Source organism: Panthera leo, chromosome D2, assembly GCF_018350215.1.
Source record: "Panthera leo isolate Ple1 chromosome D2, P.leo_Ple1_pat1.1, whole genome shotgun sequence".
Taxonomy (NCBI): Eukaryota; Metazoa; Chordata; class Mammalia; order Carnivora; family Felidae; genus Panthera; species Panthera leo.
Genome location: NC_056689.1, coordinates 73,280,995 through 73,425,173, shown reverse-complemented (window position 1 = coordinate 73,425,173; position 144,179 = coordinate 73,280,995). Strand labels below are relative to the sequence as shown.

The 144,179-nt window shown below is 44.3% G+C and overlaps 2 protein-coding genes across 3 annotated transcripts; one reads left to right on the top strand and one right to left on the bottom strand.

The window, feature by feature from the left end:
* The first annotated feature begins 25,873 nt into the window (after nt 1-25,873).
* On the top strand, nt 25,874-97,884 carry PDZD8 (PDZ domain containing 8). The gene is made up of 5 exons (XM_042909318.1): nt 25,874-26,912; nt 50,694-50,819; nt 65,310-65,412; nt 89,959-90,121; nt 93,992-97,884. Exons 1-5 carry the CDS (start codon nt 26,044-26,046, stop codon nt 96,193-96,195), a joined length of 3,465 nt encoding a protein of 1,154 aa, XP_042765252.1. The 5' UTR covers nt 25,874-26,043; the 3' UTR covers nt 96,196-97,884.
* Nucleotides 97,885-98,336: 452 nt separating this feature from the next.
* Nucleotides 98,337-138,276, bottom strand: SLC18A2 (solute carrier family 18 member A2). Of its 2 annotated transcripts, XM_042909319.1 has the most exons (16): nt 138,205-138,276; nt 137,638-137,773; nt 135,645-135,996; nt 126,540-126,598; nt 126,170-126,253; nt 125,747-125,839; nt 124,851-124,940; nt 124,690-124,733; nt 124,557-124,617; nt 121,871-121,966; nt 111,204-111,282; nt 110,921-110,972; nt 109,968-110,031; nt 107,898-108,017; nt 107,622-107,755; nt 98,337-101,460 (listed from the first exon to the last, which is right to left on the bottom strand). In XM_042909319.1, exons 2-16 carry the CDS (start codon nt 137,756-137,758, stop codon nt 101,356-101,358), a joined length of 1,554 nt encoding a protein of 517 aa, XP_042765253.1. In that variant the 5' UTR covers nt 137,759-137,773; nt 138,205-138,276; the 3' UTR covers nt 98,337-101,355. The 2 variants fall into 2 exon arrangements, with proteins under 2 accessions (XP_042765253.1, XP_042765254.1); XM_042909320.1 differs by lacking the exon at nt 121,871-121,966.
* Between the last annotated feature and the right edge of the window lie 5,903 nt (nt 138,277-144,179).

Here is a 144,179-nt window from a genome sequence, read left to right as displayed (position 1 = left end):
CTTTTCTCCTGCTGTTCCCCTCTCGGTAAAATGATGCCGTTAGGCCAGAGAGAGGGGTTGGAGGAGAGAGAAGGTTAGAAGGCTAAGAACATTGTCTACTGCAGGAACAAAGATCTGGAAATAAGGTCAGATTCGCCCTGACTTATCAAGTTGGTGGATAGATGGAGGTTGTCTGCCCTTCAAACTATCTTTGGCATTCAAATAAAAACCTTCAAAGATATCTGCCAGCAGCCCCCTTACCCTCAGACGAAGGCCCCCAGACATAGGATCTCACCCCTGGACAAGAGTTGATTGGAACCAGGCTGAGAGATTCTGTCCCCTGGAATTTAGTTAGGATCAAGCCACCTGTTGGTCTGTTAGGCACTTCGAACATGATGTGAAGGCAGGTTGGGTTAACGGTGCCTGTTTTGGCCACAGGCACAAAGAACCAGAGAGAGCCAGCCTTCAGGCAGAGAAAAGAAGAATGACAGGAGAGGAGAGGCCAAGTATCACAAACAAAAGAACCACCTTACTCCCAACTTTCTAGGTTCTGGTCCTTGTTCTTTATGAAGCCAGCCCGAACTTCCTGTCCTTGGAACCCACGATAGCCCCGGTGTAGTCCTGGAAAATGCCCTCTCTCCACGTTTCCTGTTGCCAAAGTTAGTCCGAATGCATTTCTGCATTTCTGCATTTCTGTTCCCTGTGCGTTAGTTTTCTGTGGCTGCTGCAACAAATTACCACAAAGTGGGTGGCTTAGCACAACAGAAATCTATTCTCACGGGCCTGGGAGCCGCCAGAAGGCCGAAATCAAGGTATCAGCAGGGCCGCGTTCTCACCAAGCGTCTAGAGAGGAATCTTTGCTTCTCCCAGCTTCCGGTGCCTCCTCGGCTTGTGGCTGCAGGCCTCCAACCTCTTCCTGCACCTTCCCATGGCCTTCTCCCCTTCTCCCTGTGTCTTCTCCTCTTCTGTTTCTCTTAAGGACAGTTGTCATTGGATTTAGGGCACACCTGTTTATTCCAGGATGAACTCATCCCAAGATCCTTAATTATATCTGCAAAGACCCTTTTTCCCAAATGTGGCCATATTTGTAGGCCCCTGGGGTTAGGGCTTGGACCTATTTTTCAGGAGGGCCACCATTCACCTCACTATACCTTGTAGCCCCCTGAGCCCTAAGGTGAGTTTACCAGACATTCCTGATGAGACTTGCAGAGTGTGAGTGACCAGCTGACACGTGGCCCACAACACAAACTATTTGTAGGGGGTTATCGAGTGTTTATTAACTATTACAGAGGACAGATGCATGAAGGAAAAGCCATTTACTTTTTGCATGTGTAAAAAGTGTTTCATGGCATTTTGGTTTCTAATATTCTGGGATGGAGTTAAGCCTTCGTCCGTCACATCTGAAGTCACTGTCTTCTCTAGCCTCTTTTGGACTTTTCTCAACGATGATAGAATTAAATGGTTACTATAATGTATTGAGCACTCGTTAGGCACCAGGCCCGGTCCTTGGCTCTTTATGGGGGAATCACATTGAATCTTAACAACAGTGTTCTGAGGGTAGAATTATTATCCCCAGGACTCATACCCAAGTTGGTCTGGCCCCGGGTCGATGTCTTTTCACCATTAGGATGACATTTTTGATGATCTGGCACATTGGAGGGCTGCAGACACCAGAAAGAGAGGATGAGCATCTACTCTGTGCCAAGCAGCATGTCTGGTGCTTCGCATTTGTTATCTTATTCGATCTTTCTAGCTCCTCTGTGAGAGACGTGGTGCAGAAATTAGCAGAAGGTCGCTCGCACTGGCCAGGGTTTCCCATGGACGTAACCTGCCGAGTCAGTGGGACAAGATGTTCCCTGATGTTCCTACTTGTCGGGGCCAAGGGGGATCAGGCCCACTCATAATAACTTCAGGACATATGACACAGGTAGACACCAGGAGGGCAGGTGTAAACATAAGGTCAAAAAGTACCTCCTGAATTAGAATCTCTTCTTGCTCGCAAAGCAGCTTAACATCACTTCCCAGGCCCTGGGCCTGGATGGGAACTTGCCCTCCAAGGGCAAGACCCAAAGACGAGGCTTCTCTTGGCCCACGTTTTGTCTTTGTAATTTCCCACCCCAACCCCAGGAAAGGATTTCCCTTCCAAAGCCTCACCCTAGTCTCCTAATTTCCCTCTTCCTCCTTACTGTCCATGGCTTCTTTCCTTTCTCTACCCCTCAGAGTTGAGGACACGCAGCTCAGATAAAGATCACAACCAACCTTCCCCCAATTACTACTCTTCAATCCGTTCCACCCACATAGTCACCCAAGGCGGCCACCATGATGTCATCTGCAGCTACTTGAAGAGAGCCACCAGAGCCACCAGCCACTGAGTCCTGTCTGCCTTTCTACACCCTCCATGACTTCCTGTCTCCCCTAACCATCACTGCCCTGGATCAGGTCCCCAGCATCTCGTTCCTGGGCTCAGGCAGGTCCCCCTGCCTCCCATCAGCTCTTGATTTGATCTTGCCACTCTTTTGCTTCCGACTCTGCGACAGTCCCCCATTAACACACAGTAATGGTTTTCCAAATGTGTCTGGAGGAACCCCAGGTTGACGGGTCTTGGTGGAGTTTTAGTGAGCCCGGTAAATGAAATTCTGCCAGGGTTTTGAACAGATTTACAGGTACAGGATTCCAACAGATGGAAATGAAACGATCACCTTTATTACCAGTAAAGCTACGTTGAAGGATATGGCTTAGCTCTGGGCCAAATAGCATGGCAACACTTCCCTGAATTAAACCACAGATGCCCTGAGCAGCACAAACATCTCTCCTTCTTGAGAAGTGATTTTTCTTTGAGAAGAGCGTTCTCTCGCACAGGGACAAAGGAGTATGAATTAATGTGCCGACCCCGAATTACACTCTTGTAAAAATTGTCAGGGAGCATTTCCCTAAGTGTGCCCGTGGGACACTAATCTTGAAAAGAGATGATCTGGAAAGAAAGCATTCCATGGTCAAATGCCTTTAGAGAAATCTTCTTGTTCTCCATTGAGAATCAAGTCCACATGAGCATATTAGAGGTTTCCAGATCTGCAGTGAGGAAATCAGACTGATTTGGCTCATCAGAGGTTAGCCTACTGTTCCCGAAATTATCTGATGAAAAACCCCTTTAAGAGTGGTGACTCTTTTTATATTTCCATGTGAAAGAAACTCCAACAGAGTAAGACTGCTGGCCTTTCCCCCTTGGGAGGAGAAAGAGGTGACTTTCTGATTAAAGAATGGAGGGGGAGGGAGTGTAACTCAGGCCTTTCTCCCCTCTCTCCAAGTAGGGTTTTCCTAAGTGAACCTTTTTGTTCATTTTTGTGGCTTCTATCAGATTGTGGCTCTAAAGTCTCTTCTGAAACTTTGTGGTTTTGATAGTAGAATGAGCAGGTAGGAATGTTTCATTAAAAAGTTTATGGCAGAAGTAGAGGGCATGAGAATTCTCAACTTCACAAACTGAGTGCAGTTTGTTCAAACTTTATGTATGACCTCCGAACTTGGAAACAAAGAGGGCAATGTAAGGCCATTTGGAGTGGCTTTGCGGCTAAAAGAAATATGAAATCCTTGGAAGGGTCCTTTGCAAAGTAGAGATGTGTGGCACAGTTTCAAAGTAGAAGATTCCTAACCTCCATGTTACTTTGGAAATAAGTGCTGGTTTTGTTCATTAGAATACATGAATGGAGAATGAAATGTTGTGGCAGGAAACTGTTCTTGGTCAAAGACAAATTGGCTTCTCTTCTTTAAGAAGGGGATCTACCCTGGGCCCCCACCCCCATAAACCTTTGAGATAACCAAAGAACATGGGAGAAGAAAGATCTGCCTAGCTAAGCGATTTTGTGGGAAGAGCCAGACACTCATCAGTCTAGAGTCTTAATTACTCTCACTCTGATGGGAATAACTATAAAAAAAGCACGTGATCTATACTGGGCAGGATTGATGTTCTCAGCCAGCTCATGAATTGTCTTCAGTCCAAAGATATTTTGGTCTGAGACAGGAAATGAGACAGTAAGGGTAAAAACATCTGAAACACATGAAGATCTTCAACCTATTGATCCGAAGGTATTAGAGGATGTAATGAACCCAAGTGTGGTTTGAAGAAAGTAGCTTTAGCACAAATAAGAACAGAATTTCCTGGGGTTTGAATGAGCGTCTAGATCAATTCCTACAGAGTTCCAGGAAAAGAGGAGTTTTGACAACCATTGGTTTATTTGATCAATACATTCAGGCTCTCAAATGGATTTCTTTTAAATTTGCGTGTATAAACTTGACAAGGCTGTTAATAAACCAATACTTGTCAATGAAACCAATAATTGTCAAAGCTCCTCTTTAGTTTGTATAAGAAAAACATGCCCACATATGTACCTTTCAGGATTAATGGTTGTAAAATTGGAGGCCACCCTTTTACCCATAAGAGTTCACATATGCTAAATGTATGCAAATCATTCATTCAACACACTTTGAATTCCTGTGTCTGGAGTCATAAAGACAGATAAGATAGAGTCCCTGCCCTCAAGAAGTACAGACTAGTTGGAATGACCAGTGTATCAGCAAGTTAAAGGACTCTGTGGAATGACAGAGCCAAGAACAGAAGTATGTACTAAAAACAGTGAGGCCCAAAGGAAGGGGTGTCAGAATGCCTGGGGAGGAGATAGAGAGTCTTTAAGAATAAGGGGGGAGTCTGGCAGGAAGGCAAGGGCATTCCATTATGAGAGAATGGCTTATGCAAAGGCCCTGAGGTATAAAGTCTTAGTATTCAGGGAACTGCCTGCCAATGGTTAGACATGATGAGTATAGGAACAGACAGGGAAGATAAAGAACATGAAGGTGAAGAAATACAGGGAGTGCTCAGATCATTCACTCATTGATTCAGATAATATTACTGAGTACCTATTATTTATCTGGTAGATGCTGTTTGTTACAACAATGAACGAGACAGAGATAGTTCTTGCATTCTAGTGGAAAACACAGAGAATAGATAAGTTAATAAACCACCTCAGAAAGTGATGAGTGTTTATGAAGGAAACAATAAGGGAGATTAGACAGAGTGATGGGGTCAGGGTCTTTGCAGCTTGGAAAGCATGGTCTTTCTTGGAAGACCATTTAGAGACAATGGCTTTTAAAGATTTAAAGGATGTAAAGTACTCACAGAGGTGAGTACTGAGGACCAAATCTGGAGGTCCCTATAATTTAGAGGACAGAGAGAGGAAGAGGGGGCTGCAAAGAAAACCAAGAATAAAGATTTAAGACATAAGTTGGGAGGCAAGTGAAATGAAATCCAAGGAGAAAAAGGAGTATTAAGAGACGATAATGTCCCACTACATTTATTCACTTTTCACTTGGTATTTTTAAAGCTTATTTATTTATTTTGAAAGAGAGGGAGATAGGGAGGGGGAGGAGAGAGAGAGAGAGAGGGAGGAAGAGAGAGAGAGAGAGAGAGAGAGAGAGAGAGAGAGAGAGACTGGAGGTATCGTCCTTGGAAAGAGTGGAAAACAACAGAGGGTAGGAGTGCTGGAGTAAAAACATGAAACATCAACAAATGTATACAAACCGGTTTATGAGATTCCTCCTGATTTCTACCCTCATTCAGCTCCCAGAACCCTGACATTCTGGTCTTACCTTCAAGGCAAGAGAATCAAAGGGCATTCTCTGAGGAATTTGACGTGTCCAAGAGGAAATGTCTAAAGAAACAACATAAGCAATTGCCCTAAGAATGGTTGACTCAGATCACCCTACAGCAAAGTTCAAATTCTAGGAGCCCACCAACATACTCAAAGGTCCCATCAGCTTTTTTGCCCGCTTCTCTTAAACATGTGCAGACAACCAAGGATTACCTGACTGCTGAGAAAAAGCTTCAACATAAAGCTAGAGCCTAAAACCAACTGTAAAAACACAACCTAGAGGAAACTATGAAGACAGAAGACAACTTCAAAAATGACCCTAACTCAGAGAGTGAGAAGATATTGCATCCGTGATACAAAAGCTGGATTCTGTTAAAATGGAGGAGGGGAAGCATTCAGAGGACACTGGAAAAAAATCTCTGAGAAATTAAAAGCATCGAGTCAGAAATTTAAAACTCAGCAAAAGGATGGAAGATAAAGTTGAGAGACATTCCTAGGGAGAAGAAGTGAAAAGAATTGAAAAGTTACAGAGAAAGGGGGAGAAAATTAGTCGACCAAACAAGGAGCTCCCATCTCTGAATAACTCGGGTTCCAGGAAGAGACAACCAAGAAACTTAAAGGAAGGAAGCCATCATCTGAAGGATATGCTTTTGGTTGAAAGCCTATGAGTACTGAGCACAAAGGTGAAATACACTCTTACTGAGACACATCAGTGTAACATTTGAGAACTCCAGGAACAAAGAGAAGATCCTATGGGCTCTCAGGGGGCAAAAACAGGTCCCATGCAAAGAAACAGAATAAAGATAGCCTCAGACTTCACAACACCATAAGGCAGGGGAACAGTCTTCCAAATTCTGAAGAAAAAAATTATTTATCTACCCAGTCAAAATAGTAATCAAGTATAAGGACAAAATAGAGACATTTTCATATGTGGAAGTTCTCAAAATTTTATCTCCCACACAGTTACCATGGAAGGGCCTAGAGAATGCATTTCATCAAAATGAGGGAGGAAAGAGAAAGACATGAAAGATGAGAAAAAGAAGATCCAAAGTAGGAGAGAGGTGGAGGGAGTCCAAGAAGGGGATCAAGGGAAGATCCTGGGTGACATGACTGCATGTAGAGGATGCGTTCAGATCAGAGCCCATCAGAAGGCTCTGGGGGGGATACTTTCAAGATGATGTGAATGAAAGTACTGAGAGGCAGTGGAGAGAACTGGCAGAGAGATAACGGTTGAATTAGTATCACACTTAGAAGACTAAGGATATGGTAAAAACAGTTGCCTCCAATGCATATAAAAAGTTACACAAGGGGTGCCTGGGTGGCACAGTCGGTTGAGCGTCCGACTTCAGCTCAGGTCACGATCTCGCAGTTGACGAGTTCGAGCCCCGCGTCGGGCTTTGTGCTGACAGCTCAGAATGTGGAGCCTGCTTCTGATTCCGTGTCTCCCTCTCTCTCTCTGCCCCTCCCCCACTCATGCTCTGTCTTTCTCTGTCTCAAAAATAAAGATAAACATTAAAAAAAATTTTTTTAAGTTACACGAAAAAAGGAAAAATACTTATATTACTACATGAGTCAACTACAAACAATTGTAGATGATCATAATAATATTAAAGCTGACTATTGACCTAACCAAAGTGGACTATAATTTTAATGTGTGAATAGGACTGTGGGAGAAAAGAAGAGTGAAATCTTCTTCTTCTACATGAAGACCCTAACAGATAGTGCCTAAAACTGAAAAAAAAAAAAAAAAAAAAAAAAAAAAAAAAAAACACATAAACTAGCAGTGCAACCACATTCTTAGAGAGATGGGAGTAAATATTAAAAGTATCAACACGCTAAGAATAGAAAAGAACTTCATTAGTCTGATAAAGGATGTCTACCAAAGACCCACAACTAATATCATACTTAATGAGGAAAGACTAAATGCTTTCCCCCTACAGTCAGGAAGAAGAAAAAGGTGTCTGCTCTTGCCAGGCCTATTCAACACTGTCCTAGATATTTCAGCCTAGCCAATTAGGTAACAAAAAGAAATAAAAGAAATTGAGATTAGAAAGTAAAAAGTAAAACTGTGTCTACAGATGACATGATTGTGTACATAGAAAATAAGGAATCCACTAAAAAAAAAAACATTTGAATAAATGAACAAGTTCAGCAACTTGGATATAAGATCAATATACAGAACTTAGTTGTATCTCTATACGCTAGCAATGAATGACTTAAAAACGAGGTAGAGAAAACAATCTCGTTTATAACAACACCAAAAGAATAAGATACTTAGGGATAAACTGAACAAAAAAGTACAAGACAGCAACACTGAAAAGTACAAAGCTTTATTGAAAGAAATCAAAGAAAATCTAAATAAATGGGAAGACAAGCCATAAGAGACTCTTAAAAACAGACTAAACTGAGGGTTGATGGGGGATGGGAGGGAGGGGAGGGTGGATGATGGGCACTGAGGAGGGCACCTGTTGGGATGAGCACTGGGTGTTGTATGGAAACCAATCTGACAATAATTTCATATTAAAAATAAATAAATAAATAAATAAATGGGAAGACAGCCCATCTCCATGGAACAATAGTTTTAACATTTTTAAGGTGGCAATTCTCCCAAAATTGATCTACAAACTCAATGCAATCCCTACCAAAATCCCAGTTGCTTTTGGGCAGAAAATTGACAAGTTGATCCTAGCATTCATATGAAAATGCAAGGGACGTGGAATGGCCAAAATGATCTTGAAAGAGATCAGTTGGAGAACTCGTATCTTCTGATTTCAAAATCAGGAAAACTACAATCAAGACAGTGTGGTACTTGCATAAGGATAGACATATAGATCAATGGAATAGAACTGAGTGTCCAGAAATAAACTCCCACATTTATGGTCAACTGACTTTTTTAAAAAGAATATGAGACAATTCAGTGGGCAAAGAACAGTCTTTTCAAAAAATAGTCTGGGACAACTGGATATCTGCATGCAAAAGAATGAAGTTGCACCTTATGCAACTCACACCTTATGCAAAAATCAATTCAAGATGGATTATAGACCTAAATATAAGAGCTAAAACTATAAAATTCCTAGAAGAAAACATAGAAGTAAATCTTCATAACCGTGGGTGAGGCAGTGATTTTTTCGATATGACACCAAAAGCACAAGCAGCAAAGAAAACATGGATAAATACGACTTCATCAGAATTTAAAACTTCCGTGCTTCAAAGGACACCATCAAGAAAGTAAAAAGACGGGTGCCTAGGTGGCTCAGTCGGTTGAGTGTCTAACTTCGACTCAGGTCATGATCTCACAGTTCGTGAGTTCAAGCCCTGTGTTGGGCTCTGTGGTGACAGCTCAGAGCCTGGAACCTGCTTCAGATTCAGAGTTTCCCTCTCTCTCTCTGCCCCTCTCCCGCCTGTGCTCCCTCTCAAAAGTAAATAAACATTAAAGAAAAAAAATTTTAAGTGAAAAGAATACTCATGGAATGAGAGAAAATATTTGCAAATTTCCCAGATATATGTATCTGGGAAAAGACTGGTATCCAGAATATATATATATATATATATATATATATATATATAGAACTCCTATAACTTAATAAAAAAAAAGACAAGTAGCCCAATTTAAAAATAGGCAAAAAAAATTGTATTGACATTTCTCCAAAGAAGATCATCATTATACATTAAGGAAATGCACATAAAAACCATAATGAGATACTACGTTACACCCATTAAAAGGGCTGAAATCAAGACGAGTAATAGTGAACAGGTAGAGAAATTGGAACCCTCATACACTGCTGTTGGGAACGTACAAATGGAACAACTTCCTTCAAAGAGTCTAGCACTTCCTCAAAAGGTTAAACATAGAGCTACTATATGACCCAGCTATTGGACTCATAGGCATGTATCTAAGAGAAATGAAAACATATGTTCACACAAATGTTCGTAGCAGCATTATTCATCATACCCAAAAGTGGAAATGATCTAAATGTCTAACAGCTGAACAATGCATTAAACAGACTGTATATCCATACAATGGAATGTTATTTGGCCATAAAAAAGAATGAAATACTGATACATGCTATAACTTACATGAACCTTGAAGACATTATGCCAAATGCAGGAAGCCAGTAACAAAAAAAAAAAAAAAAAAAAAAAAAACCAACACACACACATTTTACATGAAATGCTCAGATTAAGCAAACAGAGACAGAAAGGGCTGAGTGGTTGCCTGGGGCAAAGGTGGGAGGAAATTGAGAGTGATTGCTAGTGGGTATGGGGTTTCTTTTCAGGATATTGAAATGTCCCAAAATTATATTATTGCTATGGTAACACAACTCTGAATACATTAAAAACTCATCAGCCGTACACTTTCAACAGGTGAATCTTAGAGTATGTGAAAAACATCGCAATAAAGCCATTAAAAACCCATTAAAGATATTGACAAAACATAAACATACTGTAAATATCTTCACAGCACTACAACATGTTTCCCCATCTCACTACTCAAGGCTCTGTTAGTACATTTTCAACTTGCAGTGACCTTGTACATTTCACTGGTCTTCAACAGTGAGATAAAATAAGTCAACATTCTGTAATCTGAGGGAAGACGTACTCCAGAGTTCAGTGGTCAGGTTTTACCTAATAGGAGAGGGTAGGTCAGCAAGGTTCACATCTTAACAACCTAACACTTTAACATGTGCTTAACTGCATCGTCATAACAAGACTTGTCTTTGTGGGGAAACTGAAGAGTAAGCAAATGTTTAGCCAGGGGTCCTACTGAAGTTTCTTCTGCTAAGGTTGATTATTTGATTCTTCTGGATGTGAGGTGAAAGGGAGCAGAGAGCCAATATGCCATGGTGGTCACCAGATCAGAATCTGGACATAGATGAACCTGGCTTGGAATACCGTCCCTGCCACTTAGTAGCTGTGCGACCTTATGCAAGACGCTTAGCCTCTCTGTGCCTCCGTTTCCTCCCTTATAAAATGGGAGTTCTGTATTTACCTCTGTTTTTATTTGAAGGCTTATCCTATTGTAAGGTACCCAGTAACAGTACCATTATTTTATTGTATTGTATTCATTTTATTTATTTATTTTTAAGTTTATTTTCTTAATGTTTATTTATTTTCAAGAGACAGAGTATGAGTGGGGCAGGGGCAGAGAGTGAGAGAGATAGAGACAGACAGAATCGGAAGCAGGCTCCAGGCTCTGAGCTGTCAGCACAGAGCCCAACGCAGGGTTCAAACTCACAAGCTGTGAGATCATGACCTAAGCCACAGTCAGACACTCAACCGTCAGAGGCATCCAGGCACCCCTTTAAGTTTAATTTCTGAGTGAGAGAAAGAGAGAGAGAGAGAGAGAGAGAGAGAGAGAGAGAGAGAGGACGTGTGCAAGCATAGAATGCGCAGACAGGGGGAGAGAGAGAATGTCAACCAGGTTCTACGCTATCAGCACAGAGCCTGATGTGGGGTTTGATCCCCCGGAACCATGAGATCATGACCTGAGCTGAAACCAAGAGTTGAATGCTTAACAAACTGAGCCACCCAGGCATCCCTTAGTACCTTTATTTTAAAAAGCTCTTAGGAGGCACTTATGAGCAATACTTCTTGGCAATTTTTTCCTGAATAATAAAAAAAAAAAGTGTCACTTTTTTTGTAGATCAGCATCTTATCCATTCATTAGTTCTGTTTTATTCTGATGTGTTTATTATTATTTAGGCAAGAAAAAATTCTTCCTCTACCCTTCAAGGTCTTCTTGCTGAACTGAGAATTAAATTTACATGAAACATTAACAGGAGAAAAAAAAACAGTTTTATTACAAGGGCACAGAAGTCCAATAATGAAATTGAAACATAAAGAAATGACTAAGACAGGCAGTTTTTCTGTTTTTTAGACAAAGAGACAATATATCTGTGAGAAATTGACAGGGCAAAAAAAAAAAACACAACTTTGGGAGCTTCAGTTAGTAAGGAACTTTAAGCAGAATTTGGGCTGAGGTAGTAAATTAGTAAAAAGTAACAAGGTTTGTTTCTACACCCTTCTCAGCTATTCCCTATCACTATTCCCTATTCCCTATCCCTGTTCCCTAGTCCCTATTCCCTATTCCCTATCCCTGTTCCCTAGTCCCTATTCCCTATTCCCTATCCCGTATCACCTTGTATGGGGAGGGTAACTTTCACATGAGAGATTTATTTCCCACTTTCAGAGGGACAGATGTGGGTCCGAGAGTCTTTCTTGCACAGACTGCCTCTTAATTTTTATTTAAAACAGTCAGCATGCCAAAGTGGCACATTTTGCGTCAGTCTGCCCTTGACTCCTCTAGTTACTTGTAAAAGCATTTGCCTGAAACTCAACTATCAATCAGGAAATAAAGAACTAAACCATTTGATTTCTAAGTATTTTGTTACTCAACTGTTAAGGCTGCACTACTACTTAGCAAGAGCATATAGAGTGCAGAGTCAGACTCATGCCTGACTAAGAACCCCATTCTTCTCACGTGTGGCAGGTAGTAAAGGGTCAGTGTAGGCAAGAGGTACTATACCTGTCCTTGGCTCAAAATTGCCTTCTAAGTCACCATTCATCCCAGGGATTCTTTGGTGGTTAAGCAAAGTCTTTGTTACAATGCAAATACCCCCCAAATGACCTATCAGTCAACCATCCAGGGAATTCCTTTCCATACTGCTCTTAGATCTGGACAGGAGAAGAAAGGTCCCCGACCTAGAAGACCCCACATTATCACACACACACACACACACACACACACACACACACACACACTTAAAGAGCATACTTGTGCCTCTATCACTTGGAATCTGGTGCTCAACACAAGCCTATCACTACCTCTAATTCTAAATATCTACTCTTGGGACAAACACTGCTCAGGTCCCAGGGAAAAATTTTTTTACATTTTTTGCCTTTGTCCTCAAAACAAAAGCTACTGGGTCTGAATGCCACAAAGGTCTGTAAGTGGCTGCTGCCGGCTTTAGAAATGGACACCGCTTCAGCATGTGGACAGGATTAAAATGGTATGAGCCTTCAGTAATAGAAAAGGCAAATTAATGAATTTGTCAATTTCTTCCTCTCAGCATGAATTAAGTAGATTTTTATATAGCACAGTGTCATTCCTCTTGATGGTGGGCATCTCTTTTTCTTTTGTTTGTGTCTTGTTTGCTGTCCCTAAACTACTCATGAATTAGCATAATCACAACAAAAGCACACATGGGCAGCTGAGAAACATACTATAATATTAATTTATATGACTCCTAATTTTTTTTTAATGTTTATTTTTGAGAGAGACCGAGAGACAGAGCACGACCAGGGAAGAGGCAAGAGAGGGAGACACAGAATCCAAAGCAGGCTCCAGGCTCTGAGCTGTCAGCACAGAAGCTGATGCAGGGCCTGAACCCACAAACCGTGAGATCATGACCTGAGCCAAAATCGGACGCTTAACTGACTGAGCCACCCAGGCGCCCCTAATTTATATTAGTCTTAAATATATTTCTAAGTCTAGGCATAACATGAAAGAAGTGTGATAATGATTACTTACATCAGCAACTAAATTAGGAGAATAAATATTAGAATTGTGAATAGTTTTATTTTTGTAAAAATATTTATTAAGATTTTATTCCATTTTTGAAATTTCAAATAAAAACTGCAACTTTATTTAAACAATTTTATTTATAATTCTTTGTTATTATAATTTCTACTTTGCCTTTTAATGTTATTATTTTTGTGTTTTAAGAAATAAATTTTCTTGGGGCACCTGGGTGGCTCAGTCAGTGAAGTGTCCAACTCTCGGTTTCAGCACAGGTCATGATCTCACGGTTGGTGAGTTTGAGCCCCACGTCAAGCTCTCAGCTGACAGCGTGGAGTCTGCTTGGGATTCTCTCTCGCCCTCTCTCTCTCTGCCCCTCCCTCACGTACTCTGTCTCCCTCTCAAAATAAATAAACAAACAAACTTCAAAAAAAAAAAAAAAAAAGAAAGAAATTTTCTTTTACAATATGCAATTCTGGGGTGCCTGGGAGGCTCGGTCAGTTAAGCGTCTGACTTTGGCCCGGGTCATGATCACGTGCAGTTTGTGAGTTTGAGCCCCACGTCGTGCTCTGTACTGACGACTCCGTGTGGAGCCTGCTTTTGATTCTGTGTCTCCCTCTCTCTCTGCCCCTCCCCCACTTGTGCTGTGCGTTTCTCTCTCTCTCTCTCTCAAAAATAAATAAACGGTAAAAAATTTTTTAAATAAAAAATTATTCAATTCTTATTTTTACACTTATTTTCATTTACATTTTTAATAGAAATATATTCAAGTTTGATACTCTTGGAAAATAATGACATGTTCTTTTTAATCCTTTAGATTATTATTGTCAATGGCATATGAATTATGTGTATATTTTGATACAATTATTTATGTAACTAGTGATTTCTTTCTGTCATGAAAACACAAAAATAGGTTTTACGGAATATACGATAATCCATAAAATAGGGCTTTATTTTATCACACATCCAGATGTTTCTGGGCCTTCAAATAGCACCTGAACAATATAATAAAATTCAGTTATCTTGATATTTTGCCAACTTTTAGTCATACAAAAGTTTTCCATTTTTTCCTATAGTTTTCCAATTTAAAAACAAATTGCCATTATGAGGCTCTATTTCTCCAGCAAGAGAAAGAAGAGAAATTCTATTTGACAGCACGATTTATAATCTTTAAACATGTAGACCATTTGTACTCTAGCCCCAACCCCCAATATTTTAAGCTTCGGCAGCACTCGAATTCAGGACTCATCATCCCAAGCACCACCTCTCTGTTTCCTTCTCACCTGTGCTCGGTTATACGAACAACTCTTCTCTACCGGCCAACCCCACATTCACCTTCCTCCAAGGTTAGCCACCCCAACAGGAAAAAAGAATCTACTTTCTACAGTCTGTATATTCTTTGGAATTGGGCTCTATGGGCCCTGCTTAAATTCATGTCCACCCTTTCTAGAACAATCACTGTTGTCAAAGGGATTGGATGCTACTAATTGGCCAGGCGTGGGTCATGGGCCTGTTCTTGAGGCCAGAGGTTAGGAAGTGAGAACTCCAGGAAAAGAAACTAAAAGTGGGAGTTCCCCAAAGACAGGAGTGCTGGGCAGACAAAAACAAAACCCAAACAACATAATTGGCCTGTTATATCTGCCTGGGTGGTGCCCACAAGCTTTGTAGGGGAAGCTGCATCGCTCTCGCAGTCAGAGCTGCCTAGACCAGACATCAGTCCCACAGCAGCCTGCACACAGGGAGCCTTATCAGCTCTGAGGTGACTCAGCACAGCTGGCCAGCGGGGGCCCTTCACTCGGTGGCTGCAACGCGAAACAGTCAAACTTTCTCGCTTAGAAATACACATGCAAAAAAAGAAGGCCGTTTTGCACTCAGACTGAGATTGCCAATAACACTTAACAATTCGTCCAGGTTTCCATCTAGCTCATCCTACATCCCTGGGTATAAACAGGACTCCACACAGTGAACCGAGTTGGCTGAAGGAAAGCCAGGCCTGTCTTTCTGTCCTAAGAAATTTGCCCTCATTGATCAGTACGATCTGATGGCCCGGACCTTTCTTCCTCCGCCTTTTAAAGGGAAATTTTTCTGTCACTGAATTTCACACAGCGAAAAATGAGCCACTCTTCTGGCAAGGAACAATATGGCCAACATAAAGCTTCCCTCGTTGGAAGGGAATTTTAAACACTTTGGTAGGTGGCCAGGGGAGATTTAACCACAAGACTTTCTTGGGGGGAGAGGAAGCCAAAGTGAAAGCTCACACGCCTGCTGGTAGTCGGGCAGGCGTCTGGGTTCAAGTCCCTGCTGGGGTGCCGTGGCCAAGCTCCTCTCCACTTCCTTCTGGAAAGTGAAAATTTTCAAAATCATTCATTCATTCTACAAAGCTGTGTGACTGGAGCCAGAGGGAAGTGTGGCTGAAGAGTGAGTCAGGTAGAAAGTAGAAGATGAGGGCTGGCAGGTAACAGGTCATTTGGAACCTTGGACTTTGGCTTTTACCTCGCACAAGGGAGGGAACTGTATTAGTTTCTTATGGCTGCTATAACAAATTTCCATGGATTTATGTATCAAAACAGCACACATTTCTGAGTTCTGGAGGTCAAAACCTGACTTCCAGATGATCTCATTGGCCTGAAATTAAGCTGTTGGCAGGGCTGTGCTTCTTTCTGGAAACTCTAGGGGAGAACCTTTTTTTTTTTTTTTTTTTGGCTTTTCCAGCTTCTAGAGGCTGTCCACATTCCTTGCTCCTATTCCCCCTCCGCCTTCCAAGCCAGTAATGGTGGTGGGGTCTTTCTCATATCACATGCCTTCAATTTCCCTTCTGCTTCCCTCTTCCCCTTTGAAAAACTCTCGCGATTACGCTGGGCACAACTGGATAATCCAGAATAATCTCCCTATTTGAAGGTCAGCTGCTCAGTGATCTTAATTTCAGCTGCAACATGACTGCCTCTTTGCTACGTAACGCAACATACTCACAGGTTCTGGGGATTAGGACATGGACGTCTCGGGCGGGGGGCGTTATTCTGCCACCCCTGGAACCACCCGTGGTTTTGAGCAGATGAGTTGCATGATCAGGCTTGGGCTTTACCACAGTCACTTTGGCGTCGTTGTTTGCAGAGACAGTGGGTTGGCAAGGGCAGAAGCAGACAGGCCAGTTAAGAGATCACTCCAGGGGCACCTGGGTGGCTCCGTCGGTTAAGCGTCCGACTTCGGCTCAGGTCCTGATCTCACAGTTCGTGGGTTCGAGCCTCGCGTTGGACTCTGTGCTGACAGCTCAGAGCCTGGAGCCTGTTTCAGATTCTGTGTCTCCCTCTCTCTCTCTCTCTCTACCCCTCCCCTATTCATGCTCTGTCTCTGTCTCAAAAATAAAAAATGAACAGTAAAATAAATAAATAAATAAATAAATAAATAAAACAGAGATCACTCCAATAATCCAGGCCCCAGATGGTGCTTGAACCAGGATGGCAAATGTGGTAAGAAGTGGCTAAATTCCAGGTATATTTTGAAAGCAGAACGAACGGATTTTGTTAACAGAGCACATGTATATGCAAGAGAAGGAAAGGTGTTGAGGATGACATAGGGCTTTTGGCCTGACCCACTGTAGGAACGGAGGTGCCATCAGGGAAGACGGGGAGGACCGTCCAAGGAACCAGTGTGGAGTGGACATCGGCTCAGTTTTATAGACAGTGAGTCATGCCACACCCGAGTGGAGATCTCTGCTAAGCTGTCGGATATGTGGGTTTCCTAAAGGAGTCTGATGAGGAGGTCCGGATTGAATCAATACATCTGGAGGCATGACCATATGGATAATATTTAAAGCTGTGGGGCTCGTGAAATCACCTAAGGGATGAATGTAAACAGAAGGGAAGAGGGGAGGGTGCCCTGGGGCCCCAGCAGTCACAATGGTCTCCAAACACTGAATCTGGATCTACTGGCAGATCTCAAGGTCTTACCATCTTTGAACCTCTTGCGGCTGCAACCTGTGTATTTTCTCCCATGGTTACCTTTTCCTGTTTTGGCAGAGAAGCAAGGCCAGCAGCTCTCATTTGCAAGGCTGGTTGGGAAATGTCATGTTTTTAAGCTGAACAACTTGCTGCTCTCAGACTCTTCATTTTGCTTCTTGGTATTTATTTAAGTAATCTCTACACCCAGCATGGGGTTCAAACTCATGACCCTGAGATCAAGAGTTGCATGCTTGGGGTGCATGGGCGGCCCAGTCGGTTGAGCATCCAACTCTTGATTTCGGCTCAGGTCATGATCTCAGGATTGTGAGATCAAGCCCCATGCCAGGCTGTATGCTGGGTGTGGAGCCTGCTTGAGATTCCCTCTCTTGTTCTCCCTCAGCCCCTCTCTCTCTCTCTCTCTCTAAAAAAAAAAGAAGAAGAAGAAATGCTCTGACTTAGCCAGCCAGGTGCCCCTCAAATTCTTCTTTGAAATGAAAGGAGGAATGAATGGATATTAGAGGGGCAGCTAGCAGTGTCTGTTCCAAGGATCAGCATAAGGCAAGAACGGGGTGTTGTGTGAGCAGACAGCAGGGGGCCAAATCTAGGCTAGAAAGAGGCAGAGAAACTCTCCTCGGAGGCATGTTTAAGTCTAGACTTGAGAGGCAGTGGTGGTCTGCAAAGAGAAGAGGGAGAGAGCTTCAGGTGGAAGAAATGGCATGTGCAAAGGCCAGGAGACAAGAGTCGTAGTAAGGCTCAAGGAGGAATGACAAGAAGTGCAGAAAGCCTGGCACACAGCCATGAGCAGGGAGACTGTTAGGGATGGAGTGGAATCTCAAAGCAAGGACTAAATCGAGACAGTCTTGAGGGACTGCACTCGGGAATTTAGCACTTTATCCAGAAGCCTATGGAGAGCTGTTGGAAAAATTTTAAGCAGGGAGGAGCTTAACTTGGCTTGGCTGCAGAGGGGTGAATGAAATGAGAGGAAAGTTGAAGGTGGGTAGACCAATTAGGAGGCAGTGGCAGGAATTTAGGTGAGAGATGACAGGGGTCCAGAGTGGAGAAGCATCAGGTGATAGAGAGAAGTGGAATGGCTTAGAGAACAATTCATGGGGGATATAAATGCTGATTAAGGCCTCATTTATCTCATAAGAATCTGATTATAAGTGATCTCTCCATTCTCTGGGTCAATGAGCTTGAGTAGCCTATAGTTTGCTCCTCCTGTATTTCCTGTCTATTCATGGAACCCCCCCATATTCCACTCACTCAACTGTATAACCTCAGTTGTTTTCGAGTACTTCCCCATTTACATAATTTCCAACCAAATTCCATTTACTCTTCCTCTAAAATGTCTCTTAAAACCAACCTACTATGATTGCCTTAGTCTAGTCCCTGATCAACTCTTGCTTGGATTCAGACCAAAGGTCCTCATAAGTCTTGCTCTCCTTCAATACAAACCCTCTTGCAGTCTCTTAGCAGTTATGTCTTAAAAAGGACCATATTCACTCATCCATTATTCTATCCCTCCATCCCTCCATCCATCCCTCCATCCACCCCTCCCTCCCTCCATCCATCCATCCTATGAACATACTCCCTCATAGGTGCTTTGGGGGCCGCGGATACAGAAGCAAAAAAGCTATGGTCTTTGCCCTTGAGAAGCTCACAAGTCGACTTCAATTCGGAGCAAATAACAGGGAATCTCAGAACATGGTGAGAAATGCTGTTTCCATGGTGACCTCCAAGTGCACTGAGGGCAATGGAGGAGCTCCTAACCAGATTTAGACAAGGTCAGGAGGGAAGGGGTATGAACAGCCAGGGAAAGGTTCCTGGTAGAGGTGACACTCCAGTCTAAAAACAGTCCACGTAAGAGTTATTCAGGCAATGGGCAGGTGGACCAAAGGGTGTCAAGGTCAGAAGGAAAAGCACTCACTTACATATCCACAAATATTTACTGAGTAACTACTATGTGCGAGGCAAGAATGACAAAAATAAAGGAGCCCACAAATGGGATTTCATGTGGTTAATGAGCAGGGCCACAATTAGGGTGAGATGAGCAAGGCACTCCCCTGGGGCACAAAATATAAGGAGGTGCCAAAAAACCCAATCATGGAGATAAATAACATTTAATACAACATCTAAAAGGTAAAAATTAACACAAAATCTACAATAAGCAAAATATCAAGATTTTAAATAAAGACAGGTTCTGACCGCGCCACCCCAAGAAATATTGGAGCCTAAGACAAAAGGAAAAATGTGAATCCCTATATGTACATCTGTATGTATGTCGAATGGCTAATTTATCCTAGAACACTTAGTAGTTGAAGATAGGTTGAAAGTTTGGAAAGTAGGTACGTTAAAGTTCACATGACGTCCAAATATTTCGTACCCCAAACAGAGTTTATCAAAATGTTACTTCCTGGGATTTAATGGCACCAAATTTATCAATAATATCTTTGAAATCTACTTCTGGAGTAGTGAGGAAAAAGCTGAAGTGTAAGCAAAGGCCAGATCACAACGACCGTGGTTTGCCTTCGTAACGAGTTTGGAGGGTCTCCTAAAGGAACGCGGCCCTAAAACGCAAGGTGGTGGGTTAGACAGCTTGTCCAAATCTCTGCTCCTCCACTTACGAAGTTAGCGACCTTTGGCACGTTGTTTATCTGCAATTCAGTGTCTGTTTTCTCACCCTTAAACTGGAGATGCCAGTACCTACCCCAAAGGACAATTGAGAGAATGTAAATGCTTCTAAAGTGTTTAGCACAAGGCTTCCCATTTACAATGCTCTTGATGTATGAGAGACATTAGTATAAATATGGCTGTGGGGAGCCATTGAAGAAATTTTAGCAATGAAGTGACAGGATCAGATGTGCACTGGAAAAGATCACGCTAGCAACAGCGTGAAGAATGGATATAGGAGGCAAGACAGGCAAAGTGACTAGGGAGGAGGTAACTGAAGAAGTCAAGTCATTGCAAGTGGAAGAGGGTCTGAAATAGACTCTGGTGATAGGGAGAGAGAAGTGGGGACACATTCGAGATACAGTAAGGAGTACAAAGAATGTGGGGGAGTGAGGGGGGCGAGCAAAGTTTGGATAGGTGGGTGGGGAACACAAAGGAAGAGCTGGCTTGAGAAGACTGGTTGTAAGGTGAAACAATTAGGATCAGACTCAACTAAATACAACGGAAAATCCAGGCTGCTATGGTAGCTCCAAGAAGCCATCAAGGATCCAGGCATCAAGCTGCTTGTCATCTTTAGCATATGGCTTCCATCATCAAGGTTACCTCAAGGTCCAAAATAACTGCTGGAGCTCCAAAAAATCTTGACAGCTGGAAGAAGGAACAAGAGGGGAGAGCAAAATGGTGTAGCTTACAGCTGAATCAATTCCCTTTGAGAGACTTTGGGAAGGTCCTACACAATCGTTCATACAGATCAGAAACCAGTCATGTGGACGCACTAATTCAAGGGAGATAAGAGTCTTTTATAGGTGTATTGCCATTTGTGATAAAATGGGAGTTCTTTTGTTGAGGAAGAAGGGGAGAATGGACAGCGGGCAGGCCACCAGCAGTGTCTACCAGAAGGGGGACGTTCAGTTTGGGTCAAGTTTAGTTGAAGATGTCTTGAGAATAGGCAGGAGAGAAGTGTAGCTAGAGAGGTGTGGGTTGAAGGCTTTGGATCCAGGTCATCATCCAAGTAAAGGATGTGGAATAAAAAAAGAAGAGGGCCAACTAGAGAATTGTGGAATCACTCAGAATTGCATGGGCGAGAGGAGGAGCCATAAAAACCAAAGCCGAACAAACAGAAACAGAGAAAGGGACGCACAAGAAGTCATTTTAGTACTGTTGAGTTACTTGGGGTCCAACATGATGTAGCGATTTTTAGAGGTCAACCAGTAACACCCCTCTTCCCTACCTGAGTTCTGAATCGACTAAGAATGAGCATTGGTAACAAGTAGATACCCGCGAGGGTGATGGAGAAAAATGCCCAGTTGCTTTGAGGGCCCAAACGAGAACAAAGACCATGAATTTACAGACGCGGAGGGGAGGAAGTAGATGGCTGAACTGGCTTGGGTTTTGCAGGTAGAGATAATGGAAGGAAAGGGGAAGTGGTCTTGGCTTAAAAACCTTTGGAGACTTTACACACTGCAAAACAGAATCTAAACTTGCCTTGACATTCAAACCCTCCCTAATTCAGCTCAAGCCCACTTTACCACCTTATCTCCATTTCTCCTCCGGCCTCCTCGAGCCGAAGCTATTTATATCACCCTCCAGCCATCCTGGTCTCGACTTCCCTAAATGGTTGGATTTCCGACTTCTGAGCTTTGGCCTCCTTCTAATTGAATGCCCTTCTAATCATTAAAATCCAACAAAAATTCCATTTTCCCCAAGAAGTCCCTCACCTTCCTCAGCCAACATTAAGTTTTCGTCCCCTATTGGATTAGAATCATCCATCTATGCTCATTCTCAACCCTTTCCCCCATCCTTGGCCAAGTTGCTCCATACATCAGCAACCAGAAGAAGCAAGCTCCTTGGGCATAAATGATTAGGTTAGTCGAGCCCATCCTGGGTTTCTCTCCCGGCAATTGAAATTGAAACCGTGGGTCACATTAGGCATCAGGAACATAGGACCCTCTGGACTTGTGTGCAGAGTTGGTGCCTTCCAAAGCTGCCCATGGCCTCAGCTGAACGTCTTGCAGCTGAGTCCCTGGAGATGACCCAGTATCTTTAACATGAATCTAATTTCGGTTCAGTTAGCTTGAAGCAGTTTCTGTTCCTTGCGATCTACTGTCCCTATCCCTGAACCAGTAAAGCTCTCTTCCCATAGTACGTCGGGTACTATCTCGTAACATCAGTTATGTAGGTGTGTGTCTGCCTCGCCCGGGCCTGGCAGCCCTGAGGGCAGGAACTCTGTCCTATTCCTGCCTGCAACGCACTGGATGCTGAACAAGTCATTGAACTTGAATTCTGACAGTTCACAAAATCCTGTGATGTATTATCTGCTGGACGATCATTCTAAATTCCTTCATGCTTTCCCCCCTTTTGTGATCCTTGTGTTATTTTAGACCATTTTTATCAAACTGGTTTTCATGCCACTCACAACTCTCCATATTCGCATGCTTTGCTTTTCTCATCCTATTTAGTGGTCAGCAGAAAGGATTCAGACTTTAACAGCAAAAGTGGCTATGCCTCTCTCTAGTTGGGGAGAACGCTGGTCTTATCAGCACCCCACCTTGCCGCAATCCACTGCCTTTACCCATGAAATGGATACTTCCCTTAAAGGCTGTTGGGGTAGTTTAATTTCAATGATGTCATTTGAAACTCATTAAAAGGTCAGCAGGCAGGCTAAATGCAACTTCTTCCTTTGCAAATCATAGGTTTTCAGAGCTGGGGCCAAAGGTTCTTAGACTTTTTGAGTTTCTATGAACTAGGATTGATTTTTTTTTTTTTTAAGGTTGCTGCATTTACATTCTTCTAAGGAAGGCCATTACAAATAATAAGCTTCTATTAACACAACATCACCTCCTGCAAAGCAGGTACCTTAACAAAGAACCTTCTAGCTTCAAATGGCAATAGTGCAGAGGTTAAGAAACCTTGTGTTGGCTGAATGACTTAGTGAAAGGCAAAAGAAACAAAGGTCCCAAGTTGGTGAACATTTGCAGGTTGCAACATGGAGTGGGGTGGCCAGGTGGGATGTAATGGGGTCCGCCAGTCAGGGGTTGGACACATTACCCCACAGGCCTGGATGGGATGGAGGGACAGAGCCTACACTTACAGACAGTTTGATTTTTTTTAATTAACACACTGTTTTAGAGAGAAAGAGAGTGCGGGTGTGGGAGAGGGGCAAAGGGAGGGAGAGAGAATCTCAAGCAGGTTCCATGCTCAGTGTGGAGCTCTACCCGGGGCTTGATCCCACCACCCTGGGATCATGACCTGAATCAAAATCAAAAGTCAGATGCTCAACCGACTGAGTCACCCAGGTGCCCCGGACATTTTTATTATTTTTTTATATTAAATATAATTTATTGTCAAATTGGTTTCCATATAACACCCAGTGCTCATCCCAACAGGTGTCCTCCTCAATGCCCAGACATTTTGATTTTTAAATGGAATAAGGCACATAAGATGTTTAACACTGTGCCTGGCACAGTCAGTTGTCTAAAAATATTATTATTTATGATAATATAATGATGAAAAATTATTATAAGTGTTCAATAAATGTTAGCCATATTTATTTGTTTATTTTTGAGAGAGAGAGAGAACACAAGGGCCAGAGAAAGGGAGAGAGAGAAAATCCCACAGGAGGCAGGGAGAGTGTGGAGCCTGAAGCGGTTCAAGCTCACCCTACGTGGGGCTCCAACTCATAAACCATGAGATCATGACCTGAGCCGAAGTCAGATGCTTCACCCACCGAGCCACCCAGGTGCCCCAAATGTTAGCCATTTTTATTATTTTTTTTTTCAACGTTTATTTATTTTTGGGACAGAGAGAGACAGAGCATGAACGGGGGAGGGGCAGAGAGAGAGGGAGACACAGAATCGGAAACAGGCTCCAGGCTCCAGGCTCCGAGCCATCAGCCCAGAGCCTGACTCGGGGTTCGAACTCACGGACCGCGAGATCGTGACCTGGCTGAAGTCGGACGCCCAACCGACTGTGCCACCCAGGCGCCCCAGCCATTTTTAAAGGGGAGAAGCTTATCTCCCCAAAAGGTGTGCTGAGCTCACTCCTTTGTGGGTTTGGAGCGTACGCCTCAGGGGACAAGTTTTGCTGGGGAACCCAGTGACTCTGTGATGGTTTGAGAAGGTTCAGGATTCCCAGAGGTAATCTAAGGAGCGAGGAGGAGGTAGGAGGAGGGGAGAAGAGGGAGGAGCCGGTGCGATGGAGTGCGACACTGTAGACTCACTCACTCCTAGAAGGATCACCGACTCCTCTTGGTGGAGGCGGCCAAGGAATACTTTAAGAGGCAGAATGGGTCACGACACAGTTGGAGAATTCTGGATCTCAGTTAACGTATATGAGCTACTCCTTTGCTCCAACCCCACCGCCAGCTTCTGTGACGTTCTTACAACAGGGCGTGGGTTCTGAATAGGGTTTTTAGTTGAAACTGAGGAAGGGCCCACACTTGCCATTTGAGTTGAAACCATGCAGAACTGAGACGGCAGTGCAGAAGCAGAGGCCAGGAGTCAAAGGTGACCACGAGAAAAAAAGTCGCCCGAGTTCCCAGAAATCCTGGCAGGGCTTCGGACTTCCATAGGATGTGGAATATGGGGTTTAAGCCTGGCTTCAACCAGCAGCACCTGTCTTCCATTCTCCCAGTAAAAGAGCCCTGCTGGTCTCACACCTGGGCATGACTAAGTAAGCTAGGCCTGGAGTTCGGTAGCTGCTCTGGCTGGGTCAAGATGGGGTGCAACTCTGGTTTTGTTCTAGAATCACCCAGATCCAAGACAGTCACTAGGCTGGAGATCTTCCAGGGCTAGAGAGAGGCTGTGCCCTGGCCCTTAGGGCCACCCAGAGTCTTCCTGACTTTCAGGTATGGCATATCTGACCCCTGTAGGACTAGGGGGTAGAACTGTTGTGGTATCCACGTGGCTGGAGCCACAGAAGCATTTACGATGTAAGGACCAAGCAGCCAGAGGACATAGGGAGTGATACTGTTCCGGGTCACCTGGCTTCATTAACTCTATGGCTTTGGTCAAGGTGCTACCTTGTGCAAAATTCCAAGTCTTTCCTGCCCCTCCTCCCCACCTCCCCCTTTCTGTGCACCAGGGAACCAGCAAACCCCCTTACAACTCTAGTAGCAATTTGGTGGTCACGGTGACCCGGGGGGTTAGGAATTAATTTTAGGCAAACAGCCTCTACTGCGTGACCCTAAGCAACTTTCTTTGCCTCTCTGTGCCAGTGTTTGCGTCTGTAAAATGGATGGGGGCTAACAATAACTTCCTCTTGGAAGGGCTAAATGCGGTAAAACGCACTAGGGCTTAACACACTGCAAGAGTTTGACAGTGAGCCACTATTCGTCTTCCGATCATCCGGCAAACTCCTCTCATTCATCATCCCTGCTCGTCCCGGCTCTTTTACTTCGTTCTCATTTGAATCTCGAACATCCACCTTGCCGGCAAAGTTAGTTTGCATCTTACGCCGTTTTTTCTCCTTCCCTCCTTCCCAGGCCCACCCTTCGCAGACGCAGAGCGTCCGCTGGTCGCATTGACGGTCAGCGACGGCGGGCTCTGAAGCAGTTCAGTCTTCTTCTGCTCGGCTCGGGAGGTCTCCGAACGGCCAGCTCAGATCCTCTGCGGCGCTGCCCTGCAGGGAAAGCCGCCGCCAGCCCATCTCTCAGGGGCGCGAGTGGAAGAACCACACTGCAGCAGAGGTAACAGGCAGGGACCGCGGCCAAAGAGCGGGGGAGGGGCTCATCGGGAGGACGGAGATCAAGAACACGCCACGCCACCTACGCCCGGCCTCCTCATCCTTCAACGGGTGGCCCCAGGCATCCCCCCCGGATCCCGTCCGCGGCTCCAGAAGTGACAGCCACGTGGCTCGAGGAGGAATGGAATGTTGGCGTGGGGGGCGGGGCTGGAAGGGCGCCCGGGAGGTGAAGAGGGACCCGAGCACGCGCGCCCGGGCGCCGGCTGCCGGGCGACACCGCCGGGAGCGAGCACGCTCCTGACGACACGCGCCGTTCGGCCAATGAGCGCGGGCCGGAGGGAGTGCCGCGCCGCCCCCTCCGTCCCGCCGCCGCCGCGGCCGCCGCCGCCGCCACAGCAGCCGCCTCCGGGAGCGTTTGAGGAGTCGCGGGCCGCCACAGGCTCGGGCGCCGCACCGCGCCGACCGGAGCCGCCGGACGAGGCCCGGGGAGCCGCTCGCGCCGACCCCGCCGCCCGATGTCCTCAAGATGGAGGCAGCGGGGGCGGCGACGTGAAGAGAGCGGCGCTGTGGGCGCGGGAGCGGGGGCCCGGGCGGCCCGGGCGGAGGCGGTGCCGGGATGGGGCTGCTGCTCATGATTCTGGCGTCGGCCGTGCTGGGCTCCTTCCTCACGCTCCTCACCCAGTTCTTGCTGCTGTACCGCAAGCAGCCCGAGCCGCCGCCGGACGAGGCGGCCCGCGCGGGCGACGGCTTCCGCTACATCAAGCCGGTGCCGGGCCTGTCCCTGAGGGAGTACCTTTATGGCGGCGGCGGCGGGGCCGAGGAGCCCTCCGGCGGGCCCCCCGAGGGCGGCGCGACCCCGGCCCCCGAGACCCCCGCCCCGCCGACGCGGGAGACCTGCTACTTCCTCAACGCCACCATCCTGTTCCTGTTCCGGGAGCTGCGGGACACCGCGCTGGCCCGCCGCTGGGTCACCAAGAAGATCAAGGTGGAGTTCGAGGAGCTGCTGCAGACCAAGACGGCCGGGCGCCTGCTGGAGGGGCTGAGCCTGCGGGACGTGTTCCTGGGCGAGACCGTGCCCTTCATCAAGACCATCCGGCTCCTCCGGCCGGTGGTGCCCTCGGCCGGCGGAGAGCCGGACGGCCCCGAGGGGGAGGCGCTGCCCGCCACCTCCCCGGAGGAGCTGGCCTTCGAGGCGGAGGTGGAGTACAACGGCGGCTTCCACCTGGCCATCGACGTGGACTTGGTCTTCGGCAAGTCGGCCTACCTGTTCGTCAAGCTGTCCCGAGTGGTGGGGAGGCTGCGCTTCGTCTTCACTCGCGTGCCCTTCACCCACTGGTTCTTCTCCTTCGTGGAGGACCCGCTGATCGACTTCGAGGTGCGCTCCCAGTTTGAAGGGCGGCCCATGCCCCAGCTCACCTCCATCATCGTCAACCAGCTCAAGAAGATCATCAAGCGCAAGCACACTCTGCCGAGTTACAAGATCAGGTGGGAGGGAGGGGGTGGGGGAAGGACGCCCCGCAGGCACGTGGGGGGGGGGGGGTAGGGGGGGATGCCTGGCTGCCGGGAATCCGGGCCTGGGCGGGAGGCTGCCGCCTGCGTGGGAAGGGCAAGGGCAAGGGCTCATCCCCAGCTCCTGCTTTTCCGGGGAGCTCCCCGAGCCTGGCAGGACGGGACCCTAGAGGAAGGCGAGTAGGGTGCGCCTCGCTTGCTCCCAGAGTGCAGGAATGTGAGCCAGAACCCTTTCCGCGTGTCCGTGGGCGCTCGGGGTGCTGACGGCGTGGGCAGAAGCAGCGTATTGAAAGTGGAAGGGCAGCCCCCCTGATCCCCAGGAGGCGGCTTTGGGACTGTGGAGAAGCTGTTCCTTTTGTGGCTGCTGCATGGCTGCTGCATCGAGGCAGTTTTGCAGCATCACCTTGGCCACGTTGAGAAACTGTTCCTGGACACAAAGTACAGGCAAGAGAAGCGTGCCGATAGCCGGAGGCTGTCACATTTGGCAACTGCAGGCCACTTTTGCAATGGCGCTTTGGCAACTTTCAGGGCAGAGGTGTGGTATCTGCTGTAAAGGATTACTTTTCCCGCAGCGACTCGAAAGCCAGTTGGGACCCAGTACGTAGCGTGATTCGCCGCAGATGTGGTGTTAATGCCTTCTGCCCCTTTGCGGTGGGTTCCCTAACGCAGACCTAGACCCTGCGCCTCTTACGGCAATTCCGGGTGCAAGTTTCTCAAACAGTACCCAGATCACCCTGCAAAAGGAATTTTAGTGATAGTGATTTTAACTTTTTGAAACTCTCCTGCATCTGGTGGCTTAATTGTACGTAGTATCCTGTTCTGATTAAATGGGCAAGGCGTTTTGTAGGGACAGGGGATTCATCTACTTGGGTCTAGTTTGTTGGAGCGGAAAGGGTCATACATGGCAATTCTGAATCAGCTGAATTTTTTTTATCTCACTTTCTGTCCTCTGCTTTTCTGTTCATTAAAATGTTTGACTCTTGGATTTTGTCCTTTCTTATAAAACTATGTCCATCTGGTACTTGCCTTACCTAGGGCCTTTTAGTGGAAGTTGCATATTTCTGGTTCACTGATTTTCTTCCAAGATGTCAAGTAACAGCGACCCAGGGAATCCAGAGATACTTTATGTTTCAGTTTGATACGGATTATTGACTTGTGTATGTGGCAGATACACCTCACTAATTATGTTTTGTTTAGGCTTGTGGCACAGAGTGACAGCTTAAAACTGTTGACTGGCAGGAGAAATTTACTTTGTAATGGAAGTATTTCCATAGATTTGCAGAGGGTGGCGAACTGGATGTTCACTGTGTTTGATTTCCTATTCTGTGAAGTAGAACATACTTTATGAAACCGACTCTTTAACTCTGGAATGTAAGTGACTAAATTATAAATGAGTTCTAGTGTTTAGCCAGTGAGATGTTTATTTATAGCAGTGTGTTGCTAAGAAAGTCTTAAGAAAAAGTCACAGATTTTGGTATTCTGTCTCAACTTCAACTCTGATGGTTTTGGGGTAACTTTCCGATAATAAAATTTGGCTCAGTTATGATTTGGGGTTGTGTGCAGATTAGCCAGTGGCAGTAAGGTTGGATATCATTTTGAGGTTTTGATTTTTGTTTTTTTTTTAATGTAGACTTGCAATGCAGTTAAATCTCAGGGAAATTATGAATAGCATTATGGAGACATTAGTAGGGTTATTGCTTTAGAAGACACTTTATCATCTGTATCATTGAATAGAATCACCATCTAAGGTACAGCAAAATTGCTTTCATTTACTGTATCTTACGGGATTTTTTAAAAACATAGCATGTGTTTGGTTATATATGACAGTTCCAGTTTTAAACCTTACACATTAAATGATCACCTCTAGAAATGTACACGTTTGTGCTCTTTATATCAGAAGGCATTTCAGTGGTCAGTCAGTAACTACTGCACAGAACAAATCTCGCACTGCAAATATTCGTCGTACACCTACTATGTGCTTATTATTGTTTAGTGTCAGGGCTTCAATACTGAGCAGCCTCAACCCTGGTGGAGCTTAAAGTTTAATGAGAACTGAATTAGCCGTACGTACTATGACTTAACTAGAATGTGATCGGTGGGGGCTGGGGTTTGAAGTAACAAGGCAGCTGATTTTAGTTTAGTAAAAGAAAATAATAGAAGTGTGAGGATGAAAAGGGCTGCTTCAGAAAGTGTTAAGTTCTCTTGTCTGTGTAGCTCTTCTGCCAGAAGTATTTTAAACTACTGAGGTTGTGGAACGGATTCAAATTTCAGTTAAGAGAATGAATTAAAACACATTTAAGATGTATCACAATTCTCATAACGAGAATTAAAGTAGCTAGTGTTTACCCTTTTATATGGATGAGGGAGTGGTGCTCAAAGTAGTTAAACTTGCTTAAGGTCACACCGCTGTCCTGTAGGGAAATCCAGCCCTGATAAAGCCAGAGCTGCCTTTTTTCCTTCAACTCTGTCATCTTGTTCTCAAGGTTTTGTGTTTTGTGTTTTTTTAAGTGTGCTATCAATATGACATGTGGAAGTACATTTACAAATTAACTGAGAACTCTGAGAAGAGTGTAACTACAGAGTTTTTTTCTTAAATTGGAATTTTTTTTGTAAGTTTACTTTTGAGAGAGAGAGAGAGAGAGAGAGAGACAATGCGTGCACATGCTGGTGGGGCAAACAAAGAGGGACAGTGAGAATCCCAAGCAGGCTCCTGGTGATCATGACCTGGGCCGAAATCAAGAGTCAGACACTGACTGAGCCACCCAGGCACCCCTCTTAAATTGGACATTTGAGAGCAGATCCTTGAAAGTTTAAATCTTTGGGTGCTACCATACATAGTATTTCTATTTTAATCCATTTAAATGTTTAATCTGTTTTGTTTCCAAATAGAAGGTCTATTTTATCCTTTAGAGCCGTCTAATCTACTTAGAGCTAAAGCGGTAAAGAAAATTGTATGGGTCTTAGGATCCTTTGGCAGTTATATGATATTCATCCTTGACGATTAACATTATAGTCACTTCTCCCCTCCTTTATTTGTTTTTCCATTTCATGTTGCTGAAGTGAAGGTGGCCCATCAGGGATGCCAGTTCCTGACGTCTCAATCTAGAGATTCAAAGTTCAAATGGTTGCTTTCTAAGGATTGCTATGATTAACACTTCATTTTACCCAACTAACACAGTTTGTTAAACATTATAACACTTTTTAAGAAATGAGTTGTAACATGTATACAGTTTCTACATATTATAATTCTAGTTTTACTGATACAATTCTAAATTCATTTCCCTCAAATGTTCATTTTTTCCTAAAATGTACACTTTAAAATAGTAAATTAAAGTAGTACTTTTTAAAAAATTAGTCCAAAAATTAGTCTTCAGGAGAGAAAGATTACCACTAATATTTTTGACTACATGGAGAATCCACCTTCAGTGTGCAATCTGAGTAATAGTCTGGGGGAGTTTAGAATTTGGGAGTCACATGCTTGAGATTCTTCACGATGTTTTTGTTCCTAGACTGTTATTGCTGTGTCTTAGCACTGGTTGCATGCAGAAAGGCCAGATTCAGGTTGCAGGTACTTTTTATTCGACCTCACTGTATTTTTTTGTTTCTTAATTGCCAGTATCTAAAAACGGGAGATCTTGGGGGCACCTGGGTGGCTCCGTTGGTTAAGCTTCCAACTTTGGCCCAAGTCATGAGTTCGAGCCCCATGTTGGGCTCTCTGCTGCCAGCACAGCCAGCTTCGGATCCTCTGACTCCCTCTCTCTCCCTCTCTCTGTCCCTCCCCGCTCTCAAAAATAAATAAACATTGAATCAAAATCAAAATAAAAATGGAATTCTGGCTTCTCTTAGGAAACGTTGGAAGGAATGGCCTGCATTCCTTCTAGCAATAACAGGATGGAGAGGGAGGTCTAGTAGCAGCTGCAGGAAGTTCTTAGGCTTAGGTTTTAGTCCCCGCCTACTTGCTAATGGTACTTGTCTGGCCCGGCATTGTATGCATTTGAGACCGTCCCTAAAGGGAGCAGTGCTGTTCATAATCAGTGAAAATGGGCAGAGTTAATAGCTCGATAGTAAAAGGTGATGATTTTTACCCTTCTTTAAGCATTATTATCTTTCAAAGGCCTTGCATTAAGCAATTTTATTTTACAAAAAGTATTGATATGTTGAATTAAAAAAATCATTCTACCAGAAATTTTTTAAAAATTTCATGAAACATTTTCCGTTTCTGCAGTACAGTGATAGTAAGTACATAGTGGCTGCTTTTCACTGAAGTTTGGTGGCTTTTTGCTTTAGTGTGAAATAAGTCGTTAACTATGTCAGCATATACTTCTCTGATTGACAAATAAGGGGATATCTACTTAATGAGATTTGAATTCAACGAATGCATATGGAACAGTTATTTGGGAGAAAACTTCACTCTTCAAGTTCATAGAATGTCTTCTGAACCTGACTGTTTTTGTCCTAACTGTTCTGTTCTTTTACTCCTGAAAAGCATTCTGCTCTGTATTTGTGGAAATTTTTCAAATATTCCTATAGACTAGAGACCAAAAGACCGGGTGTGTTTAGTTAGGTAGAGCTTTTTAGCATGTTGATATTTACCTATATCTTCTCTAAATATACCATTAATTTCAGAGGACTAAATTAGGCTTGGTCTGAAAAGCCTCATACTCTGTAATGTGGTTTGTAATTGAATTCCTTTCTCTTTTGTCTTCTGAGATGATGAAGAAAAACATTTACTCTGATTGTTAATTATAGCATTTTCATTTTACTGATTATTTGGAGTAAACATGGCTTTCAGTTATGTCTTAAAATTTTTCAAAGTAAATTCACTGAAAGCTGTCAAAATCATTTGTAAGGTGTAATGTCCTATATTTATTCGCTTTCTCTTTCATACTCTTTCTCTATATGGACAACTTTTAAAAGGTGTCTTAGGCTAGAAAATACTTGAAAATAGCCTCTAAAATCCTTAGTGATTATAGGAATCATAGTTTTACTTAATAACAATTAGCAGGAATACAGCCTTTGATTCTTGGGGAAAGTACAGACAAGGACATTATTGTATCACTCTAGCTGTTCTGGAATAATGATGTAGTAGCTAATTTTTTAATTGTTGTGCTTTTTCTTTTATTGCTGTTCAGATGAATATTTTTATATAAATAGAATTGAAGGACTATTGTCTTAGATAAATAAAATCATTTCTAAAATACTTATTTTCAGGGATGCCTGCTCAGTAGGTTGCTCAGTAGGTTAAGTGTGTGACTTCAGCTCAGGTCATGATCTCGTGGTCCATGAGTTCGAGCCCTGCGTGGTGCTCTGTGCTGACAGCTCAGAACCTGGAGTCAGCTTTGGATTCTGTGTCTCCCTCCCTCTATGCCCCTCCCTCCCTCCCCCCCCACAAAAAATAAATAAACACTGGGGCGCCCGGGTGGCTCAGTTGGTTAAGCATCCGACTTTGGCTCAGGTCATGATCTCATGGTTCGTGGGTTCAAGCCCCGCGTCAGGCTCTGTGCTGACAGCTTGGAGCCTGCTCTGGATTCTGTCTCCCTCTCTCTCTGCCCCACCCCCACTTGTGCTCTCTCAAAAATGAATAAACATTAAAAAACTTTTTTTTAACTATATAAACATTAAAAAAATTAAAATACTTATTTTCAATAACTGTTTCCTGAAGACTGTCATACCTAGCTAGTGTTGTGATAGGTATGGTGAAGGATAAAAATGGTTATAACATAGTTAGCTGGTTAGTCTTTCTGGAGAAAACAAAGAGCAATGGAAGCTCAACATAATGGCATTTTGGATGTATTTGAAACCTTCAGTTTTGTGACGAATAGGAAGAGGAGATCAGTATCTCTGCTGATGACTTGGGGCTGTGCAGTATTTTGTAACCTTAGGGTCCCTGGTACACCTAAGTACACTTCAGCTAATGCTGGTTTTACTTCTTGCAAGTTGGGTTTTCTTAAGCTTCTTTGAATTATTATGATCTGGGCATTTATAGCTATTTAGATGGAAAATAATGTATTGATAAATCTTTGCTCTAGAAATTTGATTCACACATTGAAGGGAGAAGAGTAATGACAAGGAGACTGTTAGATTCTCATCAGTAACGTGCAGGTTTGCTGGTTGTCCAGGAAAACTCCAGTTTGTTCCTGGAAATAGCCAAAACAGATCATTATAAAGTAGATTGTATGGGAGGAGCATGCCTGCTGATCAGCACTTCATATTGACTTACAAGTACTACTAATGATTGTCATATGAGGCAGGGGCAAGAATCATAAAATCAGTTTCCTAAACTATACGCCAGGCATTGTGTGGGCGGTTCAACATACTTGCTGCCTCACTTAATATTTAAAACTACTTTACGGGAGAGTTGAGTGTCTCATTTTTAACGATGTGGAAACTTGAGAGTTAAGAGGGGTTAGTGACTTTCTTGAAATCCTCAGGAAAGAGAAGAAAAAAGAAAAAAAAGTCTGGACTCCCAAAGCCCGTGCTGTGTTGTTTCGGCAGAGATCTCTAAAACAAGCTGGTATTAGGCCCATGAGTTAAGAATGGTTTTTACATTCTAAACTTTACATTTAAAGTTGTTCAGAGAACAACGTGAAACAGACCATATGCACCCACAGATTCTAGAATATAAACTATCTGGCTCTTTATAAAAAAAAGTTTGCTCTAAACTCTTAAAAAAAAAAGAAACTAAAAAACAGGACAAAAGCTATGCTTTAAATGTCTACAGAAAAGGAGCAGATGTACATATATGTTGAAAAGTACTTTTAAGCCTTTTTTTGAGGGTTTTATCTTTTTGGAAAGCTAATAAGAACTGTGGGTCTCTGCAGAAAAATGTATACACAGATTTTTGTTTAATTTCATGAAATTTATAGTCCCCTCCAAACCTGCCTGGAGGCCTTAGACTCCAGGTTGAGTAGTAAGTACAGACGGACGGGTACAACTTTGTTGCTGTAAGTATAACTAAAACTAATGTGCTTAAATATTAAGCACTTTAATAATTTTGTTGGCCTTCTTAGAAGGTATACAGGATTCATATGGCTCAGACATTCCTAAAAAACCTCTATTCAAGAAAGTGTAACCAGTCTCTTTTTTTTTTTCTCCTCTTAGTAAAATTCCATACAGCAGGCTGAGCCTTTTTGAATCAGTTGTTCAGTAAGAATATCTGACATTTCAAGTTAGAGTTTCTACCACTCAATACCATGTTTAGAAGTTAAATATTGCCCTTACATTTCTTCCTGTCGTATTCTCCATTTTCTCAGAACAATGTCACCAGGAAACAAGTGCAGTTAAATCCCTTTGTTCTGTTTCTGGAGTCCTAGGACCTACGAGCACTTTTGGCATGGCATCAGAGCACATCATACTTCACTGGAGAGTCATAAAGCAACTACCTAGTTATTAGTAGAAGTTTTACAGAAGTTTAGTTTGAAAATGTTTTCTTGCCAAACTGCTAAGACTCGGATAAAACCACATACTTATTGTAGTTGTAGTAGGGAAGAAGGAGGTATAGGTGTTAATTACTTACCTTCAGATGAGTAGAAATGCAGGTGCTAAGTAGAGACTGCCACTACTATGGAATTATTTTATTCTTTTGGGCTGAGGCCATAGAGAAGTACTTAGTTGTCTGTTTCAGTCCATAGAGCTTTGGGGATAATATGTACCTGACTTCACTCTCCCAAACAAGAACCCTTGAACAAAGGGCTTTCTCTTCCCTGGTTTCAGTTTTCATATCTGTAAAATGGAAACAAATAGTATCTATCTAATTGGAGATACTAAATGTCACATATAGGACACCTACTGAATAAACTTCCGTATCTTTGGTTTAGTAACTAAGTGAATACACGTTTATTGATTATCCTATATCTGTCAGACATTTTACTAGAGATATGTCAGATATTTGCTAGGTGACACATTAAACAAGTTTCCCCTTTCAAAGGTATGTGTGGGTCTAACTCATTCACCGCTTTACTTCACTCCTGGCCATGTCTCCAGCTCTGACCTTATCTTCTATAACTCTTCTTTCCCTTAGTCTGTTCTGGCCTCCTGTCTGTCCTCACACTCCAAGCATGCGCCCATCACAAGGGCCTTCCTGGTTTTTCTTCAGGAATGTTTTTCCCACAGACAGCCGAAGAGCTCGCAACATCATGTTTCTTGTCCCTGCCTAAATATCGTCTTTTCACCATCCTATAGAAAAAAGCACGTTAGCCCTTTAAATGCAGAACTTTTTTGTGTGTGTACGAACTTACTGACGTGTGTGTGTGTGTGTGTGTGTGTAGATAGAAATTGCCCAGATCCTGAGAGTATGCTTGATAGATTTTCACAAAGTGACCTCAGCTATGTAACTGAAGTGCTGGAGTTTTGAGTTCAGTCTAAAGAATTCTGTATCCTTTGAATTTCATAAACAGATGTACAAAACATTTTAACCTTTTTTTAAAAAATGGTGTAAGGTTGTCATTATAAACACAGTTAGACTGCTAGTTTGTAACCTAAATTCTGATTGTAAACTCAGTATCGAAGAGGAGCACCTCCTCCCTTTGCGCGCGCGCGCACACACACACACACACACACACACACACACCCCCACACCATACTACATCACACAACACATACACACAAATAATGCTGATGAAAATCTCCAGCGGTTCACAGTTCTGAGTTAAGGTCTGTTGGGCACCTTATGGGCATCAGCTCTATTTCCACACGCAAACAAAAACAAAACCTGCATGTGTTTGCAACCTTCTCTGACCCTCCAGAAGCTGTGGCTTTCAATTTCGTATTCTTAGGAAAGGTCAGTATAGATAAACTGTAGATGATCCTTTCCTTGGACTGATAAAGAAAAACAACTGATTTTCGCTGGTCTGGTGCATAATTTTTTCATGAAACCAGCAGACTGCTTTAGAACATGTATTTCTTTCTTCTTTAATCAGTACATTGGGTATTTATGCCCATGAATTCTTCGTGTATTGTCTGGAGAATGGAGGTGATGATATGGTGAGTAGAGTATTGAGATGTCTGTGCTTTGGTTTGCATATCTTTGAGAAAAGGGCTAGAAAATGGCCCACTGCCCAGCATAATTAGTTCTTGTTGGCATGCACTTAAAAACAAGAATACTATGATTGGCACAATAAAAATGTTTTGATTGGGTATTTTCCTTTGTATTAAGTACCTATATGCGTACTTGGTTCACTGGCAAGGTACATGCCAGTGAAACGGGTATTTGTGACCTCAGATGTTTAGAAGCCATTTCTCATAGGATCAGCTCCCACATCCTTCCTGTATAATCTGCAATTGTAAGCGATTTTTGCTGTAAAATCTTAAATAGTGATAATGACATACTTTTATTTAGTAGCTGGCTATAAGAATCTATATTTGAAAAACAACTGTGTTCTGTTCTTAGATACGGCTATTTCATTTAGGCATCAATATCTACTAAATAGTGCCTCTGGTGTTTGTGTTATGTGCTTACTCTCCTTTTCACGCAATAGTCTTTCATGAGTACTGGATTATGCTCATACTCATCACTAAGGATGATTGTGGTTGCTGACTACACAGTCTCTGCTACCTTAGTTATTTGGTCAAGCAAGTAAATAATTCAGAGCTTTTAGTTCTGTGAAACTTGCTGTGGCTGAAGTAAGAGCCATTCTATTATAGCCAATTTCACTGTATGATAATCATTTTTATAATGCACTAAAAGCCTTATTTTGTTCTTACCATTAAGTATAATCTGTAAGATTTAGGACAGGTGATGTTTGGTCTATTCTAATATTTGGAAAGGTTATTAGTTCTCAGTATTTAACTTTGGGTTTTAGTCAGGACTCAATTGCAAACTGTTGACATAGGAAGAATTGAAATGTTTGTAGCAAACTATGTGTCCTGCATTTACTAATACTGGAGTGGCAGATAGTACAGATTGAATTTAGTTCCGGTATTTTGAAATTAGTGAGGTATAAGGAGAAAATTCCTGACAGTGTTAGTCTGTAATAAAGCCCATGAATACAATTTATCTAAACTTTAAGCCATTTTTTAGTAAACTATTTATTTAAAATATTTGAGTAAGTTATTCAAAATGTTTGGAATTCTTGATGCTATCAATTTAGGATTTGGACTCCATTATTCTGAGAATCATGCTAGTCAACAGCATTTATTAGACCAGAGTCTGTGCTGTTAACGGTTGAAGTGTCTTGGGGATACTCTGTGCTCTTACGGTTTCTCCGGAAAGTAGCTTAGCCTCTTTGCCCTGAAACAGTAGGATTAGATGACTGGGAATTACTTTTGTATTTCTGAAATTACTGTTGATTTGTTGATTTAGTGTATCCTTGGGTAAGTCTTGCAACTTGTTATTTTTAAGACTGAATGAAAATTAAAGTTTTTAAAATTTTTAGAAAAAATTATGTAATTATGAGGTGGCGTTATTATTCACTTATCTGTTATTTCTGCAGAGTCCTCATGTTTGGATTTCTCTCAAATATACAGGTACAAATCTTCTTAAAAATATTTACTAAGTTAAAGAAATATTTAATAAGTTCCAACCTCAGGTAAGAGAAGCAGAGATACAGATAATATTAAAACCATTTATACTTCAGAATATGCTTTGCTACTTTTATTTGGATAGAGAAAACTTAGGAGAAAGGTGGACAGTTATAACCTTAAAGCATTAACTTTCTCCTCGTTTCTCGTTTAGATCTTTTCCTCCATGTCTTGAATGGAGTTTTTGTCTGTTTGATGCATCTAACTGGCTTAAGAAGATCTGACCTCTGTATTATATACTTCATTTTTCATGTCTTTATCATAGTAGGGAGGTGATAATTTTGCTTTAAGATGTTTTCTCTTCCTCTATCCACTGGAGTTTAGAAGAGATTCAATTTACCCCATAAATGTTTGGTGCCATCTCTGTCCAGGGCACTATACATTGCAAAGAGAATTAGTGGTAGGAGGGAATAAATAAAACACTCCATCCTTAAATTTTTTTTTAATCCAGTAGTGAGAAACAGTGTACTTAAAGTAAGATAACAGGTTAGAACTTAGAATTGAAGAAGAATTGCCATGATAGCTGTTAACTTTTTCTGTTAACTTTTTAACTCTGTAGTTTTCTTTTTTCTTTTCTTAAGTGCATTTCTTTATTTGAGAGAGAGATGAGAGTGTGAGCTGGTGAGGGGCAGAAAGAAAGGGAGAGAGAGTGAATCCCAAGCAAGCTCTGAGCTGACAGTGAAGGAGCCCAACATGGGTTTGAGCTCACGAACCGTGAGATCATGAGCTGAGCTGAAACCAAGAGTTGGACTCATAACTGACTGAGCCACCCAGGCGCCCCACTCAGTGAGTGGTTTTCAAAGTGTGGTTTGAGGACCGCTTTGGATCTCCACGACCCTCACAGAAGGAGTCTACCATGTCAAAACGATTCTCATGGTAATACAGAAATGCTGTTTGCCTTTTTCAGTGCCATTCTCTTACAAGGTACAGTGGTGTTTTCCAAGAGTCATATGATGTGTGAGGACATCATCAGCCAGACAGTTGATGGAATGTGAGCTTGTGTATTCTTATGTTTAAAAGTGTTATTTTTAATTTCTAACGTGGTAGATGTCTATATAACCCACATAAACAATGGGTCTTTGGAGTCCTTAATAATTTTTAAAATGTGTAGGGGTCCTGTGAACCAGGTATTTGAGAACTGCTGATATAATCTCAAATGTGTTTATTTTTACCGTTTATAAAGGAGGAACCTCTGTTGCCTCGCTTCCTGAGTCAGCTTTAATGAACATTTCAAACATACATTTTCATTTGATCTATAGTATTTACATCTTGGTGTCGTAAGGAGCACAGATTTGAGTGGATCTGTTGCAGTTATGATTGTACCATTGTGATCACCGACCGATCACAGAAAGCCACTTGAACTTCCTCATCCTTAATTTCTTCATCTATAAACTAAGACTTACAGTGCCGTATGTTGTTATGAATCATGAGAATCACAGATGTATGTGAAGGCATTATATAATTTATAGGCATGCTAGAAACCAACAAAATAGTAATTTTTATATTTTCTTACTCTAAAGTGTGTGTTGGGGCAGCTGGCAGAGAGGAGTGGGGATTTGAATTTGAGGACAGTTCTTCTCATGGTTCTGCCTTTTTTTTTTCCCCCCCAGCTTTGTGAGAGCTGAGGATTTCAATTTTATTCATCACAGGCTGTGGTAAGGGACCCTCACTTTGTGAGTTGTGATGAACACAAAAACATACGAGATTTATCAAGACGTGGTCAAGAGGATTACTTTGGTTCGCTGAGCGACTCCTCTCATTTGATACTTTGTCTCTCTGGTGCATAGGATATCGGTTAACACTGACTCACCTTTGAGTCACCACCTATTGAGTTCTCTTGTGAGGGACCTGTGGCCTCTGTTACCACGCTCTTTGTTCGGTGTATATGTAAAACTACATCAGAGAGTTGTGAAGCATTTTAGATCTTGATTCTTCTATGCAGAATTAGGAGTTTGTATGAAGTTGAGGGTATATAGATCGTCGGGGGGAAGTTTTGATAACTGGGTTTGTTGTCCTTGTTACTTTCATAACTGTTCACCACTACTTTTTTCTCCTTGGGAGTACAGGAATTGAAATCCTTTTCCAAAGTGTAGATTTGTCAGCGTGGTGCCCATGCAGGAATTCCATAAATGGAACAGTTCTCCATAGGTTTCCTTAAGTCGGTGTCTGACTATATTCAGTTTTCATATATGCTTTAGTTATTTAAGTTATGAAGCTTAATGATGCAGAGGTAGAAAGGGAACACCTAGGGTAGGGAGGCCCTACTGGCTATTGTTAATTTGTTTCCCTGCACTTGCAAGTTGACATCCTCTCAAAGAGCACAATTTTTAAAAAACCAACTGGTATCACGACTGAAGTCATGGCCATGTGGAATCTAGAATCCAAGGAAGACAAACAGCTGTGACTTTGAACATCCGACTTGGTGAATGCAGACTCCCGAAATGGTTCTTTGTGGAAGGGAAGGAGTTGGCCCTGTGTTAAGTCTCTAGGAGATCAGCCTTAAAATAGATAAATAGAAAACTTGATAGGAAGTATTTCTAGAGCCCCTCACTGTGCCTACTGCTTTATGTGAACTTTCTCATCTCCTCCTTAAAATAACCTTATTAAGATAGGTAATAATTATTATCTTACTTTTACAGATGAAGAAACTGAGGCTTTGAGAGTTGAAGTAGCTTGTCCAAGGTCTTAAAGCTAGTAAATGTAAGAACCAAAATTCAAAACCAAGCACCGGCTCTAAAACCTGTGTGCCTAACACTGCTTTAAACTGCCTCGTCAAAAAGAAGCTGAGGAGTGAGGGACGAACAATGCTTTTTATTATTTCACGTAGTCCTTGTAACAGCTCTGAGGTAGGTATAATTATTATCCTTTTTCATATGAGGAAACTGAGGCTTAAAGTCACACTGTGCTCAAGGTTATATTACTGGGAAGTGGCAGAACAGAATCCCAAGCCAAGCTGTTCAAGCTCCAGAGTCTGCTCCTGACCCTGTTCTCCAATAGCTGTCGCGTCTGTTTCTTTCCTTCAGGCAGCTGGCGATTTAGTTGGGAGGAGGGGGTGGTGTGAGGGAGAACCAGAGAGAAACAGACATGTAAACAGGGTGATTAGGGGCATAATAGAAGCCTGTAGAAAGTGCTTTTGGAACACAGGCGAGGAAGCAACAGCAGGTGGAGCCTGCCCTTTACAGAGAGGAGGTGAGTGGTGGAAAGGGGCTCACCACGCAGGACTACCTCGGGAATCACAGCGCTTAGCAGGCAGTCTCTCGGGAGAAATGATGTGGCAATCCTGACCTCGGTAAGCTTGGGAGAGCTCGGTGTGCGAATGGCCTGTGATGTAGTATCGATTGAATTGTCCAAGTAAAATTGGAACTTTGAAATGTAGGTATAGAAAAGTAAGAGTATTTTGAGCCACACGTGCTTTGTTTTCCCTCTAGCTTACATGGAGTTTTGTGTTAGTGTGCCATAGTTTGCACAATAATGCGCACCAGGGAAGTTACGGGCAGCTGAGGTTTTGTGATACTTAAATAGTCATTTTTTAAAGGAATGCTGTGCTACCTCTGAAGAAGGGTAAGTTTTGAAGATGATCACCCCTGCTTTATCTAGTTTATATATTTGGTTTAGGAGAATTTAAAGCACACTTAGGTTTTCTAGTTCCTAATGCGAGAGAGCCAAGACTGTCAGACTGAAAGGCAAAAATCACACAATTCCCAGTTGCCTCTTGAGAACTGCTCGTTCTACTCTCTTCCTTAGGCAGGATGTAGTGTTGTTTATATTCCCAAGCCTGAAACAAGACTGTGGTCTTTTGAGTCTGTAAGCACATTGGTGGAAAGGGATGAGATGACGTTTGGGCTGACCAGTAAAGGATAGTTTATCTTTAGACACGGGGTGATGGGATGGAGGCATGGTTTGGTGGAAGAAATAGCAGAAGGAACTGAATCAGGACATTGGATGGTATCTTTAAGGATTCCCTGAGGAAGCCAGTTTGATGAGACTTGAGCATGGAGAAGGAAGAAAACCAGGCTTTGTGTGCCTATTTCATGTTGGGAGCCCCACTATTTCACGTGTGAACTCTCTAAGTCTTTGTAATTGTCCTATGAAGTAGCTTTTTACTTAAAGAAGCAGAAGGCTTTTGTTTTGGATTTAAAAATACTTTTTTTAACGAAGAGGAAACCTGACTTCAGAAATCCTAGCCTGGTAAGTCACTAGTGAAAACCCGAACCAGGCCAATGGGGAACACCGAACAAGAGTGGAAGAGACATCTCACCAGTACGTAGAAGGGAATGGAGGTGGAACGGATGGGTTGCGAGAAGGGAAAGAGTAAAAGGTAACTTCAGGTTTCCAAGTGTCTATGAAGTCGGTGGTGCCAGTAAGAGAAAACAGGAGAGAAGGAGCCAGTTTCAAGAAAAGGTGTCTAATTTACTTTTAGGCATCAATATATAGAACTTGTAGAAGCAGTGAGAACAAATGATGTTGCTAAAGAAAGTATAGAAGAGAAAGGAGAAAGAAGAGAGAACTGAAAATGTTTTAGTATACTGAACAGACCTCTTCTAATTCTTCATTAGGGAGGATTTAAAACTTATTCAGAAGTTAAAAGAGTAGTTCCGTAAACCCCCATAGTTTGTAGCAGACAGTCATTAACTTATGGCCACTTTGGGGCATCACTGCTCTCCCCTGATTATTTTGAAAAAAATCTCTTGGAGTTGGCCTTGCATGATTCTTATTTTTGTGTTTCTTTTCATGACACCTTCCCTCCTTGACAAAGCCTCGTCCAACCTCTACCTGAGTATTTCTAGAGATAGAAGGTATGCAGTGCCTTGAGATAGCTGTGCCTTTTTTTTTTTTTTTTTTTTTTTTTTTTTTTTTTTTTACTAGCTCTAATTGTTAGGAAGTTTTCCCTTTTATTGAGTTGAAGACTTGAGCAGATTTATTACTTTGGCAAAGACACAGAGCCCATGCTGAAGTCAAGAGTAGATTTAGACCTCAGACTATTTTTATATTGGGTTTGTAGTAAACCCTTTTTCTCTAAAGATCACAGTGTTTGCAAACAGTTTTATTGCTGCCATGTGACAGAGATGTCACCAGCTGGCATTCAGGGTGCTTATAGAGCATTCTTGAAGAAACATCTTAGAGAAAAAACATATTTTAGACATTAAAAAAGATTCGGATCCACATATGAGAAGAAGGCTTGGCTTCTCTTGTAGGTGTAAAATTTAAATACTGTATATTTTTAAAATGTTACCAAAGTAATGTACATTTTTAAATTAAACATGTTTTTTTTTAACTTTTACTAAAATACAACTCACCACTTAAAATGTGCACTATTATAAAATTCATTTCAATGCATTTTTACAAAGGGAACAGAACAGCATTCAGAACAAGCGATAGAATATTACCAGCAACCAGGAAGTCCCTTGACTGCCACCCAGTCACTACCCTCCCCTCTCTCAGCGTAGCTCTCTTGACTTCTGTCACCGTTGCTTTTGGGTTGGTTTTCTTTCTTTTTTTTTTTTTTAAATCTGTTTTTGAACTTTATATAAATTGAGCCATGTTGGGTGCACTCATCGTTTTTCTAGCTTCTTTATTTAGCTCAACAGTATGTTTGTGAAATTAATCCATGTTACCGTGCACGGATGTAGTTTGTTCATTATATTTGCTGTGGAGTATTCCACTGTGTGATTGTACTCAGTTTATCCCTTCTACTCGTGATGGACCGTTGGGTAGCCCTGTTATGAATATTCTTATACATGTCTTGTGGTGACCGTTTGTGCACATTTCTATTGGATGTATCTCAGAGTAGGTTTGCCGGGCCGTGGGTTATGCATCTGTTCGGGTTTAGTAAATATTGCCACAGAGTTTTCAAAGTAGTTACGATAGTCTACACTAGCAGTTTCACATCTTCAACATTTGGTATTGTCTTTTCATTTTAGTTAAAGTACATAATTTATTAAAACAGTTTTTTTTAATTTTTTATTTATTTTTGAGACAGAGAGAGACAGAACATAAGCAGGGGAGAGGCAGAGAGAGAGGGAGACACAGAATCCGAAGCAGGCTCCAGGCTCCGAGCTGTCAGCATAGAGCCCGACGCAGGGCTCGAGCCCACAAACCAGGAGATCATGACCTGAGCCGAAGTCGGACGCTTAACCGACAGAGCCACCCAGGCGCCCCAAGTTTATGTACATAATTTAAAAATCAAATTAAAAAATCACATATGACAGGACTTAGTATGAAAGTCAGCAGTCACTTCCCTAAATCCTCTACTTTCCTAACAGAAGTCATACTCTTCAGAATCAACCATTTGTAACTGTTTCTTTAGCAGCTTTTAAGAGGTGCTGATTAATAACACAGATTTGGGAGCCTGACTGCTTTGATTCTTATCTTGATTCTTCCTGCTTATTAGCTGTATAACTTCTGTGTCTCCGTTTCCTCATCTACAAAATGAGAATTCATTACATCTCATAGAATTATTAAGAATTAATCATTGTAATGCTTGTTATACAGTAAGTACTTGGTAATGTTAGCTATGCTAATTAATCATGGTGTTACCTCTTTATTGCTCAGCAATGTCCCGTTGCTGTTCTTGATTTAACAACGTCAGACACTGTCTGTTGATTGACGTCCTTCTGAGGTAGGTGAGGATTTAGCTAGGTGACGGCCTCTTGCATCTTCCCTCCTGCCTTTTCCTGATCTAGCTCTATCACTGTTTGCAGTTCATGCATTGAACTGCATCCTTCTTTGTACATAATCAATAACATTTATGTTTTGTTCAGAGTTCCCTTCCTTGACCGGTCTATGTATTTACGTTGTTACTACGTCTGCATAATTTTCCTTTATTGTACAGCTACCTAATATGCAGCTTTATGTTTCCTTCTCTGTGTTCCAATTTCAAACTCTTGGTGCCACATTCAAAACAATGTCCCCACAGTCAAGTGTGAATTTTTTTAACTGAAAAATTAACCTCTCCCTTCTCGTTCCTTCTGCCTATCTTATTCATTCCCCTCATTTCCTAGAGATCTCCTCGGAGCCTTCATCACCCATTTCAAACCAGGCTTGTCTCTTGGCTTGCCACACACCTGTCATCTGGGTTTAGGAGATCATTGCTTTCTGGACTTGGATCGACTCTTTCCCGGATCGCTTCTTTCTTGGTTTATGCCCTCATTTTGCTGGCATTTATTTTCATGTAACTTTTTAATAAAGGATGCAGTCTCCAGCAGTCTCTTTGTTTTCTTCTGTACCTGTTTCCTTATCTGTGTGAAATGCAGAAGTGATTTGCAGACTGTGCTTCCCCGTGTTACTTTGGGATCAAGCACAGTAATATACGTGAAACCGTGAGCGTCCTTGCCGGGTACCTTCAGGCCAGGTTTAGTGTGTTATTCCAGCAGAAAACTGGGTGGAATCAGATCAACCTCAGGGACCACAGACCAGGCTCTGGAGTTAACATTTGCATTCTGTTGTGGACTGAATTGTTTCCCCCAGAATTGGTATGTGGAAGCCCTAACCTACTCAGCGCAACGGTATTTGAGGTGGGGCCCTTAAGGAGGTAATTAAGGTCCTTAAGTGAGGTCATAAGGATGGAACTCTAATCCAGTAGGACCAGTGTCTTTATAAGAAAAGGAATGAACATCAGGAGTGGGTGTGCAGACAGAAAAGCCATGAGAGATTACAGCAAGAAGGTGCCTGTCTGCAAGCCAAGGAGAGAGGCTCACTAGAAACCAAACCTCCTGTCGCCTTAGTGGTGGACTTCAGCCTCCAGAACTAGGAGAAAATACATTTCTGTTTTTAAGCCACCCAGTGTGTGGTATTCTGTTTTGGCAGCCCTAGCAGGCTAATGCCGGTTTTGCCTTCAGTGTGTAGGATTTATGAGGCCTCTACGACTGTTGCTTTATGTACAGTGTGCTAATGCCTTGTTTGGGGGCTGTCGTAAGTATTAGGTGAGCCAATAAATGCTTTGAGTCAGTACCTGATATAGTAACTATTTAATAAATCTTTGTTTTTCGTAAGCCTTAAAAGTGGCTGTAAGGTTTTTTAACAGAGGTGTGTCGTTTATGGTTTTATTTCTTATTTAAACACCAAACATTTACATATCAAAGCAATGACAAAAGAAATTATTTCTGGGTAAACTGGGTTGGGACTTTTCTTTTTTCTTTTTTTAATTTTTTGTTTTATGTTTGTTCAGTTTTGAAAGACAGAGACAGAGCACAAGCAGGGGTGGGGCAGAGAGAGAGGGGGACACAGAATCTGAAGCAGGCTCCAGGCTCCGAGCTGTCAGCACAGAGCCCGACACGGGGCTCGAACTCACAAACCACGAGATCATGACCTGAGCTGAAGTCGGACATTCGACCGACTGAGCCACCCAGGCGCCTCCTGGGTTGGGATTTTTCTTAACAGCTTTATTCAGATATAATTCGTATTCCATAAACTTACGTTTTTAAAGCTTACATTCCAGTGACTTTTAGTATATTCACAGATATGTACGACCATCACCACAGTCCATTTTAGAAGTTTTATCACCACAAAAAAGAAAACCCCGTACCCTTCAGCTATCCTTCTCCTAACCCCCCTGCCACCCCAACCCTAAATATGAATGTACTTTCTGCCTCTATAGATTTCCCTATTTTGGATTTTTATATGAATGGAATCATATAATTTGTGGCTTTGGGGCTTACTGGCTGCCTCTGTTCTTTCTTTGGTTTTTCCATTCCCCTCTTTCTTTCCTCCTCTCTTCTCTCTCTCCCTTCCTTTGGCACTCCCATTATGTGTGTTGGTGTGCTTAATGGTCTCCTAGATTTCTCTAAGACTCAGTTCATTGTTTGTTGTTATTTTTCCTGGCTGTTCTTTGGCTTGTGTAACTTCTGTTGCTCTATCTTCAAATTCATTAAGTCTTTTCTTCTGTCGGTTCATATTTATGGTTGAGAACCCTTTTGGTGGTGAAATCTTTTTCTTTTTCTTTCTTTTTTTTCTTTTCCTTTTTTTTTCCTTTTTTTTCTTTTAGTGAGAGAGCACGAATCTCAAGCAGGCTCCATGCTGTAGGGTTCCATCCCACAGCCCTTGGTTGGGATCATGACCAGAGCCAAAATCAAGAGTCAGATGCTCGACCCACTAGGCCACCCGGGTTTAGTGCGTTATTCCCGCAGAAGACTGGGTGGTAATCAAATCAACCTCAGGGACTACAGACCAGGCTCTGCAGTTACATTTCAGGTGCCCTGAAATTTTTTATTTCCATTTTTAGTTTTCAACCCCAGAATTCCCACTTGGTTCTTTTTTTAATGTAACTCCTGTATTTTTTATTGATAGTCTCTATTTGATGTGACATTGTCATAATACCTCCCTTTACTGCTTTAATCATGCTGTTAAAAATGTTTTGTGAACATATTTCTCATGGCTCTTTTGAAGTCTTTCTCTGTTCAGTCCAGCACCTGGTCATTCTTCCTGGCGGTTTGTGTTGCCTGTTCTGCTTCAGGGGTCATGCTTTCTCGATTCTTTGCAAGCTTCACAATTTTGGTTGGAAATCAGATATTTAGATAATCTATTGTAGCAGCTTTGAGCACCGGTCCCCCTCTCCCAGGGCTTATTATTTATCTGTTTTTTAGTGATTGCCTGGGTTCTTTTAGTGCCATCTACCCCTCACCCTATCGTTTTCAACAGTGCCCTGGGGGCGTATATTGTTCCACCAACGAATCCAGTCAAATTGTGGCTTCTTTCAAGGAATAATTTTTGAGGTCAGCGTTTGGTACTTGTTGTGACCTCAGGAGAGATCCTCCCCCCGTCTTATTTCCTGTGACCAGGGCAGCCTTTATTTAGGCTGCATCTTCGTTAAATCCATGAATCTCCCGGCTGCCTTTCGTCACCACCTCCCTCGTTCTTGAGAGCGCACGTAGGGTTTGGGCTTCTCCATATTCTTTGGTGTATGAAGTTAGCGCCTCGGGAAGAGGTTAGGAGCTTTTTTAAAGCCCGCCTTTCCCTTTCCTACCCCTTAGCAAAATCTTTTGAGCCAGGGCTCTGGAGCTGGGGACAACGGCCGGCTTCTCCGTGAGTGAGTGCCACTCCCACTCCAGAAGCTGGGTGCGAGGGGGCTCAGGGGTGGCAGCAGCCTGGCCCCTCTGGGCACAGAACCGTTGGGTCCTGGGGCAGAGCGAGGACGATGAGGGCTCCGGTGCGCTCCGTGCCCAGGGTGAAGTCTCCGGCCCACAGATCGGGGCCTTTCAAGGAAGGGAGCTCCCATCTCTCCACTGGCCTGGCGCTTAGCCTCAGTGCTGGGCAGCGGGGGGCTGGATGAGAAACACTGCCGCCCTCCTCTGTCTCTGTCTCTGTCTCTCTCTCTCTTTCTCTCTCTCTCCACCCCCCCCCCCCCCCCCCCCCCCGGGAGAAAGGCCTCGGGAGTGGAGGTGAGACCGCCATGTGCCCGGCTGCAAGCGGTCTGGAGGTCTGGAGACGAATCTCTTCCTTGCTCAGCCTGCTGGGGTGGGGGTGGGGGGCCCGTCTTGGTTTAGACACCACACACTCTCACTTTTCTTAACCAAATTTTCTAGTCAAGAAAATTGATGAATAGAAGTTCTTCCCTTTGCTGTTTACCATTAGGGCCATTTCCGAGGCTTGAAGTGTTTTGTTTCTGTGTCTATGTTAATGACTTGCATCAGTTTTATTGCAGAGTGGGTCAGTGGATCTCTTTTGCTATCATTTTATTTTTTAAATTTAATTAATTTAATGTAATGTTTGAGAGAGAGCGTGTGTGTGCACACAAGCAGGGAAGGGGCAGAAGGAGAGGGAGGGAGAATCTTAAGCAGGCTCTGGGGGGGGGTGGGGTGGGGGGTGGGCTTGATCTCATGACTGACGCTGAGTGAGATCACCACCTGACCGGAAATCAAGAGGCCAGTGCTTCACCGACTGAGCCACCCAGGCACCACCCCCCCCCCCCCCCCCCCCCCCCCCCCCCCCCCCCCGTGCTGTCATTTTAGAAGTTGATCTTTCTGGGTTGGTTTTTTAAGGCTTCTACAGGAGGAAGTACAGGTAGCTTGTTCAGGGAACTTGAGTGAGAAAACAGTGACATGTTTGATGGGCTAACACAAGAAAGGCTAATGAATCCTGAGGAAGGATAGTGCGGTCGGATGGGAAGATAAAACTAAGGGGTAGAAGTAGCCTGCTTTGCTGTTTGGATTTCTTTATTGGTTTGAGATACTTAAAGGCTTAGACTTCAAATTTTTGAAAACAGTGTCCTTAGAGAATGCAAATGTGTGGATTCTGTTTATTAGCTTGGTGAACAAATAGCTTTATCCCAGTGTTTAGTGTATTATTTTTAAATGGAATACATTTTTTCTGATTTTAATGTCCTTTTGTGCATAAACACTTTTAGCAAATGCTGCTAGAAGCATTAATAAACCAAATTAGATTTTATTCCATAGAACATTGAAGTCACACACCTGTGGGAAAATATTCTTGATGAATTGTAAGTTTATACATGACAAGAAAAGTTGATTCATAGAGCAGCTTTGATTTAGCTGCGTTATTATATTCAAAGTTGGTTGTGTATATAGCATAGTGATCTTTGTAATGTTTCACAGAGTGACAGTCACATGTTCTACAGGAGCCATGAGGCTTGTATGTTAAAAGCACTCCGCTACAACATTGCATTAGCATGATGAATTTAGTTCCTAATTTTTTTTTCCTATCAAAAATTTGGTGCGAGTTTGAACCAAATGACTTCAAATGCAAATTGAGGAGCTGAAGAGGACTTTCTGTTTCCCATCTAGTTCAGAAGCAGGAGAAAAGCTCAGGACATTGTTTGTGTATCTATCTGTCCCTAAAAAGATTTTCCTTTAATCCTGTTCACGGGGAAGCCATAAAACAGTGTTTCTCCCCCTATGTCAATATCTTCCCGTATGAACTATAGTAGGCTATTATTTTCTAAATGTTTATTTCATTTTTAGCATTGGATTTTTATAAATAAGCTCAACACATATTTGAGTCTTGATGGTGTGCATGAAGGGTACAAACAGTCGTGAGCGTGTCACATTTGAGATTTCAAAGCATAAATGCACAGCAATTTAAGTGACTGCAAAATAAAGAGTGAAAGCAGTGTGTGTGCTCTGCTGTGATCTAGGACCTAAAGCCGATTATGGAAAGTGTTTAGGATTTGTCTAGGCTTGCAGAAGTAGGGAAAACATCCAGTTGGTTCGAAAGACCTGAGAGCTGGAATATGCATGGTATCTTCTGGGTACTTGAGGTGACTACACTTCCTAGAAAAGAAGGTTTCTAATAGCGAAAAATGCCACTGGGAAAATAAATTGTGGTGGACCCTGCATGTGAGAAACCAAGGACTTTTGACTGTCTTTTTTGTGTGGGGTTAGTGAGAAGCACTGAAGTTTGAAGCAGACAAATGCTGGGTCCAGTAACAGTATATAAGGGGAATTGAAAACTATACGCTCCCGAGCCCAATTTTCTCTCATTTTCTTTGTCCTTTGCTTTAATGGAGGAGTATGAATTGTGTTTCAAATTAAAGATTTTAAAGGCTACAGTTCATAACTCAGCACAAGCTTCTCCGTGAAAACCAAAGTGTTAAACAATAAGCACACAGGACTGAATTATTCATAGGTAACCGAAGTGTTATGTAATTTGGGCTTTGATGGACTCATACTAGCTTGAATCCTGGTACTGCCACCCACCGTGTGACATTGAACAAATCCTTTAACCTGTGAGGCTCGCTGTTCTCATCTGGGGAGGGAAGCGAGTCTATCAGCCCTCTCAGTATTGTGAGCTTGGAAAGCTTTAGCACACTGCCTGGCAAATAGTAAACGATTCTGATGCTATCCTTGCCGTCACTGATTGTTGTTGATGTCGTTGCGATGAGTGATCGTTATCATGTGCTAATTACTATCAATTGTATTCTTTCCATGAAAAATGCATTCTGAATTTTGATCTTGTACTGTAGGGACACTTCCATCTAGTCCAGAAAGAATCGCTCTCCTGCCCCACCCAAGTTTCAGGGCCTAATGGGGATCTTCAGATTTTCTTGTTCTTTTTTCTAAGTGTCCTGCCTTGTCACCGAGAGCATGCCAAAAACCCAGGGGGGTCTGGGTGCCACAGAGAAGGTATCGTCTGCTGCCAGTTGAGTGTGATAAGCTTTGGATTTATGGGGCACGTGCAGTTTAGGTTTTTGTTTTGTGTTGTTTTCCTACAGATAGGTTTTGTTATTATGTGTTAAGCTGTGGTGTTTCTTGTTCAAAAATTTAGACTTATCTTTACTTTTCTCAGGTTTAAGCCGTTTTTTCCATTCCAAACCTTGCAAGGATTTGAAGAAGATGAAGAAGAACATATCCATATACAACAGTGGGCACTTACCGAAGGCCGTCTCAAAGTTACATTGTTAGAATGTAGCAGGTATGTTCTTTGTTCCGTCATTGCTACATTATGGGAAAGTGTGGTGAAAATTTATGCAAGCACATTTGTGTTTGTTCCCCCATTGTGTTCATTTATGTATGAACTGTAATTCTTTGACCATGAATTTCATAAAACTAGTGCTTTCCGGCTTGCAAAAAATTTAAACCATATTTTAGAAAGTATTCTAATGGAGAGGATCATTTATTCTTCAGTAAACTTTAGATGCTTGATGCTCTGTTGGCATATTTCTAACTTCCTATTGGAGAGTTGTTATATGTATCACATATATAGTAAATGTTACATAGTATAACATTTCTGAGATTTGTTTGTGATCATTGGAAATACCCTGAAAAGTTGCAAAACCAGACTTAGAAACCCCTGTGATTCTTAAAATTTTAGAGCTGAAAGGCATCTCAGAAATAATCTTGTCCAGCTTCCTTTTTTTACTTTCCCAGCCCCATAACTCTTAGCTATGTTCATATCCTGCTTAAACTACTTACTACGCTAACATCCTTACTTTTTTCCTCATGCCGGTTACCTGTGTCACCACCAGAATGAGCTTTTTTTTTTTTTTTTAATTTTTTTTTTTTTAACGTTTATTTATTTTTGAGACAGAGAGAGACGGAGCATGAACAGGGGAGGGGCAGAGAGAGAGAGAGACACAGAATCTGAAACGGGCTCCAGGCTCTGAGCTGTCAGCACAGAGCCTGATGCAGGGCTCGAACTCACAGACCGCGAGATCATGACCTGAGCCAAAGTCGGACGCTTAACCCACTGAGCCACCCAGGCGCCCCTAGAATGAGCTTTTTAAAATGCAAATCTTCCTGTCACTTTTCTACTTAAAATTCTTTAAGGGCTTCCCTGTTACTCTTAGAATATAGACGCATATCCTCGCTATGGCCCACGTGCCCCTCTTGCCTCTCTAGCTTCTTTTTCCTCCCAGCCCCTCACTCCTAGTGCCTCAGCCACACAGGCCTTTCTCAGGAAAGAGTTTGGCAAACGTTTTCTCTCAAGGGCCACATAGTAAATAGTTTAGGCTTTATGATTCACATGGTCTGTGTGGCATCTACTCAGCTCGGCCTTGTAATATGAAAGCAATCATAGATAACAGGTAAACGGATGGACGTGGTATGGCTGTGTCTCCATAAAGGTCTACAGAGGAATTTCATAATTTTCATGTATCATGACCTACTCCTCTTTTGATTTTTTTTTTTTTTCCAATCATTTAAAAATGTAAAAACCGTTGGTAGTTTATAGGCAACACGAAAACAGGCAGGGGGCTGGATTTGGCCCATGGATCATAGTTCACTATTCCCTGCCATAGATATTTTAAAGAACCAAGCTTCTTGTGTTCACAGCCCACTCTATTCCAGGCCGATGGCCTTACCCCATGTTCTGCTCCCGGAAACCAGTCTTCCTTGCTGCATTTCTGTGACACTTGTTTGTACCACTTATTGGGTACTTATCACTTCTATTTTTATTCCCAGCCCATAATAAAAACAAGTGCCTGAGTACACAGTTCTGTTTTGTACCCAGTGTATTTGTGTCCTTGCTGATAGGTTAATTTTTAATATACTGGTAATATGCTAAACTTTGTTTTGTTTTACCTTGGAGTGATTCAGTATTGTACGTCATTATGTCAGAAAGTCTGGTTGCAGAGGATTTTTTTTAATCATAGAAGGACTAAATATGCTGTAGATTTTATAAAAGGGACTGCATCGTGTGGTAAAATGACACGTACATAAAAACACAGCTCTGCACAAGTCTGAGTTTTAAGTGGCTAAACTAATATGGTATAGTAAGCGTGAATATTAAATACCTAATTAAGATTTGGGCTTCTTCTACTAACGTCTGGAAGGACATTTTTCTTTTTTTTTTTTTTTTTTTTTTTTTTTTATTTTTCTTTTTTTTTTTTTTTTTATTTTTTAATATATGAAATTTACTGTCAAATTGGTTTCCATACAACACCCAGTGCTCATCCCAAAAGGTGCCCTCCTCAATACCCATCACCCACCCTGCCCTCCCTCCCACCCCCCATCAACCCTCAGTTTGTTCTCAGTTTTTAACAGTCTCTAATGCTTTGGCTCTGGAAGGACATTTTTCAAGTGGTCTGTGTCTAAGGAAGTTTTGGCCTGATGTTCCTTGTTTTCTTTCAGTGAATTTTCTTGTACATTTACATTTCTTATAGATTCAGAATCATAACATTGGATTAGTTTTTCCAAAATAATCATAGCAACTTTCAAACATTTGAAGAGCAGTTTTGGACAAAATTTCGTGCTTCTCCTGTATCTACCTACTCATCTACCCATCCCCAGACCTGCAAAGATAGCCTTGAAGAAGATTTATTATTCATTTATTCAACATACATTTGTTTAATATGATGTAGAGGAGGTGTAATAAAGAGATACTGTGCTAGGAATTTTTACGTATATATTTATTTTTAAAGTTTATTTGTTTTGAGAGAGACAGTGCAAGCCAAGGAGGGGCAGACAGAGTCCTGTAAATTCTCTTTTTTAATGTTTTTATTGTTGAGAGAGAGAGAGGGCACGTGCCTGCGTGCGGGGGGCGGGCAGAAAGAAACGGAGAGAGAGAATCCCTGACACGGGATTCGAACTCACAAACCAGGAGATTAAGACCTGAGCTGAAATCAGGAGCCTGATACTTAACTGACTGAGCCACCCCGGCACCCCTGAATTTTATTACTTTAAAAGTTTTAGGTCTCACACTGTAAAGGGAAGTTCTTTTCAGATTATCTGAAATATAGTTTTGAATTTCCCAGGTAAAACGTTGGGGGCAGAAACACAACTTTGTAAAAATTGGTTCTAACACTTTTTGTCAGAGTTTAAAAAAAAACAGTCATTCTGAATTTTTTTTGCACTAACGCTGACTTTCAAACCACAGATGAACTAAATTGCTGTATTCGTGGCACTATTAGAAGACTAAATTATTTCCACTTAGTGTTGCAGTCATATTACGATTTTTTTAGGTTTGTAATTTATTTTATAAATTCCATCTTAAAGGATTTGAGATACTTTGCAAACAAAATATAGGCCCATGTGCATTTAAATAGAAGATAAATTATATCTAAAACAACCGTATAGAGAAGAAAAGCTCAGGTTTCCGGCAGCAAAGGAAACTTGATGGACTACTTAGCTCTTATTTCGTGGTATACTGTGCGTGCTTTTCGGGGGAAGAGAAATTCTGGCACTCAAGTCTAGAGGGATTTGTCATATACATCTTTGTGTTAAGACAATGATGTAATGGATACATTTTCTTTTCTTTGGCTGGTTTTATCAACCAGTTAGTCACATTTTAAACAAACTAAGATTATAGTTGGTGAAGGCAAAACTAGGAAGTTTTGTTGTGTGAGAGCTCTGTACTCCAAAGTAGTATATTTAGGATAACCTGTCCCTAATTATAGATCGAAGGAGATTCTAATTAAGGTCAGTTCTTCCCTGAGTCACACTGTTCTAAAGTCTGTGTTTTGTCAGCAGCTTCTAAAGTGTTGTTTTGGTTTACTGGCTTCCAAAAATACATCATTTAACATTTTTTCAAGTGTTAACACAAAGACAGAAAACCACAGCAGTTGACATTCTGCTCTATACCAAGAGTCTTCCCTTATTTCCCAATTAACTATTACCAGCATGGATTCATGGATTCCTATTTCTTTCTTTACTGTCCTTCATTATTTTGGTGCTTAAATTGTCCTCTGTGGCCTCTAGGAGCCCCTCAGACTGACTGCTGTATGCTGCCTATGACATAATCCTGTCTTTTTTCTTCTTCCTCTTCTTTTTTTTTAAGGCCTTTATCACTTTGTGGTATAACAGCTCTTCTAGGTTCATTTTCTTTCTTCTCTGTCACAGTCCTGGAATCAGCTGTTTTTCCAAAGAGCCCTAGTTTCTTTTAGTAGAAAATGATAACGAAAAAATCAAGATCTGGGTGTTGGATGTATTCATTGCTACTCATATATAACCAGAAGCCCGTTTAGCAGACAGTTAGGAAATACATATGTGTGCAGACACTTACACGTATATAATACATACAACACATACATAATTTAGAAATCATGAATTCACCCAATTCTGGTACTTCCAATTCCGGTTCATTCTCACAGGGCTTTCCTTGTATTAGTTCTTACCCCTTTCGTATTTTTGTCCCTTGAGCCCTGGCTCCCAATAACATCAACAATTTACTCATTTGCTTAATTCTTTAATACATCTCAGATAGTTTCAGAATTGCTTTGTCCATACAAATAGAGAAAACATACTTACGAAAAAGAATTCAGCATTTATTTGCAGTTCTCCCCTACTTTACCCAAGATTAAGGGCATCTGGTCGAGTACTGTATTCATAAATTAGGTTAGTTTTCCCCCTTCAATGTGTTATGTTATTCATTTGAAATATGGTTGGGCTTATTTTGTTGTTATTGTTTGCTTTCGGTTTCAGTCTCCCTCCCTCACACCGCTGCCTTTCCATCCTTATTGATTCTTATTTTAATATGTATAGCATTCACATGCTTCCAAAATTCAAAACTATACAAAAACATATACAGATAGTCCTTACTCAGCATGGAACTGTGTTAACCAAAACCTTGCATATCAGAACAGTGGAAAGTGGGGACACTGTTCTCACATGCAGTAACTCAAAGTAAGGACTGCCTGTATGTATAGTCATTCAGATCTTCTGTATCTTTCCTGATTTTTTTGGTCTAGTTCTATCAATTACTGAGTGAAAAGTGTATTTAAATTTTCAACCATGACTATGAATTTCTCTCTTTTTTGTAGTTTCATTATTACATGCATATGTCTTCTTGATATATGGACCCTTTTACCATTGTGAAGGGCCCCTTTTTGTCTCACAGTATTTCTTGTCTTGATACTTACTTTGTTTAGTATTGATAAAGCTGCTACAGTTTTCTTATGTTTATTGTTTGCATGGTTTCTATGTTTTTTTCAATAACCTTTTACTTTAAGTCTTTCTGTGTCTTTATATTTAAATATATATTACAAACGGTTCTTTTATGTGTAGTCTGACCATCTCTGCCTTTTCTTTGGAGTATTTAGTTCATTTATGCTTAGTGTAATTATTAAGTTGTATTTCGGTCTGTCATTTTGTCCTTTAGTTTTTCTCTCATCTGTTGGTTTGGTTTGTTTCTTTTGGCTTTTTGTTTTTTGGCTTTTTTTGCTCCTCTGCCCCTTCTTTCTATTTTTCCTGTTTTATGAATCACATATTTTTAGAATTTAGACTTGACGCAGACCTTCAATTGTCAAAAAACACAGTATCTATAGAAAGCACAATAAAGTGAAGCATTATTATGAAAGGAGATATGCTTGTATTAGGGGAGGCAGCTTCAAGGTGACATTTTGATGTCCATGTTGTATAGTAAAATGTTTAGTTCTTCTGTAGAGAAGGCTGTTAACATTATGGAATTTGAAATTCAGTCTGTTTGAGAAGTTACAACCACAAAGTATTTCTAGCTTGCATTGATTGTCAACCTTTTCATTTAGGTTAGTATTGTTTGATTCTGTTCACTTGGTTATTTTTCACTCTAGTGTTAACTGGTTTTTGTTTGTTTTAATTTTTTAATATTTATTTATATTTGAGAGAGAAAGAGCATGTGAGTGGGGAAGGGGCAGAGAGACAGAGACAAAATCTGAAGTAGGCTCCAGGGTCTGAACTGCCAGCTGTCAGCACAGAGCCTGATGTGAGGCTCGAACTCATGAGCAGTGAGATCATGACCTGAGCCACCCAGGTATGCCAAGTGTTAAAACTGTTTTTTGGTTTTTTAAAATCTTTCTAGGGCAGCTGGGTGGCTTAGTCAGTTAAGCTTCCGACCTTGGCTCAGGTCATGATCTCATGATTTGTGGATTCGAGCCTCGTGTCAGGCTCTGTGCTGACAGCTCAGAGTCTGGAGCCTGCTTTGGATTCTGTCTGTCTGTCTGTCTGTCTCTCTCTCTCTCTTTCTCTCTCTCAAAATAAAGATTGTCTCTTAAAAAATCTTTCTGAAACAAATAAGGCTAAGTATTAACTTTTTATTTCCTGAGTAGTTGATAAATGGGTGTTGTTATATTATCTGCATTTACTTGTTTGACATTTTATCTCTTTTAAAAAGGGAAAATGTGGGGCGCCTGGGTGGCGCAGTCGGTTAAGCGTCCGACTTCAGCCAGGTCACGATCTCGCGGTCCGTGAGTTCGAGCCCCGCGTCAGGCTCTGGGCTGATGGCTCGGAGCCTGGAGCCTGTTTCCGATTCTGTGTCTCCCTCTCTCTCTGCCCCTCCCCCGTTCATGCTCTGTCTCTCTCTGTCCCAAAAATAAATAAAAAACGTTGAAAAAAAAAAAAAAATAAAAAAAAAAATAAAAAGGGAAAATGTAAGGGGCGCCTGGGTGGCGCAGTCGGTTAAGCGTCCGACTTCAGCCAGGTCACGATCTCGCGGTCCGTGAGTTCGAGCCCCGCGTCAGGCTCTGGGCTGATGGCTCGGAGCCTGGAGCCTGTTTCCGATTCTGTGTCTCCCTCTCTCTCTCTGCCCCTCCCTCGTTCATGCTCTGTCTCTCTCTGTCCCAAAAATAAATAAAAAAATGTTGGAAAAAAAAAAAAAAATTTAAAAAGGGAAAATGTGTAGCTAAATTTGAAGATACTTTTTGGAACATGACTCTGCAAATACTTATATTATTAATAGTATTTATTATGTGTAATATATAATATATAGTAGGCACTTTGCATTCATTATTTCCAACCCTCGGATATCTTTACAGGATTACTATTATTCTATCTACTTTCTAGATGATTAAGATCCATAGGTTACTTGCCCATCACATCCTGGCTAGAATTGGAATCTAAGTTTGTCTGACTCCAAAATCCCTCATTCTTTCTATTTTCTTTGTAACTTAAAAAAAAAAAAAAATCTTACCAAGGAAAACTGGTTCTGAAATTCTTCATGTTATGTTAGAAGTATACAAAGTTTGGATTTGAGGGCAAGTCATTTTTTTTATGACTTGTTTTTTAAATGTTACCTTTTCAAGAAGATGTTGGGACAGAATTGTGTACTAATAATGAAGTATCATTTAGATGAAGGCTGAAATCTTTTCCTTCATGGGAGGAGAGATCAGAAGAAATTAGCTCAAATATGAGAACTTAAATTTGTGTAAGTGGCTGTTGAAAAATGGAAAGAATTTCTTGGAACTGTCGCTGAATATGATTCCTAGAGGTCTTTAAAGCTGTATATGTCTATAACTATAAAGGTCTGTGAATTTGACATAACCCCACCAAATGAATCTGATTCCTACAGAGATCTTGAGACTATCCCTGTATTTATTAGCCGCTAAAGTTCCTCTAGGGGGAAAAGAAAAAAAATCTTTTCTTAGTTTCTGTACATTTCTCTAGGGTAGAGTTAAATAATCCTCCCTATAATTAGGTTGCTTTTAACTAGAAGCAGACTTTCCAGAAGATTCCAGATTTGGAATTTATCTTTGAGATAAATTCCTGTGTTTCTTTTCTTCCCCCACCTCCTCTTCCCTAAGGTTATTGTGTCAGAAAATAGTACCGTTTCTTTTGTAACTGTATATATTTGCTGCTGTTTCATACAGCAAACATAGCTATTTTATTTCCTCTGATGTCTGAATTATAAAGGAATTTAAGAAAATTAAATAGGAACTAGCTGACCTAAAACCAAAACTCTGGTTTAAAAGGCCAAACTCCAGAATGTTTTAAATGTGATGCTGGGTATGCTCTTTACTTATATATGATACCATCAACAAAACTGAAGTGAACTGTAAAATGAACTGTGGTCAGAAAATAGAATTCAAAAGAAGATCATGAATTTGATTGAATTTTCCCTCTCTTTGTACCATTATGCCATAACTGTCAATCACTGCTTCTAGTGTTTTTTTATTTATAGAAAAATATTTTCCCCCTTTTTTCTGTCAAAATTTCTTGAATTCATTAATCTCACATTTATGTGGCCCAGACTTTCATTCACTCGCTGTGTGATCTCGGGTAAATTACCCAACTTCTCTGTGCCTCAGTTTTTTAATCTGTAAATTAGGGTAATAATAGTGCCTGTTTCATAGAGTAATTGTGAAAACTGAGTGAAATAATAAACGTAGAGGCTTTTAGCCCTGCCCTACGGTAATCGTAGCTGCCACCACCGCTCCCAGTCCTTCTGTCGCTGCTGCCTTCACTTTGTGTCCACACTGCGGTGAATACAGAAAAGTGGCAAGTCCAGTGCCCGAACTCTTGAAACTTGAAATGCAGGTGGGGCTAACAGACAAATACATAAACAAGCCAACTGCACAAGGCTGTCTTACTTGAAAGGAGGCTTAGCGAATACGTACTATAGAGATTTAGTGCAAGGAGAAAGTATTTTGGAGCTGAAAGTGCTATGGAAAACGTCATGGATAAGAGGTGTGTCTTCCAAGATGGGCAGACAGACCGGTGGTAGATTTGAGTAACAGCCAATATGATAATGTAGGCAGTTAGAAAAAGAGCCAATAAGACAAAAGTGAGAATTTGTAAAGTATTTTCAGGACCTGTCTGGGTGAAATACAGATGTTTACGTGAAAAATCAGAGCCAGGTTCGCTAGCAAAGTAAGTCCAAGGTAGTTATCCTTTAATCAGAGGGCAGTTACGGAAGGTGTCTGAAAGTGACATTAAGAAGTGCTGTGTTAAGAAGATTGCTGTTTATGAGGCAGATTGCAGAGAGAAAGAGGGAGGTTGAAGCCCCAGAGGCTACGTAGTGTTCTAGGTCAAAGGTGATGAGGTACACACTTGAAAGGTCTGTATCTGTAGGGACAGAAAGAAAAGCACGAATAGAATAACTGGGACAGGGTTTCTTGAGTGGCCGAATATGTGGATTCGGGCGGGGGAGGCAAAGGACTGTTAGGATTATGGTATCATTGACTTTGATTTGGTCATCAAGTATTGATTATTTTTTGGACATCGGAGGTTATGAACAACAAGACATAGCTTCTGCCTTTCAGGACAAGTGGGAGTAATCGATGTGTTTGTTTCAGAGGGTAATGAATGCGACTTTATAGACCTTTAGCAGTAGGGCATGGTTAGATTTCCCTGTAGAAAAGTGTCCTGTAAACTTGGGGTTGTAGAAGCAAAACGGGAGAAGAACAAGGACTAGACATTAGATTTGGAAGTCTTTGTCACAGACAGGAGAGTTGAGTTCTAAGTAGGATGGTTTTGTGGGGAAGTGAGGAGGTAGTAAAGGCAGGTAAGCACATATAGGAGGAGGTCAGCCAAGTTTGATTCTTTTCGCAACCTGTGAGTTGATATTTGACTCCCTATCAGTGCAAGACTCTTTTCAAATTAAGCTTAATCATTTAAAAAAAAAATTGGGGGGGGGGGTGCCTGGGTGGCTCAGTCAGTTAAGCGTCTGACTTCAGCTCAGGTCATGATCTCATGGTTTATGAGTTCGAGCCCCACATCAGGCTCTGTGCTGACAGCTCAGAGCCTGGAGCCTGCTGCAGATCCTGTGTCTCCCTCGCTGTCTGCCCCTACCCCGCTCACGCTCTCTCTCTCTCTCTCTCTCTCTCAAAACTGAATAAACGGTAAAAAAAAAAAAAAAAAAATTAAAAAAAAATTTTTGTTTTTCACTTTTGCTGTAAAAATGAGGTTCTTATAGAAGGGCACATTAGGAATTACTTTTCTTTTGGTCTTGAGTGCTGTAAATTCTCTTTTTTGATAGGTGGTGTTTGTGTTTATATTTAAAAATTTTTTTTTAACGTTTATTTATTTTTGAGACAGAGAGGGACAGAGCAAGAATGGGGGAGGGTCAGAGAGAGGGAGACACAGAATCTGAAACAGGCTCCAGGTTCTGAGCCATCAGCCCAGAGCCCGACGCGGGGCTCGAACTCACAGACCGCGAGATCGTGACCTGAGGTGAAGTCGGACGCTTAACCGACTGAGCCACCCAGGCGCCCCATGTGTTTATATTTAACATGAGGTTGCAGTATACCTTTGCCTTTAAAAAAAAATAAACATTTTGAACTTGGAAAGAGCTTTCATAGAGCTAATAATAGTTCTTTCAGGGGACAGAGGGGTCTAAAGGCAGTTTCCTTTGCCATTTTGTTCAGCAATATGGACTCTTCCTTCCCCCTTTCCAAGTAGTATAGTAAAAAGTTTTTGTACCGTTTATTCCTTATTCAGCATCTATTGAGTGTTCATTTGACTCAAAATATGTATTAGCCAGTGATTGTTACTACTTGTCTCTGGTGATTATATAATTTGAATGGAAAGCCTTTGTTTAACTCAAGATTGAATTGTGTATGCATAGGCATGTAGAATGAAAATTGTTTTAGTGTTTTTTAAATGTTCTGCTTAAACGAAAGCGAATGCTTTCTGCGTTCACCTAACTTGGCTGGTACTTGTGTTTCCAGTAATTTCCAGGAAAATTTCCAGGATTTCTAGGAAATCCTTCCTGGCATTGCTCCAGAAATTTACAAGTTTTTCCAAATCTCAAGAGATACCAGTCAAGAAGTCAGGAAAATGGGGGAAAACGTTAAGCTTAACATTCAACATAGAGTCATTACAGACTGAAGGAATCCAGATTACACATCACAAGCAGGCACAGGCAACACTGACGTAGGAACTGTGTCCTGGGGACCAGATGCGGAGCTTTAGGGAGGAAACATCATGGTCTAAGCAGGCGGTCTTGGGTGTGGCTTTTGCCTTGTCTTGTAACTGGGAGTGTTCTTGCAAACAAATATTAATAAATTTGTGTACATACTATACTTTATACAAACTAAGAAATAATATCTTTTTTGGTTCAAGAAATAACAAGTTTTCCAAACAAAATAAATCCTTAAATTGACAGTATGACGTGTGTTCTGTTAACTTTTCTGGGAGAAACTAAAGTTACTTTGTTAGAGTACTTATGTTTGCTGGCTTTTTCCAATATTTGAATATTGACCATAGGCTACAGTTCTTTGTAAAGTGCTTTGATGGAATAAGACGTGAATGTAGGATGTTCTGACACAGAATCAGAAATTGATCTAAAATCAGGATTAATAAAAGCCGTATCCATTTCAATGGCAAAACCAGATTCTGGGCAATCAAAATATTTCCATTATTAAAAAGAGAAAGTTATCTGAAGCAAAATGTACCCTAACATCCAACCTGCAAGTGTTTTTGGAAGTACTTTTAACAGTTGGACCAGTTGACAGCAATGCAAAATGAAAGTTTTCTGTGCCTGGAATATTTGTCACAAAACAAAGATCAAGGTCATCAGGGCGATTTGGGTGCCTGAGTGGCTCAGTCAGCTAAGCATCCAGTTCTTGATCTCAGCTCAGGGTGTGATCTGGCAGTTTGTGAGTTCGAGCCTCACAGCAGGCTCTGCACTGACAGCATGGCTGGAGCCTGCCTCCTGCTTTCTCTTTCCTTCTCTCTCCCTCAAAATAAGTGAATGAATGAATGAATGAATACCTTTAAAAAAAAACATTGTCAGGGCAGTTAATGCTTTGTGTACCTTCAAATGTCATTGTTAAGAAAAACTATTAAATGTTAAATATTTGTGGTACCTCAGTATTTGGAACGATTTTCATGTGGAATATATTTTGTTTCAAGGTACCCTTTTAATATTTTCTGTTCTTGAATATCAGGTAAAAATCATGCTTACATTTTATTGAAATACGTAATCTTGTCACAACATATTGACGCATAGTAATGATAAACCAAGTATTTATTACATCTTTTTGAAACAAATGTGTAAAACTTTTAGTGTAACCCTACCGATTTGCTATCGTTATGATCACACGTTATTCTTTTTTTCTTTAATCAGTTTTATTAAGACATAATTCACATACCATACGATCCATCCGTGCAGGGTGTACGATTTGTTGTGTTCTAGTACATTCACAGGGTTGTGCAACCGTCGTCATGATCCATGATCCGATTTTAGAATATTTTTGTCCCTCCTACAGAAACCCCATACACAGTAGGAGCCAGTCCCCGTTCCCCACTAGTCCTCCTCCCCCAGCCCCAAGTAACCACTAATTTACTTTGTCTCTTCATTTGCCTACTCCAAACATTCCATATAAATGTGGAATCATACAGTATATGGTCTTTTGTGACTGGCTTCGTTCACGTAGCATCTTTTCAAGGTTCATGCGAATCGGAGCATGTATCATTACTTAATTTCCTCTTATTGCCAAATAATATTTCATTGTGTGTATATGCCACGTTTTATTTACCTCTCCTTAGTTGATGGGCCTGAAGGGTTGTTTTCATGGTTTGATTATTATGAATGATGCTGCTGTGAACATACATGTTAAGTTTTTGTGTGAATGTCTGATTTCATTTCCCAGGAGTGGAATTATTGGGTCATATGTTAACTTTTTAAGGAGCTGACGAACTGTTTTTCAAAGTGGCTGCACCATTTTGCATTCCCTCCAGCAAAGTATAAAGATTCATTTCTCTACATCCTCACCAGTACTCGTTGTCTCCTTTTTTTACTAGCCATCTAGTGAGTGCGAAGTGGCATTTCTCCGTGGCTGTGATTCGCATTTCCCTGGTGGCTAATGCTGTCGAGCCTATTTTCATGTGCTTATTGGCTCTTTGCATATCTTGTTTGGAGAAATGTCAATTTTAAATTGGGTTATACTAGACCCATATGAGACACACAGTTTGCAGATATTTTCTCCCATTCTGTGAACTGTCTTCTCACTTACTTGGTCATGTCCTTTGAAGTACAAAAATTTTAATTTCATTGAAGTCCGATTTATCTTATTTTTTTTTTTTTTTTCGGTACTTGTGCTTTTGCTGTCCCATCTTAAGAAACCGTTGTCCAAATCAAGGTCACAAAGATTTGTTTTTATGTTTTCTTCTCTTACATTTAAGTCTGTAACTCATTTTGAATTAATACGTTTTGTGTTATTTTTTTTTAATGTTAAAAAGGTGTTATGAAAAATACAAAAATAGGAAAAAAGTTCCGTGCTTTCAGGGATGGATTCTGAGAATTGCTTTATCGTTCCCGAATCCTGAAGACTAGTATCTTTTGGGAATTTGGGAGCATTGGCTGGTGCATAAGCCTTCTTGCGTGACCAGAAAGGCCCGTAGGTAGTTTGCTCTTTTGAACAGATGGTGGCAGCAGAGCTGCTTTTTGTAAACTCCGTGTTTTATAATTATGAATCTTCGTGATGTTTTTGGCAGTAGGTTGTCAAGCACCATTAAATATCCATTTAAGGTTAAAAACTATTCAAGTGTAGAGATTTCTTTTCCCACGAGTGTATTCGGACTTTTTAGTTTATGAAGCCGGTTTGTGAGGTATGGACATGATTTGCTCAAAGTCTCCAGCCTTAGGACACAATCTTCTCCTATTACTCTAATGTGAGTTTTTTGTAAGTTAATTGAAAAAAAATTTTTTAATCTTATTTTTGACACACACACACACACACACACACACACACACACAGAATCCGAATCAGGCTCTAGGCTCTGAGTTGTCAGCACAGAGCCCAACACGGGGCTCGAACTCACAAGCTGTGAGATCATGACCTGAGCCGAAATCAAGAGTCAGACACTCAACCAACCGAGTGCCCATCTAATGTGTTTTATCTACTTTTAAAAATGATTATCTCATTTCTACCCCCATGATCTTTGTGTAGACATAAAGTAACAGAGTAGCAGTCAAATGTTGATTAATTCTAAAGCTGTTCTGAAGCTTACTCCTGAAACACATTGGCAGACTTATGTTCTGCCTTAGAAGATAGGTAATATGGAAGCTAGACATCTGGGTAATATTTTTTTCCTTTAGTGGTAAAACTGCTTTATGTCATCTCAAGATTGGACCTGAGATTTCCTTTTTAGATCTGAATATTAAACAGTAAAATTAGGCGATTCACTTATTCCTTGACAATTATTTTCAAGTTAATAGAAATAGCAAACACTTCATCGAACACTTACTGTTTGCTAGGTGCTGTACTGAATGCTTTGGCACGCGTTGTCTTCTTCTGTTCTCACGACAGCTCTAAGTGGTATTATTTTTGCCCTGAATTTTTCAGAGAAAGAGACGGGTTTTGAGAAGGTGAATAATTTGCCTAAAGTCATGTTAGTAGACAGAGAAGTGTGTGGGTATGTTCATAAGCAACTATGTTGTACTATTTTATGTGTGTGTAATTTTTACAGAGGTGGTATCGTACTATATGAGTCACTCCCTAACTTGTTTTTTAAATTCAACAGTCAGATTTGAAGGTCTGTAGCTTCTGCTACTATGTATAGATGTCTGGTCAGTTTGTTCACCTCGTGAATATCTGCGATTTTTCTGTCTGATCTAGCTGCTGAGAAAAGCTTGTCCTGAATTTCACCTAGTTTTAGCTTTACTTCCCTTTTCCACTAGAGGGTGTGCTAAGTGTTTGACTTAATTTTTTTTTCTGTTACCAAAATTATAAGTAGTAATGGAGTAACTTGCTACTTCTTGGTATAATCAGAAAGAAACTTTTATCTCATAGAACTGGTGTAATAGTCTCCTTGTTTTATTTTTATCCTGCAGGTTACTCATTTTTGGATCCTATGACAGAGAGGCAAATATTCACTGTACGCTTGAGTTGAGCAGTGGTGTCTGGGAAGAAAAACAGAGGAGTTCTATTAAGACGGTAAAGTGGATTTGCATAGTTTTACATCTTCATAAAGTTTGTGTTTTCTAAGTATGCTTTTAATAATGTTTCTCTGTCCCTAGACTTATTTTTGGTTATGTGCAAATAAGTATGAACAGCTCATATTTGTCTTGTTGCAGTACACATCGGTGATAAAATGAATCACATAAAACTGTAGTACTCAGATCACTTGCTCGCATAAGAAACCTAGGCTCATTTTACTTCTAGAACTTTCAAACTGTTTCACAGGGGTGGAATTAGAATCATTCTAAGCCTCTTAGCAGTAAATTTAGAGCATTCTTTCATTCAATAGATGCTCTATGAATGCTTACTTTCTACTAGGCACTGTGTGCTGAGGAAACAGTTCAAATTAAGAAAAGACCCTGTTTTGTGGTGCTAATATGGGGTAGAGGTTTGGCAGGATGGTTAGAAGAGGGGAGAGGTGAACTACGTGTTTAGGATGGAGGTAGAAATGACAATAAATGGGTAGGCCAAAGACATGAACAAGGTAATTTCCAGAGATGGACAGATACTATGAAGAAAATGGGGTTGTGACAAAGGAGATTCTTTAGGGAAAACCTCTAAAAAGATGACACTGACACAGGATGTTCATTCAGACAGAATTTCAGATAAGCAGTGAATAATTTTTTGTTGTTGTTAAAAGTATTCCCCCGGTTTTTATATGCTAAATCTGACAACCCGACACTGGAGATGGGGCCCGAATCATGAAGAGGAGCAAGCCACGTGGAGTTTGGGGGTTGAGGGAGTGGAAGGCATTTCCAGCAAAGGGAACAGCCAGCGTGTGAAGGCAGGTGGCATACGCTTGGTGTGTGTGAGGACAGAAGCCAGTGTCTCTGGAGCGTGGTACATGAGGTAGAGTCATGCGTCATCTTGTAAGGAGTTTGAATTTCATTATTTGTGGTGGGAGAGTTTTCAGAGGACAAGTGATGTGATCTTGTGTACATTTTGTACAAAATGTTCCGCTTGTGTAGACCAAGGATTGGAGGAGGATAAGAGTGCACCTAAAGAGAGATCCGTTAGGAGGTGTTTAGGGAAGTGATGTTTACTTTAACCAGGTGGTAGCTGAGGAGATAGAAAAGAATGGATTTGATAGACTTTTGGTGTATGAAGGACTTAGAGTTCTGGTCTCTTTTTTTATTTAAAAAAAAAGTTACCTAAATTGCAAGACTGAAAAGGCTTTTAAAATATTTTAAATGTTAGAATTAAAGATAAACAAAAATAGTGCTTTACTCTCAACATGTTTTAATTGGACGTGTTAGATTCTTTGGGTTCTTAAATGAATAAAAATTGTCACTAGTTATTGGTTAATTTGTTTCTAAAATGAGTTGGTATTTTCTGATATTCTGAATAGCAGTTTTAATAGCAATTATTATGTGCTGCTTGCAATTTGCATAAATCTAGTCTATTAAAGATTTAGAGCATTTATCAAAATGTTGTCTACAGAATTTCTTTATTAAGCCCCTGAAGTTACACAATGGAAACAGAATTCCAGAATGTTATGGCTATAATCGGGGCAGGGTTGTTGGGGTGGGCGAGTCTCTTCCCTAAGGGAACCACAGCCTTTATTTATTTATTTTTTTTAAGCAGTTTATTTAATTTACTAAGCATATATTGAAATATTATGGGCTTGGTAATAATAAAATTCCAAGAGTGCTGCTTGAAACCCCAAACCTCTCTGGAATTACTTTTAGTGTTTTGAAAGCCAAGATCCATTTAGCACATCAATAGTTTTTTGCAGGAATAAATTATAGTTCTGTTCTTTAAAGGTGTGCTTATATATTTAGTTGTTTCTATTAAATTTAACTCTTGGTGGCAATATAGACAATCCTGTGATTATTTTTTGTAGCCAGTATTTGGGAAAACTATTTCTCTACTACGTCTTCACGTACTACGTCTTATGGTGAAGAAATACTTTTGAACTATGCTACCTAACTTTTATAATAGTAGTAATGGGTTTTGGTTTTCCTAGAATAATGTTATTCTTTGTAGCATTTTAAAAAATAGTCACAGTTCTCAATTTTTTAAATAGATCTATAAGCATATTTTCATGCTCTTGAAGAATGTGACTTTTAGTGGTAATGTGATATTCTTTGGACGTTCTTTTGACCTTAAATTGTTTCTCATTTCTTTCTGTAATAACTGTCGTGAATGTCCTTACATAAAAATTGAGTAGTATGAAATCCTTTTGGAATAACTAGAGTGATTTTGGTCAGGGTGGGAAAATAGGGAGGAGTAAATCGGGAAGAGGAGGATGGGCCACAGAGTGTGAATTTATGAAAGTGGTAGGGAGCTATTGAAGATTCTGAGCCTGGGAATTACATGGTCAAAATAGTGGTTTTGAAGAAAGTCTCCCATTTCTTTGATGGTTGTTCATACCCTAGCTTTTCTTCTAAGTTACTTCTCAAACAATGTGAAGCAACTCCTCAGGAATAAAATAACCAGTTCTGAATTACATGAATACATGGAAAAGCATTATTGTTTTATACAGGTATGAAATGGTCATAATTTGCCATTGCTGTTGGCATTTTCAGTTTCCTTTATTATATTTGCAAAGATATGAGATTAGACATCTTTAATATTTTACAGCAAAGGTTAGTGAGACTTTAATCTTGAGTTATAATTTTAGGGCTTTATATATGTCATAGGTAGTTTTGGAGAAAGAATTCCAGGTTCTAATTACATCTGGTGTTGAAAGTGTCAGCAGCAGTTAAGTGTCTCCAGGCATTAAATTACATATGTCTGAATTTAATAACTCTGGGGAGGAGAATTTATTGTGTTCTTCATAAAACATTGCAGAATAGGATTAGATAATTGGCAATATATTGCAAATTGGGATAGAAAAAAGAATATCAGTAAAAAATAAGTATGTGAAAGTATTTGATGAGTTTGGAAGCTATTTTTGTATAAATACAGTTTTCAGGTTTAAATTCGTTAAAAAACATTTTTTTTTAACATTTATTCATTATTTTTGAGAGACAGAGACAACGAGAGCAAGGGAAGGACGGAGAGAGAGGGAGACACAAAATCCCAAGCAGGCTCCAGGCTCCGAGCCGTCAGCACAGAGCCTGACGCAGAGCTTGAACTCAACGAACCGTGAGGTCATGACCTGAGCCGAAGTCAGACGCTTAACCAGCTGAGCCACCCACGTACCTCTAAATTCGTTTTTTAAATGTTGAAATGGGTTCAGTGAAGTGATCCACTAGTTTGAGTGAAAATGTAGAAAGAAAGAAAAACTAATTCTTTCCATATTTTAAACGTGTCTGTGAGTCTTTAAAGCATTATATGTACCTTATCATGTTGCTGATAGTGGCAGATCATTAATAATAATGCTACACGAATTCTTTAGATTTGTAGGGTTTGCACAAGTGTTGGGAGGTACAGATGAACAGTTTTAATGTATTAGCTGCAAGTATTCGCGAAAGCAAACGAATAGTGGCTTAAGCAAGAACAAGACTTGCCTCGTGTGCCAGGCTGTAAGAACAGAGCCCAGCTCTTAGCTGGCTTCCTCCCCCATCAGGCTTAGCGTGGGATTTTTGTCCTCATGGCTGTAAGATGTCTAGTGCACCCTAGGGATCCACCCTTCAAGGAAAAGGGTGAGGCCTGAAGCCTGCGGAAGGTACATATCAGCCACGTTTTGTCCTTTTTAAATGCTTTCCTGGAAGCTCCTCCCAAGGACTTCCACTTAAATCTCATTGCTAGAACTGAGTCACGTGTTGTCCCCAGCAGCAGGGAAGTATGGCCAATCATTGTTTTTTAGCCTTTTAGAAGTAGAAGTCCAGGGTAAAGGGTTATGAATGTATTTTATGTGCCCAGTCCATAGTCTGACCATAAAAAAATGTTCACATCTGTCTGAGGACTTTTTTTTTAAGGGACTTTTTCTTATATTGGGATAGAAGTGCATAATTAAAAAGAATATGGGTTTCTTCCTGTTTTGATGGGGCAGGGAATTAGAAAAGAATCTTCTGGGTCCCTGAAGGTTCAATAGGATGGACAGAAGAGAGATATTGGAATGGTCACGTGTTCAGCATAAATAGAAGCACTTCATGCCTTACATGGCGCAATATGCAGGTAACAGGGAACTGTGGTTGAAGGCATTAGGAGATGTCATGCTATTTTAGATCTGCCTGAAAAATAAGAAGTAATAAGTCCCTAAAGAGCTTTCAGCTAACAGTTGGAGAGAATCCGTAAATGATCATTTGGAACTCTTAATCGCAATGAGTATGTTCCCTTCGGAGCAACGTGGTGTCAACGGGCAGCTTGTATTCGGTGGCTGCTGTGAGGAAGACCTTAGATCGGGTCAGCCACACCCCAGGTTATGAAAGAGGATTTCGCCTCCTAGACTCTAGGCTTTATCTCTCCGTTTGACTTGGGTGATACCTTTCCTCCTCTCCACTGCTACTTCCCAATCAAAACCTCATTTTTTTAAAGGATCTGATTTTGAAAGATCGGTTATATCAGGTCCCCTCAATTTTCTTTTTAAACACACCCTTATAATTAAAGAGACATTTGAGGAAATGATTCCTACTTTCAAAAAACTGTCAGTGTAAGAAAGGAGGCATAGGAACCAAATATGTAACATGAGTCTATGAAATACTTTTCTCATACACAAAGAGCCAAAGCGTTTTGCCTGTAGGATCTATACTTGTTGCGTTAAATCCCACTGCCCCTAACAAGAACTGAAGCGAGTGGTAGTCTAATAACTAGAAGACAGTTTGGGAGTGGCGGTAGTGGAATCAGTTTAGAACAGAGAAGGAGAGCTCTGAAACTGTAGGGAGATGGGATTTGAATGAAAGGACTTTCCTAATAAGATCAGCCATGCTTAGTTGCTGCCTAAGAACTGAACCTGACTCAGAGGCAATCTCTTTTAGAGCCCAGTGAGTCTCCTTATACTTCCAGAGTAAAGGTTAGGGCAACTGAATACAGGAAACACATGGTGGAAGGCAGGTAATCAGTTGGAAGAAAGTGTGATAATATATAAGGAACTCATTCCCTAGAGATAGGGATAGGGATTAGATTAGAGTCTAATATTACAATGCTAAACAAGCATATAGAAGAAATGGAAACAGTAAATGCATTTCAACTTTCAGAAATTATTTATTTATTTATTTACTTTGAGAGAGACAGCACAAGTGAGGGAGGGGCGGAGAGAGAGAGAGAAGAAGAAGGAGGAGGAGGAAGAAGAGGAGGAGAGAGAGAATCCCAAGCAGGCTCCATGCTGCCAGTGCAGAGCCCGATGCAGGGCTTGAACACAGGAACTGTGAGATCCTGACCTGAGCCAAAACCAAGAGTCGGACGTGTAACCAACCAACTGAGCCACCCAGGGGACCCTTCAGAATTTTTTTGATGAAGAGCCATACAGAAGGTTCCCGTATAATTTTATTAGTAGGAGAATATTTTGTCACAGAGCTGCCTTGTGAGTAGGGATGACCAGGTGTAATACCCTGAATGGTTGAGTCCAGAACTTTGGTCAGTTTTCACCAATGATCTGAAACCACGCTGTCCAAGAGAAATGTACGCCATTTAGGTGATTTTAAATTTTCTTATAGCCACATTTTAAAAAGTAAATATAGGGGCACCTGGGTGGCTCAGTTGGTTAAGTGTCCAACTTCAACTCAGGTCATGATTTCATGGTTTGTGAGTTCAAGCCCTGCATTGGGCCCTACGCTGACAGTGCAGAGCCTACTTGGGATATTCTCTCTCTCTTTCTCTCTCTCTCTCTCCCCCCTCTCCCTCCCTGTCTCTCTCTGCCCCTCCCCCATTTGCATGCATGCTTTCTCTCTAAATAAATAAATAAACGTGAACTTAATTTTAGTAATGTTTTATTTGATCCCATGTCCCCAAAATATTATTTCAACATATGATCAACATAAAAAAAATGAGGGTTTTTTTGTTTTAATTTAAAAGTATTTGAAATCTGGTGCATATTTTATAATTACAGTACATCACAATTCAACCTAACCACACTTCAAGTGCCCAGTAACCACGGATAGCTAGTGTCTACCACATGGGACAGCACAGACCAAGAAGAAGGACGTACGATGTAATACTGAGATTTGCATATGGCACTAGACTTTTCTAAGATGCTCCAAGCTAAGAGGAACAAAGTGAAGAAAAAGCTCTTAGGACAATTACATAAGAAAGAATTCCAAACTATGCCTAAAATATATGAGATCTAGGATCCTTAAAGAAATACGTATGTCTTTGTGCCTCCAAAACAAATTCAGCCTTTCATAAGACTGGGTGTCACGAAATCAGGACACTTATTTAAAAACCATGAAATTCTCATAGAATTAATTATTTGCACATTTCTGGTTTCTATAAGAAATCTATGAGAGCTAGATAATGTGGGGCGAAAGAAGCAAAATTAATACGGCAGAGCCACAGATAAATGAATGGGAAAAAGTGTTCTTCAGCTGAAAATACAAAGGTGGGTAAACAATTCATAGAAGCATGTAAATACAAACAGTAAGCAGTAGGATGATTGACAGATATACTGAGTAAGGAACTAGGTCTGTGGGGCAGTGAAGATAAATCTGTGTCCCTGATGATGATCAGGTGATACAAATGCTAAAAGAAAGATACTTAAAAGGTCTTTGACAGTTCTGCGCACCACACTTGCCAGTAGACTTCACAGGGACGCACAGATGCTGTATTCTTTTTATGCTGTGTGTACTGCACGTAGTTGAATCCCTGGTATGTTCCAGTTGTTCAGTTCCTAGGAGGGCGAGGGTAGGGTAAGTGACCGTTCTGAAATACACATCTGATCCTTCAGTTGCCTCCTCGATGTGCCCCCCAAAATACTCTCTGGTCTGGCCTCTAACTCCAGTCTTCCCTTCTCCTCTCCGTCCAGCTCTAGCCGTGCTGCCCACCTTTCACTCCTTCACACGTGCCGTTCTCCGTCTACCGCACAGCCTTTGAACACGTGCGCGCTTCCGCCAACACCTTTTCCACGTGTACACCTGTGCCTGTCCCCATTCTTCGGATCTCTGTGGCAGCCCTTAGCTTATTGGGGCCTTTCCCTACACCGCGTCGTGACAGGGCTGACCGCTGCTGGCAGTATTTCGAAGGCCTTAGTGTCCATTGACTCTCAGCTGGGTTTGACCAATGGGAAGCTCTGATGGGAGATGGGAGTAGACTGGGGAAGCCACGGTATTCCTCCTCTTCCCGTCTGCCTTGGACAACAGACATGTATGGCAAGCTGCTGTCTCTCCTCCAGGGCTCCGTGCTCCTCCTAGGACAGCACCGTTATGTTTCCTGCTTATGTGGGGGGTCCTAGCTGCTGGCGTCTACTAATACCACTTCCTCCCTCTGTCCTTCCAGCCAACGGTCGGTAGTGACTTGTGACTTTTGCTAGTATCGGAGTCCCTTGACTGTCTCCTGTTTGGCTTTTGGTTCTGTCACTGAGTAGCCATTGCCCTATTGTGAAGTCCCTCTGTTTCGAATACTTAGGTGTTTTCTGTTTCCTTATCAGACCCTGACTGATCTATCAGTCAGTCATCATTCCTCAGGAAAGAAACGTAGCCTAATGAGCCTGAAAGTCCTTGGGAATATTTCTCATAGTTGGGAACTGATACTTATATTGTATGATAATTTGATTGGTGTTATCTCTGCCAGGATCTTTACAGCAGACAGCATGATTGTTTTTGCTTACAGCATTGGCATTCAGTGGGGTATTCAGTAAATCTTTCTGCGAATACTGAAGATGACTGACTAGCCATGAGAGCCTCCATTTACCCTCAACCCTTTCTCTTCTAGATTCTAGGTTTCAGCATGACTTAGTCACAAATGAGGTTTACTGCTCAACATTCCTTCTGGGAAAAGCCTGGTTTTTACAGTGAGCGTTTTAGTTTACAAATACGGTACATAATGGTATAACGGTATTATTTAAAACATTAAAAGAACCTCTTACTCTGTGTATACAGTTCAGTGTAGCAGAGATAAAATGACTGTGTGATCTAAAATTTTACTTGCCTTACTTCCCTTTTGGTTTTGGAGAGCTTCAGAAGTCTTGCTGAATGATAGCTATCCAGATCTATCCACAATTCGTTGAATATATATAGAAAAAGTAAAAAATGAGTTCCGTAAAGAAGTGATTTCAAGTAAGAATATCTGAGACAGACAAATTTGTAAACACATTAGGCTAGAAGCTTCAGAGTTGGCATTTTGGTATGTTTGCTTAAGGCCAGATGCCTTGCAGATAGCAATTTGGTGTTCCTATTTAACCATTTGCCATTTACAATCTTAATCTTATCAAAAGGAAGAAAAAGATTAAAGCAAATAAAGCTTTTTCGAAAATGCCAGTTTTTATGAAAACTCTGGTTTAGTTCAGTTTGATAACATTTATGAATACAGTAGGGACTCCGTGGAATTTTAACCATATGTAATGTTCTATAATTTGGCTTCTTAAGTAAACTACCAGCCTTTTAAGCTTTAGTAGTAAATCCTATGTGGCATTTCCACTCTTAAAGTTCATCTCGGTTAAAAATGAGGGGTGCGGTTCCCTGTCTCATATTTTCTTAGTGTGTTTAATATGATTGTGAAATGGTGTGAAAAGAGTAGGAATTGGGTTGAAATATAGAAATATCAACTCTCCAAATGAATGCAAGGCACTGTGTGAATATGAAAAAGAAGCTGAATATGAGGTGTAAGCAGTGAGAGTATGGTCTTTTCCTTCAAGGAAGATAAGCAGGGAGGAAATGAGACAACGTTTGGTGAGCATGAGTATTACTATTAGCATTTGAGTGCTCTGAGGGCGTTTCAGAGCAAAATACTAGGAGGTTCCACTGGAGGGGAGATAGCGTTCTTCTAGGAAAACCAAGAAAGAATTGGAGGTGACATTTGAGCCAAGCGTCCCAGGTATATGTAGTATCTTAAGACGGTAGGGAGGGCGTTTCAAGGCGGAGGACGTGGGGTAGACCCAGACAGAGAATACGTGTTGCCCAGGTTGACTAAAGAATATGGTAGTGTAGGTGGATGATACAAGACAGTAAAAGGGTTGGACCGTATTACAGAAGTGCTTTAAATACCAGACTAAGAAGTTTGGTCCTTACTGTGTAAGACAGTAGGAGTTATGGGAGCTTTTAGAACGAAAGTGGTCTCATCAGAATCTTGCTTTAAGGCAGTCTTGGCTCTGAATTTGAGTCTTAGTTGGGTCACTTATTGGCAGCATGATCTTAGTCAAAGTCCCGAAACCCATCTCATCCACAAGTACTTTTTTCCTCTATAAAAGGGACTGATAGTGCTTCACACGGTTGTAGGAGGGGTAAAGGAAATTCTCCGTAGTAAGATGTCTAGTTTAGTATCTGGCATAGAGTATAGAGTAAATAATTGCTTTACTAAATCTGGCAGCAAATGGGTAAGTCCAGGATGATCTGACAAAGAAAGATGAGAAATAGTAGAGATGAGGGGTAATGAAAGTCCGACCAGAATAGTGGCAATAAAAATGGAAAAGAGAATCAATGTGGCTTGGAGACCACCGGAAGCAAGGGGTTTTTGGAGAGGGAGGGAGGAAGCCATAAAGACTGGAGCCTTGAGGAGGAGGAGAGAGAAGATCTCATTGAAGTCCAGGGTTTATCAAAGGTCAGTCTCGAGATGGAATTTTTGTCATGTGCCACTTTGATCTACTGTTTGTTCTTTTTATATTTTCAGTGCGGTCACTTAAGGTTTTAACATCTAGTAAGTTGAACACTTTATTTGGAATTGTTTTTAGAGGTCTCTCTTTTTCTTTTTCTTTCTCTTTCTTTTCTTTGTTTTTTGTGTTTTTTCTGTGTTTTTTTGTGTGTGGTTTTTTGGGTTTTTTTTTTTTGAGAGAGTGAGTGTGAGCAGGGGAGGGGCAAAGGGAGAGGGAGAGAGAGAATCTTAAGCAGGCTTCATGGCCAGCACAGAGGCCGACGCAGGGCTTGATCTCACAACTATAAGATCTTGACCTGAGCTGAAATCGAGAGTTGGACCCTTAACGGACTAAACCACCCAGGCGCCCCTGGATCTCTTTTTCAAATAGGATAAAGAGAACCAGAATCATTTCACACAAAAAATAGTATGAATCTAAATATATTTTTTGGAATAGGTTTTGAGAACAAGTTAAGAAAATAATAAAACTGAAGCATTGTTTTTGAAGTCTATTCCTAGGGACCCTCCAGTTTACTGTGATCCAAATAAAACTGATTGATTCAGTCCATACCTTGTCATGAACTAAAGCATCCTGTTCAAGGCACAGTAGCACCTCCCCATAGAAACCCACTTAGCCAACTAGCTCATTTCCTGACTCATATACCCAGATACAGGATGCAGAACAAAGAAATAAACAATTAGGAAAGTGTTGGGTGTTAACAGAGATCCTGCATAGTATACATTTCCCTGCCCACACACGTTCAGTCTGGTGGTAGTTAAGAGCAGTAGCAAGAGCTGAGCCATTTCTTGTGTCAGTCATTTTAAGACCCTATATGCAAAAGCATTTAATTCTCATAGCCACTCCATGAGAATAGGCACCATCGTCTCCATTTCGTATATGAGGAAACACAGAGAAAGTAGCTTACTGAGATCCCCCAGTTTGCAAGTGGTAAAGATAGTGTGCAGACCCAGGCACTGTGACCCCAGAACTGCTGCTCTTAATTACTGCGTCATCCCCGCCAGTGGCGGGTGCAGATCGGAGTTCTTTTCACTCTAGTTCTGTGCCTGTGGAACAAGTTCATTCATCTCTAAAAGAGGTAATAGTAACAGTATAAGGGTAAAATACCTGTAAAACACTTGGCACATAATAACTATAATAGCAGCTGTTATTGAATTTGACCTAAATGCCACCTGCTTTGCTGCTATAATTTTAGTGCTGATATTTTCTATATCCTTTTAAATCCTTCATGTAATAAGATGAGGACATAGCTCATGAGGGATGAGGGAATAGCTTCTTCAGTCATGGCGTAGCGTCTGTTTGTTTAAGACTTAAGGGCCCAGTAGTGATTTTTTAAGAATATCAGCCAGTTGAGGGCGACAGGGTGGCTCAGTCGGTTAAGCTTCTGATTCTTGGTTTCATCTCGGGTCTTGATCTCGAGGTGTGTGAGTATGAGCCCCATATTGGGCTCTGGCTGACGGCACAGAGCCTGCTTGGGATTCTCTCTCCCTCTCTCTTGCCCTCCACTGCTTGTGTTCTGTCTCTCTCTGTCTCTCAAAAATAAACAAACATCAGGGGCACCTGGGTGGCTCAGTCAGTTAAGCATCCAACTTCAACTCAGGTCATGATCTTGCAGTTTGTGGGTTTGAGCCCCGTATCAGGCTCTGCGGACAGCTCAGAGCCTAGAGCCTGCTTCAGATTCTGTCTCCCTCTCTCTCCGCCCCTTCCCCACTCGTTCTCTCTCCTCTCTCTCTCTCTCTCTCAAAAATAAATAAATGTTAAAAAAAAAAAAAAGTGTTTTAGGGGGCGTCTGGGTGGCTCAGTCGGTTAAGCATCTAACTTCGGCTCAGGTCATGATCTCACAGTTTGTGAGTTTGAGCCCTGCGTCGGGCTCTGTGCTGACAGCTCAGAGCCTGGAGCCTGCTTTGGATTCTGTGTCTCCCTCTCTCTCTGCCCCTCCCCCACTGTGCTCTGTCTCTATCAAAAATAAATGTAAAAAAAATTAAAAACGTTTTTTAATAAAAATATTAAAAAAAAAAAAAGAACTTCTTAGGACTAAAGAGTGTGAATGTCATAGCATAGAAAAAAGCCTAGATAGTCTGTAATTAATAAATAGTTTTAGAACATTTAAGGAGTAGTAGTGTAGGGGACTAAACTGAGATCTCTAGCACTCACTTTTGTATTTTACTATAAATGTGAAGTTCTGTCATTTACTAATTGAAGATACTTTAAAAATGTATAGGCTGAAAGTAAAACTAGGTTGAAGTTTTTATCTTACACGGGCCCAGGGGAAAGGACAGCAATGACCACACTTAACTCCTATGTCCTATGAAGTCAGTCTTTTTTAATATTTCCATAAGGTGCTGTGTATTTCTCCGCATAAATACTGAACATGACTGGTTCAAAGTGGCTTTGGGACAGCTGTGTTTCTCATTTGTAAGCATGTTAATTTACACTGATATTGAATCATACTAGACAAATAGGTGGTTATATTTGAAAGTTGCTTATATATAAACAGTATGCTCTATACTAGAAGAGATAAGAATGTTTTATTAATCATTGTAAATAAGACTACTTCTGGGTAATTCATTATATTTCTCTAAAGGTTATCAAGTGACTCGTAGCATATGGACAGATGGCTCATTTTCTAAACGAATGATGTGTGAATGATCTTCCATTCATATATAGTATAAACTGATCAACACTGAGAATGTCACATAAGCCTAAGTGGGAAACTGTGGAGCATAAGGAAGTGTAGGTGTCATGAAGTAGAATTTTAATTTCTGTGTGATACACTCATTTGTGAAATTTGAGGAAATGCATATTTAACAATAAAGTCAGCAGTTTCCATAAGATAAAAGTGGTATGTTTGGAAATTGGTAGGAGCTATATATTTTTGCCCCTATAAGAAAACATTCAGAAAGCTATAAAGAAAACTGCAAAAATCAACCATAATCCCACTACCTAGGGAGACTGCTGTTAACTTTTTAGGAGAACTTTATCGAGGCGCATGGGTGGCTCAGCCGGTTGAATGGCCAGTTTTGGCTCAGGTCATGATCTCCCATTTCGTGAGTTTGAGCCCCACATGGGGCTCACCGCTGTCAGCGCAGAGCCCGCTTCCACATCCTCTGTCCCCCTCTCTGCCCCTCCCTCTAGCTCTCTCTCTCAAAAATAAGTAAACATTAAGGAAAAAAAAACCTTTATAAACACAAACACACTGTATTCACAGGTTATGTCTGTGGTTTTTCTTTTTTAAGAATAAAAGGAGATCATGTAACCTGCCTTCTTTAAATTTTATAACCTGCCTTCTTTTCTACTTAACAGTATACTGAGAGCCAATTTTTATTTCCATATACGTGTGTTACTGTTTTTATTTCTGCATGATACTGCACTGTGTGCCAAAATTTATTTAACCAATTGCTTATTGATGAACATGTAGACTTTTCCAGTTTTTTTATGTTGTAAAGAAGTCTATAATGTCTCTGCAAGTATATTCACACACACCCATTCTTTTAAGTTTATTTATTTTTGAGAGAGAGAGAGAGAGAGAGAGAGAGAGTGTGTGCAGGCCGAAAGGGGGCAGGGAGAGAGAGAGACAGAATCCCGAGTAGGCTCCATGCTATCAGCACAGAGCCCAACATGGGGCTCCAGCTCAAACCCTGAGATCATGACCTGAGCTGAGATCAAGAGTTAGACCCTTAGCCAACTGAGCCACCCAGCACCCCTCCAGTAAAACCTCTTTAAAAACAGTCCACAGAACTGGAGAGTGTGATGCTAAGTGAAATAAGCCATACAGAGAAAGACAGATACCATATGTTTTCACTCTTATGTGGATCCTGAGAAACTTAACAGAAACCCATGGGGGAGGGGAAGGAAAAAAAAAAAACACAAAAAGAGGTTAGAGTAGGAGAGAGCCAAAGCATAAGAGACTCTTAAAAACTGAGAACAAACTGAGGGTTGATGGGGGGTGGGAGGGAGGGGAGGGTGGGTGATGGGTATTGAGGAGGGCACCTTTTGGGATGAGCACCGGGTGTTGTATGGAAACCAATTTGACAATAAATTTCATATATTTAAAAAAAAAACAGTCCACAGGTTGCAGTTTGCTGAACCCTAATCTAAATAATTCTTTGGTCAGAGACTGCAAAAATAAAAGGCTAGTGGCACATATTTCAAAAATTGCATTCCAGCTAGAATAAAGTCCTTAGATTAGATAATAGTATTTTATCAATGTTAATTTTCTGACTTTGGTAATCATGCTGTGGTTTTAATAAAATGTGCTTATTAGGAAATACACACATTTAGGGAGTAAAGGAGGCACTATGTGTGCAACTTACTTTCAGATGGTTCAAAAAAAATATGCAGAGAGAGGGAGAACCAAATGTGGCAAAATGTTAACAGTTGGGAAGTCTGGATTCAGGATAAAATGGAAACCCTTTGTCCTATTTTTGCATCTTTACCATAAGTTTGAAATTTCAAGATAAAAGGGTAAAAAAAAAAAATGTCTCTGAGACTCTAATACTCCCTTAGTAAGATGTAAATTCCACCCCCCACCCCCACCCCCCTTGCAGAAGTACAGTGATAGCTTATGAAGCTGAGGTTTGACTTGGTGATTCAGAATCAGAGCTATTTGGCAAAGAAAGTTAAAAGGGCAACAGTGTTCCATTCTGTTGCTTCCATAATAACCTCAGACTTTTCAGAGGTTTTTATTTTGCTGGAGTGGTTGTATAAAATTTAAATTAGTTTTGAATCAAAACATTCGTTAATGGAGACTTCAGTCAGATTTAAAAGAGAAAAGAAACCTAAGTGTTTTGCAAGGTAGTCATTTGGATGTTATTACTTTCCTAACAGCCTTTGAACGTAGGCAGAAGATCATTTTTAATTTTTGTTCCTTAGATCTCTTTGGTCAGTTGTATTTGTATGATGGACTTTACTTTTTCAGCGTATTTCTAGATCTTTGTTGTCTTTTAGATGAGATGACCAAAGGATGCCGTCCCGATTTATCATCTCGTTGCTTTAGAGACCAGGTTATCAGAGAGGTGGCCAAGCTGGCTTTCTGTTTTGAAGATTGAGGGGCCTCACTTGCAGTTTTGCTCCAGAAAAGAGTCTTCCTCTTCCACCTGAGGACAGATCATGGAAGTGCCTGGATTGTGCTAGTCCTTTATTCCTGTAGTTTCATTTAATTTTGACCACAGCCGGTGTGGTAGATACTGGTATCCCCTTTATGCCCTTGAGACCCACCGAGGCTAAATCAGTTGTCTGAGCTCACAGAACTAGTAGACGTTAGAGCCCGAGTTCAAACCCAGTGCCGAATACAAGCCATCCAGACACTGCAGCTTTTCTTCGACGAAGAATTTCGCCTCTGTCCCAGCGCTGGGGAGGCGCTGACTCCAATGCTGTTTTGTTTTGTTTTGTTTTGTTTTGTTTTGTTTTGTTGACTACCATTACGGGCTGGTTACTGAGAGTTGAGGCATTCTACTGATCGACTGTTTACATGTCAAAATCCAACCGAGAGAATTTAGGATTTATTTGCCGTACTATTCAAATATGCCCCTTTAAGAACTTTTTAAAAAAATAATCGTTGTCATCATCTGGGACAGGGAGCACGAAAACTTACTTCTGCACCAGTACTTCTCTTTACCTGACAGATTCTTGTTCATTTACCTGGCTGATGAGTTTAAAAACTGTTCTAATTTAAACATTTATGAAGTAGTTAGACTTTAACAACGGGTCTTGGTAAAGTTCTGTGGGGGAGGATTGTAATTTTAATGCCAAGAGATAAAAAGCAAGGTATTTGCCATATTTCTGTCTCCTTCTTACACCTCCTGTGAAAAAGACAGTACGATTATGTACAAATTGTGAATCCTCTTTGCTCAGACAAGACAGTTTCAGAAAAGACAGCTGGTAAATATGGTATCTCCTCGTTTCTGTTAGATGGTGGCAGACCCGAAAAGAAGGTGACTGAGAATTTAGTTGGGTCTTTGGAAGCATCACACACAGTTATCCAGTAGTTGAGGGTCCCCTGGAATATTTCAGTTTGCATCTTCTTGTGTTGTCAAAACTGCCTGTCCTTAAAAGTAGGTTGGGTTGGGGCACCTGGGTGCATCAGTCGGTTAAGCGTCCGACTTCGGCTCAGGTCACGATCTCGCGGTCCGTGGGTTCGAGCTCCGCATCGGGCTCTGTGTTGACAGCTCAGAGCCTGGAGCCTGTTTCAGATTCTGTGTCTCCCTCTCTCTGCCCCACCCCCGCTCATGTTCTGTCTCTCTCTCATTCAAAAATAAACATTAAAAAAAAATAAATTAAAAAAAAAGTACGTTGGATTGATACAGAATGACCCTTCAGAGAGTCAGTATTGTCTCCTCTTTTCCCCATGTTTCCATTTTCATTCTAGAATCTGGAAGTTGTTTTATTAACTTCTCAGAATTCTAACTTACGGAAATGTGCTTAATAAATAGAAATTGAGTAATAGTACTCTAGCTCTAACTCAGTCACTTCAGAATTGAGCCAGATGTTACTTGTGTTACTTTACGCTCAGGTGTGTTTGTGTGTTGAGGGAAGAGAAGGGAAAGGAAGAGAGGCGGAGGAGGAGGGAGAATGCCTGTGACGTGAGCAGATGCTTCTCCACGTGATAGGATCGTCAGCTATGTCGGCGGTGTTTTAAAGTGATGGATGGTGAAAATATAAAATCCGGCCCTCGATCTTCAATAGCCTTGTTGCTGCTTCCGGTTGAGACAGATGGGTGAGCTGTTGGTCCCCAGCCGTGTCAGTCATTCGTGCCCTGTAACCGTGAGCGAACCAACCTGACCTCTGGTGTTCAGGGAAGCCACCAGACTGTCACACCTCTGCCACATTCTGTGCTGAGCATGTTGTACAGAAGTTGCCCTCGCAAACAGCTCAGTGACTTAATATAGAAGTTGTTCTGGTTTTAAAAATCTTGACCTTTCGATTGTAATTCAGAGTTTAGGGATAAATCTTCAATAATCCTAACCGTCTGGGTCCCTGAAACGCAGAATTCAATTGCCAAGCCCCCAGAGCAAGCCACGTAAGAGTAATCTATACAATGGCCCGTCAAAAATGGGGATTTTTAGTCACCCTCTGAGAATCTTAGCATGGAGAGCTGGGGCTACTCTGACCAAAGCATCTGTAGTATAGTCTCAAACACGGTGACTTTAAATTTTGTAAACTCCAGTGGCTTTCTGACAGAAATTATTGCTGCATTAGTAGAAGCGTTTCTGACGACAATTTTTTAAAATTTAAATAATCCCGGAATATCCAGGGTATTCAGTTGGCGTAAACAAATAATTCTACTTTCAGGCATGTAATTTCAAAACTCAGTGTATAAGCTAATTGTTTTTAGCATCTCTGTACTTGTTATTCTAATTCTGTCCCTGCTTGGGATGTGTACCCAAGAGGGTACACGAGGGCCCTTCAAGAAGAATCGTGCGCTTTCTGGGGTAATAGGAATGAGGAAGCCGGGCCAAACCGTACGCGGTGGCGGGAGAAAGCAGGTCAAATCTCCGTAACCTGTGAGGAAGCGGGGGAAGCCAGAGAGCTGGCCTGGTGCAGAAAAGGTGTAGACAGAGGAAGACAGGGTAGGGGTGTTGACAGAAATGTGGAGTATCCCACGTAAGCTGTGCTGTGGAGGCCCTGGGCCAGTCTGCGGAAACTCACAGTCGAAAGAGTGTATGTTTTCCATTTTTAAAAACTGTGGGCAGCAAAACCACTGCAGATCAACGCAGCAGCAGCGGAGTGCGGCAGTGAGGAGAAAATGCCCTTCCAAAGAGCGTTTCATGATGGGAACCGCACCGTGTAGACGGCTCCTTCTTCAAAGGCTTCCTCTTGTAGAGTCAGATGCCCTTTGTCCCCTAGCTGTCTCCCATCGCCATGCCTCTCAAAAAAGAAGGCTCCTGCAGGAAGCTCTTCTGTTGTTTCAGACCATCGCCGCCCGAAGCGGGCCGCTTCTGCTCTGGCCGCCTGAACAGAGCCGTATTGAGTCGAGTGGCCCTTCTTTGTTAGACCCTGTGGTCCTGGGTCCTCGGTGGACCTTACCCACTGCACGGGAAGGGGAAGGAAGGGAGACTCGGGCAGTGAGTTTCAGCCTGCCGGGATAGGTGGGGAGGAAGTAGTCCACGGAGCTTTCCCGCCGGGTCGTGGCCCTGCAGCCGGGCGAGCAGCACCGCGAGGCTGAGCCGGCCTGGAGACTCGCGGCTAACACTTGTGTCGCCCGCCTCAGACCTGTTTCTGTCCTTCTCACCACGTTGTCCGTCATACGTGGGCATCCTCTTTCACAGCCACCCGTCATGGCGCCAGTCGCTCACCTCCACGGCAGATTTCTCTGAGAAAAGCGAGAACCGTGTGATTTCATTTTTAGAGCCTCAGTCTTCGTTTAGCAACTTGCGAAGTGCATCTTTCTCCGCATTCACATTTTGGTTCGGTAAATGAAACGTATCCTTGGGAGAATTCCATTTTCAGACTCCTTCAGACTCTGTCGGCCATTTTGTGGCCTTGGGTTTTAGGTTCAGAGTACTTGAGCTTCGGAAATTTGGATCATCTACATCAGTGACCTGTAAAAAGGCAGAGCACTTACTGAATGGTTTACAAATATATGATCTTTATGAAACTTTTTTTGTGAATGGTCTGTCTTACAGCAAATAAACGTTGAAGCAATTTGAAACATTTTTAAACATTTGACTTTGTAGATTTTTTTTTTTTTTTTTTTACAGGAAAAAACCTTCCTCTTTGGGCCGGTATTCGTGAAACTGGGTGTTTTTTTAAGGGGTTTGAGTGGATCAGTGTGGATTAAATATTATTCATATTCAAGACTGCAGTCACATTATAGTATTAAGTAGTTCATCCAAATGCTCCTTAAACCATAGTTTCCGTTTGTTGACTTTGAGTATCTTGGGCATAAAATTGGTGGTCGAATTGATATTATGCCTCTTTCTTTTGAAAGGTCTTTCAGTTGAATGAACCAAGATTCCTTCCCTCTTTACATAGACTGAACTTGTCAAAGAATTGGAATAGTAAACTTTCGTTTCTTCAAATATGCTTGCTGGCTTGCACCTCCTCCCTTCAGACCCGCCGCCCTCCTTGTTACATACATTCATTGCCTCCAGTCCTGACCCGGCCTGATAAACTACTAATCCTGCAAGTGTCAACTTAAATTTTCTAGGAGTGCCTTCCTTGCTCTCTGAATGTTAGTTAAGTGCTTCCTGTTAAATCACACATGTATTATGGTAATTATTTGTTCATACCTACCTATTCTGTCTCCTTGAGGCCAGGGAAGCTCATCTGTGTTGTTCAGGGCTGTACGTCTAGGCCAGGTGCCTAAGCATTTGAATGAGTACGTGAATCAGTTGGTACGTTTCTTCCCATTACCTTTCTTTCTCAGTAGCTTTGCTATAGGTTTTGTTAAATGTGGGGGTTTTTTTAGGTCAACATCGATTTTCCTGGAAATGTTACTTGCGTTTCATCTTGCAAAGAGGAGTTACAGAATACACCAATGTGAAGACCATTAGCATCTTTTAAAATTGTAATATGAGAAGAATTCTGATAGGAAAGGTATTGGTTACATTATGGACCAGGAAGACTGAGAATGGTCATTTGCATTTAAAAGCCTGCTGACAGAAGTTTCATTACGTACTGCCATTGTGTCCATATGTGTGCACATTGTTGTGTCATTTCTCCCACCCCTGCCCCGCTTGCTACTCTACTAAAAAAGCTGGGAAATAGTTCCTACGATGTCTTTTTCGGAAATTTATTTGCTGAAAGAATACCCAAAAATATACCTGGTCACAGTAAATTAGGGTCTTTCACTTAGAGATCCTCTTTCTTGTGCTTCTGTTTTTGGGGTTTTGTTTTGTTTTGTTTGGGTTTTTTGCTCAATGTTGAAAGCTTGTGTAGGAGAGAACAGTTTGTAAACGAGCTATATTGATATGTTATTAAAATATATCTTTTTCTTAGCTATTGTATGAAATTATGTGCATGTTAGGAAGGGATTAAAAAATCAATATGTTGTTATCCCCTCAGGTGAAAATACAGCATCCCAGTTGGGTCCAAGGAAGGCTAGAAGGATGTCAGAGTATGAGAGCTCTTCAAGGCTATCTTGGTGTTTTTACTAAATGGCTCTCCACAAGATAGATGCACACACAGCTAGCATTTTTTAACCTGTGTCTTGACATTATTGGTAAAGTTAAATGCAGGCTGTCTGCAATCTCGTGTGTATTGACTTGTGATTCAGCTCATGTAATTGCTCTTTGGTTAGTATGCATCGGCAGTTCTTGACAGTTGATACATTTATTTTTGTATATAATTCAAAAAATATGAGAAATAATATCTCTACTCCAGATGAAATCTACTTTTTTGGTTTTAACAAAATTCAGGCCTATTGACACAGGCTAAGCCACAGAGAAAACACTATTTCCTACTTTTATGATGTATTTGTAGCTTTCCAGGTTAACAGATACAGCACTTTGAGTTTAATGAGATATTGTCTATGATTGTCTCTAACACAGTGCCTGGTAAGCTAGAACTGGTTTGGAACCGATGCCTACTACAACTAGCTGAAGCAAAAAAGAGGTGCTCGGTCTGGGGATACCGTGGTGTTGCATGGGTGCCACAGGCAGGTGTGAGGGCCACTGTTCGTGGTTTTGTGGGTTAAGCCCTGCTTAGATTTTAGCAGGAGAGCAGCTCTGCCTTAGAGACAACTCGGAACCAGGAATTAAACCACTGTCAGACTTCTCTCTCCCTCTCCCTCCCTCCCTCCCTCCCTCCCTCCCTCCCTCTCTCTCTCTCTCTCTCCCTCTCCCTCCCCCCCTCTCAAAATAAATAAACATTAAAAAATCTTAAAAAAAGAAAAACTTCCCTTCAACTGAGCATTAAATAATTTGTAAACAAACGGATAGATGAATCTAAGAGCGAATCATAGAAGCCATACTTAACATAAATTCTACATTTAAAGTGAAAGCGGTGTTGTTGAAAGAAAAAAAAACCCAGGTAAAAAGTCTATACAAGACAGAAAATGGGATAATGCTCAGCATTACAATAAACAATATTTATATTGTGATAATAATTGTAAATACCACTAATTTTTAGCTTTTACAATCAAACTTGATAGCTTAATTATAGTTTGAAAATTAATATAATAGCTATTCAATGTTGATGGTAGAGTTTTAGAAGGTAGAAGGTGTAAAGAGGAGAGGTGAGGAGAAAGATAGAAGTCTTAATGTCAGAAAGATGAAATAAATAGAAGTATATTGATTAAAATTATAAAGAGGTTACATAGAACTAAAAATGATATAACACTACTATAATTTGGGGAAAGGAATATGGGGCTGCATCCTTGTCTGTTACAGGAAGAAGTCAGCAGATTGTCTAAAATTTGATACATTAGGAAATAATGATGTATTATCTAGAGAACAAAAAGTAATCCCTAAACAACTAAAAGAGTTGGAAGGTGGTTGCTGTGGTGTGGGAGTGAGGGGCTTGGAAAGAGAGGACTGTTGCATTTTGGTAGAAGTTATTTTGTGTATTTGATTTTTTTAACCATATGCATGTATTTGATAAAAATTAAAAGTTTATTCATATTCTTTTTTGATATAACAGTACATAAAACTAAAATTTGGGTTACTTTTTTTTTTTTAATGTTTATTTTTGAGAGAGAGAGAGAGAGAGAGAGAGAGAGAGAGAGAGAGACCATGAGTGGGGAAGGGGCAGAGAGAGAGAGGGAGACACAGAATCTGAAGCAGGCTCCAGGCTCTGAGCTGTCAGCACAGAACCTGACTCAGGGCTTGAACTCATCATGACCTGAGCCGAAGTTGGACGCTTAACCAACTGAGCCACCCAGGCGCCCCGAGTTACATTTTTAAGTGTTTTTTTTCCAGACACATTTTGTTCTTGCTTCTTACATTTATGTCTGGTTTAATCTTGTATCTAGAATGTAGTATTTCCAGCTATCTGTACTTAAGAGTCAGTATTCATTTGATTGACGTAAGTTAAATGGAAAAACTATCTAAATGTTGCTCTCCTTCCTGATTGACTTTAGGACCATCTATATTCATCCCAAGTTGTTCTTATTAAATTAAGTAAATTGGAAAACTAAGGGCTATCCGAATGAATTATCAGTAATCTAATAATATATTTAAAAAGACATATAAGTATCTTAAGACAAAAATGGTATATTGGTTTTATTCGTTTCTGCTTTATTTTTAACAGCTTTATTAAGGTGTACTTTAAATGCAGTAAATTCACCAGGTATACAGTTGGTGAATTTTGGTCATTGTATGCAGTCATATAACCTCCACCCTAATCAAGATGTAGAATATCCCCATTACCTTGAAAATTTTATTTGTGCTACTGTAGGCCTTCAGTCTGCAGTCTCCAGTCCCCAGTCCTTGACAAGTACTAACCTGCTGTCACTATACTTTTGCCTTCCCTAGAATTTCATACAAATTGAATCATAAGAGCATATGGTTTTTTGGGGTTTGACTCCTTTCACTCCACATCTTTGAGATTTATCTATGTCATGTGTGCTGTATGTAGTAAGCCTTGAAATCAGAGAGTGTACAACCTACATCCTTGTTCTATTTAAGGATGGGTTTGGTTAATTTAGGTCCTTTACCTCTCTTTGACTTTGCCTTTCCAAAGGCCTGTAGAGATTTCCATTTGAATCTGTAGATAAATTTGGGAAGAATTGGCATCTTAACACTAATGAGTTTTCCAGTTTGTGAATGTGGTATCTTTCTCCATTTATTTTGGTCTTCTTTCATTTTCCTTTGCAATGTTTTATAGTTTTTAGTATACAAGTCCTGCACACCTTTCATTAAATTTAACCCTAAATATTTTTTATGCTATTGTAAACAAATTTGGCCTATTTTTTTTATTTTCTAATTGTTTGTTACTAATAGACACTCATTTGTCTTTTCTATATTGACATTGTAGTCTGTGACCTAATTTCACTTATTAGTTCTAATAGTTGTTTTGTAGATTTCTTGGGATTACTCATGTATAAGATCATGTTATCTGCAAATAAAGACCATTTCTTTCTTCTTTCCAATCTTTATGCCTTTCCTTATGTTACCACCTTGCCTGTATCCTCTGGTATAATACGAGCAGAAATCCTTCTTTGTTCCTGATCTTAGGTAGAAAACCTTCAGTATTACGTTACTTGCAGATTTTTTTGTAGGTGCCCACAATCAGGTTTAAGAGTTCCCTTGCTTTTCTAGTTCAAGACTTTTATCATGAGTGGATGTTGGGGTTTGTTTTTTTTTTTGGTTTTGTTTGTTTGTTTTATTATTTATAAATAATCCTGTTGAATTATTTATATGGTTTTCTCCTTTGTTTTCTTAATATGTTAAATTATATTGGTTGATTCCTGGCTGTTTAAATCAACCTTAAGTTCCATGTTAAGAACAAAGAGTAAATCACCAAAAAAAAAAAAAAAAACCAAACCATTCCAAGTGATAGTTTTTAAAATTTACAGTTCTCAGACTCATACAATTTAGTTTCTTGCCCATTTGGTACTGTTAACTTTCTGATATTAGAAAAAAAATTACATTATAAGTTTTAGTTTTGGCACTCTGTATATTAAGAATATATTTATGTTTGTGGATTTGAAAGAATGCATTCTTAAGGGCTTAAGTGAAAAAACACTATTAACATTATAAGGTAATTATTTACTATATCATAAGGCAAAAATTGGTTGGACAAATGTTTTTTGGAGATTCTAATACATATGTTTTTTGGAAGGGTTGTTTTTTGTAAACCTTTAGATAATCAAAAACTTGACTTCATTTCCCAGTTCTTGAGGATAATGTGATTAAGATTCTCCTTAATCTAAAAGCAACTCTGCAAAATCTGTTAACATCCATATTAAAAAACAATTTCCAGGGACGCCTGGGTGGCTCACTTGGTTAAGCGTCCAGCTTCGGCTCAGGTCAGGATCTCGCGGTTCATGAGTTTCAGGAGTTCAAGCCGTGCAGAGGGCTGTCCACGGTTAGCACAGAGCCTGCCCCGGATCCTCTATCCTCCTCTGTCTCTGCCCCTCCTCTGCTTGCACTCACTCTCTCAAAAATAAACAAACAAACCAAAAAACCCAAACAGTTCCAGTAAGGTCTCTCTTATTGGCCAACACCGTTAGGTAGGAGAATTAAATTTCTAGCTTTTAAGTGGAATTTATTTATTAAAGCAATACAGACCGTGTTATATTTGGATATCAGCAGGTTCTTTGGCAAAGACCTTCATGAGATATCTTGAAGACCAGAACTGAGAAACACAGGCTAAATGACAATACAATTAGACTGATTTGTAATTTAATAAACACAGATTGAATTCTTGTCATCTTGAAAGGATGCGGCGTTCAATTTTTTTTTTTTAATCAGTAATTTGAATGAGGATAGATAACATGTGGTGCTGTCTTTTTAGTTCACAGATAATGTGAATCTGGGACACGCTGAGAAATTGGGTGACCTTTGTTTAGAAAACAAAATGACCTTGATGAGTTAGAAAAGGATATCTCATTAATAAGATACCTCTTAATAAAACAAATGTAAACTCTTTTCTTTTGCCCTCCCAAAGATAATTTAACAATACATCATAAAAACATCTAATGACATGGAAGATATTTCCCATTATGTTTCACAACAAGATTTAGAGGCGCCTGGCTGGCTCAGTTGGTGGAGCATATGACTCTTGATCTCAGGGTCATCAGTTCGAGCCCCACACTGGGTATGGAGCCTACTTTAAAAAAATTTTTAAAAACACAAGATTTAGAGTTACATTCACAACGGGATCTCAATTTTTTATTAAGATTAAGTACAACATAGGTAGCAGTTCTGGATGGTATCGTTAGGCGTGGGTTAATGTTTTCTCACTCCCCTTCCATGAGCTCATTGACTGTTTTCATTTTTTTCTCTTTATCAAAGGTTGAATTAATAAAGGGGAATTTACAGAGTGTCGGACTTACGCTTCGTCTTGTCCAGTCAACTGACGGGTATGCTGGGCATGTCATAATTGAGACTGTGGCCCCAAACTCACCTGCTGCACTCGCAGACCTTCAACGGGGAGACCGACTCATTGCTATTGGAGGTAACTGTGCTGATATGCAACACACTTTACATTCATAGAGAAATTAGCAAATGTGGGAGGTTTCCCTACCTTCATTCTATGAGCCTGTTACTTTTATATTGGAAAGAGAAGGACTTTATTCATAAAAATCTGAAGGGAGCACATACGACATTTTAGTCCTAATTATACATTTTAGTCCTAGTGTATAAATCTTTAAAAGACTTCATCTTTAGACCACTCATCTGTAAACTTCTCTAATTTTCCTTTCTTTCCCACCTTCTACTCCTCTAACGTTTATTGAATATGAAAGAAAGGGCAGGTCAACAATTACTTCTGTATCATTTCCACCTTAACTACTGTAGGGCTAAGACTGACAGTATTAGCACTATAACCCTCATCATTAGGACTAGATAATGAACAGGAGAGAGACTAATATTCCTTGTCCAAGAGGGCACACTTGAACTATCCTATGGCCCCATATTGATGGCTCTATTTTGTCCCTGATGGGCCAGCCATGGCCAGCCATTTGTTAATGTGCTGCATTAGAGTACAGCCTAAATCACTATTGCTGGGGGAAGAATGTGTCACCTGCATGCCTTCTTGTCAGTTGGACTGGTCACTGCATAAACTCTGTTGATAGGCAGATTATTTGGCTATTTATATAATACATATATAATACACATTTATGAATAAGTAGTAGGATTCACTGTACAGACCAACGGGGAAAAAGTCCAAACCTTTTCCGACCTTTGTAGTACCTCTCCCCTACCGCCGCCCCATTCTAGGCTTGTCAAGAGATTTCTTAAACACGTGGTTGGTCACAGCTGAGCTTCTAAAGACAATGTGGTATCTTTCTCTGACAGCTAAGATAATAAACAAGGTAGATCAGTTCCTAAAGCAAGTTTTTCTTAGTTACATGTCAACGCAACTCTGCCTTTGATTCAAATCCATCATGACAGTAAAATAATGAAAATCATTTAGTTGCACACCTAGAAGCCCAACTAAGTCAGTGTTTTCACATGGAGATCCTCTGATCATGTCATAAACAGCACTTCTCAACCTTCTTGTGTATTCCAGTCACCCAGACATGGTTTTAAAATACGGATTCTGCTTCAGTGGACCTGGAGGGGGCCCCAGGATTCTGCATTTCTAACAAGTCCCCAGATGCCACTGCTGGGTCATCGGCACTTAGGATAGCAAAGCCATAAAACAGGCCTCCTCTGTTAAATAGTTGTTTAACAGAAACATAGCAGCTTATTCTCCCTCAGCTAAAAACTATAATTCAGTAGAATTTTTTTATATCCACACATACTTGTTCTGGTTTTACCTACAGGATGTATATTTTTTTCCTCTATGTCCTTTTATGAAAGGTTTTCAGTTATATACGTAGTAAATATTATCAAAAATAAATAAATCCAAGCAATATAAATGTATACAGAGTGAAAAATAGAGGTCAGCCTTTATAGCTAACATTTGTAAAAACAAAATATTTACTGAGGTAAGGGGCAGGTATAATACACATTTATGGTTTATAGTGATACTTTGCTTATATGGGTATATAATTTTTTTTAAATATTTAGTAATGGGATTGGCGTAGCTGAAATAAGATTGGCAAAATGCTTATTATATTTGAAGTATGATGATGGAGTTCATTTTTCTTGTTTCTCTGTTTTTCTTTTTTCTCTGCTTTTGTGTATATTTGAAACATAGCAAAAGAAAAGGAATCCAGATTTGGCCAATTAGTCCTGGAGGAACAGTGGTTGTCTCCACAAAGGTCCCGGTGGTTGGGGCAGAGATGAGGGCAGGTATTAAGTCACAAAGAACAAGTTTAGATTGAAGTTTTCCCTACTGCAGTTCACCAGGTGGAACTGTATTTCATTTCCGACTACAATTTGGCTGGAACTTAGTGTGGTTAGAGGGAAAGAGCAGCCTGGATGAATCATGAAGAGCCACATTAGAAAGCTTTGGGTTTCAGTGGATGAGTTCATATGCTAAAGATTTTTGAGCCAAAGCTTTAGGAAAACTGGGGAGCACTGTGTTTGGTGATTAAGACAGGGAAGGTCTGTGGGGTGCAAATTGGGTTAATGGGGAGGGTGGCAGGTTGATTCCCATAAGACAGGAGAATGAGAAGGTCATAGAGGGCTTTTAACTATGCTGCAGTTGTCATGTCGATCAACATCCAGGGGCTGATCTCCAGAAGTAGTGAGGGATGTAGGACTAGAGTGAAGAAGAGGGGAGAGCAACCCGAGAAACCACTGAGGTGAACGTGATCCAGGAAGACAGCGAGAAGGAAGGGAACTGTGTCAGATGAAACCATGAGGACGTTTGCGTACAAGGAGCAGATACAGGTGGAGAAAAAGAAAGCAGAGATGGTCAGAAGTGAATTGGGAAAACCAAGAAAAAGGTTTTATTTTTTTAACGTTTATTTTTGAGGGAGAGACGGAACACAAGTTGGGGGAGGAGCAGAGAGGGAGGGAGACACAGAACCCGAAGCAGGCTCCGGGCTCAGAGCTGTCAGCACAGAGCCCGACGCGGGGCTCGAACCCACGAGCCGTGAGATCATGACCTGAGCCACCCAGGCGCCCCAAAAAAAGTTTTAAAGGAAAAGGAAAAGAAAACTACAAGCCAGGATAGCTGCTGGAGCAAAGTTCTGAAGGAGATGGGGAGCAGGGTCCAGAGTGCAAGTCTGATCCGTCCTCACAGATGGGTTCTTAGTAGAAATGGGAGCGAGAAAACGTGGCTGCTTGTTGATCTCTTCAGGAAATAAGGACAGGCCACCTACCAAATAAAAGATCTTGGCGGGGGGCTCGGGGGGGCTGGCTGGTGCTAGGGAGATGGAGCTGGCAAGCTGGCTCAGAACACCAGGTGACAGAAGAGGAAAGGGGCAGGGCCAAAGAATCCGAAATCTTGACGTGAACCTCAGTGAACTCTTGAGACTAGTACCGGGGAGAAAAGCTGGTCTCCTGGTGTCAGGAGACCAGCTGGTCTCCTGGTGTCAGGAGACCAGCTGAATCAGGAGAGCAAAGGAGAAATGACTGGGCCTGGAAAGCACCTCAAAACATTCAGTTAGCAGACAGGATTGCAAGAGGTGGGAAAGAGGAGATTGTGGGTAGGGACTAACTGCAAGTCAAAGACCGCTGTGTGGAAAATTCCAAGCGATAACCAGGTCTAAAGCATGGTCTTGCCTGGGCAGCTGATGTAGGAGAGGATCTAGGTTGAGGAACTCTGTGGTCAGGTTGTTAGATGGGGTGATGTTACTCTGATGTATTTAGGGTGGCCCTAAGACCTTTGGAAAGCAAGGACCCCTTCTCCCCTTTTCTAAGTCCTACAGAAAGGGGTAGCTTGGGTAAGTACTGTTTGGGGCAGGGTGGGAAGAGGGCGGGAAACAGAGAGCCTTAAAGATGACCTAGATAAGAAGACTAGAGAAGCTACTAGCTTTGATGGTCTCAGGGATGGGACAGTATGGTTGCAAAATCGAGGCAAAAGGGAGATTTTTCACTCTAAGTCTTTCTGTACCTTTTGAATTCCAAACTGTTAATGTGGCACCTATTAGAACCCAATAAAAGGAAAATTTAAGCTGATACTATTGATGCAGATGGTAACCAGCTTGTTTAACTTTAAAGCAATTTGTGCCTTCCCTGTTCTTTCTGGTCCTGACAAAAAGCTTAGTTTGATGGGTAGGGTTAATAAAAATATGTGAAAGGGCCCGCTTTTTCATGATAAAGTATTTTTGCTAAATTTACTTCAAGCGTTGGTCTCAGAATTTGATCGTGCGGCACAGTTACGTATTGCTTTTCCAGAATCCTGAACTGATGGCAGTTCGCTTCAGCAGGGTTAGGTGATTTTCCTTGCAGTAATTTACATATTTTCCCTTTTAAAATCTTTCAACAGGTGTGAAAATCACTTCTACCCTGCAAGTGTTGAAGCTGATCAAGCAGGCCGGCGACCGGGTCCTGGTGTATTACGAAAGGCCCGTCGGCCAGAGCGGCCAGGGCGCGGCCCTGCAGGATCATTTCGGACAGCTGGAGGAACACTTCCTGTCGGCCTCATGCCCACCGAACTATGAGGAGGAGACACCTGCCTTGGCAGCGGATGCTGAGAACAGAGATTTGGACTCTGAATTTGAAGACCTGGCAGGTGATGTCCGAGCACAAACTGAGCTCAAAGATGAGGCACCGTCATTAAGTCACAGTCCCAAACGTACTCCAACAACACTTTCTGTTAAACCCCTTGGAACGATATCACCGGTTTTAAACCGTAAACTAGCTGTAGGAAGTCACCCACCCCCACCAAAACCTCCATGCAAAGAAGGAAATAAACCCTCAGCCCTAAAAGCTCCTGAGGTAACAGACCCAACGCAAGTGTCAAAACCCACCCAAGGATCCACTTTCAAACCACCCGTCCCACCGCGACCACAGGTGAAAGTCCCTTTGCCTTCTGCCGACGCCCCGAGTCAGACAGAACCAGATGTGCCCGCTGAAAAGCCAGAAAAGGTGCTGCCGCCTCCTCCTGCAGATAAACCTGCTGAGAAGCAAGCAAAAACTACAGATCACACGGAAGACGCGGCTGCATCGAAGCAGTTTTTAGCAAAGCAGGACGTGGTGAGAGATTTTCCGTCAGAAAGTTCCTGCCCTCCCAAGGACAGTGCAGATGACCCCCGGACATGGGAATCGTCAGAAATCCCTTACCGAAATAAGCTAGGAAAATGGACCAGAAGCAGAGCGACCTGTCTCTTTGACATAGAAGCCTGCCACAGGTACTTGAACGTTGCCCTGTGGTGCAGGGATCCCTTCAAGTTAGGGGGTCTTATCTGTCTGGGGCACGTTAGCTTGAAACTCGAAGACGTGGCTCTAGGATGCCTGGCGACATCAAACATGGAATACTTTTCAAAGTTCCGACTGGAAGCCCCCTCACCTAAGGCGATGGTCACGAGAACCGCCCTGCGCAGTCTGAGTGTGCAGAAGGGATTCAATGACAAGTTTTGCTTTGGCGACGTTACTATTCACTTCAAATACTTGAAAGAAGGCGAGCCAGACCACCCTGTAGTCCCTACCTTAGAGAAAGAGAAAGACCTCCATTTGATCGAAGAGGTTCCCGCCCTACCCAAAGAGGAGCATCTCGTTGGACAGATGGGCTTGACAGAAAACAAACACAGTTTCCAGGATACTCAGTTCCAGAACCCAACTTGGTGTGATTACTGTAAGAAAAAAGTGTGGACTAAAGCCGCCTCCCAGTGTATGTTCTGTGCTTACGTCTGCCATAAAAAATGTCAGGAAAAGTGTCTAGCCGAGACTCCTCTCTGCGGAGCAGCTGATAGGCGGATAGACCGGACCCTGAAAAACCTCAGGCTGGAAGGACAGGAAGGCTTCTTAGGCCTGCCTCCTCGTGTCGATGCTGAAGCTAGCAAGTCAGTCAACAAAACGACAGGTTTGACAAGACATATTATCAACACGAGCTCCCGTTTGCTAAATCTGCGCCAGGTCTCTAAAACTCGCCTTTCCGAACCGGGAACTGAGCTGGTGGAGCCTTCACCAAAACACACACCCAACACCTCAGACAACGAAGGCAGCGACACAGAGGTGTGTGGTCCGAACAGTCCTTCTAAACGGGGAAACAACACAGGAATCAAGTTGGTGAGAAAGGAGGGTGGTCTGGACGACAGCGTTTTCATTGCAGTTAAAGAAATCGGCCGCGATCTGTACAGGGGTTTGCCTACGGAGGAGAGGATCCAGAAACTCGAGTTCATGCTGGATAAACTGCAGAATGAAATTGACCAGGAGCTGGAACACAATAATTCCCTTGTTAGAGAAGAAAAGGAGACAACCGATACAAGGAAAAAATCACTTCTTTCTGCCGCTCTGGCGAAATCAGGTGAAAGACTGCAAGCCCTGACACTTCTCATGATCCACTACAGAGCAGGCATTGAAGATCTGGAATCTTTAGAAAGTCTGTCTTTAGACCAGCCCTCCAAAAAAATAAGCAAGTACACAGATGATACAGAAGAAGATCTTGACAATGAAATAACCCAGCTGATCGACTCCCAGCCATTCAGCAGCCTATCAGAGGGCTTGTTTGGCCCATCCGAGTCTGTTTAACAGACAGCCTGCTTAAATACTCTCAAGCGATTGGGGAAAAGTCGCATCTAAAGTACCACAGATAAACCACGTTTCAAACCCTCTTACAAAGCACTTCGGCCCGCTGCTCCACAGTCATTTGCTTGCGTAGGAACAAGAGTGAAAAAGGTGGTTTTCCAGCGAAAACATGACCAGCTCACTAAAATGGTTGTTTCGGATTGCATTTATAGCTATGCTTTTTTGGGTTTATACTGGGAATTTATTTTTACTAATTTATTTTTAACTTTTTCTAATTATGTAATTATGTAAGCTAACTTTTCATGTTTATGTATGTGTGATGTCTCGTGTTATTTTTCTTCATCTTAGTTTCTGAATTAGTGTTATGTAGGATACTGTCCAAATTCTTGAACTGTTTTCATTTCCATCACGGTTCTAACGAGTTTGCTGCCCAGATTGACAACGGCAATCACTGAGGGAACAGGTTTTGAATCTTTGTGTTAGGAAGTTTATCATCTCCACTTGCTCGAGATTTTTGTTGTTTTGGGGCTTGGTGGGGGGGGGGGGTTGTTTTTGCCAAATGTAACAAAAGCCGATGCTGTGGCTTTAGTCAGTTACACTGATTTAGTATTAAAAAAAGAAAAAAAATTACATATATTGCTTGCTTTCTATTCTGTGAATTTTTTTCTAGTTTTTGTGCAGTTTTAGTGAGAATATAGTTATTAATTTGAAGAGGTTGCATTGCAAAACAAAACGTAATAGGGAATAAAGAATGCAGTTGGGCAAGAATTTTTTAGACAAGATCACTAAAAAACAGTAACTGGTAGGATTTTGAAGTCTAATCTTTTAAATGGAAGTTCTGAACATTTATGATTTTTTTTTTTTCCATCTTTAGTTCTCCCATGGGAAATAAAGCATGTCAAGGATGAAGTTTCAGAGGCCTGTTCTTAAAATGACCGTGTTGATAACGGACTTTGGCTGTTTTGTTTTAGAAACCTTTTCGTGCGGGAGGATGTTGTGAAGGAGAGGAATCACGCAAGATCGATTGATTTATCGCTTCTCTGACCTGCTGCAGGTTAAAGGAGTAGTGATTCCTCGGGGTGCTTCTGCAGTGCTATCTTCATTCGTTTAAAAAATGAAAACAAAAATTAACAGTACAGTACATAGGACTTGGGGTCAGTTCTCTGATGACAAGGATCTATTTGGATACTCGGTCCGTCGTGTAGACCCCACTAACGCGTGGCCACTATTGGTTATACCATAGAAGTTCTGGCCTTTTATAGGTCTATTCTCCTTCCGTAGGGAACTACTCTGATAATTGATCCATAGTAGAAACTGACATGATAATTTTGAATCCAGATGGGACAGTTTCGTTGGCATAGTAAATCAGTAAGGGTTCTGGTCCAGGTCTCCAGCCTAGGACTCCAGATGAAAGTTTAAGTTCAAACTCTTCCACTGGCCACGAGTGAACTAAGCACAAGAGTGTTCTGTGCCAGTCTCCCCCGCTCCGAAGTAGGAACAGACGATACTTTAACTACCTCACAGGATCATCGTGAGGAGAACAGAACGGCAAAAGTGCTCCGAACAGTATAGAGCTATTCAAAAAGAGTACGACTCTTACGGAGCACAGAAACATGTTTGAGGGTAGAAAAGTTATTCCACTTTTAGAATCAATGGCCAGTTCTCCTTCTTGCTGTTTTTTATGAAGTGAAATATTAGGAAATACGTTTATTGGCCAAGTTTATAGAACAAAAGTCTGTGTATCCCGTTTTGTTTAGTTAAGCATGCTTGCATTTTAAATGAACGCTGCTGCAGAAGTCTTTATACACCAACTTCTCTGAAAGCTAAAAATGGTTCTGTAACATATGCTTGAAACAGTGTGCCCAACGTAATAACCAACTTTTATAAAGAAATAACTTACCGGTGATAACCTGGAAGGTCAGTGTCTGTAAGTGGCTGGTGTTGATGGACGGATGACACCACAGAAGCTTTAGTGACAGCCAGGCATGCTGCTGAAGCTGGTGCGTTTGAAAAGAGCTGCAGGAATAATGCAAAGTCTTGGTTTCCTAAAAATCTCCTGTTTCAAAAGTATTTAACTCTGTAGAACCACAATTACGAAAAGCTCGGTAATGCTGCTGATTATATTTGTAAAATCTACCTTTAATGTAGTGCAATATTTTTATATCTACTGAGGTAGTGGCATCACGGCTGTACTTGAGTGCAGGGGAGGGGGGGTCACTACAAGCAGCCTAGGGGTAGTGAGGGGTAAGGCTTCTGAAATAATTGTATTCTATTACATTCCTGATGTAATCTTGCTGCCATGCTATGTTATCAATAGCTAAAAAATAATAAAAAGAACTACCACAGAAAACAAGAATATCTTCATTTGCTAACCTCTGAACGAGGGGATTGGCTACATCTCTGGAATCATCGCCGGGTAGAATTCGGCCACGCAAACAAGGTCTTCACAAAGTCCTCTCTTGCTGAACAAAATTGCTAGTTTGAAATCAGCCTAAAAGCATTAAATTCCGGTGGTTTTTTTTTTTTTTTTTTCTTAACCCTATTAGGAATTAGACTGTTTTCTGCATTTCTGATATTTAGATAGAGGATTAGGTTAGACAAGCTGAACAACGTGTTAGCATTATTTGGGAATCAGAATTATGCTGTGAATTATCACTATGCAAAAGAGCTGCGTGATATATTTACTTTCATCAGATGTACTTGTTCACAGCAGTCAGGAAAACAATCTAACCTTAGAAATGCAGGGATAACTTACTGGGCTTTTCCACAATGATATTATGTGACTGGTTACAGATTTCAGTTGAAAGCAAATTTTGTTTCCAGAGCCAAAAAGTAGGGTTTCAGACTAACCTGGAGTGAATTTTACCTGATGCCTGTAAGCAGAGAAGAATAGTTCTTAATTAGGTATTCACAGTCAAGACAATACCTTAAAATGTATTTTATTCCAGCAATAATGTCTGGTTTATAAAGAAACACACACAGGCACAGTAGTGTTCAGAAGATTTATTAAGGAAACGAGCTAAAACAGGCACATACACTTAGCAGTCGAAAGAACTGAGTATTCTTTGCTACCTCATTAGTGGTTTTGTATCTGTTTGCCAGGTACAAACATAACCCACCTCTGCTCAAAAAAATAAAACGTTCAGGGAGCTGTATGTTCTTTGTTCCGATACACACATTAAAAGAAGAAAAAAAAAGCGTCACTTCATAGTCTTGCTAACCCCAGGATATCAGTCCTATAAAAGACCTTGCAATTTTACCCCCTCAGATATAATGGATACCTTTGCTGCTAAAACGGTTTTGAAAAACTCCCGTATCTTTTGTCTTCTCTCTGGAGATCAACAGTGGGCATGCCTCTGCCAGTCATTCTTGAAGAGACTGAAGCCTTAGAGGCAAGAATAAAATTGGAATAAAGCATTGTGGTCAGGGAGAGCCACAAACCCTCTAAGAGAATCAACCGGTAGCACGTTCCCCAAGGGGGTCTCCCCTGTGGGAGAAAACAATCCTGTGGTTTTAGGTTAGCCGTAGGAGAGCGCTTCCCCATCCATCTTTACAGAGTCACAGATTTGTTTTAAGTTGCCCAAGGCAAGTATGTGAAGTTCATTTGCTTCCATCTCTGCCCTTGAAAACCAGATTTCAAATCATTCAAAACCCCACAGAAAAGCTTCCTAAAGCAAATGGAAACCGGATTAGCTACTTCTAGAGAATTACAAGGTTGAGGTTGAGGAGTCCTCGTTCTCAAGTTCTTGGCTCCTTGTCCAAGTTAACAGAAACACAGTATTAGCTTAACAAAGAACAGACATTAGGTAATTTCTGGTTACAGAGCTACAGAGTTCACAAGTATTTGCGACATTCTACACTATCTGCGCACTCCAATCACATCTACAAAACCTGATGTCAACTGACGATACTATTAACACAGTATTTGCTGTTGAAAAGGCACATCAATGTTGTCATGCTTAGAAAAACCACGTTGCACAACACTAGATACGAGAATACATACGCCTTTCTAGATGTTTGGGGTTTTTCTGTCTTTGAAAGGGGATGTGTCCTGACCACTTTTTTTTTTTTAACCTGTTTTCCCTAATGTGATTCAAGATTTCTTTCCTCCATCTTCCTTTAAAATTTGTTGATTTGAACAACTTTCAGAAGTCTAAAAAATAATAGTTACAGTTGAAAATTTAACAGATACCTAGAAAACACTTGGATGGCCTCTTAGCAGGTCAAAGGTACATGGTCTGATTTTTTCACATCATAGCAGCGATTAGCCTTTTAAATGTCTAAAACTTGAACGAGACGTTAATATAGCTATCCTGCTTAATCTTGTCTGTATAAGGGATCTCTACCCTCACTTTTCTTTCATCCAGTAAGACAATCCAGTATATATCTTAAAGGGAAAGCTAGTTCTACAACTATACTTTGGGTGCTTTTCTCCGCTTTTGGACTATTTTCTAGTTTTCTCCTTCTGGCTCTAGTGCCTGCTGCCAGCCACGTGACTTGTAAACATGTAATTTGAAACCATCTGTTTCCAGGTAGATGGTTACACAGAAAACTAACGCCAGCTACGATTTATGGGTAAGTCCATAAAATGACGGACTCAAGTTCCTGTCCTCTGCATTTGAGATAACTAGCTTTTAACTCATAAATATGTTGATAGTAATTACAAGTTAACCACACGCAGCGTCACTACGTAATATGCTGTCTTATTTGATTCTGTTTTTCAGACTTCCTTCTGGTTTCTCAGTGTTGGAAGTGTCTCGGAGATAATGTGTGCTTTAATTTTAAACACCCATTACCAATATTCAGAAAAAATATACGATTCTTTTGCCCAAGTGTTTATGAATGTAAGTTTTTTAAAAATTATATTTGATTTGGATTCAAATATTTATAGATTTACACTATATTTCGTCAAAATATATTGTATAATATTGAATAAAATCAAATACATAAAATAAAGTTTTCAACACTATTTATACAAACCCCTAGAAAAGCTGCTTTTTCTTTATAAGGCTGTTGGCAATTGATCACAACCACGGAGAAGAATGAATAACCTTTGGTTGTTTGGCTTTCGCCAGGGGCGATGGTGCGGCTAAGTTCTGGAGAAGTCATTTCACTGGTAACACTGTTTTGTACAAATAAATACTTTGACGACTTTTGAGGATCTCAGTCACTTTCGGATTCTTCATCCTCACCTATCGGATACGACTGGATGTTATTCTGGGTGTACATCTTTGTCTTAATGGGGCAGTTGTGATCCATGAGAATAGCCTGAAAGACAGCAGAGTGCACATACGGTGATCTTGTTTCACAAAGACAAGACGGTTTTCACCTACCATTTTTGACCATCACTAGTTTGAAGGCTGTAGATGGCACCACCCCGTGGGAACCAGTCCTTAGGGGCAACTGCCAGGTTGCCTGGCCCGGAAGCTGCGGGGTTGGACGCTCCAGGAGGATCCCAGGCAACAGGAGAGACTGCAGAAGTGGTTTCTGCCTGGGCCACGGGCACCCTAAAGCCATGCAGCAAGGGCTTATGCGGGTTACGTTTAGGAAGAGTTCTTTTTTTGTTTGTTTGTTTTGTTTCTTTTTCAGAGAAAGAGACATCATGAGTGGGGGAGGGGCTGAGAAAGAGGGAGACACGGAATCCAGAGCAGGTTCCAGGCCCTCAGCTGTCAGCACAGAGCCCGAGGCGGGGCTCGAACTCCTAGACCGCAAGATCATGACCTGAGCCGAAGCTCTACGCTTAACCGACGGAGCCACCCGGTCGCCCCCGTTTAGGAATTCTGTTTGGAATCTCGGAATTGGGGGGATGCTGGAGTCACACGGCGCCAACTGTTCACTGTGGCAACACCCTTAATCGGCACGCTCTGTCCCTAACGAGGCAAACTCCCACGCTGGAAATGTACCTCCACTGTGTATGTATGTGGATCTGGTTCTGATCGCAGCCATCTTCGCAGGCTGCCCTTGCGGTATTTTCAGACCACAGCCACGGTCCCTTAGATTTCCCTGCACTAGACATCACAGGGCCCGTACGTTTTCATAAATGGCATTTCCAGAGCACCTCTCCTCCAAATCCTAGAGGTCTTCCTCTTGTCCAAATAAATGTAGGATTTAAAAAAAAAAAAAAAAATCCTCTGATGCCCATAAAAATCTTATGCCTTCTCACTGTCACTAAAAATGTAAAAACAGCCCATTGATCCTCAATCGATAAACCCATGCAGTCATTATTCTCTTGAAAGTGTGCAGACCAAGCATGTAGTCTGAGAAGACAGCCGTCCCTTATGGGACCCGGACCACGCTGAGCATTCCTGCCACAGCACCGCAGCTTCACGAGAGCCCCACCTGGTAGGCGGGTAACTCTGTGCGGGCACAGAGATCAAAGAACGTGACCAGGGATGCACCGCTGGGAGGGGACAGATGCGTGCCAGGCAGCCTTCTGCCGCGGTCTACTCTCGCAGGGCTCCGGGGCGGAGGCAGAAAAGGGCCAGAGCACGGCAAGGGGACGCTGCGTGCAACTGAAGGAGATGCTCCCATCAGGTGTGTTTTCTGGACTTTTCTTCCAAGTAAATAATTCCCCCAAGACCTTGTTGTGAGGTGTGAAAATCTACATGGAAACATTTCTCTGTTGATACGAGCCCACTGAAACCTATCTTTGTGTTTGTCCACTACTCCCCGCCACCAGCCCCCCCCCCCCCGCCCCAGGTCCCGCTCTACACATTTGAGACCTTCTGTAACTCCCCTCAGTGCTAACCCACGTATCATTTCCTGAGAGAATCTACAGTGATCTGCCTGGGTGACATGTTAAGATAAAGGACTTCCGTGACCCTGTAAGTCAGGCCGCCAGCTCAAACTGTCAGCTGCAAAATTTAACACGGTTTTTATACTTTTTGCCAAGTGAATCGATACGTGCATTTAATAAGGAGCTCGATGTCTAAAACTAAGTAACTGACGCAACAGACATGGTACCCCAGGACCATTCTCCCAGCGTTTAACCCCCAAAGAGCACATCTCATCTCCCCAGGTTAGTGATCCTCAAAGAAATCTCGCGAATCACCAGGGCGCGAGGGGAAGGGAGAGTTAAACATGAAATTCCAGTCGGCTCCCTAACCCTTCATGACGATGGTGTCCACACGCTAGGAGAAGCACCATCTCAGCGATGAGGCATCATCTAGAACTACAGAGGGCCCTACGGCTGACGACAGCTCGCTGGGCACCTGCTTGCATGCCCCCAAGGTCCTATACCAGCAGGTCAGTGACCTTACTGCATAGGAAGGGCAAGTCCCACAGCGCTCACAGGGGAAACGCTTGCTGTGGATGAAGTGCTCAGGGAAAGCTGTACAAGAGACGGGATACCAGCTGAACCTCGAAGGGCGGAAAGGGTGTGCACAGCGAAGGAGCTGGACGTGAGCACGGCATAGCTCATCTACTAAATGAGACACTATGTAAAACAGGGACACTAAGTAAGCCGGCCTGGCCACCACAGAGGTCTGATGATGAGGTACACACAGCGAGATGGTAATTAGAAAGCCCACCCGGCACCAGACTGCAGGGCCTTGAATGCCAGGCAAGGGACCTTGACCTCTGGCCCACAGGCAGTAAGACAGCCTTGGGACGGATGGCCATCGTTCGACCCTCTTCATAACCACCTTCTCTCACTTGGTTCAACCATCATTAGACCTGACTCTGCATATATGCAGACTTAAGGACCCCCGAAACCTAACGCTGGGCACGACTGTATGGCAGTTCTATTTTTATAATAACGTCTACGTGACTAAAGAGGCCAGGCAGCATACGTAGTATTCCCAAAGGGCCAGGAAGAGAGAGGCGTGAACAGGATGCAGCTGGTAAATCAAGTGCATGGGGGGCCACGAGGGCCGCCAGGTAATTTAAGCCGGCTCTCCGTGCCACTGCTGGGCAACAGAGGCGTGTCTGACTCCGGACTGAAAAGAGAAAGGAGGAAGCTCTTTGAACTCAGAGCAGAGCCCAGTCACTGAGAGCTGAACCCCAGCCCCTGCCAGATGCCTGGTTTCTTATCAGACACAGAGTGAGGATCTCCAAAGCGGTAAAAGCCTTGTTGGACTAAATGAAGTATATAAATGAAGCAAATACACAGCTGGAACATTGAGACAATAAAAACTGAACAGTAAGCCCTCCAGGCTTCGAGATTTTGAGAGCTACCAGGCCTGAATGCTAGAAAGTTTTATTTACTGTATCTTAAAAAAAAAAAAAAAAAAAAAAAAAAAAATGGTGAGGGTTTTGCACATCAACTACATGAATGCCCCACAGAGGGACCCATTTCTATAAATAGATGATAATATTCAGGTCCTTGCCTGGCCCCTGCATTCAGAAAACAGGGTGGCTGGAAGGACCCTGGAACAATGAGGAGAAAGGCCGGAGCCACCCAGGAAAAGCAAGCTGCAATCCCAAACCCCTACTTTCCTGTCTGGGCCACCACTAGAAACTTCAAGAGTAAGTTGTAAGAAATGTGCCCCATCTTTAAAAATAATTCTTGGGGCGCCTGGGTGGCTCAGTCGGTTAAGCGTCCGACTTCAGCTCAGGTCACGATCTCGCAGTCCGTGAGTTCGAGCCCCGCATCGGGCTCTGGGCTGATGGCTCAGAGCCTGGAGCCTGCTTCCGATTCTGTGTCTCCCTCTCTCTCTGCCCCTCCCCCGTTCATGCTCTGTCTCTCTCTGTCTCAAAAATAAATAAACGTTTAAAAAAAAATTTCTTTTTTAAATAATTCTTTAACCTGGAAAAAATATCCATTCCAGCACACAGCCATCCTCAACTGGGTATTCTGAGAATCACGGGCTGCACGTCACTGTCGTAGAACACAGTTGTCCTCAAATGGCAGAGTGGAATTTCTTACGCTTGCAGAGGAACAACAACAAACAAAAAACAAAACAAAAAAAAGCCAGAAGTCGAGGATACCAAACGGAAGAAAAACTCAAGCGCTCTCACGCTAGTGCATGATTGTGTGATTTGGGACCCATGAAAACAGCTTTAGATCTTTCAATATAAAATAGCTGAAGGCTATTCAGAAGGCCGCCTAATGAAAGAATGATTTGCTCAGGCTTACATGCCTTATTCTGGCTGCCCGCCTGCCTTTGGTAACTGCTGATCCTGAACGCCCGCACTTGTCGGTATTGGATTCTCTCAAGTGGGCAGTAATCAATTCTGTCTCCTCCCTGGCACACTGCTGTCCCGGCCTCACTCCCCCTTATCATTAGGTGTCTTCCTGCCCCGCTTGCTCAGGGAATAGGCAGCTGCTGTTGGCCACCCTCAAATGTTGCCATTACGCGAGTCAAATGGAATCCAATCTGATGCCTTCAATTATGGGCATCAGTGACGGGCAGCGAGATGCACATTTTCTCAGGTTTTTAATGATTCATCTTGCTAGGCACTTATTACGGATTTTTGACATTTTGCAGCGAAAGTGCCTTTCGGGAAGCCTACAATTTTTGCTGCCTTGCCTTTCAAGATTGTCTCTTCCGCTCCCTTCGGCATTTCGCTTTTTAAATGAACAAAAGTGCCGATTTAACACGAGGGAAGAGAAGGGGTGCTGAGGTCGGCCTTCTGCCAGTCATCACGTGGACTCCAGGGCAGCAGCTGGCCCGGGGGGTTGTCCCCCTCTACCCCCCATCCCCTGACCTCACTTATTTCTTCCAACACCTCAGATAAGCCACCACGCTGACGCCGACACACGGCACAGCGGCCACTAACGTCTGCTGCTTGGCTAAGGAAGCCCATTCAGCAGTTTGGAGGTCTCAGGAGCAAAAGGAAGCTCTCGCCTCACAGGAGGGAGAAAGGGAGGACACCAGGGGGCCTCTAGGCCGACAGTAAATCAGGGCGTTAGGTAGAAGCAGGAAAGCAGCATGAGGTAGTGCTAGAAATAGTAACGCACTTATCGAGCATCCACTGTACTAAGCACAGGGCTAAGCACTCTGGGATTCTTAGCTGAATCCTTACGACAACCCAGTAAGGGAGATGCTATCCTGTCCCCACATGACAGTGTGGCTCCAAGGCCACCACTAGCCCTTCATTACTTCCCAAGAATCTTATTAAACAGTCTCCTGGGTGAAAGAACTTGTAGGCGATTTTGTCTTTGTGTTTTTTGGTCCAAAAAGGGTTGGGAGTAACCCCCTTTTCCGACCCCGATTTGGGCAAGCTACCACACAGGGCTCAGGCGAAGAGACGGGTAGGATGAACAGTAAAGTGCTACGGTAGCTCAGAAGTGGGGCCATGTAAGCAAGAGGAAGGAAAGCAGAGGTGATTTCCGTCGGAATATTTCCACACCTTCCCCTCCTCTTCTTTCAAATGGGTCATGAGTAATACCAAATTATCCAGTTAAATCCTATATAATAAAGGGCACACGATAGAGTGATCAGTGTTGAATATACTTTTTCTGAAAATATTTTCAAAATATATTGAACAAATTAATGAATACAAAGAACACCCCAGACAAATAAAGGCTGCACGTAACCTAACTTCAGAGTCTGTGTCTGTTTTTAGACCCACTCTTTGGGGAAAATCGTAACAGGGAAGTTCAAGAAATGCCAAAGCGTCAGACCCATTTCCGTTCACCCGTCAGAAAGAACTTCTGATGTGCCCCCAAGAGAACATCACAAGTGAACCTCATATCCACTCCTCATCACAAAAACACCATCTCCCCTCGCCTCCATTATCTCCTTCATTCTTAACTTAAGCCTCCACTCTCATCCTGCTAGACGAGGGTCTGCCACCACGGGAGGTTTTAAAACCCAGCAACGCCATCACCAGGGATGAACGCTCATCAGGTTAAAATGACTAATGCATTCTGAAATTCAAGTTTAGAACCAGTAAGTTCTAAACACTTTATCCTCGATACCATATCATTTAGTTATGATTCTGGTTATGAAACTGTGAATTTAAAGGTTACACATGGTCACATGTGCCCAAAGGTACATATACGATAGTTTCCCAAAATGCTCTGTTATCTACACCAAAACCATCTCCAGAATCCTACGCAGTAAGAAGGAAAACACTATTACTGAAAGCCGTAAGGCTTAGGAGAAAAGCAAATGGCACCCAAAATGGCTCATCTCAGGACTCGGTGCAGGAAGCAAAAAAAGTTCTATTCAAGATTTTTGAGAACTAAAGGCAATTACATTTAACTACTCCATGTCTGGTTGACAAAAGAGCTATACAGACTGCTAATCTATGTACCAAAACATCACCTCACTCTTCACATTTATAAACATAATGTTTGATACAGTAAAAGAGGTATGGCCTATGCGGTATAAACGCCAAAGGAACTCTGACCCTTTATGTTTGGGGAGTTCTGCCCCAAAGGAGCAGAAATATATTTTCTAACTACGCCATGAAGGAACCGTCCAGAAGACCATGCCAACACGATCAAGAAACACTAGAGTTGCGTCCTAAAATTCTCTTACCATTTTTTCTTCCTTGGCAGGTGGACTTCGAAGGAAAAAGCAGAGAGGAGCAAAAAGAATATCAATTATTCCAATGATCGTCATGAGCCACGGAAATCCGATCGCCTTTGCGATAGCCCCACCAGCCGAGGGACCTTTCGGGAAACAGAGAAGGAAGATAAAGCTCTCTCCAGATGCCTCACAGACGGAAAGACACCAAAGTTTAAACAGTTTCCGGTCGGCATTATCACGCATCGAGGTGAAAGCTTGTTTTGAAAGGTCAGTGTCCTTCCTTACCTATAGCATATCCCATACAGAAGGCCACGTCCGCAATGGCATAGACGCTCCCGTAGACAGACACGTGCCGCAGGTCTACCAGGTAGCCCATGATGGGCATCATTGAGGAGTCCACCATTCCTATGGATGGGCAGGGAACACGGTCTATAGAAAACCGACGCAGCCCGAAAACGCGGCGAGCGTCAGTGTCCCGACCCCCCACCCCGCCAGCGGCTCCCCTTCTGTCATCGCCCCCTGTGAGTCTCAAGGCAGGCTCCCCAAGGCACACCCTTCACTGAAGACAGGCTGCAGGCCGCTGGGGCTGGGACTGGAACCCAGGCCACCTGTGCCTGTTCTCCCGCTGGCCCTGCCTGGCCCCCACCGTCCGAAGGGCCCCACCTTCCAGCAGAGGGCACCCCGTCCTCTGGTGACTCACAGACCAGGCTTCACATCCAGTGGGGCGCTGGCTACTGGCTGTGTGGCCCCTCGCCTTCCTCCAGCCGGTGCTTTCCAGATTAACTCTCTCCGGGTTCCACAGCCCCTCACGTTCCCCCAGGGGGCACACCTACAAGCCTCACACACTCCCCTCCCCATCTACACCTCGGCCTCACACTCGGACTATGAGAATAAGTTGGAAAGTATCAGGGAAGATGGGAAGGAATCAGAACACGAGGGCGTCTGAGGGGTCACCGTGCCCTGCTCAGAGAACAGACTGAAAGAGGTCTGCCAACCCCGGGGGCTTAAACAATCACCACCACTAAGGCCGGGATCAGAATCTCCTGGCTCGTGAACAGTCAGGGACAGGCAGAATAAACAAAGAGCAAAGGAAAAGCATGTGTGTTCAGAGTCCTGGGCTCACGTCCCCGGCGGGATGGGCACGGCCATTCCTCACCTAGCTGAACACTGGTTTCCCCATCCATAAAATGGGGCTGATAACAATCAGCTAAAACGAGACCCCCATCTGTGGACACCACCAGCAGACCAGTCAAACGTCCATTCCCTCACCTCCACCTACTACTAGAGGCTGGAAGAGGAGGGACGTTCCTTCATTCAATCGGTATTTGTTGATCACCTAATATGTGCCGCGTGCTGGGGACGGGGACGGGGTGAACAAACTGGACAGAAGAGGTGGACGGGCCCCCGAGAGCTCAAAAATGAATTCCAGTTGTCACTGAAGCCATGAGGTGCTGTGGGAGGGCAAACCTAACCCGCCCGGGGAGCCCCCAAAGGCTCCCTTCTGTCTTTTCCACTGCACCACTCAAAGCTTCAGTTCTTGCCTTTAGCAACTGTGACAGATTTAGCCCTTACTTTTATGACGACCAATCTGTATATTATAAATGAGAAACAAAGGTATCCTATTCATGCAAAACATTAACAAGATTGTTTCCAGCATACATGGTTCTTCACATCCAAAGACCCCGTCCCCTTTGCCGGTGAAAATTCCCGCAGCACGGGTGGCCGTCGATACACCAGGCCACCTTTTCTGTACCAGACCTTATAAAAAATATACGTGAAGTCTCTGTCCCCCGGGTTCTCTTCTGTGCACAGATCTGAGCCCAAACAAAGGTGCTCTGAGTGAGGGGGTTCTCTTGTTTGCCCAAGGGCAGCAACAGAGTATCCGTTTGCTTCTGTAAATAGCAGGGTTTCTACAAATACTGGCTTTCGGAAAATAAATGACTAGTATGTGAAAGCAGGTATCTATCTGTAGACAACTGACAGGCGGTACTTGAGTTTGGCAGCCCACAGCCTCCTCCCGAGCTCTAGAAATTTTAGGTTGATGGGGCACCTGGGTGGCTCAGTCGGTTGAGCGTCCGACTTCAGCTCAGGTCATGATCTCGCGGTCCGTGAGTTCAAGCCCCGCGTCGGGCTCTGTGCTGACAGCTCAGAGCCTGGAGCCTGTTTCAGATTCTGTGTCTCCCTCTCTCTCTGACCCTCCCCCGTTCATGCTCTGTCTCTCTCTGTCTCAAAAATAAATAAACGTTTAAAAAAAAAAAAAAAGAAATTTTAGGTTGAGGAACGATAGATAGTCTGCCCCAATAAGAGGAAATCTTTCTGACTAATGGGGAAAAGAAAGTTCTACAGGTGACTTACCAATTGCAAAACCGACTCCAAAGTTGGGAGCTATGAGTCCGTAAATGTTTTTTGCGAAAGGAATCTGTAAGAGGAAATACCCGTCACGCTAAAATCATGACATCCAATGTAAAGCTTCTGGGAAAAGCCTAAAGATGGGTCTTCTCTGGCCTGGTTTGCGTGTTCCCTTCTGAAGTGGGAACTAGGGGGAAGGAGGAGGATGGGGTCTGGGGAGAACTGGGTCCTCCAAGATCTCAGAAGTTGAACCTGAAATGGGTTTTGTGACCACCAAGAACAGCCTCGTCAACTGCTGTAGTTAAGACCAGCCCGGACCACGCTCCATTTCTGACAAGGGCCAGAAGGCCTCACTTGGGGGTAGATACCGGCTGTTGGTAGAAGATGTGTTGTTCTAGAAAAAAAAATCTTGCTACTGTTTCAGGCTAGTCGGCTCAAAGTGTTTAAAGACGCTGTAATATTGACGATGAGGGGGGCTTGGGGAAGTGAAATATAACTATGCAACCAACCGTCCTAAATAACCTGCAGCTGACCTAGAATGTAAATGTATCCCTTGGAGAACCTTGTCCAATGTGTTTAAGAGGATAAAAAATTGGAGGAAAATTGAAAGTGTAATAAAACCAAATATCGGGGCGCCCGGGTGGCTCAGTCGGTTACGCGTCCGGCTCTGCATTTCGGCTCAGGTCATGATCTCCCCGGGGGTTCGAGCTCCACGTCAGGCTCTGCGCTGGCAGTGTGGAGCCTGCTTGGGATTCTCTCTCTCTCTCTCTCTCTTCCTCTCTCTCTCTCCACCCCTCCCCCTGCTTAGGTGCACTTTTTCCCTCAAAACAAAAAACATAAAAATAAAAATAAAAAACAGACAACAAACTTCACTCTGCTCTGAAATGCTTCCTGGTGATTCTTGCCCAAAGCGAAAGTTTTCTTTCGAGACCACTTGTCAAGGAAGGTCTTTTACTCACACATAAAATGCTGATTCCGACAATTATCATTCCCAGAAGAGCACAAAGCCACCTGTCAAAAGAACAAAAAAGCACCTTCCATAAACGACCACTCCCATTCCCACCCCTGCCAAATTTTCAACAGAAATCAGGACAATTACTTATGAAAACTCGGGTAGAAACAGCCGGAATTGGCTTAACAGAACGACATCATACTGATGAAAACTCAGGTCGCAACACCCAGAACTGGCTTCACAGAACGACATTATTCCGACAGAGTGAGAGCAAGCGGGACTCGTCTTACCTCCCCATTTTGTGTGCGAGCATCCCAAAAATATTGGTTCCGAGGAGATAAGAGACACTAGCCGGCAAGAAAGCAATGCCTGTAAATTTATGGAAAGGACACCTTATCAGCACTGATATCAGCCAAGTGTTGGAAAAAGTAATAACTGTCAGACATCACAATGGCGATCAGAGCGGATGAAAGAAGGCCTGAGGCCTGCACCCCGGCAGCTAATATCCGGCGGCTGACGGAGCCAGACGGGACCCCACGCGGCAACTCCGTCCTCACAAAGCCGCCAGACGCTCCAGAAACGAGATGCGTCCCTCTATCAACGGCTTCATCTCGCCTCCGTGCCTGCCTGGTGGCGGCCTCACCCACGGACGCACGCGGGCAGCTTCCGCCGCGGGAGCCCGGCCACTGTGCTGCCGCACGTGCGGTGAGCGGCGGTGGCACCGCCCCCGTCCTCACCCCTTCGTCACTTTGCCACAGGAGACACGGGCATTGAGAAAGACCAGGGAACGTGAAGAGAAGGACAAAGAAAAAGTTACAGTCACCCCAAAGTCCATCGCTCAGGTACTGAGCACGGTGATTCCCGCTCTGTAGTCTTACACACACGAGTTTACACGCACACAGAGGCACGGGTGCGTGCAGGATTCGGGTTTTTTAAGAACAAAACAAGACGTGGGATTATACTCTTGTGCTGCAGCTACATCCTTTTTTATTTTATTTTTTTCATGTTTATTTATGCATTTTGAGAGAGCACGAGCACGAGCAGAGGAGGGGCAGAGAGAAAGAATCCCTAGCAGGCTCTGCACTGTCAGCACAGAGCCCAAGGTGGGGCTCGAACTCACGAACCTAAGAGATCGTGACCTGAACAGAAACCAAGAGTCGGATGCTTAACCGATCGAGCTACCCAGGCGCCCCTCCATCCTGCTTCTTTCAATTAGCTTTATGAACATCTTGCCAGGCCTAAAAAAAAAAAATGAACGTCTACGCGGTCATTTTTTGTGTGTGGCCAAGTCACGTGACTGACGTTTTCATGTCTAAGGTTCAACGCTCTCCCGGGGACATGGCGGCCCCGGCCAAGCCTGTGCCAATATCCGGCTGCTGGTGGCAGTGGTTGCTTTGGAAGTAGTCTCTGTGTTGAACAGAAAGCCCGACGCGAGTCAGACCAGCCTGGCCGCTAGGGATCTGTCCATACCAGCTCCGTGTGGTCCCCATCTGTTATCAGGACAATGGGATGGTCTCCTCCCAAAGATGGCGTTTTTCCTGAACTCAGTTACACCAGATTTGATTCTAAGCCTCGCCCACAAATGGCGAAGGCCGCTTCGTTCTCAGTCACACAGCCACACACGAGCTAGACGTGCCCAGAAGGTTAAACGCCATCAGCTGGGATGCACTGTGCTCAAAATGCACGGGGGCCCAGGGCCTTTCCCGGCCCCACGGCTCAGCAGCACGCACACGCGTGACCTTGCCTCTTCAGGGATGCAGTGGCCCTTCCCTGCACCTCCCTAAGCACTAATGCAAGCCACCAAACTCTCCAGAGAGGCTGAGCCTTCCAGCACAGTAGCGACTTCAAAATGATTAGGTCCAGGAGCTAAATCCAAAACCAAGCCACTCCAGGCTTGGTGATCTGGGAAACAGTAACAAAGAGCAATCTCATTTCATGTTCCAGGAAACCATTTCTGTCACGCTTGGCAACATCGGCGGCCAAATAATCGCGGGATGTAATTGGATTCAGCGAACGTTACTGATAGCGCGGGTCTGGCTCAGGGCGAAGACAGTGACCACAGTGTGGCTCTGGCCACCACGAGAGCCTCAAAGGAAGGAGCCAGACGATGTCTGAGCTGGAACGCGGCTACGCCGGGGACGGAACAAAGGTACGTATGCCGTGCTCTGGGGACCCAGAAGCTCCCCAAAGCAGCTGGCGATTAAGCCTAACCTTGCACGCCAGGTAGTAGGCTTAGTGTGGAGACGTTAAGAAGCCACGAGGGCCGTTGTGTCAGGATGAGTAGGTATGGGGTTCAGGGATGGGTAAACGAACGAAGAAAGCAAAGGAAAAGGTAAATAACAGCATGGGAACCATGATGAAGAGACACCAACATCGGGCCTCCGTGTCGGGGAAACAGAAGGGAAGTGGCGGGGGAGGGCCCAGACCCCATCTAAAGAGGCGACTGCTGCTCTGGAAGATTGAGGTCCCAGACTGGAAGATCCAATTTTTCCAGGAGAGATTGAACTCTAGATTCTTACAGGAAGTCTCTTGAGCTTTTCAAATGCTGGCAACTAATTTTTACGAACATAAAGCACTCGCATAAACCAAAACCTACCTACGCGCGGAACTCAGTCAGTCCACAGACTGAGGGCCACCTGCTGTAAACCGGGGCCCAAGGAAGTAGACTGTGAACAACCCAGCCGGGGGCCCCATTTCGGGTAAATCCTGACGCCGGGAGCAAGGCACGGGATGATGCATCTCTGAAGGCACAGCTTCAAAGCAGGGTCGCCAACATGCTCCGGGGGGGGGGGGGCGGGGAGCCACAGATGAGCTCCATCTTCCTGACCCACGAGGGGGGTGCGGAGCTCACGCGTGAGACCTGGGAGTGGGTGCACCCCCCACCCCCATTTTCCATAGATGGCAAAACAGCCTCAGGCCGCAAACTCCAGTTTCAAGATCCTCAAGCAAAAAGCACTGGGGGTAAGCCATGAAACAAGAGGTTCGTTTCAGCTCGAGACACACCGGCTGAGGCTCCAGGGGGTCCCCGTGACCTCACGGGGCCCAAAAGGCAGCGCATCTCACAGGAAGGCTCTGAGGAGCAGAGGGCAAATAGCCCTCCCTGTCCGATCCCTGGGCCCTGTCCTCCGCGAGAGCTCCACCTTCCTTGTACCTGACCCTGGCCGGCCGGCCTTCCCCACATCGGTGAGCTCCTGGTGGGCAGGGACCCCTTCATCTGTTTCCACAGCCCAGCTCCGTGGCGGCCCAGGGGAGGCGCTCAGAACACGGCCGACCGCTTAGAGGAGAGGGTCCCGTGCGAGGACATTCGCTTCCCACGACCGACAGTCTCGAGGGAGGCTGCCGTCCCTTGAAGGCAGGCACCGTGTGTCCAGCCGCCGGCCTCCCGGGGGTGAAAGCCTGCATTGCGGTCTGGAGCCGGAGTCCTCCTTTCTGGAGCTTCCAAACTGGGGGCAGGGCCACGTGCTCTTTGGACCTCCGGCTCTAAGCTCCCGATCGCCGTTGCGACACGGCTTCAGCATCCCCCGCGCCGCCGGGGCCCCCGTCGCATCACTCAACCCACAGAACCAGCTCTGGGAACTCGGCCCTCGGTGCGCCCCTCACGGCACCCCGCCTGGCGACTCAACAGGAGACCGTCTAGCTGTGCTCAGGGACCCGGGCTGGGAGCCCAGCGCCCTCCCAGACAGCTCTTTAAAGATGGCTCCAACTAGGGGCGAGTGTCCTAACGCCAGGCCCTGAGCTTCCCATCACTTCCACCCACTGGTCCTGGGGTGCATCCTGGAGCCAAGAGAAACTGCCTTCGACCTCCGCCCCCCGGCCGGCCACCACAGCAAGAAAATGCAGCCGACCCACTCCTTGGCTTCCCCAGTGAAACCCCACCGGGGCTCCGGTGGCTCCCAGGGACTGGCCATCTCCTGCCACTTCTCCGTCCAAGTTCAAGCCACTTCTCCACCTTGAAACACGGTGCACAGAATCGCCCCGGCCCATCTCCGTGCCGGTGCACAGCACCTGAGCACTCGTGGCTCCAGGAAGGGAAGAGGGACCGAGTGCATCACGGGGCCGGCCCCTGCTCTGCACCCCGAGAGCCCCAGCTCACACAGCCCTCACAGGGCTCGTAGTGCACCGACCTGTGCCCCCACCAGGGCCCTGCCTCGTCTCCACGGGCGTCTTCAACCCTACGGCCCGACCCCACATTCTCACCGGAGGGATTCCTTCATGTCCCTTCAGAACTTCGTTGGTACCTGTGGGGGGGATCTTTTTGAGCTGTCACCAACTGGGCAACTTTGTCCCTCCAAAGCCTGTATCACCTGCAAAGGCAACAAGAAGTCTGTGTCGGCCCTTTCCTGACTCAAAGAGAGAAGTGTGGACGGGCCGGCCCGCACACAGTGCCTGGGGCCACACGTGTGAGTGAGCCCGTCCTTCTGCTGGGCCGCTGCTCTCCCTGCGGGGTGCCTGCACCCCCCTCAGTCACCTCTGCGCGTACCACAAAGCTCACCCACGGGGATCGTCTGCCCACCCCCGCGCTTTCATGGTAAGCCTGGCTTTGACCATGGGCTCGACGGGCTCGGGAGGGAGAGGCTCAAACCACAACGGAGCCTACAAGGAGCCAATGCTGGACCTGCAGCCCCAGAAGTGACTGTAGGAAGGAGTCCTTGGACTTCTCCTGAGCCCTTCCTGATGTCCCCAAGGGCTCCGTCTGGAACCAGGATGGGGCAACAGTCCCAGTTTGCCCTATGCCAAGGGAGGCTCAGGAGGCTGAAGTCCTCACATCCTGGAGCCACAGCATGCCGGCAATCATCCTGTCCTTGAGTACCCAGCCAGGCTGGCACAGGACGTGCCCCAAGGTCATGGCTGCCTGGGAGCAGAGCGGGTCCCCGGCCGAGCACGAGAGTATCCTAGCCTCCATCCCACACTGCACCACCACGTCTCCTTAAAGAGCCAGAAGAAAGAGTTTGGCTCCACTCTTCTCTGGGGCCCATTCCTTAGAGCTTAAGTTTCCCCTTGGGGTCGGTAGGCCTCACCAGGAACAGGGTCACTAAGCCTCCGGGTGCTGGGGCAGGGCGCGGGGGGTGTCATTTGACCCAGACTTGACGTAAAGGGAGACGCCACGAAATGATTCTCTTTCCACCGACCCAAACTCAGGGCCACCCCCAAATGGCAGCACAAGGGGCCGGGGGGATCAGCTCACACGGCCACCCTCTGGAACACAGGTGGGCTCCCATCTACCTCCTCTAAAAATCACGGCCATTCACGCAGCGTTCAACAAGAGCAATCATGGGCCACCCACGAGGCTGCTTAAGACTGTTTTGCCTTGGCTTCAAATCTTACGGTCTTTCTCCAGAAATGACGAGGGAAGCAGAAGGGCAGGAGGGAGCCCACACAGGACCCTGCAGCACAGCAGGGGCCCGAGCTGCCCCGGGGCCTCCTCCGGAGGACGGCCGTGCCCCGTGCTGGCGCTGGGTCCTCACTTCCACCCTCGGTCCTCACACCCCGTCGCCCACGGCGCCCTCCTCACGAGGCTCAGGGGGGCCTGCGGGGCTCCGGGGAGGTGGGCCCCAAGCTGCAGAGCTCATACGGGAGCGGTGCTCCCTTCACACGTGCTGTGCTCCCCTCACACTGGGGGCGATACGGCAAAGCAGGTACAGATACGGGACTCTCTTGACGAGACGCGAGCCCATCTCTGAGACCGGAAGGAAATGACCTCACGGTGGACAGGTGCAGCGAGCCGAGGGGCTGGTGACCATCTGGCCTGGGAGATAAGCCGCACAGAGGATCCTGACGAAATCTAGAAGGCCCGCAGCCTGCTATCTAACCCGGAAGGCCCAGGCCGCTGAGGGCCTTTCAGGACTTGATAAAGAAAGCCTCAGGCTGTGTCTGGAGAGGGAGCGGGCAGGTGAGCGGAGGTGCCCTGCACACGGCCAAGGACGCATTCAGTCGGGAAGATAAGTCAGTCGGGCGGGAAAGAGCACTTGTAAAGGGACGCAGGAGCTCCACGGACTCGGTGCCCCAGGGCCACGGGCGCCTCCCGAAGACACACGGGAGGCCCAAAGCACCGCAGAGGAAGGCATCCTGATGCTAACAGCAGCAGCAAGACCTGAGGAGCGTCTCCCCATCTTTTGCAAAACTGCGATTAACTCGGGGTCGGGAGAGGGCCTTCGCTCTGCGAAGTGGGGTGCCCGCTCTGGGAGTTTGGAGTCCTTGCATTGTCTCCACTGCCAGGAGGTTCAGAGCCGAGTTTCTGCTTAACGACTAGCCTTTCAGTTTTGCGCCCACGCTTTTTCCTCCTTCACCGAAGGACTCTTGTTGCTTGGGGCTTGGTTTTGGTTTGGTGACGTCATTTATGTACCATAACGTCCCCCCCTTTTGAAGCACACAGTTCAGTGGCTTATACTAGAGTCCCAGGGTGGTACAACCGTGGGCATTATCGGATTCCAAAACACTTTCTTCACCCCAGAGAGGAAACCCCACACCCATTATCAGTCCCTCCCCATCCTGCCCCGCCCCAAGCAATTTGGGACTTTTTACTGAAGGATCATTTGATGAAAGAACACGGATCAGTGGCGAATCCGCGCAGAGCCCATAAGGACTGGGGTAGGGACAAGTCTGAACCAGGAAGCAGCATGTGACAGGACCCCCGCTGCAGAGGGAAGAGAAGGTTGCCTAAGGGAAGGTTTTAGGCACTAAAAATGGCAGCTTCATTCAGAAGGGAGAGTCTCCACCCAAAGTGGCAATTTGTAAGCTGAAAGAACTCTGCAAAGAAAATAAATCCCCAGGAAGGAGAATCAATAAACTCTTTCTTTAAGAGATGTGCGTGCAGGGACTAGCCTTGCAGATATTAAAAATGTTCTAAAGCTCCAGTAATCAAATAGGAGGGTATCGGCGCGGGAATTCGTGCCGACAAGTGGAACAGAAGGAAGAATCCAGAAACAGACTCAAGAACACACAGCGGTTTCAAGTATGACAAAGGTGGGAAAATTCAGGCAGACTCCTAGGGGCAACTGGCCGGTCATACGGCAAACAGTAACACCAGACCTGTATCACACACCGTATACCTAAACTAAGTCTGTGTAAATCCAAGTTTCATGTGAAAAACAAATCATAACTTAGGGGAAAACATGCATCAAAAAATAATAGCATGGGAAAGGTCTCATCTGAGCTTCAGATGAAATGACAAGGACATGAAGGGTCAAGGGGCTAACCCTGACTAGTGGCATCTTAAATGATCTGAGTGGCGAAGAGAAGAGAAAGAGAAGAGAAAAGAGAAAAGAGAAAAGAGAAAAGAGAAAAGAGAAAAGAGAAGAAGGAAGGAAGGAAGGAAGGAGAAAGAAAGAAAAAGAAAGAAAAAGAAAGAAAGAAGAGAAAAAGAGAAAGAAAAACAAAAGTCCACCTATAAAGTCAAAAGACAATACAACAAAGGCAATGTTTGTGAAACATCTGATAAAGGAATAATGTCAATATACAAAGAATAATTAAAATCAATTAGAAGACAAACATCTCCACATAAAAAATGGGCAAAGTATGTTATTCATTGACTTCATAAGAAATCCACAGTAAAGGAAATAGACATGGCTAATATATGAAAAGATGCTCAATTGCGTTCAAAAAACTTGTAAAAATACATCAAAATGAGAGTCCCCCGCCCACCCCTTTCTCACATATGCAGCTGGGGAAAGACTGAGAATACTGATATTAGTGCAAGGTTACCAAACATCAAACACCCACTGGACTTTCAGGAATTTTCCCTACAGATACATTTCCGAACATGAACAGGAATACAGGTGAGAATACTCTGCTGCACTATGGTTTCTAATTGGCAAAAACTGGAACTCACCCAAATGCCCAACCAAAGGAACCGGTTGAAAATTTATGGCCTAACTTTACAATAGAAAAATCCAACCATTAACATGAACAATGGGCTTCCAGTTAACAGGGCAGAGTAAATCGATAGGTTTTCTTGTCCCATCTTCTGTCCCATTTGCCGTTCCCATCCCAAAGTCCGTTCAAATTTTAGTAAAGGAAGCCCCATGCTCTCTCCTCTATGCCCAAGGCCAGACAAAATGAGATAGGAGAAAATGCAGTCAGAGAGGGAAGCAGCAGCAGAGGGACAGCAGTGATGGACACGACAGAGAACACTGGAACCTTCCATCTGCACACAGAGCAGCCAAAAAGAAGCAACACCTTTTGTGCCTCAAAACACAGGACACTCCGGGACTGAAGGCTCCGGGTACGGTGAATGTAAGGCTGAGGCAGTCAACTGGAAAGAGGGTTGAAAGGTTGTTTCTAGAGCAGTTGGACCGACCCCCCCCCCCAGGGCACCTGGGCGGCTCAGTCGGTTAAGCGTCATCGGCTCAGGCCTCCATCTCAAGGTTCCTGACATCTCACAGTTTGTGAATTCGAGTCCCACATCAGGTTCTCTGCTGTCAGTGCGGAGCCAGCTTCAGATCCTCTGCCCCCGCCTCTCTCTGCCCCTCGCCTGCTTGTGCTCTTTCAAAAATAAATAAACATTAAAAAAAAAAAAAAAAAAAGACCAGTTGGACCCCCAGCCCTCTCTCTCACACACTCACCCTCTCAGGAGACAGTTTCTTTAGAGAAAGAAGACGAAAATAGCCCAGGAACCCCAGGCAACATGGAGATCAGGGATTACATAAGACGATGAAATGGGGAGTGAGTGGAAGTCTTCCTACTAAGTGGTAAGAGGTTGTAATTTCAACAACCTTTCCACACACACACAAAACCGCTCAGAGTGAATATGAAAGGGCTCTTGAAATTTAAAATATGATGACACCGATTATAACAATCCATAGACAGTTTAGACAATGAAGATGAAGAAATCAATGGGAATAAGAAAAGGCAAAGTAAGAAATTACAAGCATGCAACACCAAGGGTCCAATACTGAACCAATAAAAGTAACAGCAAAAGAGATAAAATGGAGTAGGGGAGAGGATTAATTAAAGAAATAATACAAAATGGTTTCCCAGAACTAAAAGAAACAGCTTCCCAGATGAACAGACTAACCAAGAAAGTTCCCAGTACAGAAGAAAACAGACCCCACTGCAAAAAACGTCACGGACACTCATAACCAGAGAGGAAGAGATCCTTCTAGCTCCTACAGAGGACGGGGAATGAGAAGGACACTGGCCTCCTCAATAGCAACCCTGGAGGCTAGAGCACAATGGGACAGTTGTCTCAAAACTGAAGAAAAGGGGCACCTGGGTGGCCCAGTCAGTTAAGTGTCCAACTTTGGTTCAGGGTTCATGGGTTCGAGCCCCACGCTGTCCTCTGTGCTGACAGCTTGGAGCGTGGAGCCTGCTTCGGATTCTGTGTCTCCCTCTCTCTGCTCCTCCCCCACTCATGCTCTCTCTCTCAAAAATAAGCACAAAAAACTGAAGGAAAATAATTTCCAACCAAGAATTATATACCCAAGTAGACTAAGTCAACCAAACATGAGAATAAAGATGTCTGCAGATATGTAGGATCTCAGAGAACTTTATCTGCCATGCACCAATTCTCAGGAAGAAGCTAGAGGATGTGTTCCATCATAATGATAGAGTAAACCAAGAGAAAGGAATATAGAAGGGAAGGATACAAGAAACAGTAGAGAAGCAAAGACGCCCAGATATTGGAAGAGGAAAGTCCTAGGATGACCTAGTGAACAAATCTAGACTAGAGCAAGACAGAGTAATATAGGACAAATACCCATAAACAAGCAAAAACACAAATAGGTTAGGTTTGCTGATGTACTTGGCCGTATTTACAGGGCCTCTGACTTTTGCCAGAGAGTTTGAGAATACATTCAGAAATGCTACATGGAAAGCTAAGAAAATGGAAAGAGATGGCAATGATTAACTCCAGGAAAAACAAAGTTTGTAAGAAGAAATAATCATAAAGCCCTATATAGTTCATCTTTGAACAATTTTTACATAGTCACAATAAAGCCAACACTGAGTGCCAAACTGACCAACAAATAAAACTGTTCTAGAAAAACAGAAATTGAGAAAACGGATAAGTTGGTTGTTTGATATTTTCAGGTGTAATAACAGCATTAAATCTTCATCTACTACGTTAGGGAGCTGGTAGTATCAGAAATGGGGGAATTTAAAAAACAGGAGTTACACATATTATTTAGAGACATAAATTAGCAGAAGAAACAACTCAAAGAATTGAAGTGATTAAATCTGAGAAAGGGGGTTAGAGATGGGGAGGCATGGGGCAAAGACTTCTGGCTTTTTCATTATAATTCTAATAATGCTATTTAACTTAAACATTAAGTACATGTGTAACTCTGAAAAAATCTAATTAATTTTGAAAATTAAATCTACCCATTCTGACATGGAAACATGGCCCAACAAGAGTTCACACAATGATATAAATGGCAATGTTCCATTCGGGTTGGGTTTTTAAGCATCGCGCACATGGTGATAAATGCAGAACCATCTGGAAAGAGACACAAAACTGTTAACAATGACTATTACAGGGGACTGGCCTGGAAGGAAAAAGATGAACATGAGATTTTAAAATTTACTTCTCTGATCTGTGTACTTTGGTTTTTTTTTTTTTAAATAATCAAGTATGTATTGCTTTCTAAGTCAAAAATATTTTTAAAAGAGTAATCCTCTTACGTACTGTTTGTTGTCAGCCTGTTTCACATACATCTTACTGCTACCCACGTACGTTTAATATAACTACTAACGTCTAGTTCAGAAACACGGGCAGACACTGAATGTATTTTGCGTCTTGTTTCTGCCCAGGTCTCATGCCTCTTTGCTAATTCTGATTTAAAAACCTGCAGCTGAAAAAGGCCCCAAAGCTCACAGCTACCCTAAGCACGGACCCCATTAAGCATCAAACAGAAACAATCACTTTATCATCCTGGCGCCTGCAGCCTGTCAGGGCTACAGTGACAGGACCCACCCCGAGGACAAGAGTTCTAGAATCAGAAGCACCCACACCAGTCCTCACCCAGCTGCCACTTGCGGGAACACATGGTCTCCATCATCCAGATGGGCAGGGCTGGCTCCAGCATGGCAATCCCCATGTTTGCAAAGCAGATGGACCCTTTAAGGGAGGAAGAGGGTTAGTGGGCTTCTGTTTTGGGTCTTGGGTGTCCCCTACCTACTATTTCCAAACACAGTTAAACGCCACATGCCCACAGCCAGAACAATCCACTGAGATACCCAGAACATCTACTTCTGTAAGGAAAAGATAAATAATTAAAAATAAATAAAAGATAAATAAGAAAAAGATTAAAAAAAAGGGAAAAGGAAAGAGGTTGGATTCATTACTACTGTCATCATCGTTATTTTTATTATGAAAGAATATTAAATAGATTAAATACTAATTAAAATTAAACATTAAGTTTAAACAAAGTATTAATTTTTCTTTTCAAAATAGCACCCCGGAGTCATAAAGGAATTGGAGGGAGACTCGGAGGTCATTAGGTTCACCGTCCCAACTTATTAATGAAGAAGGACTTCTAATTTATTAACGAAGGAACTTGCTTGAGGCCACCCAGCCACGTGGGCCACTTCCAGACCACACACAGACTCCAGCAACTGGAGGTTTCTGCACCTAAGTTTTACCATGCGAGGAATACAGACATTTCTAAAGACGCCCTGGGATGCCCCCAAATCTGGTGCGTTCGGCACAGACGTGCCGTTGAGGGATTTTTTTAATCAACTATACACATATGCTATCTTTGCAGACATCCACTATCCGTTAACCAGAACCCTTTGTAGATGTAGAACCATCGGGGAAAAGATGCACAGAGCCGTTCCCCACCGTGCTGGGAGCTTCCTGTGCTGTGTTCCCCATGAACCTCTAATTTGCTAGAATCCTGATTCAAAGAACACTGTGTAGTGTAATTAAGGTGCTCACGTAATGCAGAAAGGTTTTTTTTTCCATGCTTTGGGACGTGACAGGTGGAACAGAGAGAGGATACTGAAATGGTCCCCTCACCCTCGCACTGTTTTCCTGGATTCGCTGTTTCTCTCTTTCCCATCTATTAATTAGGGCCAAATTGGCGCGGTCGTTCAGTCTCCCCTACAACCCAGGGCCCATAACTCTGAACCCCTCCTGGTCTACCTCTCACACAGCAAACCGATACCCCTGCTCTAAATCCCGGCAAGCAGGGACAGCCTCCAGGCTTCAAAGCCCACCGACCCTAAGCTGTTTCCCCAGCCCTGCCCTTCACTTTCCCATGCAAACCCCACTAAAGGCTCTGGCCTAGGCCTTCCCCTGGCCCTTTTCTCCCCCACACCCCCCACAAAACCTGGCGCTTCCCTACATGGCCCTGATTGGCACGGTATGCCTCCTTTCCTCAGGAAAACGTAAGAAATACAATCTTCTTTCAACATCCCAGACCTCTGTCACCACTCAGTCATCCTCATAGGTTAAAATCCTGCCAGAACAAATAAGACACCACCCGGCCCCCGGCTCCCCGAGTCGAGGCTGCTGGAAGTGTGGTAGCCTGTCATTCAATGCTGGGTATCTTTCCTCCCTGAGTCAGGGTGAGACAGTGAGGGTCAAAGAAAGCCTAAGGCAGGGGGCAGGGGGCGGTGGGCGGCAGAGAGCCCCGCTCTCCCCACACACCTCCTCACCCCACCCCGGACAGCCCGGGCTCCATGGGCATCTGGGCTCTGGAACCATCCCTGCATCTTGATGGGGGCACAGAGAGGTGCCCTGCATTAGGAGGGGTGCAGAGCCACGAGGTTAACCACCCTTTGGCCAGCAGGCATGATGATGGGGGTCTAGACCAGGGTTATACAGGCACCCCCCACCCCAATCCAGCAGCAGAAGGTTTAAACAAAGCCAGCCTGGCGTTTGAAAAAGGCTAACCTGGAATGCTCTTAGGTAGGGTATGCATCCTGTTCACCCAGACTCCCCCAGCCCTACCAGTGTTCATGGCCACCGCTTAGACAAATAAACCCTAACAGGGTCTGATGCCACACTTCAGGGCTGCCGTCTCCTGGCCTGTCCCCAAGGGCCTCTGCTGACCGCTGTCCGGGCCCAGGCAATGTAAGGTTGGTCCCCTGTGAGGCAGCCCAAGGCCTGTGCCCCTGAGACAGACGGTCCTGGGTGAACAGTCTCTTGCATCAATGAGGCCCACTATCCTCCCGACCAGTCACAGGACCCCAGGGCTTCCTTTGAGCCCATCGAGGCCAAGAACCCAAACACGGGACCTTCTGTAGCCAAAGGGGGTTTCCCGACTGGCTTCCCTGCTGCACAGCGTGCCCTCTCCGCAAGAAGGGACTTGTCCCCTGGGCCTTCTGGGGGCTCCGCTGTCAGCCTCTATTCATACCCGCTTGGTGAATCAGACTGCCCACCGACGATGCCCACAGTGAGGCCAGAGTCTCCTTCCGGAGGTTCAAGGCCAAACAGTGATGGCCGCTGATACAAACAAACCTCTGTGACGGGGCATCTCCGTGACCCAGACATCTTTGCCCCAAATGAAAACCAGCAAAGGAACTTGGCTGAGGGTCAGAAATTAACGATGGAAGAAAGCTATTCCTTGTGACGTGGATGTAACCTCTTTGCCTTTCACGTCACGACGTTTCCAGCAGCCAAGTGAACCCTGGTTCTCGCCATCCACCCCTCCCCACCACCCTTTAGCTGAGAAGAACCAGGGAGACTGGGGGGGAAGCCCCACCTGCGGCAATGAGGATGTAGGGGTCCTTCAGGAGGGTGGTCAGCGGCGTCCCCTTCTGGCTCTGTGAACAAAAATCAGGGGTTAACGAAGTTGATGTGACCATCACAGCGCCCTCCTTCCCCGGGGGGCTTACCTCTGGCTGCACGCGGGACGGCTGGAGCACAAAAAGCTGAATAGCTACGACAGAGGGAGAAAAAAGATAAAAACGTGTGGCTCCAAGCACCTACTGACATGGGTCACCCGACACGGGTCACGACCAGCGAGATCACGGCAGAGGTGCCCGCGTGGACTCACCTCCATCCAAGAGCACCAAGGCGGCCAGCACCAGGAACGGAGCCGTCTTCCCCACAAACTCGTAGAGCACGCTCCCGAAGGGGGGGCCCACTGCAAGGAAGAGAAAGAGGGGCTGGTGGCAAGCCCCGCGACTGATGTCCCCCCTCTACCCCCACCCCCCCGCTCCACCGTAACCATCCGTTTGTTTCTCGAGTTTGTACTTTGTTCCAACACCTACTTGGGGTGACCGCCCTACATTCTTTTCAGTAGTTTCAAGTTGTCCTGGGGACTTCCTCCAAGCTGGTTTACACCCAAGACACGGGCAAGAGTGTAGAAGGGTCACCCCCAAAGCAAAGACCAGAGAGAAGCCAGACCCAGGCCACACACGGCTGTGCTGCTTACGGAGCACAGGAACATGGGTCCGCGGGGACTTGGCTCCTTATAAACCAGCACAGCGGAACTTTGGGCTCCCAAACGAAGGCCAGAAACGTGACCGAGAAGGGAGAGGACCCAAAGCTCCTCTCAGGGAGGATAGGTGTCCCCTGGCCGGGGGGAGTCAGCCAGGGCAGGTGAGGAAAGCAGACTTGGAAGGTGGGAAGTCCTCAGGTGGGACGGTAACTCAGAGGATGTGAGAGAGGAAGGATCTTGGCAGACCATCCCATTCCTTCGTTTTACATCTGGACCCAGGGTCACGCAGCAGGTTGAGAGGCAGATGCAGAGGCAGGGAAGCCCACGTCCTCCTGGGTCAGGAAGGTCCCACCAGTTTTCCAAGGCTCCATGAAAGTAGGGAATGAAAAAGGGGACAGCCGGGGGAGTCTGTCAGCACGAGCAGACCCAGAGTGGACTCAGGGAGCACTGCGCCCTCCCATGCCCGCCAGCCCCTCCCCACAGGCTGCCTCCAGGTGCCCCCTGCCCACCTAGGACCCCCATGGCCAGGCCTCCCAGGGCGATGCCCATGGCGTTGCCTCTCTCTTCGTCATCCGTGTACACGCTGGCCAGCATGCCCATCCCTAAACAGGAAAAGAAACGTTCAATAGCGAAGCTCTCAAGGGAGCACAAAACAAGAATAACCTGTGACTCGCCTGCCCTCTCTGACCCAGACTTGTGATCTCCCAAACCCGTCAGATTCACAGAAAGGTAAGACCAAGCAGAACCCAAAGGAAAAAAGCAGTGCCCTTCCTAAGAACCCCTCCCCAGGCACCACGACTGGCACCTCGATTCCCCACATTATTCCAGCTAATTCTACAAGGGGCTGGCCAGCCAGGGCAAGGTTGGCGGCCTCCTCAATGGACTGACACCCCCCACCAGGGAACGGCTGCCTCAGGTATTTGCACACCTACCAGCTACAGACGAGCAGGAGGACCCGATGCCCTGCAGCGACCTGGCGATCAGCAGGAAGGCGTAGCTGCTGGAGAAGGCGAACACTGCCGAGGGAGGGGCCCGGCCACGCATCAGTGCCAGCCTGGTGCCGTGGCCGCCCTGCTCACGTGGGCCCTTGGAAGCCATCCCTTACCCCGACGGGCATCTCCACACTAACCACACTGTGCTTCGGTACCACCAACAGCTCTATCGCCGCCCCCCCCCCGCCCTTCTGCAACCTTTACCAACGCACAAACCCCCCACCCCGGGGCTGTGTCCTCAATTCCCCGTGTGTGGTCCTCAGAGCCCATCCCATGACCCCCAGGCCGAAGGCAAACATCAGACACTTACTAATGGTGGACACGAACATGATGCAGAATCCCGCAAACATTGGAATTGGGTAGCCAATTCTGCAAAACAGAACCACGGGGGGCATTTGGTGACGGATTTGTATTTTTCTAAGGCTTTAGGCGGAGCCTCTCCTGCCTACCCTTTGGGGTCAGGCGGCTAAGGGTTTGGTAGACTTTTCTAAAAATTCGTGGACTCGGCGCTTCCTGTGTGACCTTTTCGTGTTTGACTGTCTTGAAGGAACGTGAATCCATTCAAGCACTGCCACCCTGCACAGAGGTTTCTCTGGGATAAATGTTAACACAGTATTGGCAAGTAATCCAGAACACGTCTAAAATACACAGTCCCCGTTTCCATCATTTTTTTTTTTTTTTTTTAAATCTTTCATTACGGTCTTTGCTAGCGCTTCTCCCAAGGGACGAAGGCAATCAAATGATTCTAGTAAAAGGTCACCAAATGATTCAAATGGCGGCAGAGATGATGACACTGTCGGAGAGCATCCGGGTGCAAGGAAGTCTTCAAGTCCGTCTTCACTCTGACCCCAACGAGGCCAGCCTAGAAAAAGGGGCCTTGTGGCCAGCGCAAAAATTCAACGTTGCAACCACTCTGAAAGGACCACTGTGCGTACAGGGCTCTGCCATCAGGTGGACCGGGTTGGTGGGGAGACCCTGGCCTTCTGAGCGTCATACCCCGGGCCGGACACATAAGCCAAGCAAGCCTCCCTCAGCCCCATGGAGAGACCACTGGCCACCTCCCAGCACCGGAACAAGGAGATGTGGATGGTAAACTGCTACCAGGCACCTGGGACACAGAAGGTGCTTCAGAACCTGTTTCCTCCCTTCCCTCTGCTCTTCCTTCTTTCCTCTCCGTTCCCGCACAATAAGCGGGCTGCTTGGCTCCTGACGTACAGATGGGACAGGAGAGTGAAGGCAGCCTCCTGGCCCCTAGGACCCTGGGAGGGAGGGGGCTGGCGTGTCAACCCAGAGCAGCCCAGAGCCTCTCCAGGCTTCGTTTTCCTCCAGCCCTAGACCCTGTGGGTCACGGAAGGAACCAAACGAGGCCCAAGGAAGTCTTGAGTCCCAGTCACTCAGCCTGGAAGGGCTCTTGTATTCCAGGCTCAGCTGAAAAATCACGGAGACAATCCCTTCTTTTAAAATCACACTGGGGGCGCCCGGGCGGCTCAGTTGGTTAAGCGTCCGACTCTTGGTTTCAGCTCAGGTCGTGATCTCAAGGTTCGTGAGATCAAGCCCCACATCAGGCTCTACTGACAGCATGGAGCCTGCTTGGGATTCTCTCTCTTCCCTTCCCCTGCTCAGGCGCTCACACGCTCTCTCTCATAAAATAAACTTTAAAAATGTTTTTCAAAAAATAAAGTTACATTCAATTCTCCAAGTACTTACACCCTTCAGCTCAAGGATTTTGGTAAGGGCAGATGACCACCTCCCCACTTTACAGATGAGAAAACTGAGGCACAAAAAAGTGATTTGTCAAATGTCCTAGGGCTAATTTCACTTGCGGTCATCCTGCACAGTCCAGGGCTCTTTCCTACACACTTCACCACCCCTCCCCAGAAGGACAAATGCGGCTTTAAATAGAACCTTTCTAAAAGATCCTAGTCCTACTCCCCACCCCTTTTTTAAACTGCTTCTTGCACTTCAGAAACTAAGTAGCAAAAACACAAGTAGCAAATGGAAATCATGCCAGATTCCCAGACAGCTCTCCCTTCACAATCCCATGCATAAATTCCCCCACAATGACCTGAGGTGAACTTGTAATTCACCAGTCCGGGCTCAGAGCCCATCAGGCAAACCAGGAAAGATACCAGGGTTGAACTGCAGTTCAGATCTCCTTCAAACGTAGCTTCTCTAATCCGGACTAACCTGCAGCCGACGGGTCTGTGCTCTTTATTCAGTCGGGCAAAAGAACCCCATTCACAACACCACGTTCTCCACAGCACTACCGGAGGCTGAACAAAGAAACTTCCAGGCGACTCAGCGAGGAGAACCCACGAGCAGTTCATTCTTCTCCACAGCTCCTGCACATCTTGGGGGTGCGGGTGGGGGACTGGAATATGGCAATATTTGTAGCGGCCCTGGAATAAAAGGCTTCTCACCCCCTTTCAACATACTACTTGGAAAACAGTATTTTGTCAAAGCTGTGGGAATACCAGTGAAACTATGCTCAGTCTGCAGCCTGATCAACTGGCCAAGGTCACCTGGCAGGACACATCTGGAGTAGCTTCCTCTTACCAGGAGACTCTGGCATTCCCCAAGACCGTAAGTAGGGGGCTGGCGAGCGGGTCACTTGTGATTCCCACCGCAGCTCCGTGAGGTCGTGGCATTATCCCCATTTTTTGGATAGCTACAACGAGGGCTAGGAAACTTATGTAACGTGCCCCCAATTCAGGGTAATGGGCATATCTTGAGTGCCTAGGGTGTGCCGGCTCCTGCCAGCACACGCTTTGGTGGGGATGCCCGTTACAGGAGCACAGCTTCCGGGGGAGGCCCGTTACAGGAGCACAGCTTCCGGGGGAGGCCCGTTACAGGAGCACAGCTTCCGGGGGAGGCCCGTTACAGGAGCACAGGCTCCCCGCCCAGTGAGAACGGATGGTCCACGTTTCATTTAACACCAGCTGGCTCTGTACCCACAGAGACATGTGCTTACGTAGGATTCTTTCTACCAAGCCTAGGTGCTGTGTTTTCTTTAAAAACGCCGCAGCTGGGGCGCCTGGGTGGCTCAGTCGGTGAAGCGTCCGACTTCGGCTCAGGTCATGATCTCGCGGTTCAGGAGTTCAAGCCCCACGTCAGGCTCTGTGCTGACCGCTCAGAGCCTGGAGCCTGTTTCCGATTCTGTGTCTCCCTCTCTCTCTGACCCTCCCCTGTTCATGCTTTGTCTCTGTCTCAAAAATAAACGTTAAAAAAATTTTTTTAATAAAATAAAAATAAAAATAAATAAAAACATCGCAGCTACTGTTGGGGGGGGGGGGGGGGGAGGAGGGATTTTAATAAAGCATGTATGGAATAACCAAATGGCAGACTCAAAGGCTGGCCAGTCCAAACCCTCATGCTGGATGAGAAAGCAGAGGTTCAGCCACGGTCACAGAGCAAGCTGACCGCTGTGCATACCGCCAGAAGCACCTTTCCCCGGGGCTCAGCCTCAAGGCAAGAGGGTGCAACGGGCAGATCCCGGACTCCCCCACCCTCAAATTCTTCTGGCTCCCTGAACACCCACCTCTGAAGGGAAATTGTCTAATGCCCCAGGGTCCCTGAGAGATGGGCAGATCACCAGCGCCCTTTCTCTTTCCCCACGATGTCTCCTAAATGGACAGAGACTCAGCTGACATTAGTCATAAACATCTGAGTCAGCCTCTCGTCCCCGTGCTAAGCAGAGCTAGATCTGAGGCAGCAAACCTTTAACGAAATATCCCATTACTATCCCCTTATGCGTCATCCCAGCCCACGGTCATCCTCTATAGAGCATCAGGGAGCAGTTAATCTAATTGGAATAAGAAAGTCAGGTATCGAATCCCTAGACAAAAGTGCCAAGCGACCAAAGTTATGATCATTATATATACCTACACACCAGTGGAGAAACTCCATATTCCCTAAATCGTCACCGAAAATCAATACTTTTGTCTTTAATAATTAGTTTATCTTTGCCATAGAGCCTACTGCAAAGCTCCATCCTCAGGCCTGTTAAAACCCAGGCTCCCTCTGCCCTGGGAAAGGACAACAGCAAGGACACAAAGTGGGGGATCCAGAAGGGGCGAGAGGAGGCATCTCCCTTCTTGATCACCTTCTAAAAGGCGGTACAGCAGGTGAACGTTAGTACATGGAATGATTCATGTGCTGAGACGTACCAGGAAGCTGACTGTCGTTCGTAAGTAAAACAACATTCTTAGGTTTAGTCCTTGGGTCTGTCTTTTTCAGCTATTAGATGCAGGCAGGGAGTTACGTGAGCCACGGACTTCTTACTTTCGTGGGTAGGACCCCTGTTCCCGGACACAGGGAACAAGTTGGGGGGGGGGGGGCGGCTCTGCTCCCGTTAGAAACACCTGATTCCACTGGCAGCTTCTCTGAGCTGGAGAAGCCAAGATACCCTAACAACACCATCCTAACAACATCTAGGATGGGAGAGCCCTTTCCAGAAGGGCTGGTTTCCCCGTCCACGGAGAAACTGAAAAGGTCACTGCTCATTCCCACAAAGCTCACTTCAGACCAACTGGCTGAGGCTAAAGAAAAAAAAAAAAACCATTACACCGAACGTTCTGTAGAGACTTCATGCCCTGTGGCTTCCTTCTTGTCATTCAGATGTTAGCTAAGATTTGTGACGAGAAATAACGGGCTCTCAAATATACTAGGTAACTATGGAAATAAATTAAGCCACTGATGCTGGCTTGATAAAAAGCAGACCACTGGGACAATGACAGGCTAAGGAGGAAGCCGAGGGAGCTGTCCCCCAGCACCCGCGGTTAACTCTTTCCCCAGCCCCGGGGCCAGTGCGTCCAGAATAGCTTTTGGTTCTCAAAATGCAACTACTGTAGAAGCCCCATGTTAAACAAGTGAAGACCACAGGGCCACATTCTTAGGCAGGTTTACGGAGAGATACGTCAAGGTGCTTTTAATATCGTTTAGCTGCCTGAATCCCCGCCTAGGTCTGCATACCCCTGAAATCCACTCGCGGGGCAGACGGTAAGAGATCTCTTACACGCAGCGGCAATCGTGAAATGAGTAGACCGGAATTATAAAAGAAGTCACACGAGCCTCTAAATAAATTAATTCATTAAATAAAAATCAAGTCAACCAAGGCACCTGCAGGCTTTGCAAAGTGTGTTGTTGGATATGGGATCGCCATCCACTTGCCAAAATCAAGTTGGCTCCCTCTCTGGTCACGTGTTTTAGAGTAAAACCACGGTACCGGAGACCAAGTGAAATCAAGAATTGCCTGTGTCCATATGGGCAGCCCAATGAACACTCAAAACATTTCTCACGAACTGTCATTTCTTACTTGCAGGGTTTGGAACGAGAGCTCTTACGCAGTATGTACAACAACAGACCGGCAGCTTGCTTCTCGCATCACCCACCCATAAAAGCCACTCATGCAACAGCCTCTTGACCACGAATAGGAGGGTCCGGGCTGGGACGCATGTGATGAGGGGGTCCCGCTTGCAGCACGAGGCTCTAGAGAGGAGTGGCCTTCAGCCGAGCCTCTCGGTAGCTCCCCCAGTCTTTGGGGATGTCTTTTCCCCTCTGTCAGAAGCGCTGCAGAGGGTGGCAAGCTGGGCCAGATCATACCAGGGGCTGGAAAAACATATTTTTCTGGGGCTGGAGACATGAGGGAGGGTCCATGTCCAAAAAAACCAGGCTGGTCTGTTTCTAAACTCCCTGCCTGCTGATTCAAAGTAGCAATCAACAACTATTTGGGCTTTCACTAGCTCAGCCTGGTACAATCAGAGAGCCCAAATGGATACAAGAACAGATTGTTGACTTGCACTGTTGATTCTGAGTAGCTCCATGTCAAAACTACAACACTTAAGTAGGTGGAAAGAATAGGAAGGAAGGAAGTCACCCAGACAGAGAGAGTCTGGACACTGGCTTTAGTCCTGCCGTCTGTCGCCAGGGGCAGTCCCTTTCTCTTCCCATGCGGCAAACTCCTCCGCCTAGAAGGTGGCAGGACTGGCCCCAAAGCCCTCACGCAGCCCCCTCTTCAGGCTCTGATGCCCCGTCTTTTTAACTCCTCCTTCTTTAATCAGAAACACATCAACCAACTGTAGAGTGCTGTTTTAAAAACACTCGTTTGCAACGCCGAAAACGTGAGTCACACACATCTTGTTCGTCATTGAAGATGCGATTGGCACAAATTACATCAAAAGACTATTTGCGGCGGCTCGTAAGGGCAAGTTCTGTAAAGGAAAGTGGGATGTATTGCTCCCCTGAGCAGAGCTGCCGAGAGCCCAGACTGCTACAAGTCTCCTAAATCCAACTCTACTGGGCTTGGAAAATACACAAATCGTGACCGTTGTGGAGGAACAACAGAGTTCACGCTACAACACCAACGTGACAATCTGTCTGCATTTCCACACTACAAGGCAGTGCTACAGGAGGGATTTTAAATCTGCCGGGTAGCGGCGGGGAACCAGGTAGGGATTAAAATTTTGCTCTAGCTCAATTGCAAAGTAGATTACCCATCAGAAGAATAGAACTGGGGCGCCTGGGTGGCTCAGTCAGTTGACGGTCTGACTCCTGATTTTGGCTCGGGTCATGATCCCAGGGTCATGAGATAGAGCCCCACACTTGGGCTCCGCACTGAGCGTGGAACCTGCTTAAAATTCTCTCTCTCTCTCCGTCTCCCTCTGCTCCTCTCCCCATCTCATGCTCCGGGGCACCTGGGAGGCTCAGTCAGTTGAGTGTCCAACTCTGGCTTTCCTCTCAGGTCGGGATCTCACAGTCGTGTGATCAAGCTCCACATCGGGTCTGGCGCCTGCTTCAGATTCTGTCTCTCCATCTGCCCTCCCCTGCTCACAACATGCACATTCTCTCTCCCCCCTGCTCTCTAAAATAAAATATGGGGCGCCTGGGTGGCTCAGTCGGTTGAGCGTCCAACTTCGGCTCGGGTCATGATCTCACGATTCCTGGGTTCGAGCCCCGCGTCGGGCTCTGAGCTGACGGCCCGGAGCCTGGAGCCTGCTTCTGATTCTGTGTCTCCAGCTCCCTCTGCCCCTCCCCCGCTCACACTTTGTCTCGCTGTTTCTCAAAAATAAACAAATGTAAAAAAAATTTTTTTAAAGATTAAAAAAATAAAATAAAATAAAAAACAAGAATAGACTGAATTTCACAGATCACAAAACAAAATTAGGTTTCTCTTGGAATTCTTTTTTTTTTTTTTTTTTTAAGCCCGAAACAGGAGTCTTGGGTAGCTACAACATCAAAGCATTTGGAATATTTAATAAGCAAACGGTCTCACCGGCTTTAAACAAGCTTCTTCCCCATGGCATAAGCAAAGCATTAAGAACAAGAATAGGGTTTTTAAAAAAGCTTTTCACATTTGCATTTGGAAGACTGGAACACACCATTTCAGCGGAGTTTCTAAGTACTGCATTACACCGTACAGCTAAGAATATTCGTGCCCAAGTGATTGGCAAGACATTATGACAGTCATGTCCTCAATTTTCCTCATATAGGATTTGAGCTGTTTGCTCTCTCGGAATACAAAACCCGGAGACATTTTCTGTAATTACACCAGATGCAGGTTAAAGAAGCACTCTTAAGGGCTGAGGAAAGAAAGAAAAACAACCCCACGACTACCGAGGTCTGTTTGGTTTTCCTGCTGAAGAACAGAGGGAAATGGCACCTTGCAGACAGTGTTTCTGGGTGGGCTCGCAGAGCACCTGTCCTTGCGAGGCGATTTGCCTAGCGTATTTTATGTGGCAAATTCATACTATTGCTGGACACAGGAGGGCTGGACACAGCTTGGGACTGTTCAAATTTACTCAATGGCACTACCCAGTCCAGAGAAACAAACTGCGGAAGCTTAAAACGTGCTTCCCTCCAAATGGCCGTGGGTATGTGACCAGCACCCTGTGTGTGTGTCCGAGGGCGGCCTGTGCCGGGGGGCGGCAGGTGGGGGCAGGGGAGATCAGAGCCGTCTAAGCCTCTGCACCACCGCTGACCTCCTCTGCCCCGCCCCAGAGCTGGCCCCTGCTCTCCCAAGGGCCCCGTGCTTGCTTTAATGCTCTGTTGTTACAATCTCGAAACGCTTTATATCTGAACAAAGAGCCCCGCAGATTGCGGAGCTGGGCCCGCACCCCCTAATCCAGGCCAAAGAAACGTAAGGATGGCCCTGATCCCAGCTTGCACAGGTTGACCTACTGAAAACTGTGCTTGCTTCACGGACTCCAACGTGGCTTTGGAACCTCTAGTGGCTCTCAAGTGCACCCCCACCCCACACACACACCAACAAAACCCCCTCCTCTCTCTGCCTGGCACTCAGGGCCTCTTATAGCCTTGCCCTGCCCCGTCCCCACTTGCCCTGCCTTCCTTATTCAGCCCACCCTTCGACGTTCTCTTGTCCGGCTGTAATCTTGGTCTCTGCTCATGCGTCTGAGCCTGGTTCACAAGTAGGATTCCAGGCACTCCCCTCTCTACTGTGTTTTGGTTTGTTTGCATTTCTGCCTTTCAGGCTACAACGTTTATATGGCAGTCTGCCCCCACCACTCATATTGTACCAGCTCTTCGCAGCTGACACCTTCAGGCATTGCCCTTTCCCTTTCTCTGCAAGTGCCCTGCCCTGTGCTTTCCAGCCCCTGCCGTACCAGGCAGAGCTAGGCCAGCTGGGCTGCGGAAGGATACTTGCTGGACGGCCACGACAGTGGAGACGGGAACAATTATTCAAGAGGAGGCGGGTCCCCCCCCAAAACATCCAGAGCATCCAGATTAAAATAAAGCTAGTTTGGGCGTTATCTGGGGGCATTAGCGGCTGGTTTGACTGATCCAGAAAACAGGCTCAATATGTTCCTCTTTGTGCGTGTGGACACAGCGGAGTAACCGGCAAGGGGGCTCATTACATGCCGTGGCCTCGGCGTGAGCTAAGGGGTCCATCTTTGCAGGATTACTGGTCTTCCCCACTCTCTCCCTGGCCGTCTTGACCCTTCACCACACCAGCACTAAAGCAAACCACCTTGGCTTTCTAGAAGGAAGCGGACGGCCAGAGGAAGAAGAAAACACAAAGGCGGGTGACACACAGAGCCCAACGATGATGCCACGGTGGCTGCAGAGTCAGTTCCTGCCGCCCAAGGGCAAGTCTGACAAATATACTAACGCGACACAGCCTTTGGACGGAATCAACGTGCTCCCACCTGGGGAGGGCCTCTTTATTCTGTTTTAGTACTTCCTTACTTTCTAAGCAAGGGAGGGGGCAACAAAAAAGGCTGAACACGTGGGAAATCACGATGAAGGAAAGAAACCCCAAAGAAGGAGATCGGGTTTCCCCAGCTCGCCCACCGCTGGTTTTCCACACTCTTGATAAATGAAGGAGAAACAGAATCCCAAAGAGCAACGACCTGGGAAGGACGTAAATAGAAGCCTCCTTGGCCAAAATAACGGAACCTACCTGTTGGTCAACAGTCCTATGAAGGGGTTGGTGAGGAGCTGGATGGTGGCTTTAGAGGCAAACAGCAGGCCAACTTGAACGTTTTCATTCAGGAGGTCTTTGTTTTCGCTGGGACAGTCAGGAGGCGCGGCGGACGTGTTCGTCACCGTGTGCTGGGTGCTGGCCGCAGGCGGTGGCCCCCGCTGTAGCTCTTCAGTGCTATTCCCGGTGACCATGGTGGTGTTGTCGTAATAAGAGAAGATGCTCTGGAAGCGGCCTGAGGTAGACGCCGTGAGCACCGGCTTGGCGGTCTGGACTTCCGAGGCATTTTTCTCGTGATTAATGCTGTACAAGTAACTCGGGATGATAGGGACTGGGAACAAAAGCAGAACAAGAAGGTCACAGCTGCACGGAAACCACCTGTCATCAGGACAAACGACAGCAAAACTACAGTCGCATCAAATGCCAAACGAGGCCCAGAGGGGTCTGCCCCTGCAACGCCACCCCTGCCTGGACCCCGGGATAATCTCACAGAGCTGAGCTCTGGCCAGAGAGAGCAGAGCCCCGGGGAGGCTGGGAGTGCTGCGTCTGCCCTCAGGGCCGGTGACTGTGCAGAAGTGACCTGCCCCGGATTCTTGTCCTTTGTGGGGTTTCTCATTACAGGGCTCCCTTACAGGAATATTTTAGGAAAGGAAAATGTGGTCTGAATTCTGCTCAGGGCCGACCTGGGATCAACGAGAGCTCCTCAGGGAGGGACTCAGACCTTCAAACGAATGAATCGAGGAAACAGAAACCTAAATTTCATTATGTGTCTTAGGGAAAAATAAACCCACAGGAGAAGGAACGATTTGGATATTCTGCGACAGGCCCACTTCATCTTTCTGTTACCTGAGTGGGAGTCTGCGATTTTTCGGCCAACCCGGAAGATGTAGAAATTCCGGAGACTTCCACCCAGGAAAAGAAAAACAGATGTAAAAGCACCTGTGGGCACCTGCTGACAGAGCACTCAACACAAAGGAGAAGCAAGGCTGTTCTGAAGTCAGATGAGCCCTATCACTCTGATAATCCCGATAATCCCGCAGGTGGGAATCCATGAAAGGAGAGAAGGGAAATAACCCACCCGGAGAATACAAACTAAAAAAAGAATTACTCATTAAAACTGCGGGCATTTAATTTTTTTAACATTTATTCATTTATGAGAGGCAGAGAGCACAAGCAGGGTAGGGGCAGAGAGAGAGGGAGACACAGAATCCCAAGCAGGCTCCAGGCTCGAGCTGTCAGCACAGAGCCTGATGTGGGGGCTTGAACTCATAAACCATAAGATCATGACCTGAGCTGAAGTCAGATGTTTAACCGACTGAGCCACCCAGGCACCCCTAAAACTGTGGGCATTTTTAAGGAAAAGCATACCAAATGCTTTGCTGTTAAGAGGGCTAATTAAGAGACCTGGATTTTAATTCGCCTTTCAAAAATCCATTACAGGAAAAAGACTAAAACCAACACCCTTCAAACTGTTCTGGAAAAGGTCCTACAATGTTTCCATCTCGAGCCATGCACCGATACAATATATTTAAATGTCACTTCCTTTTTTCCGGGGAGAGAGGTTGACTTGCTCCTTTAAATGTTAAGCCAAACTGTCAGTTAGCCCACCTTGCTGGTTAACATAGTAACTGTTGTAACGTGATCTGGAACCCTGGGAATTGCCAGTTCGTAGTAGAAATCTTTTTTATCGCGGTCAAAGCAAGCAGGGGGCGGGAAGGAGGAAATTATCAGGAGGAAACACAAGTTCTGGGTCTTAACAGATGTCACATTTTTTGACCTGACCACCAGGAAAACGAAGCCACAAAAGGCGGCTGCGAGTCGCCCAGCGCGGCAGACTCGGGGGTGGAAGGGGATGCGTTTTTTTTTTTTTTTGCAAAGCGTGTTCTGCAACTTTCGCGGGGGGCGCGCTCGGGTAGGTGGAGCCCCCAGGGAAGGGGCCCCCGGGGAGCGGGGCCGGCCGGTGCGAACGTACCCACGACCGTGAGCAGCATGTTGTCCAGCAGCAGCGCGAGGAACACGATGAACAGGATGAGCTTCCGTGAGTGGCGGCTCTCCAGCAGCCGGCGGAGCAGCGCCAGCTCGCTCAGGGCCATGGCTCCGAGGCCGGGCTGCGGGCGCGGCGCGCGGTGAGGGACCGCGGCGGGTGCCGGGGGCTCCCGGCGCCCGCAACGCCCCGACCTCACCGGGGCGGAAGGAACGGTCCCGGGGCCGCGCGCACGGGCGCCCCAGCCTCGGTTCACCTGCGGCGGGCGCGTTCTCGGGGGCACCTGCGCTCCGGATCCTTGCCGCCCGCGAGCGGCGTCGGGGCCCCCCCAACCCGGGGCCGGCGGGGGGCGGTCCCGCTCTCCGCCGCCCTCGAGGTCCCACTCCTGCCACCGAGCGCTCGGAAGGCGCCGCGGGCCCCCGCGCCCCGTGCGTCCCGCGCCCCGGCGCCGCCCCCCCCGCCCCGGCCGCCCCGGAGACGGAGACCCTCCCGCCCCTGGGGTTCTTCCCCGCCCTCCGCCGGGCCCCGCTGTCCCCGCGCCGGGTCCCGCGTTACCTCGGGGTCGCCTGCCCTGCGCCGTGGGCTCCGTCCGTCCGCGCGGCTCCGGGTAGCGGTCTCCACCCCAGCGCCCCGCGCCGCCGCCGCTCGCTTTAGCCGGTCCGGCTCTGACGTCACGGCCGACGGGGGAGGGAGGGCGTCACCTTCCAGCCCCGGCCTCAGCCCCCCGCCCGGACCAGCGCTGGCCTACCCGGCTCTCCGCCCCCGACCGATGGCGCCCCATCCGGCTCCACCGACGGCGCCCCATCCGGAGCCGCCGGGGGTGGGGGGAGGGGAAGGGGGGGCGCCAAGGGAAGAAGTCAGGGCCCCCACAGCGGGACGTCAAGAGTCCTGGGGTTAAGGTCAGGGGCCAAGATGAGGAGTCGGGGATGAGTGCTTTCACCTGGTCCCAGGTAGGGGCTGGCTGCAGCTGCTCTTTGAGCCTCGTGCCCCTGAGCTTGGCCGTGAGGACCTGAAGGCCGATGGATGAGAGTGCCAGGGAAGGGGGTCAGAGGGTGTTGGGAGCCAGGGACAGATCTCTTTGGGAGGGAGGCCACTCAGCACCCCGCGGCTCCCGCGCTCGCCCACCCCTGGAGCAGGATGCAGGGTGTCCCTGTGAGTCTTTGGGTACCCTCAAGTAGGAGATGTAGAAACAGGGAGAAAGGGGACACCTCTCAGTGTCACCGCTCACCACCCCACCCCCCACTGGGAGGATGTGAAGACCCCAGGCCCTGGAGCCTAGGAGTCAGGAAGTAGGAGCAGCAGGCCTGGGCCTCTGGGGCCACCAGGAGTAGGTCACCCTGGACAGAGGACACTAGAGACCAGGAAAGTGCGAGGCCTCTCAGTAAAAGGACTGAGGAGGCAGCTGGCCCAGACCCTGTGTGCTGTAGTCCTCTACTGTGCACGGTGCCCGCGGAGTCTGGTCAAGACAGGCGCGGTGCCTGCTGGGGGGTGATGGGCAGCTGTAATCCTCACTTGCCAGGGGTAAGAACCCACCTTTGAGAAACAAACAGATGTCCCCCTGACGTAGCTGGACCTTTGGAGGTCCTTCGAGGGGGTGGAAGGAACCGTTTCCCTGGAAAGCCACTTCGAATCGATGTTACCCTGCTGCGGCCTCCTAGCACCGGAGCCCGGCCTTGTTTTATTCATGTTGGCTTCTTGTCAGCTGGAGGCTGCTCACAGCAGAGGGTGATGAGTGGTGCTCCCCGCCCTCTCCCCTCCTCCCTTCCGCGCGCCCCCCCCATGCTTCCCACTGCTGCCCCTGATGTGTGAGAAAGATGGTTGGATAAGTAAGTAGGTCAGTAACATGGGGACTCCGGGATGTCCCAGGATGTGTCACCTTAAATATTAAACAGAGAGAAGGAAAACCACTTAGGAGGAGAGAGCAGATGGCAGGGAGCCGCGGAGATGGCTGTGAAGGGTATCACGCTCATGGAGTATCACACTCAGGAAAGCGCCTGGAGTTTCAGAGCCCAGAGAATGCGAGGTGTCACGGTTAAGGGCTCTTACGAGGATGCCTGGCTCCCATCCTGCTACTTCCTTGATAGGTGACCTTGGGCAAGTTGTTTATCTTCTCTGTGCCTTGGTTTCCCCATCTTTAAAATGGGGACACGAACTGGGCCGGGTGCAGGGGTGTGGTGAAGATTAAATGGGAACCCCTGAACGCAGGGCCCCGCACAAAGGGAGAGCTTGGTGCGTCTGCCATTCATGCATCCGATAAGTATTTATTGAGCACTTACTACGTGCCAGGCACTATGGTTGATGCTGGGGAGACAGTAATGGTGTAAGCGAGGAAAATCGCTGTTCTGGGGGTGCCTGTACCTTCCGCTGGCAGTGTTGTCCACACAGGCGAACACAGGAGGGCACACCCACTCCGGCCCAGCTGGCTGGAGGCATCTGGCACCGGGGAAAATGCTCCTGTCTGTGTTTCCTTCCTTTGATCTCGGCCACCACACCTGCAACACCAAGGCCCACAACAGGGTCTCCAAACTTTTGTGGATACCCACGAAAGAATCCTCTAAAAATATGTATGCCCCACCACATATCTGAGTTGGAATCTAAAATGTTTTTTTTTTAATAAATTTAAATGGTTTGGGTTATATTGTATATATTGACCTTATAAACCAGCATAACTCTCATTTAAATGTACCAGATGGAAAGGGCGCCTGGGTGGTTCTGTCGGTCTAGCGTCCGACTTCGGCTCAGGTCACGATCTCACGCACAGTTCGTGGGTTTGAGCCCCACCTCGGGCCCTGGGCTGACAGCTCAGAGCCTGGAGCCTGCTTCGGATTCTGTCTCCCTCTCTCTCTGCCCCTCCCCTGCTCGTGCTCTCCTTGTCTCTCAAAAATAAACAAACATTAAACAAAATTAAATGTACCCGATAAAGTATAAATGGTACAAGGATGCAAAAACCACCTTTTATACTTAAAAATACAGTGAAGTTTCCTTCAACAGTCAAAAAATTTACATTATATTCTTTATGCCTTCAAATATTTCATTCCATTTCAACAGAATTTTATCCAACTCTAATGATTTTATCACTTAACGTCTTAATTCACTACCTTGTCTATTAAATGAACTGTAACAAATTATGAATATGCATTAGCTTTAAAAAATTTGGGGCGCCTGGGTGGCTCAGTCGGTTGAGCGTCCGACTTCAGCTCAGGTCACGATCTCGCGGTCCGTGAGTTCGAGCCCCGCGTCGGGCTCTGGGCTGATGGCTCAGAGCCTGGAGCCTGCTTCCGGTTCTGTGTCTCCCTCTCTCTCTGCCCCTCCCCCGTTCATGCTCTGTCTCTGTCCCAAAAATAAATAAACGTAAAAAAAAAAATTAAAAAAAAAAATTTGTGGGGGGGCGCTGGGGTCGCTCAGTCAATTGAGTGTCAGACTCTTGATTTCAGCTCAGATCATGATCGTGGGATCGAGCCCTGCATCAGGCTGGGGGCTGAGCACGGAGCCTGCTTAAGATTTGCCCTCTCTCTCTCCCTCTCTCTCTCTCCCCTTCTGCCTCTCTCCCCTGCTCGCATGCACTCTCAAATTTTAAAAAGTTTAAAAATATTTTTATGGCCATAAGTTTCTAATTTTTCAAATCGCCTTTAATATCATGTTATTATAACAATCATTATTAGTATACAAATGATGAAGGCATCGTGCACATATGAATTTTGGTAGTTATTAAACATAATAAGGAAAAATGTAATCAAAATGCATGACTGAGTGAGATGGTTGGGTGGGGGTTTTTGGAGCCTTTGATAAAACAGACACTAACGTTGCTTCCGGATGGACATTCTTACGCCGCAGGACAGTGTAATACAGTAAGGTGGTAAGAATCAGGTGGGGTGAGAGGTGAGCCTCTCCTCTGACCAGCGGGAGACAGGAGACGGTTGAAAGAGGAGGTGATAAAGGAGTACCCTCCTGTCTCCACCTGGGTCCATCTCAGCCTGATCGTGTAAATTGAGGGTCTCCCATGACTTAGGAAGCCTTCATATATACCCAGTGTCCTGGCATTCCAGGTCGAAGATCCAGCCTTGGAAGTCCAGTCTGGTCTGGGTCTTTGGGACTCCACAACCTTCTCTTAAATCACTTAGCACCTGGCTTCCCCTTCAGCCACACCGGTTCCTCTCAGTGCTTCTCTGCCTCAGGGCCTTTGCACTGTTCCCTGTGCCTGAGAAGTTCTTCCTCTTCTTCCCCTAGTTATCTCCTCAAACTTCATTATTGGCCCTAATGTCACTTCCTAGGAAAAGCTCTCCTTTCCCACCTCCACCAACAGACAGTTCCTTCTCTGTTAAGCCCTCATGGAACTGTTAACTTCCTCCAGAACTTGTCTATCCATGAGGAACAATATTCCCATAAGTACGATCAATGATCTCTGTCTCTCCAAGTATCCGGACAAGGGACATACTTTGCTCATCACTGAGATTCCCAAATCTCATTAAATACCTGTAAAGAGGATGTGCACGGAGCAGGCAGGGTTCCCTTCTGATGCAGAGCCATGGGAACCAGAGAGAAATCACCTTTGCCAGAAGGGGAAGGTTCTGTTCCCCCACCCCAGCCTCTCCCCTCCGCCCCCCACAGGCTACTCCTTGAGGAGCAGGCTCTGAGAAAGTCTCCTAGTAACACATTTGTTCTCCCCGGGAACTCAGACTGGTGTGTTCGGTCACAGAGCCTCCTGCCTCCACCTGCTCCCACCCTTTTCAAACATAGGGGGTAGGAAGGTACAAAGGTTGACTTTTTTTCAGCGAATTTCAATATTTAGGAATGATAAGGCATGAATGATAGGGAGCTGCTAGGAACATAGCAGCTATTGGAAAGAGGCATCATTTGAGATAAACTAGCCTGAATCTAAGCCATCGATAGCCTCCTGGCTGGGTCACTTTTACAAGTTCTGTGACTTTGGGTATTTACTAAATCCCTTGTGCCTTATTTCTCATCTGTCCCTCAAGCATGATAAAAGGTCCCCCTCCCAGAATTGTTATGGGGACTCAGGGAGATGATGCTTGCATCGTGCTGCTTGCACAGCAGACGTTCACGCTCATTAAATGTTCTCTGGTGTGGGAAGCAGACCCGTGGAAAGACGCTCACCATCACTCGTCATCAGGGAATGCAAATCAAAACCACAATGAGATGTCACCTCACACCTGTCAGGACGGCTAAACTCAAAACCACGAGAAACAACAGGTGTTGGCGAGGAGGTGGAGGAAAAGGACCCTCTGGAACTTTGGGTGGGAATGCAAGCTGGTGCAGCCAATGAAGAAGACAGGATGGAGGTGCCTCAAAAAGTTAAAAATAGAACCACCCCATGATCCAGGAATTGCACTCCTGGGTAATAACCCCCCAAATTCAAAAATAACACTTCAAGGGGATACATGCACCCCTATGTTTCTAGCAGCATAATTTATAAGAGCCAAATTATGGAAGCAGCCCAAGTGTCAACTGACTGGTGAATAGATAAGGGTGGTGTGTGTGTATCTGTGTGTGTGTGTGTGTGTGTGTGTGTGTGTGTGTGTAGGAATATTACTCAGCCATAAAAAAGAACGAGATCTGGCCAATTTGCAATGACATGGATGGAGCTAGAGAGCATAATGCCAAGCAAAATAAGCCAGAGAAAAACAAATACCATGTGACTTCACTTACATGTGGAATTTAAGGAGCAAAACAAATGAGCAAAGGGAAAAAAAGGGAAGGAGAGAAGCAAACGAAGAAACAAACTCTTTACTATAGAGAACAAACTGATGGTTACAGGTCGAAGGGGGGTGGATTAAATAGGATATGGGGATTAAGGAGCGCACTTGTGATGAGGACTGGGTAATGTATAGAAGTGTTGAATCACTATATTGTACACCTGAAACTAAATATAACACTGTTAACTATACTGAAATTAAAACGAAATTTTTAAAAGGTGTTCTCTGGCATAGGAAAAGTGCCCGTGCTGAAAAAAGACATGGAAGGGATAGGTGGTCCGTGGGGAAAGTTCTCAGGTACTCCCACAATGAGAGAACTTGGAATTAAGGAAAACAAACATCTCCCGGGCATTAAACTGTGAAATGCAAATACTGGTCAGAGCAGAAATGAACAAAGGCACCCTGAAGAGACACAATGGTCCCGAAGCTAGCAAAACCTGATGTCCTCGTTAACACACAGGTAGAGGTAGGAGATGGTGTACCCAGTGGAGAGCCGGGCACAGGGTGGAACAGGCAGTTCATAGAAGGGGAAGCCCAAATGGCTACCACACTCATGAGGAGACACTCAGGCACAGCGGTGATCAGAGGAATGCCGATCAATCAAACAGCACAGTGAGAAACAGCCCAACACCCATCAACCTGGCAGCAATCAGGAAGGTGGTGACTGCCATTTGTGGGTGAAGATGTGAGGAAATGGAGATTCTTACCTTGGGGGTAGGGTGGGGACCGTACAGCCTTTCTGGAGGACGATCAGGACCGCTTGGTGGAATTAAGTCAGCGTGCACCCTCTGATCCAACAACGTCTCTCCCTGTCTG

What these genes read in the sequence shown, in the direction of transcription:
- PDZD8 (XM_042909318.1), top strand. Translation starts at nt 26,044, where the DNA reads ATGGGGCTGCTGCTCATGATTCTGGCGTCGGCCGTGCTGGGCTCCTTC. An exon ending in ACATTGTTAGAATGTAGCAG is followed by an intron (nt 50,820 to 65,309) that starts GTATGTTCTTTG and finishes TTTATCCTGCAG; the next exon opens with GTTACTCATTTTTGGATCCT. An exon ending in AGAGGAGTTCTATTAAGACG is followed by an intron (nt 65,413 to 89,958) that starts GTAAAGTGGATT and finishes TCTTTATCAAAG; the next exon opens with GTTGAATTAATAAAGGGGAA.
- SLC18A2 (XM_042909319.1), bottom strand. Translation starts at nt 137,758, where the DNA reads ATGGCCCTGAGCGAGCTGGCGCTGCTCCGCCGGCTGCTGGAGAGCCGC. An exon ending in CCTGGCCATGGGGGTCCTAG is followed by an intron (nt 124,941 to 125,746) that starts GTGGGCAGGGGG and finishes TCTTCCTTGCAG; the next exon opens with TGGGCCCCCCCTTCGGGAGC. An exon ending in CTTGGTGCTCTTGGATGGAG is followed by an intron (nt 124,734 to 124,850) that starts GTGAGTCCACGC and finishes CCTCTGTCGTAG; the next exon opens with CTATTCAGCTTTTTGTGCTC.